The sequence below is a fragment of the Gobius niger genome (genome assembly GCF_951799975.1).
Source record: "Gobius niger genome assembly, chromosome: 7".
Classification (NCBI taxonomy): Eukaryota; Metazoa; Chordata; class Actinopteri; order Gobiiformes; family Gobiidae; genus Gobius; species Gobius niger.
The window spans coordinates 9,057,133-9,201,311 of NC_136858.1; the positions used below are offsets into that span (position 1 = coordinate 9,057,133).

The 144,179-nt window shown below is 42.7% G+C and overlaps 1 protein-coding gene across 1 annotated transcript; it reads left to right on the forward strand.

Moving 5' to 3' along the window:
• The first annotated feature begins 15,556 nt into the window (after positions 1-15,556).
• hectd2 (HECT domain containing 2) lies at positions 15,557-113,675 on the forward strand. The gene is made up of 23 exons (XM_079559911.1): positions 15,557-15,899; positions 15,962-16,207; positions 25,298-25,436; positions 45,002-45,140; positions 46,922-47,024; positions 50,739-50,828; positions 52,971-53,035; positions 53,184-53,229; positions 60,402-60,511; positions 62,717-62,865; positions 63,384-63,507; positions 64,982-65,078; positions 65,541-65,648; positions 67,785-67,917; positions 73,387-73,475; positions 78,710-78,774; positions 79,890-79,983; positions 85,150-85,224; positions 93,840-93,927; positions 94,279-94,385; positions 105,955-106,070; positions 111,012-111,155; positions 112,952-113,675. The coding sequence occupies exons 2-23, from the start codon at positions 16,124-16,126 to the stop codon at positions 113,070-113,072; spliced, it is 2,286 nt and encodes a 761-aa protein (XP_079416037.1). The 5' UTR covers positions 15,557-15,899; positions 15,962-16,123; the 3' UTR covers positions 113,073-113,675.
• The last annotated feature ends 30,504 nt before the right edge of the window (positions 113,676-144,179 follow it).

The following is a 144,179-nucleotide window of genomic DNA, read 5'->3' on the forward strand; positions in this document are numbered from 1 at the left end:
GCCAAAAATGCGAACCCAGTGTTGGTCAGGGGCCGCAACAGACGAAGCCTTTTGTATTAAGTCAATTATGATTTAGCAACTTTTGATTGTTTGCTATATTATAACGTAAAATAGACTGCACATTACCTATCTGCACATGTTTAAGCTTCTAGAGGTTTCAGGGGTTCAGCCAAACATTTGCAGACTTAGACAATTAGTTGTTTGTAATTAATCCCATTTTGGTTCAGGGCATCAGTGATCTGTGAGCCTATTAAAGAAATGCAAAATGTACAACAAATGTAATTTTAATGTAGTGTAGAAAAGCCCAACCAGGGACTGGAGCTGATAATGAGCACGAGCAAAAAGCATCAGCTTCAAACTTGTTTTGTTCTGTGTTCATTTTCAATGACCCTGTCATATAATAGATACATCAATTAATGTGTCGACTTGGACACTTTTCCAGACTCTGGTGTGTCTGAGATCAGCTCAGTGAGATTCACCTCATGTAAATAATGTGGAGTCACTGACCTCAGGCCTGTTTGTGACCGACAGTTAGAGAACTGATGGGACTTATATTTTTTACTGTCAATGTTGCTGTAATTATTTGCAGTATTTTTATACATTTCCATATTCTCTCTTTTTAATTTAACTATGGATCATGTGTTCACACATGTGTCCTTAATAAAGATTAAATTCATTGACATGATAATGGAGCTCTGAGAGAGAGATGGAGAGAAAAGGCTCCGTCCGCAGCAGCATTGGCGCTACCGCGCGGTGCCTCTTGGGAAATGTAGTTCTAATGTGTTTAATGCAATTTACTGTCGGGCCGCATATAATATAAATAAGTAATTATCTTGTGGGCCGCAAAAAATTACCCAGCGGGCCGCATGTCTGAGACGCCTGGGCAAGAGGGATGAAAGCAGCGAGGTTTGCATTAAGTGTTATGTGTCAGAGAAAGACTATACACATGCGAGCAACTGATTGCAACCGTCTGAAGCCACCAAACAGAAGCGGTAACATGATTTTGTGTGAATGGACCCATGCTCGCATTTGAGAAGAAAAGGAAAATGCTTTTGTGATTTAAAGCTCTTTTTCCTTTTGGGGTTTTCTTGGTCCCCACCTGGAGCCACCACCTTGGTGGAGGGGTTTGAGCGCCCGAATCATCCTAAGAGCTCTGTTGTCGGGGGCTTCGTGCCCTGGTAGGGTCTCCCATGGCAAACAGGACCTATAGGTGACGGGTCAGACAAAGAGCGGTTCAGAAGCCTCTTATGAGAGACCAACAGGCCCGGTTAGAACCATGATGACGTCCTCCTGTGGACCCACCACCTGCAGGAGGAGCCATAAGGGGCTGGTGCAATGTGATTTGCTCCAACAGCTGCCCCCACGACCCGGCAACGGACAAGTGGAAGAAAATGGATGGATGGATGGGTTATCTAGGTCATTCATTTTGGATTTGTGTTTTGCCATTCGTGTCTTCAGGCTGTGAGACACGCCACTTTTGTGATTTTTCAGGTGAAAGATAGGCGGAGACATATGCAAATGAGCCTCACAGGCACGCGCTTCAAATTTGGCATTCACCAACCTCAGAACACAGCTATGAAGGCAAGAATGTTATGAATCTGGCACAGCTTTCTGACAGAGCCTTCTTATGCACAGATTTTAAGACTTTTTTAAGAAGACGTTCATGAATGAGGCCCATTGTAAATTTTTTAAATGTTGAAATGCTCTTAAGTCAATGAAAGGAAAGAAAATGATAGACTGATGATGGCTTTTGCTGGTTACTTTTCTACCTATCCCCTGAAGAGAATTCCAGTATGAGAGGTAAAGGGATATTTCAGGATTTTGGACATAGTGCCTCATTTCCTAGTTATCCAGAGTGTTGCTGATTTCTGGAGATATTTTTTTGGTAATTCATGCAGTTGTTATATTTGAAGAGTTACGTGGTGCTAGGCTAGTGCTAGGCTAGCACATTTCTACGACATCAGCTAGCCTGCATTAAAAACAGTCTGACCCGCTCCACAGTGCACCTGAGGCAAATCACTTATAACACCAGACTAACCATATAAATGTCTGTGTTGATAGAGTAATATTAATGATTTTGCATTTAAAATAACTTATATTTGAGCATGTAACGCAGGTGTCGAATTCACCGTGAATATTGGTCCTTGCCCTTCTCCTACCCTATGGTTCCCCCCATGCTATCGCGAGAATAGGGTCATGTGACCAGGTCCCGCCAATCATGTCTCTTTAATATCGGGTATCCGTAAGTTACCGGTAGGCGCGAGGGAAGCCCAAACAGGTATGTTGTTCGCTCGGTTTTCTTTTAATAACATCCGTTTACTGTCTCCAAAACTAAAATGCATAAATGTAAACCATAGGAGCCGACTACCAGTGCCGGGCCACGATATATGAGCCGTGCATTCCGTGAAACGCGGACTTGGTAAGAACGCACACAACAATGTAGCTTTGCATTAGCCGCACCCCCTTTGGTTCTGTGGGGGTCCGGGTAGCATTTGCTATTTGTGCCATATTTCTATCCGTTCTCTGTGGATGTTGACCAAACCCAAATAGTACTGGTATAAGCTGGTTGGTTGTATTGAATGTTACAGCTAAAGTCGTTTAGTAAGGATTGTAGTGGCGTTTTTTAGCCCAAACTTGTGATTAACATAATGTTTTGAATTTGCCTTACGCACTACACACTTCAGTGCACTTTAAGCATTAAGTTGCTTGCTTTTTTATACATGAAGTATCTTGAATTTAATGGTCTTTTATGTGTATATTGATATGCACTTTTGTTTAGGTTGCCCATTGATACACTAACGATGGTCATACCGCCTTTGCGGTGCCCAATCCCGTCAGACCTTGGAAGCTAAGCAGGGAAGGGCCTGGTCGGTACTTGGATGGGAGACCGTTTAGTAACACCAGGAAGCCTAGCGAATGTAGTGTGTGAGTGAGTGGTTGGTGGTGGTCGGAGGGGCCGATGGTGCAGACTGGTTGCCTCACTTCCGTCAGTCTACCCCAGGGCAGCTGTGGCTACAATAGTAGCTTACCACCACCGGGTATGGAGTGAATGAATAATGCAATGTAAAGCGTCGTTGAGTGTCCAGAAAAGCGCTATATAAAACCAATGCAATATTATTATTATTATTATTATAACCTAGTTAGTGGGGTTGCTACTATCTATTAATAGTTGCACATCTTTGATTGTTGATTGGACATGCCTAAATTATGATTATATTGTACAATGTGGATATTGAGAGATTATAAGAGAGTTTGTAATACGATTAGTGTTTACTATAGGATTGATCAATGTGTACACAAACTTAGGCTTATTGTTCCTTGGTGCTGTTTTATACAGGCCAGGCTTTTTACGTTTGATGGCGAGCTACTGAAACAGGATTCTGGCCCAAAGAAGTATCCATGCCTGGAGATTCCTACTAGGAACCCTGACCCCCTGCTCTGTCCGGGCTGGTAGGAGGCTCGTGCAGCCACCCTCGCAAAACTCGCGCACCCCAGTCTACGGCCCCTCTCACACTCATTCACTCACTCCTCCCCACGGGTCACTACCTTCCCCCTGGATACTCAGTCGTGGACCCCGGGTCGTATGAACTGTTGAACTGTTGAACTGCGAACACTGAACTTTATCTGGAAACTTTACAAGACTACGGCGATCAAATTGCGTTTATGAACATCATGCCTATTTGAAGCACTACAGGACTGTCTATGTTCTTTGGTTGTTCTGGTTGTTTTGTACATACTATGGTTGCTATTGTTGGGTATGAATGGCCATTCTCAATGTTTTGTCTGTTCACATATTTTATATAATATACGGTACCATCAAAAAAAGCAAATTATGGTCTCTGCCTCGACACCTATACTTCTAGTCCTAGCCCATTAATTTGAAAGTGAATTCTGGTGCATCATAATCATAAACTGTTTAATAGCAGCATATTGGTTACAAGCAGCATCAGCTTCGTGGTTGTATAAGCTACGCAGCGGCGGAGTGATCTGCTAGAAAATAGTCCTTCAAAATGCGATCATTCATGTGATACAAGGCCAGTTATATTCCAAAAATGATTCTATCGACACAGACATTTATATGGTTAGTCTGGTGTTATAAGTGATTTGCCTCAGGTAATGAGGCCCTATGTCAAAAATCCTGAAATATCCCTTTAATCTTTGTTTATTATGTTTATAGCTGCAGCTAGCTACATAAGATTTGATGGGAAAACAGCACATTCATTTACAGAAACGACAGAAAAGTCGATTTAGCAATACTTGCAGAACAATTAAACCCACGCCGCCAGAACATGTTATCCATACTCCTTCTGCAACAGTGCCCAGAACTTGTATGTCTCAGCATTTATGTGGCTTCCAAACTACTGCCCAGTTTTTCCCCGCCCCATGCCAGCCGCCCTGGCCCTCTGCAGCTTCTGAAATGCGCGCATTCAGCAGCAGGCTTTGTGGGGAGGAAAAGCTGTCAATCAGTGGGCCTAATGCGCCGGGACATCCAGACTGGTGTCACGGGTGATACTAACCTTCTCCCCAAACAGAGTGGAAAAGATCTGCTGATGCCGGGGTCCACTCGGGCCAGATGGAAATAAAGGCTGTGTGCGACGTGCGTTTATTTGCTCGGGAGGAAAATGAGGGTGGTTACATGCTCGGAGGAGGAGGAGAGGGTGGCGAGGAGTTCGGAGTTGGATGTTCAGCTTAGGAGGGGAGTGTGGTGTTGGACGAGTGAAGAAAAAGAAACACGCAGAGGGGTTTGTCAGTTGTTAAAGCGGTGAGCCGTGTGTTTATTCTAGAACAAACTGCTACGAACTCTGTCTAAGGCTTGGAAAACGCCCAATTGTTGCCCAATGTTGAGCCTTGTATCCCTAAGCTCGGGGAGGCATGGCAAGATAATAATTTCTCTCAAGTGATAATTGTCATGCTCCTTATAAGGAAGTAAGTGCTTTATTTGTCATTGTATGTAGTTCAGATGTTGGGCTGGTCCTGAGACCTGAGCAGCATGATTTTGGAGGTCGGGAAAACCAGAGTTCTGTCTGCTCCTCTGAAACAGTGCAGCACCTCCTAGGTTTGTCCCTTGTCCCCTCCTGCCTCCTCTCGCTCCTTCTCGCCTCTTCTGTGCTGCAGGTGTGTAGGTCTCTTGGTGCCTGAAGAAGAAATCTGTGGATTTGTAGCTACCTAGTGTTTGCAAGGACTCTCCAAAAAAGAGTCAGATCGTAGCTAATACTCAAGATTCTCTCTTGTCATTTGAGGGACACTGCACTGGCAATTGGCGATCAGGAATCTCACCGGGGTGGAGTGTTCATCGGGAGACCAGGAGTTGTCCCGGTGGTGTGTGATCAGTTATGATGCGCACTTCCACGCTTCATTGGCCGCGTTAAATAAACTTCAGAGACAGTCTACAACAGTGGTCCCCAAGCTCAAAACCAGACCTGGAATTTTCCGTCCTGGTCCTGGGTCTTTAACTAGCCATGGTGGTGGGTCAGACTGGTCCTTCTCATTTTATTAGCCCACAGACGCTCTTCAAACCTGACTCTCTTCTACTGCACCACGACTCTCAGGTCAGTGGTCTGTCACGTGTACCGTGTGTCCCCCCGGGCACATGTTTGACCAAACATATAAATGTCAGATGACGTGCAGCGGTGTGCTGCTTTCTGGTGTGCTTTACCTAAACCCCTCTCCTGGGGCGCCTTCACCTTAGATTGTTTATCCATGTCCCTCTGTCTGATACAGCACAGTGGCACAGCGGTTAGTGCTAGTGCTTCACAGCAAGAAGGTCCTGGGTTAGATTCCCACCTGGACAGGGCCTTTCTGGTTTTCTTGCTCCCCATGGCTACTAATAAAACATGTACAATAGGTTCCCCTTTGGAGAATCTACTGAAAAAGAGATTCTTAATCTCAGTGGGACTTTCCTGGTTATATAAAGGTCAAATCAATGGGCGAGGAATGTGCTTCTGAATGGTATGCTATGCTATTTTCAGTACATTGACTGGCTCCAGAGCCTGTCAATCAAACGCTGGAGCTCTGTGGAGGCTCCGCCCGCCCCGCGAAGACAGGGCTTCCCGCCTTTTTGCCCTATTAAAGCACAGGCTGCTTAGGAGGAGGAAGAGCGGCCATTAAGGTTCACACACGACTTGGGAACCTTTTCAATCAATGAGGCTGAATGGGACCCGCTCATCTTTATTATGTTATACCTATGGGTCAAATAAATAAATGATACAGTTCATGAAAGCCCAGGCCGCTGATCGGCCCCTTCAACCACCACTCACTCACTCACTCACTCACCACATTCATACACAGGCAAGGTGGGTGAAGTGCCCAGGGCATAGGGACGTCATGCACCTGTGGGATCAGGGTTTTGAACCAACAACATTTGAGTCCTACGAGGACCCGCTTCACAATCTGGAATATCGTTGAAAATGTTGAAAATGTTGAAAATGCATATGAGCTGTGACAAGTTACCGGAAGTGAAAAAAAATACCGTTAGAGCAGAAGTGTCCAAACTTTTTCATCATTGGAGTTTATACAACATTGAGGGTCACAAACCGGTGGTCAGTGCAGTGACACCTTCAACTGGGTGCGTTTAAGAGAAGTGTGTCCCACACCTGTATTTAGACCCTTAATGCAGCTCTGACTCACGGGACAAGTTCAGTATGATCCTGAAAGTGAACCTTCCCAGCAAGCTGAATTCTCTCGTATTTGTGAGTTTACAAACAAACCAGAATCCGTCTTGAACCGCTCCCACCTTCACCAAAATAGGTTTGGGTTGAAAAAGACACACATTATGTCAATAACGTATCAGCTGAAAATGATTACGTTTTTGGTTCAGGATTAGAATGGGAAGAATTAATTGTGGAAATAATGTCCTTATGCAAGTGGTTTGTGCACGTTGTATCACACAAATATTCTTTCTTTCTCCTCCCCGTAGGTAGAAACCCATATCTGACCTTTTCATGACCCTCCGATTACACGCAATATAAGATAAATGATTTGACTTAGATGATCCCGTGAACCTCCACAGCGCTCTCAGCCACACTCCTGCAGGTCCTGTCTGCAGTTCTGCGCTCGTTCCCGCTGTGGCCTCCTCATTTCTCCTGTTCACTCTGACGTGTGCGGAGCTTCCATTCTTCTTCTCTCCTTGTTTTCAGAAGAAGCCCACAGCCCCGTAAACCCATGAGTCAGCCCCGGCCCATCTGCAGGTTACGTAAGAGCGCAGGGCAGAGGGGGATTCTAACCACAATGAGGGCTCACATCACGGGCCAGGAGAACAATGTGGGACAGCGCCTTTTTTAGGGACCGCTATGCGATACAAGTTTGTTATCGGAAAAAACTTTTCGGTACTACCGGTATCAGAAAAAATGAAAGTATCGTAAGAGGGACTGAGGCAGATTGTGTTTATCTTTAGATCCAAGCTTTGATGGGCCAATGGCCATGTCTTTTTAAGTTAAGTGGCCAGTATAAGGGGCGGGACTTCAATTATAAAACACCTGTGCACCTTCCATTCTCTCTCTCTCACACTCTGGCTGCGTCTGAAACCATCACATTGTAGCCTCTAAGTACAAACACTAGCAACTACTCCTTAACCTTTCATGGGGTCACCTGTTAGATCTCTATACAGTTAGTGAACTAGAGTTTCAGAGCTATTTTGCACAATTCGACCGTCCTTAAACAGGGGAAGGGACATCACCAACAGCTGTTTTTCTTCTTCTTTAAAGTTGTTGGTGGAGTGCAGGCCAAATAAAAGTGCATGTCGCCCCCTACTGTATAGTGTCCAACAACAACATAGTGTCCAAACAAAGACATTTAAGGAGAAAAAAAAATCCAAATGATCCATACGTTTCCCTTTAGTGTTATTTTATTTCAACGGCTGTTTCATAAAGCTACAGAAGCAAATGATCCATGTGGCTCTAGTTTCTACTAAATGAAAACAAAAGCACAAACTGTCTTCATTTAAACTATTTACTGAGGCAGCTCTTTAACACACTGACATGTGACTGAGCTGTGGTGACGACAACATGGATTTTGTCACTATATAAAGTTGGCTTGTGCAGAATCATTTTTTTTTATTATTATTATTTTTATTATTAAATGTGCAACTGTCAATCAACAGTGGTTGCGCATGAATCACTCGAGGGTGGGGGCGAGGGGGGTGGGGGGATTGGCGCAGTGGCTTATGGGATGGCACATAGCTCCTAATCACCGGTAAGTTAGCACCAGAGGTCCCTATGCTAAAGTGGCTATGATAGTTAGCATTGAGGCTCCTTTTCCTAACTGCTTCCTAACTGACAGACCAATTCGGACGCTTCTTATCATGGTGGACGCTGACGCACATCCGGTTTGGAGTATGAGCTCTTACCAATTTACTGGTTTCGGACGCAGCATCTGTCTGTTTCTCAATTCTCAGAGTGCAGACGCCGTACTTGTGAACTCCGGGTAACAGACTTGAGGAGTTCACGAGTGTGGACTCGGCTTTTTCAGCTTTTCAGTGCAGTGTCCCTCAGCTTTAATAACATTAAATCATCTCATATGAAGTTGAAAGGGTGAGACCCTGCAGGCCAAGTGGAAAGATGTTTTTAAAACATAAATTACACACTTTTGCAGGAAAGAAAAATAAAGTTGTACATTTTAGCCAATTTCACAATTATTGATACAATTATATCCTACATAAATAAGACGTTATGTGTAAAGTAATTAAAAATATCTATCTGATGTGCAAACTGAAACAATAATAAAAAAAAAAATAGGTCAAATATATAACTTGTTTTGGGGGGGTTGCAAAAAATTCTGTAAAAACATGGTGCGTGCGAAGGAGGGGGCTCCCGGCTTGCGGTGATCCACGTGCTCAAAGCCAAACGGAAATATAGCTGTCGGAGAACTCACAAGTCTCCTCTGATGTATGCTCGGCAAAACGGGCAGAGCAAGTTCTCACCTGAACCTGCTGAGAAGCAAACTTTGAATTGGAATGGGACTTGGGCCGCGCGTGATGATGTTTCACGAGTCCGCGAGTCCACGAGTCCACGAGCGCGCACACAGACTGAGAAACGGCCTCTGTCTCCCTTGGTGTTCAGGTTCATCCAGGCTGTCGGAAAACGAGGCTCCTCTGCACGGACAAACCGGGGCACGCTGAGGCCCCAGCCCCAGACCAGCTGTGCCAACCGTTAGACTGCAAAGCTCCCCCTTGCCGACCAATAGCCTGGACCCCCAAACCAACTGGCCCATCATCCCACCAAGCTCCTCCTACTCCCCAAGCCAACAGCTGAACCCCATCCAACAGGCTCCTCCCCAATCAATTTTAAACCTTGAATACGTTTTCCAAATAAAGAATTCTGAAATAAAGTGAGTGCGTAAAAAGGGGCAAAGTCGCCTCATCGTCGTATAGGCCACATGGTTCAGAGCAGTTTATAATCCCGATATGACAGTATATTTCGCTGAACTCTGAGGTCCTGTTATAGGGACGGACTTTGCAAATTGGCTATAAATGTTGTAGTGTAGTAGATGTTGATTGTTCACATTATCAAATAAATAAATATACAAATACATTAACCTTTTGAAGTAATGTCATTATTTTTAAGGAAATGTAGAAGGAAGGCCTCTCATTGAAGACCTGGCTCGTGTAACGACTCGTAAAGCGGAGATAGCTGATGTGTAGTCTTTCAGTAGCAGATTTGTCCTACTTATTTCCCGCAGCTCCTTTTCCAGCCCCACCCGCTCATTTGGCCGAAGGAACCACACGACCTGGCGTCTTTCCTGGCTCCGAGCGCTGCCTTATTACTGGAAGACGCTCGCTCGCTCGGACAGCTGTGTGTGTGTGTTTCTTGTGTGAGCTCCTCGTAAAAACAGCTCCCGGCGGATTTTGTTTTTGCCATCAGGTGCACGGCTCCAGAAGTCATAAAGAGCTACGGCGTGGGCATCTGGCTCAAGCTCCGAGAAGAAGAAAAAAACACAGCCTCCAAGCGTCAGTCTGGAGAGGAGAGCGTGCTCAGAGGTTACGTAACGCTCTTCTTCACAAAGGCCTTTTCAGAGCGCGTTGTGCAACCTGAAGTCTCCTGTATCTCTGGAGGCTTTGAACCGTGGTTTTGAATGTTTTTGTGGCATAGCTGAATGTGTGACCGCGAAGCGATCGGAAGGCCGTGGGTTCGAATCCCATCTTCCGCAAATGCACACTGTCGCTGTGTCCTTGCGCAAGACACTTCACCCTACTTGCCTCCACTGTCTGTGTACATTGGTGTATGACTGCGAGAGTGGATGGGTGACTTGTTCCTTACTGTAAAGCGCTTTGGGCCTGATATAGATAGAAAGGGCTGATCAAAAACTACTGGTGAAAGAAATAGGCAAGCTTTGTACTGGGCTGCCCCCTGTGGAGGAGGTGAGGGACATCATGGACAACACCTCCCACCCACTGCACGGGGCTGTAGAAGAGCTGAGCAGCTCCCTCAGTGAAAGAAAGAGCGCTACCGCATGGCCTTCATCCCCACTGCTGTCAGACTGTACAACAAGACTGTAAAGTTCCAAGTGCAATAAACCCTTTGCAAAACTACGTGTCACTTTATCAACCACTTGCACTATGACGTAAACCTGCACTGTCTACTGTTTATACGTTTTGACCCCACAAAGGCCTTGGTAGTCATTGTATATAAGATACCACCATCCATCCATCCATCCATCCATCCATCCATCCATCCATCCATCCATCCATCCATCCATCCATCCATCCATCCATCTTCTTCCACTTGTTCGTTGTGGGGGGAGCTGTTGGAGCTGCCCAAATCAAATTGCACCAGCCCCTATGGCTCCTCCTGCAGGTGGTGGGTCCACAGAAGGACGGCCTCATGATTAAACGGGCCTGTTGGTCTCTCAAACGGGGCTTCTTAACCGCTCTTTGTCTGACCTGTCACTTCGGACCTGAGCTCCAGGATCATTCGAGTGCTCAAACCCCTCCACCAGGTTCAGGTGGGGGTTCCAGGAGGGGATAAGATACCACTATTTACTATTTAATTGTTTTTGTGTGTGCGTGTGCGTGTGCGTGTGCGTGTGCGTGTGCGTGTGTGTGTGTGCGTGTGCGTGTGTGTGTGTTTTTCACATTTTCTGTCTATTCTGCACACCCTGAATCTTTCTACAAGTCAATTTCTCCATTGTGAGATCGATAAAGGCTATCTTATCTTATCTTATCTTATCTTATCTTATCTTATCTTATCTTATCTTATCTTATCTTATCTTATCTTATCTTATCTTATCTTATCTTATCTTATCTTATCTTATCTTATCTTATCTTATCTTATCTTATCTTATCTTATCTTATCTTATCTTATCTTATCTTATCTTATCTTATCTTATCTTATCTTATCTTATCTTATCTTATCTTATCTTATCTTATCTTATCTTATCTTATCTTATCTTATCTTATCTTATCTTATCTTATCTTATCTTATCTTATCTTATCTTATCTTATCTTATCTTATCTTATCTTATCTTATCTTATCTTATCTTATCTTATCTTATCTTATCTTATCTTATCTTATCTTATCTTATCTTATCTTATCTTATCTTATCTTATCTTATCTTATCTTATCTTATCTTAAACAAATGAACCCTTTAAAGGCAGATGAGATGAGACTCTTCTGCAAACTTTCATCTCCATCACTGCAAGAGGCCTAATCACTGCTTTTATCCTTGACAGTATTTGTAAGGGATAATCCTAAACCAGAGCTCCAGACAGTGACTACCGCAATTTACCGAACTATAAGCAGCTACCTTTTCCCACCCTTTGAACCTTGCGGCTTAAACAACAGTGCACCTAATTTACAGATGTATATGGTCATACTGAATATTGTATGATGTGTCACCCTACCACGGTCCTACTCCACATCTGCTGCGGGGGCAGCAGAATGCCCTCCCACGCTATAGCTAACGTGGCTTCAAGTGCAAAATAAAATGAAATGTTGAAATATGAAAACAATGAAAATATTATGGAGGGTCCAGCGCTGCACGGGTCTCAAAAGCCTCAAGCGGTCACCACAGACCCAGAGCAGCTTCGCACACCGGGACATCGCTGCAATATCACCCCCTGGTGGCTAGGAGCGACTCCAAAAGACACTTGGTAAAACAGATTCCAAAGGAGTCTTCACACCTCCCTACCACAGGTTAAAAAAAAGAGTTTTATCCATGCAGAGGCTTCCTAAGAGGACCAAAGTGCCACATGGGCTCATTACCATGAATGGGGCTGAATGACTGACCGTTCGTACAGAATGTCTATGGTTCACACACAGGAAAGCTCATCTTGTTGGTCAATGTCATGGCCTGGAGAAATCGCTGTGCGGGCAGAGCTTTGGCTTCACTGAACACACGCATGTTTAAAGAATGATGTCATCGAAGTTCGTAACACACTTTGATAAAAGTAAATGTACACATAGGCCGCCATTCTCTTGGCTAAACAGACCGCGCATGAAAAGAATGAAAGTGGCTGATGGAGCTTCTAATGCGTTGGAACAGAGTGGACAGCTGCGGCTTGTGGACCAGTGCAGCAATATATGTAAAAGAAAATCAGTTTGTTGATGCTGCTTATATTCAGCCCCTCTCTTTGTTCCTCATGTCAGGGAGCTGACATCGCTGCAATATCACCCCCTGGTGGCCAGGGGCGACTCCAAAAGACACTTGGTAAAACTGATTCCAAAGGAGTCTTCACACCTCCCGCCCACAGGTTAAAAAATAGTTTTATCCATGCAGAGGCTCGTAGGCGCATGTGTCTATCACACACATGGCTAAGGTCAGTTCACAGGAAAGCTCCTCTCACTGGTCAAAGTCATGGCCGGGGGATTGGGATTAGTGTCTGAGATCAGCAAAGGGGAGGGACTTTGGAAACAATATTTGCTTTTACTTATTGTACATAAGATACCTTGTTTTTTTTTACTATTAACTGTTGCACATTTCCTGTCTATCCTGCACACCCTGAGTGATCTTATTGAATGCTGAATGTAACAAATTAATTTCACCGTTCAGAGATCAATGAGATCAATAAAGATATCTTATTTTATATAATTTCACGTTACTTACATGATGTCATATAGCAGGCCCAGGCGGTAAGTTTACATGTAATCTATTAAGTTTGTAAAACATTGAAACTCACAGACTTTAAAGAGGGGGTATTATGCTTTTTTCAATCACATAGCACCAGTCTATAGCACACTACAATGATGACGAAACCTTCTGTTGGTCTGTAAATGCAGTAAATTAGAATAACTGCCTTGTATAAAATTGCTCTCTCAAAATGGCTGTAGCGAATGTCTTGAAATAGGCCTCTGTCTCTTTAAGAACCTCTGACCCTTTCCGACACGCCCCCTCCACACGCTGTCTGTGGCATCAGTGGGGAGGGGGTTCTGCTGAGGAGCAGTGGTTGGTTACTCGGCTGGTGACAAAAGCTCAGAGGCGTCTCCAGGAGGTGGGGGCGTTCCTAGGAGGACTCAGGCAAACCTATCCCTAAAATGGCTGCCATCAGAGTTTTTACAGATTACTCAAAAATACGTGAATGTGCCAAGGCAACACTTCAGGCATGTTTTTAATGAGGGAATGACATAATAACATGATGTAAAGCTTGAAAAAGTCGATTTTGCATAATACCCCCCCTTTAAGGACTAGGTTTCATGTGTTGAAGTTGTTGACAGGCTGTTGCTGGTTCTTTTGGCTGTTGCTGAGCCTAGTGTAAGTGAACTATAGAACCACAGCCTGTTTTCATGTTGTCACACACAGCTTGTGTCCAGTGGGTCAAGCCCTGACCTGCTCGTGCTGGTGTGCACATGTAGTCATCATGTTCAGCTGTTTCACTCAATGCTCTATCGTGATTGTTGCTCAAATGCCTGATTTCGCAGAAGGGCATTTTTCATTTACATCAGTTTAAACCAAAGGGACTGTGGGGAATAAGAAAACACTTGAAATAGGCAGTATTTAAGGCGAGACACTGCAGGTGAATTGGGGAAAAACAAAAAATCAAATGTAGAAATATCAATTTGAAACTTTTGCTTAACATTACTTATATAAATATGAGAAAAAAATATATTTATTGCATGTTTTCTGTCATGTTCTGTTTTGATAAAAAACAAACAAACAACAACTTTAATTTCGCCTTGTTTGTTTGGGTTCAAAAGTGAATAAATCAGACTGGGAAATACATTTTAAAAATGTTGTTAAGCCCAGGACTGTAAAGTGTGGAGTCTGTAGGAGCTGCTTCAGTGGTGAAGTCGTTGCATAAGTGGAACAAAAACCTCATTTAGAGAAAACCAGCCCTAAAGTGTTGTAACGTGTGCACAGCACATTTCTCCGCTGTCTCACAGAAGGAAAAAGACCATATTTGGATTATAGTGTCATCAGACACCCTTCAGGACACGTGGATGTAAAATATGTCAATATTTGTGAATGAATATCAGAGGGAATGACGGCTTCGCGAGGCAACGTAGCTGATACTTGTGGGATAAAATAAGCAACGTACAAGGTTAGCTATGTCTTTTTTATACTCTTTATACTCTCACCCCACCGGGAGGAAAATAAATCAGCACCCATGTTTGACGGTATAAAGTATGACAGTGGCTCAGATAGCAGGTCGCCCAATGACTGAGAGGTCGACGGCTCAAATCCCAGATCCTGTAGCTCAGCATTTTTGTATGAATGTAGTGAGTGGATGGTGGTGATCACAGGGGCCAAAGGCGCAGATTAACAGCCTCGCTTCTGTCTCTTTCCAATGTAAATGTTTCTGGCGCAGCAGCCACAGTGTCTTTTTACAGATACTTGTTGTTGTCTTCGAGAGACTGATCCATGCATTTGTCTCCAGCAGGTTAGACTCCTGTAACAGCTGCTCACTGTTAGTCAGCTGTAGAACATCCAGAACCAGGGAATACCACCATATTAGTCCAGTGCTCCGGTCTCTCCGGTCTCTGCACACGCTCACAGGATAGAAATGAAGGTCAGACGCTGCGGGTCAAAGCATTGATTTTTTGCAGTGTGGAGAGTATAAAAAAGACCAAACATTTTCAGAGGAGTATTTTTATATCTAATTCCCAGCATGATTTATAATTTCATTACTCAAGTAAAAGTAAAAAAAAGTACCCACCTCTGGGTGTCATCAACAAAACCTCAGTTACATCTCTCTCTCTCCGTCTCCCTCCCTCCCCCTCTATTATCCCCTCTATCCCTTTCTCTCACCCTCTTTTTCTCTTCCTTCCTCTCCCTCTCTCTCCCTCTCACTGCCTCCTTCTTTCTGTGTGTCTCTCTCTCTCCTTTCTTCTCTTTCTCTCGAGACCCCTGTCTCTCTCGCTCCCTCCCCACTCTCTCCCCTTCCTCTTTCTCCATCTTCCTCCCTCCCCTCTCTCTCCCTCCCTCCCCTTCTCTCTCTCTCCATCTTCCTCCCTCCCCTTCTCTCCCCCTCTCTCTCTCTCCAACTTCCTTTCTCTCCCTCTCGCTACAGTCTCAGCGCCTCCTCCTCCCTCCTCCTCCCCCCTCCCTCCTCTCTCTCTCTCTCTCTCTCTCCCTCCCTCCCTCTCTCTCTCTCTCTCTCTCTCTCTCTCTCTCTCTCTCTCTCTCCATCTTCCTCTCTCTCCCTCTCCCTCTCGCTCCAGTCTCAGCGCCTCCTCCTCTCCCTCCCCTCGCTCTTCATCCCAAACATGGCGCCCCTCGGCAGCTGCCTCTCCGCCAGACGACGCTCACAGCCCCAGACCGAGCAGACTTAGGACTAACCAACAACAACAACCTTCTTTTCCCCCCACTTTGTATTTTTTTGTACACTTTCATCAAACTCTAAACCCCCACTCCGCTCCGGCTTCCTTCCAAACCCCTGACTTTGAACTTTTTTTTTCTTCGTAACGGGACACACGTCGAAGCAGCCCGTGCGTAAAAGCAGCAGCCGCCACCTGCGCGCTCGGACGAAGGTAGCACTTTCGGAGGATGTGGCACTACCTGATTTATTTGGACTAATTTTTTTTTTTTTTAGCTCCACGACGAGGGTCAGCGCTGCTAAAAAAGAACCCAAACATGTGCAGCCCTCGGCGGAGGAGTGGGGCCGGGGAGGACTGACCGACCCGGGCTTTCCAGGAAATCTCCCCGAACTTTTTTATTTTATTTTTTCGTCCACGTTTCCACGCCGACGCGCGGGATGGAGGGAGAACATTCGGCGCTGTCAGGAGTGGAGAGGGAGCGAGACAAACTGCCTCCGATCTTCAACAGCTCACCTCCAGCAGTAAGTCAAATGTTTGCCCGAGACTTTGGCTGTTAGTGTGTGCCAAAACAGTCAGGACGTTATGGGGGGTTTAAAGCTCAATAAATCAAGCTAGTACTCAACAAATACGTCTTCCAAATAATGTCTGTAAGCGCAGAGTGACCAGATTTTCTTCATTAAAAACTGGGACCAATATGGGGAATTTAAACCGATTCATGTTGAGGTGATCTTCAATCCACCACCTGTGAGTTGTGTTTTCATACAGGGTTTTTACTTTATATTTCCCTAAACTACAATGTCTTAGCTTTCAAATGAGGCACTGTGCCAGCCTATACGGGCTGTGAACAAAAACGTGACAAAAACTGGAGGAAAAAAATAAATCAATCAAAAACACATTACAAATGGGACAAAAACGTGTTGGAAAAACAACAATAACACAATATTTAAAGCAACAAAATGTGATATAAACACGGCGACAACGTGACATAAAACGTTCAAGTGAGACATTGTACCGGTTAAACAAAAACGTGCCATAAAAGCAACAAAACAACACGATAAAGCAGATGAATATGTGACAAAACCATGAGAAAAGTGTTGAAACCCAAAACAAATGTGACTAAAATGTGCCAGAAAAGCATCAATAACACAATGAAAATGCAACAATAAAGTGATGAAAGTGCAACATAATAGATCAGATAAGTTTTGTCATTCTTAGCTTTCAAATGAGGTGTCACAATGGCCCCCAGGCTCCAGTTGAGAAGCTTTTAGAAAGGAGCCACTGTGATGAAAGTAAAAGCACCATGCTAACAGATACAGCTGCTGGGTCACTAAAAGCTCTAATACGCACTAATAGAGTGTTTGTTCACATTAAAAGTTCCACAATGCACTTTTAAGACCAGATTTGGCCATTTTGAGCTTTTGAAAAGTTTCAGACTGATTTATATTCCATTTATACATTTTGGAAACTCATGTTACAATGTTAAAGGGATATTTCAGGATTTTTGACATAGGGCCTCATTTCCTAGTTATCCAGAGTGTTGCTGATTTCTGGAGATATTTTTTTCGTAATTCATGCAGTTCTTATGTTTGAAGAGTTACGTGGCGCTAGGCTAGTGCAAGGCTAGCGCATTTCTATGGTATCAGCTAGCCTGCATTAAAAACAGTCTGACCCGCTCCACAGTGCACCTGAGGCAAATCACTTATAACACCAGACTAACCATATAAATGTCTGTGTCCATAGAATAATTTTTGGAATATAACTGACCTTGCATCGCATGATGATCGCATTTTGAGGGACTATTTTCTAGCAGATCACTCCGCCACCGCGTAGCTTATACAACCACGAAGCTGATGCTGCTCAAATATAAGTTATTTCAAATGCAAAATGGTTAAAGTTACTCTATCGACACAGACATTTATATGGTTAGTCTGGTGTTATAAGTGATTTTCCTCAGGTGCACTGTGGAGTGTGTCAGACTGTTTTTTAATGCAGGCTAGCTGATATCTTAGAAATGCACTAGCCTTGCACTAGCTTAGCGCCACGTAACTCTCCAAACAGAAGAACTGTATAAATTACAAAAAAATATCTCCAGAAATCAGCAACACTCTGGATAACTAGGAAATGAGGCCCTATGTCAAAAATCAAAGTAAGAAAATACCACAAATAAATATATCCATCCATCCATCCATCCATCCATCCATCCATCTTCTTCCACTTGTCCGTTGCCGGGTTGTGGAAGCTCCAATGACAGCCCCCACGACCCGGCAAATAAATATATGAAAATTAAAGATGTCTTCCTCATCCATGCTCCAGCAATGCCCTGGTGAACAGAATGCGCCCTGGCCTTTTAACCGTGATTGCCTCTTTATGCCTGTAAATTCACTTGAATAGAGAGTGTCTCAGGGCGAACAAGCAAACAGCATAATGACATCATGCACGTTCACGCTCAGGTGTAGTGTTAGCTATATCTCCTCCATATGAGGCTGCTGAGCGAGAGGTAACTTTGGAAGGATGGATTTATTTAGTGGAGAATAAGAAAAGACCGGCTTCAAGCACCGGTGAAAGCCCAGACCCCAACTAACACAAAGAAACTAAGAGTTTATTCCAGTGCGACAAAAAGGGCGAAAGTGTAGTCTGATCGATGCAAAGAACCAGAGTAAACATAGTAAATGTTGAGAGAATCACTGGGTAGGACAAAACACTCGCAGTTTGAGTCATTTTTGCTCGAAAGGTACACAATTATTACAAAATACGTGGGGAAAAGTGTTGTTGATGCTTTCAAACAGCGGTGTACACTGTCCGTGCATGTTTTGTACAATCTTCACTGAAACAAGCCATAAAAGAATCATATTTTGAAGTTACCCAACAGTTGATCAAATAGTTTTGTACCTACAGACAAATAGCGAACCAGTAGTGTCAGTAATAACAGTAATTGTGCTGTACCTACGAAACATTTGAGTAATAACAGTGGTAATGGTGTTAGCTTTACTTGGTCACAAAATAAGAGTGACTGTTAGTGAAACGACTACAAAAAGTAAACACTGGACATATGCCGTTTACAAGTTAGCTACGCTAGCTTTATTGGGGCCAGGGAATTGAAGAGACAATTTTGTTTTTTCCTAGTATCATTTCTACCAGTGGAAGCATTTTAAAAGTATACAAGTATCTTTTTTTTGTCCTTCAAACGTCATTCATTCGTTTATCTGTATTATTTGCCTTCTTCACTCGATTCACTTTGCTTTGCATTTGCTCAAGTGTAATATCTTGGAAAATATACACTCAAATGTATTTGGTCTAAATATCTTACAAAACAGTAACGTTCCTCACCTCAGTTGAAGTCAAACCTGCAAGCCGTGCCCTCCAAGTAATTGAACCGAAATGTAATTTTAGTGAACGGTAACACCCCTACATTTACCTGTCCCTCCAGGATTTGGTGATGTTGAGATCGCAATTATTAACAAAATTAGTGCGTCATTACAGGTATTCCAAAATTATCTACCAAAATATTACCAGTGGTGTGCCGTCATGGCCAGTAGGGCCTTCTCTGCTAGCCCTGGCTAAATGAAGAAAAAAGAAGTGTAAAATGCCTCAATGGTATATTTAATTTGTATTTTGTTTATATAATGTACAGTTGAGTCGCTTATATTGGTATTGTTGAGGCGTAACTGTAACTGTAAAAGACTACGAGCGCTAAAAAGGCATCCCACATAGCACCAAACTGTGGGTCTAGTATCATTTTGTTTCTTTGGATTTTGGTTGATCTCTGGATGTCTTGGTCTGTTTCCACGTTATAATGCGCTGTCATGTGCTTCCGTGTACTAGTACGAGTGTTTTTGTATTTGTTGACGTACAAATGCCACGAAAAAAACCTGTTTAAACAATAAGCCTTTCTATTGTCGATCAGCTTGTATGCGTTTGAGTATTACAAGAATCCGCCGTTTCCTTTGTAACTCTTCTCTAACTGAGCAACTAAAGTGAGTTTCTGATCAGTTCAATCCATTGTACTTGTTACTATATCTGCACATAGGAAGTATCCAGTGTCCGTGTTTAGGCCTTTTAAACCCGGTTTAGCCCTGGAGTGATGGTGGGACTCGGTGGAAAAGGTTTGACGTTCATCGCTCCAAAACATAAAGGGAAAGTTCCACATGCTCGGTAGTTGAAGTGTTTCGAAGACATCTTTAATTGGCGTAGAGCCGGGCCACATGACGATGTAGAACGAATCGTGATCTTCTCCCTGTGACGATCGGCTTTTCTGGCGATATCGCAAAAGTAACTGTTACTAATCACTGGCTAAAATCAACACCTTCCTGCATTCGGCTCGTTTGGCCGGTGTTTACGTCCAGCCCGGGCCTATGTGTAAGAAAGGATCCACAGTGCGAGCATGTGTGTTGCAGCAGAGGAGGAGTGTGCGCGGGGCAGATTTTATTGGTCTGTGCGAATCTATAAAAGTTGCCCCGGTCTTTCAGTCTCTTTTCCTGGAAATCCACATGTGCTGCACGGTTTAGCGGCACGAGCCTTATTTTCATCGTTACGTAACCTCGGAGTGAATCAAAGTGGCTTTCAACAGGACCGGCTGGTCAGAAGAAACGAGAAGCAGAAGGAGAATCAGTCCCACACTTGGGGTTGACAGATCCTACGGTTAAAACCAGAACTTCTCTCTTCAGCTTCCACAATCCCTTTTTGCAGAAATAATCGTTTTTTTCCCTCTCACTGTTCTTTAGCCGCTTTGCCTTTCTGTCCTTGGCCCTAGTTTCACTGAATGATCTGACTCTGAAGTTGCTGCATGCGAGTTATCGGCTCATCCAGCCACCGACATATAAGCAGTCTCCTTTCTGTTCTCTGCATGTTCTTCTGTGCCTGCTGTGAGCAAATGAGGGCTTTATCGGTGCTTGTGTTGCTGTGGGAGAGGGCTGAGGATGAAGGAGAAACAGGGCTTGAAATTGTTTCGCGTTTTGATGGCGCTGTTGACAATCATTGTGTCCATGGGCAGCCGTAACACACTTACCTAGGGTTGCACGATTAACATTTATCAGATCAAAATGGATGTTTCAGCTGCTGCGATGACCTAACCTCAAGGGGCTGAGTTTTCTTTGACAAACATGGTTCGCCAATCAGAATAATCTAGCCTGGCTTCCTTTGGCAGCTGGCCAATCAGAAGTGGCTTCAGGAGAATCAAGTTTGTCACTGAAAACAGTCTCCACCTGCGTCTAAACTATTCTCACTGCTAGTAACAAACAGTGACTGTTTCGCAACACGCGGGTCGGATTGTGTCACAGCATTATAGGCCGTGTGTTTAGTCAAGCTCAGGACTAAACGCAAAAAAATTGTTTTCAATCCAGCGTATCATCAACATGAAAACAGTGTTTTTGGGGTCTGTAGACGAACATTTTTCAAACCAGGTCCCAGTGGAAAGATCTCAAAATGCTGTTTACGTGGCTCCTTTGTTACGGCGTCTCTGCAACTTTAACTAAAACGGTGATATCACCAGCTTCATGGCTGTTATCGATGATCTACTGACCGTAGAATGACTTTTACTGCACAACCCTCTGCTCCACGGCGAGCCACAGGCAGAGGCATGCTTTGCCATAAGGCAGGGCAGGCGGCTGCCTGGGGCCCCCAACAGTCAAGGGCCCCCATGCACCAACCCGTCATTCAGAAGCCTACAGTAAACGCTTAATATACAGAGTCTTCTAATGATTTTGATGCAGTTACAGCATCTCTCCACCAATGCTCTGTGGCGCTGTTCATCCCCCTCCTGCTGCTGCTTTAGTGAGTCATGGTTCCCTAATGTTAACTTATAATGAGCAGTGGACAGACTTTTTTACTCACGGCTCCACCAGATTATATTTCTAACTGTGAAACTAGTTTATTGTGACACTCTTCATGACCTAAAGAACCTCAGCTTCTGTTCTGAGGAAAACTTAGGCAGAGAACTGCATTATGGGAGTTGTCAGGTGACCCGCTCCTGCCCAAATTTGGGGGGCCCCCACTGACATTCTTGCTCGGGCCCCCTTGTTACTCTTGGTACGCCACTGGCCACAGGTGACAGTTATCCTCTATCTATGCAGCCTGTGTTTTTGGACAGACAGAAAAAGTCCGGTCACTGACAGTTTTTTGTGCTTTAGTCCCGTGAGTCTGAAGAATAAACTCACCTCCCTGTCTTCTCTGTACAACGTAAATCCATAGAGAAGTTTCATATTTACCAGTGGAGTTTTGTTTATAATTCATAAAGCTCAGCACATGCTCTATCTACCGTCCTGTTCTATTTTCTATGGCAGCGCCACAGCGCCTCACACAGGCCTGGCAGATGTATCGCAGTCTTTTCACAGACGTGACTCCATCCATGTGGTCAAATAAAGCCGATCGCCTCTTCCTGTAACAGATTGTAAAATCCAATCCAATTGTATTTATATTGCACTGTTGACCACTATCAAAGGCCCTGGAAAAAAGGCATGTCTTCAGAACTGACTTAAATACAGGCCATAAGTCGACCTGCCGAAGCTGCAAGGGTGTTCATTCCAAACAAACAGTGTTTTCCAGCTTGTCTTTCACATAATGCTTTTAGCTGAATACGGACGGAGAAAAAGCGTGCGAGAGCCATGTTTATTAGAAAAGATGAAAACGAAGGATGTTTTTCTGACAGCAGATTTTCATTTTGTTGCTGATGAAGCTGAGATATAATAACCGTGATGTTTAACAGCAGTTTTAGAAGTTTATCTGCATGAAAAATTAAACCTATGCTATATGTAAAACACTAAAAGCGCAAATCGGCACAGATACATGGTCACTGCTCAATAATTATGAAAGTACTGGCTGTGGAAATTCCATCTTCACCGGTTAATTTCCCAAGGGGGTGCTGGTGTTGCGTTAGTGCGAGCGAGTCCCAGCGGTTCCTCAGCAGCGTCAGTGCCTCTGCGCCGCCTGCTCATCCTCTGGGTCTCGTTTGTTTGCAGACTGAGGAAGTGCGAAGTGCCGCTGTAGCGTCCTCCTGTCCTGACGGCCCTGAACTCGGCACCAGCCTGGAGTGTGTGCTGTCAACACCGGCTGTGCTGCATCTGTCCCACACTCTGCCTTCCTCCTGTCGCACCAGGAGTAGTCAGCACTCGATGTCTGGGCAGATTCTCACAGGCTGATCTTCTCTTGTACATGTTTTAAGTTGATCGAGGAGACAATAATATCCAGAGACTAGAGGCCAGGCTATTAATTATTGGGCGATCTAGCTTTTATGCTTTCCGATACCAATACTGGGGGTTTGAGCATCTACCGATATCCGATACCAACCGATACCATGAGACTTTCTAAAGAGCGGCTGCTTGTTAGTGAAGATGGTGAATGGTTCCTCTTTTTTCTTGCAAACGAGCATGTGAATATCTGAATTCATAAACTGTGATGGAAAAACATGAAACAAGGATCACTGTACTTTTTACGCTAAATATCCTTGGTTACAAAACAGGCTATTAGGTGTATTAATATAAATGACTCACAACATTAGGTGAGCTGATCATCACACAGTCCCTCCAGGATTTGGCAATGTTGCAATGCAAAAAAACTCCCCAAAATCAGCAACTTTAACTTAAAAAAAAGTCTGCAACTTTCTCCCAACTATTCCCTAACTTTGCAACTTCTGCACAACTTAAGTGAGTTTCAGGTCAGTTAAATCCATTTTACTTACTTTATTTGCATGTAGGAAGGGTCCAGTGCATCCGCGGGTTTAAGTCATTCAGACTGAAGCAACAGCGAAGACTTTTGTTTCTGCTCTGCCTCCTCTCACTCTCCTGGGTCTGACTCTACAGCGAGCGCCGCTGTGTGCTCCTACACGCTCTGTCCGAGTTTTGTTTCTTTGCTCCTGGAAATTTATGTGATGATAGGCTTTGTCTGAATAAAAGAGCAGATAAATGCACTTTGACGCTCCTTTCCCCCCGTGATGCGGTGGTGTTTGTGTGAGGCACTTTGGGAGTCACTGCTGCTGAACCGGAGCCAAAGCTCAGTCTGGATTTGCGAAATAAACAGACATTTGTCTTTAGGTCTGTTGAGTTATATGGGCTCAGAGCCTGCGGGACACAGGGTCTCTTTGGTTAAAACTGATGCAAAATGCAAAGAAAAGTTAGATTTTGATATAAAAATATTTTGTTTTAAGCAGAACTTTTGGAAAAATGGCCCTCGAAATCAGGCCTTTTAGCAACAATCATGGAAAATCTTGGAGGGACTGTATTCAACATGTCAGATCAGTCATTCTTTAAAGGGACTATACAGAGTTTAAACATGTTAAAAATAAGTGTTTTCCTCCCCCTACATGTTCCAGCCATGTCCTAATGTATAGAATGAGCCCAGACCTGTTCACCACAACTGCCTCTAAAATCCTGCACTGTCACTCAAAAATACGTTAATTTGGGTCCGAAGTGCCGTCATGCACGAGCTTAATATAGAGACTGCTGCTACGTATAAGACCTGAGGTGGCAGTAGTGACTATAAAATGGCCAACTTGCATCTAGTACCTTTAATATCATTCCATGAACTGAAATACAAACACTTGGACACCAATACTATTTATTACTTTACATGATCTAACCATAGTTTCTGTCGTTGGCTTTAGCTGCTGCTGCTGCTAGCGACAGTATTTTGAGGCAAGCAAAACGACGGTAAGAAACGAACTCAGTGTCTGGATTGTCCAGACTAAGAGTTTCAGAATGAATCACAGCATGTTCATATTCACTTGGATTCAGTTGGTGAAAGCTAAGTAAAAAGGCCCAACCAGGGACTGAGTTTAAAATTAGCACTAGCTATAGTAGCTATACAAAGGCGTTTTGTACTGTGTTGAAAAGCAAAGTCCCTGTGAAATAAAAGAATAAATAAAATAAAATGGTGAGAGCCAAAACGGGGTCCATTATTGGTTATTCAGATATTTGGACTCGATGCCCATATTTTATTTTCCCAGTATCTGTTCCGATATCCAATAGCAGTATAGGATCGGTGCATCCCAACTTAAAGGGGCATTATGCAACTTTTTATGCAAGAAAAAAAAAGTTGATATTTGTGTATATCTGTCCTTGTAGTGACCCAGCGGCTGTATGAGTGGTCAGCATGATCACAGTGGTTTGTAGGACCCTTCAGCATCAAGTGTATTGCAGGCTGCTCATGAGGCTCCGTCAGCAGAGAAAACCTTCCAAACAATAGATCCTGGAGCGTCCTAGAGACCACTGTGATGGAAAGTTAAGGCGTCATCCTGACCACTCATACAGCCGCCGTGTCACTGCAAGGTCAAATACACACAAATATCAGATTTTTTTTCCATATAAAAATTTGCATAATGCAACTTTAACGGTAATGTTTGTAGAACGCTCTCTTTATGGTGAAACACAACAGCAGATCTGCCTTTTGAATGGGTAAAGTGTAAAAATCTGGAAAATATCTTTTACACATTTCAACAATTCCTTTCAAATTGGGTGAAAAGTGTAGTTTTAAAGGCAGTATTTGATTTGAGGTCACAGAAAGGCCATGTTTACAAAGTATCTACACAGGAAATGTGTCTCTGAGATGGTTCAGCCCGTCCTGATTCTGAAGTCTCTTACTTGTTTTGGGGGGATACTGATGATGTCATGTCTGTGCACCAGGGCCTGGGGCGAGGAGCCAAGCAGCCGTTTCCCTCTCTGGGCACCATCATCTCCACTCTGAGCCAGCGGCGGGAGCCAGGGGGGCGGGGCTTAACCACGGGCATCACCGGCCTCTCCAACAGCCTGGGACTCCGACATGGTGAGACAGAGCGGGACGACCGCGCAGTGTTATCATGACAAGCATGTGTCACGGTCCCTCACGACTGCCCTGGAACACGTGAGGGGAGGGGTTTGTCTCGCTGCAGTTGGCTGCTACTACAGATGCACGTTTTCTCATTTTCTTTAACCGATAGTCGGAGCTCATAATGGTTAATAATGGTGTGCAATTGCCGGGCGGCTGGTTTAAGGAGTGCCTGGTTGTGATTCACACACAAACTGCTCCACATTTCCCTCGTAGAGTTCTTTGATGCTGAGGTCAGCTGTTTGTCCAAAACAACAGTCCGAGGTGGAGTCCAGCTGATGTCTGAAGGGCTGCACAATTTTGTCAAAAAAACAAAACGTGATTTTTTTTTTGGGGGGGGGACAAATATTGTGATTCGATTGCCGATTTTTATAATTGACACATTTAAAAACATAAACTGCTAAAATGATGAGTGAATATTTTCTTTAGACTTTAGTCAAACAACATATTCTCTTGGTTTTATGTGGACAGCGCCCTCTTCTGGAGGAGTTTCCCACATTCAGAGTAGTGCTGCAACTAGCGATTAATCTACCCATTATTTTTACGATTAATCGATTCAACGCTTGGCTGTGAAAGGCTCTGTGAATTTTTTTTTTTTTTCCATTCTTTTTATCACAAAACGCTAAAGTGACATTGCTTGAGGACATGTTATTGGAGTAAACTTAAAGTGAATGTTTGTTGGAGGCTCTTGACACTAACTTTGCTTTCCAGAGGTGGGAGTAAGTCACTACATGCAAGTCGCAAGCAACTCCAGGTCAATCAGTCCTGGGGTCAAGTCAAGTCTTTCTTTAGCCGGCAAGTCACCTCAAGTCGCAAACGTCAGTGTTAAGCCTAATTCTTCCTTTCAAAATGTGTTTTATCTATATGAAAATACTATGTGCTTTCTCAAGATTTAGCAATTTTGTAAATTTAGGCTAAAATCAAACTTTTTAAAATCTAATGGATTTGGATTTAAAATCTAATATTTAAATCGCAAACAAACGACAAAATTACAAAATTCCGCACTGTATTGATCAGACGCTCTGTCAGGAAGCTGAAAAAGCATGTGGCTAATTATCAAATGTAAATATAGATGCGTTGCTTTTTACACAATGATTCCTGATCTTTCGACAGTTTCACTCAAATAAATTATAACTATTAAGTCACAGGAAGTCCTTGAGAGTCATTGGCAGAGGTGGGAGACTCGAGTCAAATGACTTGACTCGAGTCAGACTCGAGTCGCAATTTTTGGGATTTGAGACTTACTTGACCAAAGCTCCGAAAAGACTTGACTTGACTTGGGACTTGCTGTTTGTGACTCGAGACTTAACTTGGACTTGAGGCCAATGACTCAATGAGTTGCTGTGACTTTATAGTTATTATTTATTTGAGTGAAACTGTCGAAAGATCAGGATTCATTTCGTAAAAGCGGCGCATCTATGTTTACATTATGGTAATTAGCCACATGCGCGTTATGTTTCCAGACGGAGCGTCTTATCAATACAGCGCGAAAAGGCAGGAGGAAATATTTCTTCTGCATTAAAAGTTTTCGAAAGACAGAAGAGGAGGAGATTTACGGACAGGAAAACATTTGAAACAATGGACTGAACCTACAGCGCAGACGGAGCCTCCAGAACGACGATGCGTAAGAGCTGGATTAATCAACAGAAATCTTGAGGCTTTTTGATGTTTTAATTCGTTCACACAAAATTTACAGCATTTAGTGACTATTTTACGCATCCGCAACTCACAAAAATAAAAATATTATTTTATATTTATATTTCATACTACAAGGAAAAGCAGCTCATGTTTAAAAGACTCTGTTTCATTTTTTTTTTTTAAAGTCGGCCCCCCCGGGCCCCCTTCCTTAAAATGCTGTCCCGGTAATTTTGTACATAGACTGTTTATTTAAAATATATATAGTTTGAATTTTTTGGCAATTAAATATTAATTAATTAGACTTTAAATCCAAATCCATGAGATTTTAAAAAGTTTGATTTTAGCCTAAATTTTTAAAATCGCTATATCTTGAGAAAGCACTTGTAATTTTCAAGATTAAACACATTTTGAAAAGTAGACACGCTGGCGTTTGTGACTTTAGGTGACTTGCCGGCTTAAGCAAGACTTGACTTGACTTGACAAAAGCTATGACTTGACTTGACTTGACTTGAGCCCATGCCTGATTGACTTGGACTTACTTGGGACTTGAACCTTCACGACTTGGACTTGACTCGAGACTTGCATTTAGTGACTTACTCCCACCTCTGGTCATTGGCCACAAGTCCAAGTTAAGTCTCGAGTCACAAACACACAAACAGCAAGTCCCAAGTCAAATCTTTTTGGAGCTTTGGTCAAGTAAGTCTCAAGTCCCGAAAATGCGACTCGAGTCAAGTCATGTAACTCGAGTCTCCCACCTCTGCTGCTTTCTGATTGGATGAGACACAGACACTCTCCGTTTCTAAAGGCTTGTTTCTCGAACGTCTCTTGTTTTGTTTCTGTGTGGGACATGTATTACCACTTGCTAGTTACATTATTTATCATGTGGCTGTAATGTGTTGTTTATATCCTGATCTCTTATTATGTCAGTGTCCTCTGCTGGACCCGTGCTGTACAGGGCCTGCCAAACTACATGCTTTTATAAGACATGTAGTCTGGGAGCTTTCGTGAGCTCAGTGACTTAATTTTAATTGATTGATATATTTTGTTAAGGCGAGAGTATTGATTTTTTCACGCAGTGGTCGAAGTGGAGATTTTATCTATTTCCCTCCCTTTACATCCTACTTTTCATTATAAAAATTACAAAACTCATCCCGCATGATGTTTACTTTGTTTTGTCCGTCTGCGAGGCGGAGGTAACCCGGAAGTAGCTTCTGCAGCGCGCCAAAAGGCCGTCTTTCCCGCAGGTATTCATTCACAAATATTGACAGATTTTACATCCACGTGTGCTGTGATGGGTCCCCGTGATGATGCTTTCACCCAAATATGGTATTTTTCCTGCTACGAGACGCCTGGTGCGGAAGAGCCGAAGAACTTTCCAGTCTTAGACTTAACAATATTTTGATGTTTTTTTTCAGAGGGATTTTTTAGATCTAATTCCTAGCCTGATTTATTCAGCTTTGAACCCAAAAAAACAGGCGGAATTTGAGTTTTTACAGATTTTTTCACCGATGATTAGTTTATTGAAAAACTAAACAATATATCCAAAATCACCGCTGAAAAAAATCTTAGTTTCTAATACGTCAATAAAATGGAACCTTTTAATCTGGCTCAATCCATTATTTGAATTTCGTTGCCCAAAATCTTGGCAATTTTAGCCATTTTCATGCACAAAATGCCTTATTTTTATATGAAAACATAAAATGACAGAAAAAAAATGCAATACATTTTTTTCTCATATTTATATCTGTAATGTTCAGCACAAATCTCAAATTGATATCTCTACGTTTATTTTTTCCCCCTATTCACCTGCAGTGTCTCGCCTTAAAGCAGTACTAAGTAACGTGTTTACCTTAATAAATCCTTTTCGTAGTCCCTGTGGGGGTAATACAAGTGTCTATGGGATGATTGGAGGGTCTTTCATCTCCCCCTGGTGTCTCTGGCCAGAAAACCATGTTTGCAACTTGACTGTCACCGGACCGGACCGACCAATACACACTAATGGAATCACGAAGAAGAAGCTAACATGCTAACAGGCAAAGCTAACTGCGGGCTAATGTCACTTTAAACAGTATTTACAGCCAAGTTTGAGTGAAAAAAAAATATTTCCATTGTATAATTGGATGCACAATATCCCTCTCTCCCTTCACCTTTCCTGTCAGCGTAGTATTTACTTTCCAAGACAATTAATAAGTTAAAAAATCGTACCTTGCTACGACACCTGCAGTTGCACTTATGGCCTCTAGGTGCAAGAGTTACTTAGTACTGCTTTAAAGTGATTTCTGATATTCAAATTCACATATGTCCCTGTAAAATGTTAACCTGTAATGTTCTGGAAGAGTGTGGTGACCGCTTCTGTCTCTTGGTGCGATGAGCCTCTCGGTCTGTGATTGGACTGATATGGGAGAATCTGGAACTGATTGTAAGGCAGTAATTATTGTACAAGGCTGGCAAATGACCTGCTTGTATTAATGAAATTGCCGGTTTGTAAAATTGTCTTAATGGGTTAAATAACGTGTCCATGCGCTTTGTTGCTACAGTGTAACGAAGCTGAAATGATGAGCTTGTTTTGACAGCCAGTAAAATGCTCTGGACATAATCCCGTTGGTGTACCACAGGAACTCCCTGCAGACTGTCTTGTCATTGACCGGCTCTGAAGTCTTTACACGGAGCCAAAAAATGTCCGGCCTCAAAACTGTGGCACCAATCAGCGCAGCAGCACCACAGCTCCGTCTACGAGCGAACCGAGCACTGGTGTGGGAGAGAAAGAAGCTTTCAAAGGGACACTTCCAGAGGTGACAGGAAGACGGAGCAATGACGATATCCAGACTTCAGGCTTCATTTGTAGTGTGGCAAAATTGACTTTATAGCTTTTAAGAGGAGCTAAGCAGTTTTAATGTCAGAGCGACACTTATTTTTTGGCCAACTTTCTGCAAATGAGGTTTTCAAGTCTCGCTGACCACGTTGGCACATGTTTCTTTTGCTCCTGTTCCTCTGTGTTCTCATTGAATATGAGTTGTATTTTATCAACGTGCATAATGAGGGTGAAGCAGGCGCTACTGACTGCAACAACCTCTCCACTTTAGCTCCTACAAACTCCAAACCTTACAGGCTTGGACTTAACAATATCTTGAAGGTTTTTTTCAGAGGGATGTTTAATGTCTAATTCCCAGCCTGATTCCCAGGACGCACCACGTTTACTCTGCCCGATCCCGTCAGATCTCGACGCTAAGCAGGGAAGGGCCTGGTCAGTGCTTGGATGGGAGACCGTTTGGAAACACCAGGAAGCCTTAGTGAATGTAGTGAGTGAGTGGTTGGTGGTGGTCGGAGGAGCCGATGGCGCAGACTGGTTGCCTCATTCCATCAGTCTGCCCAAAGGTGGCTGTGGCTACAATAGTATCTTACCATCACCAAGCATGGAGTGAGTGAATAATGCACAAAATTGCGACTCTGAGCGCCTGGAAAGTACTAAATAAGATTAAGGCATTACAGCAGTAGATTCGATTATTTTTTTCAACACGTTAAAGGGATATTTTAGGATTTTTGACATAGGGCCTCATTTCCTAGTTATCTAGAGTGTTGCTGATTTCTGGAGATATTTTTTTGTAATTCATGCAGTTCTTTTGTTTGAAGAGTTACATGGAGCTAGGCTAGTGCAAGGCTAGTGCATTTCTATGGTATCAGCTAGCCTGCATTAAAAACAGTCTGACCCACTCCACAGTGCACCTGAGGCAAATCACTTATAACACCAGACTAACCATATAAATGTCTGTGTCGATAGAATAATTTTAACTTTTTTGCATTTAAAATACTTTATATTTGAGCAGCATCAGCTTCGTTTTTGTATAAGCTACGCAGCAGCGGTGTGATCTGCTAGAAAATAGTCCCTCAAAATGCGATCATTTATGTGATGCAAGGTCAGTTATATTCCAAACATTATTCTATGGACACAGACATTTATATGTTTTAAGTGATTTGCCTCAAGTGCACTGTGGAGCGTGTCAGACTGTTTTAACTTGTAGCTGAAACCATAGAAATGCACTAGCCTTGCACAAGCCTAGCGCCACGAAACTCTTCAAATAGAAGAACTGCATGAATTACAAAAAAAATATCTCCAGAAATCAGCAACACTCTGGATAACTAGGAAATGAGGCCCTATGTCAAAAATCCTGAAATATCCCTTTAAGAACTCAGATTACGTTTTAGAGTAACGAGTAAAGTAATGAGTTAGTCATTTGCAGGTAGTCGAGTACTAGTTTCTTTTTCGTCTCATTCCTTGTTCTGCTGCTCAAACTGACAGCGTCAGTGCTCGTGTGCGACTGTGTCCAGAAAACTGTACATGAAGTGGCAGAGTTTTCAGCGAGCGCTGGTGGCAAAGATAGAGCGGAAAACCACGATGAAGCTAGCCCTCCCAAACACCAACGCTTAGCTTTGGCAGCAACGGTTATTCCAATCTACACTGCGTTCCAAATTATTATGCAAATGACATTTTTCTCTGATTTTCTAAATTGTCAACTCAAATGAGAGTCAGCATAATTTTCAAGTCTTTACCTGGTAGAGGATCATTTAAATGTGGTGGGAAAAAAATCCTAGTGATAACAGTATTTTTTTCAAAAATGAATATAGTAAAAACCTCAAAATCCACTGTTCCAAATTATTATGCAACTCATCGTTTCAATACATTTTAAAGCTTGTAATTAACTGAAAATGATCATTTGTTGTATTTGTAGCATTAGGAGGTCATATTAACTGAAATCAAAAGCTATTTCAATCAAAAAAATATTAACAGGTCAAGTTATATTTTACCAAAGGAGCCCTTCTGTGATAGCAGCTTCAAAATTCTTAAATTCATTAAAATTGTGAGTTTTTGGACAGTTTCTGCTTGGATTTCTTTGCAGGATGTCAGAATAACCTCCCAGAGCTGCCGTTTGGATGAAAACTGCCTCCCACCCTCATAGAAGGGTTTTTTGTTGAGGCTCCAAAGGTTCTCAATAGGGTTGAGGTCAGGGAAGGAGGGGATCCACATCATGAGTTTCTCTCCTTTTTTGCCCATAGCAGCCAGTGATGCAGAGGTATTCTTTACAGTATGACATGGTGCATTGTCATGCATGAAGAGGATTTTGTTAGGGAAAGCACGGCTCTTCATTTTGTAGCATAGAAGACAGTGGTCAGTCAGAAACTCCACATATTTTTCAAAGGTCATTTTCACACCTTCAGGGAGCCTAAAAGGGCCTAATGGGGCCGACCAGCTCTCTCCCTTATGATTTTGGTCCAAAACATGACTCGGCCACCTCCTTACTGACGTCACAGCCTTGTTGGGACATTGTGGCCATTCACCAACTATCCACTACTCCATTGAGTTGACCATCCAGGGCTACACGGCGCTCATCAGTGAACAAGACTGTTTGAAAATGAGTCTTCATGTATTTCTGAGCCACTGCAGCCGTTTCTGTTCATCAGCATTCAATTAACCGTTTAGGGGAGGCCCGGATAGAAGGTTTTTGCACAACTGCAGCCTCTGGAGGGTCCTACACCTTGATGTTCGGGGGACTCCAGAGGCACCAGCAGCTTCAAATACCTGTATGCTGCTTTGTGGCGTCTGTTCTCCTAATCTGATGTGTTTGTCTGGCAGAAACCGTCCATATTGTGCCATTATCTGCACAAAACGGAGTGTGCTCTGAATCATCCACAAATCTCTTATCAGTACGATGATTATGCTTAATCTTTCATGAAATATCGAAGGTTTTCATACCTAGACCAAGGCATTCAACTATTTCACGCTTTTCATCAGCAGAGAGATCCTTTTTCTTTACCATATTGTTTGAAAATGATGATCTGCATAATAAAGTGGAACACCCTTTTCAGCAGTTTTTCCCTTAACTGGGCTTAACCTGAACACTAATTATCCCAGGTCTCTGAGATTAATGTCAGTGATTCATAGAGCCCCAAGACACGACACCATCCATGAGTTTCATTATTATTTTTTATTTTTTTACCTTTTTGACACAAAAATCCAATTTGCATAATAATTTGGAACGCAGTGTAATCAGCAAACTCGTAGCTTAATGTGGTTGAGGAAATCAAGTTTAATCCGTATGAGCTCCTTCACAGACGTTCTTTTTGTTGAAAAACTGGCACAGTTTCTAACAGAGCCAAACTGTTTACCCAAAGCGAATGAAGCTAAGCTTTTATAAGTCGACTGTAGTTCATGCTCATTATTGTTGACTATTGCTGTCATTTGTCCTCATACAAAATAAAGCTCAGTGAAGCTAATTTATTGTGGGATTATTGAATACATTTACTGGTATTGGGCTGTTTGTGAAATGGAGCATCCGCATCGGACAAATGATTGACAAATGAAGACTATATATAGATGTTTATTATTGTAATGGCTGAGTCTCTATTGCTTTACTTTCATAACAAAGTAGCGCAGTCATGTAACGAATTACTTTTCCAGAGGAGAAACGAGCTAACTTACCTGCAGTGTCTCGCTTTAAACCAAGTACTGTGAAAGTCTTGATTTGAAGGTTCCTCGCCCTGAAGCCAGTAGTGAACGTCTGACACACACCTTCTGTATCTGAAGGTCTCCTGGCTGAGTTACCAGCAGGTTTAGGAAACTCCATGAGACACATATGTGTCTCGCGGTGCATTTGCTGTCTGCAGAGACATTCAGGTCTTGGTTTTGTCTCCGATGAAATGATGTGTGACTTCCTCTGTTTACAGTGTGCAGCAAGACTGTGGACTGATGTTTACATGGAGCTGAGCGCAGACGTCAGAGCTGTACACACTTTATACCGAGCGGAACAGACAGAGAAAGTTCCTTTGAGTTAGCTGGATGAAGTAAGAGTATTACAAGAGGCACAAAGTCAGTGCTCACGGCAGGATCATAGCGGTCAGTCAGACAAACCAAAAAACTGAATCGTAGCATGTGAACTTTCTCTCGGAAACAAATAAATTGCACCATCTTTACCATAAGCCATAAGCGGTTTAATTATTGCACTGATTCAACGATTCTCCATAAATTTGTCTTGGACAGTATCACTTCAAGTGCCAGTGTACTCTCTCTGGGGTTACTCTGTAGGTCAGACACCATGAGTCATGAGGGACATGACAATATAGTGTGCTCTTTATTTTCAGTTAAAAGGCTGATTACATGAGATGTAAATTCTTGACTGAATGAGGCCAGAATGAATGAAGGTGTGTTTGAGAGTGTGTGTGGGGGACGAAGGATGGAAATTAGTCCAAGGCTACAATCCGGCGCGGCGTGTTTACATGCATGAGTCCCATGTGTAACATGCACTGTTCCAACCATATAAACCAATAAACAGCCAACTAAAAACCTTTCAAAAATATAATTTCGCTATGAATTTTATTCTTTTTTTTCTTCAATTATTTTTATTAAATTGAGTTTACAACAAAAAAATATATCAATATATTAGATATTAAAAGAAAAATAATCCCCTCTTTTGCACTTACCTTCAAACCTACACATGTTCGCCCACACATACTCCATTCACGCACCCGGTCAGATGTGCACAGCAACCACTGTTAATAACACAAAAAGAAAGAAGAAAAGACAGACAAACATGCGAAAAAATAAACAAACAAACAGACCATGAACAGTAATAATATAAAATTATATAAGATATAATATGGAGATAAATTTGTTAAGCCAATTCTGGAAAGAAGGTGTTTCGTTAAGAATTGAATATAAGTATGAGCTGAGTCAGATAACTCCACGAAAGGCAGACGTGTCATCATTGTGAACTTGACTCTCCTCATCCTCTGATCATCGCTTCAGATTTTGTATTATTAACAGTGGTGTCTGCACATTCATTCATCAACATGCTTACTGTGTTCATACCACTGCTGTATTAACTGAGGAAAAAATTTACTTAAGAAAAGATAAAGTCCCAGTTCGCGGTCAGACCATGGAGCAGATTGGAGCGAGGAGGAGAGAGGGGGAGAGAGGGGCGCAGCCTGCCCATAGACTGTATATATAAATGGACAGCTTCTCCTGTCTTCTCCCCATTTACCATAATGACCACGGTCGAGGGGAATTCATGGTGGATTTACAGACTCCCCTTCCCCAGCTCTGACAAAGCATGTTCCTAAAATGGGCATACGGGCGGGATCTTCACTGTAGACTCGGCCCTTGCGTGACGTGTAGCTTGCGCTGCTCCAATGCTAACAGTCTGACCCTCATTAAGTACGAGATTTCTAAAATTCTTCTTACGAAAACCAGCCTGGTTTCATAAATTATGACTAACCCAGCGTTATCTCAGGAGGAATATCTAGCCTAGTCTAGTGTTGAAAAAATAGAAACCAGGCGTTAAAGTTGTTTTTAATATGTCTAAACTCCAATGCTATTGATATATATTATCTACCGCACACCTTAACTAGGCTGAGAAGCAAAGGAAAGCACACTGTAGAGCTTTCCATTCACGTCTATGGACCACGGCTGACGTGGGCTAAAAATTGTTTACTGCTGCAATTTGCAGTCATGTAATGTAATATTGCGATGAAATCGTCACTATTCAGATTTACAAGCCATGAAAGAAGCTAACTTGAGAGCTAAAGACATTTGAGACCTACACCTTTCTTCACTAAAGAGCCTCCCACACCTGCAATGTAGTGGAGGCGTCACAAGAGGAGCTAAAGGAAACAAAAAAGGGGGCAAACGAGGAGGTATCCGGGCTAGACTCACAGTTAAGCCACACAACTCTTCTATCCCTACTATTGTTCTGGCCAATGTTCGTCCCCGGAGAATAAAATGGATTATTTTCATCTGCCAAGCTCTTCCCAGAAGATGGTGAAAGGCGGTTGTGGAGCCACCACACTCTGAAACAGGGAAGGCAGTACTCCTGTTTCCCGACCTCCAAAAACATGCTGCTCAGGTCGGCCCACGAAGGTTCAGGATTAACCCAACACCTGAACGCAAATTTTGTTGTACGCTAATGTACAATGACAAATAAACCACGTACTTACTTACTTCTGATTTTGTCAACACAAATAGTATTTTGATGTTTTTTCCCCACATGAAAACATTGAATTAAAGAAAACCTGCAATGCTTTATAGCTGTAATCTACAACTAAGGCTTCAAATTTATATCTCTACATTTGAAAGACTGTCCCATTCAACTGGAGTGTCTCACCATAAAATTCAAATTCTGATGACACCCATAATCTTTCAAATATACAAACGGGTTACAGGCTCCCATTCTAATCCCCTCTCCTCCTCATCAAACCTACCGGAGTAGGTTTGATGCTGAAGAATGCTGCCGCCAGTCTGGTCATTATTCTGATTACGGCGGAAGGTTAGAGGGACTCTTGCGGGGTTCCAGACAGTGGCGATGTTTGGTGCTTCCTGTCTGCCGTCTGTGATTGCCGTGAGAACGCTCCCTCCTCCTCAGCCTCTGTCACCACGGCTACCGAAGCCAGAGCCATTATGGACCCCGACCGCCCAAATCCAAACCAGATGAGCCCTCACCCTCCCCACACACACACACATACACTCACAGATACGGCATTCCAGGGGCCCGCGGCAACTGCCATAATTACCACAATTAACGCTTTCATCTGAGAAGCATTAGGCCAGGTTTATATTTGGGTTTGATAATGTCACGTAAAGACTTCTAGAGGAAGAGTTGGTTTGGTTTGAGTGTTTATTCCTCCTCGTCTTTGTCTCCCATAAAGGAAATGACCATTTGCGGTTTACAGCGTCATGTCGGTCACCTTTCCTGCTACACGTAGATGCCTAACATGGCAATATTTGTGAAGGAATAAGCATGGGAAAGCCAAAGTAAGACTGAAGTCCTCTCCTCTCAATATCCAGTACCGGCCTCCACAAAGGTAGTTCGTGAACGTCTCTACCACTGCTCCACAATAAGCTTAGCCCCCACCAAATGTTATTCTTTGATTATGTTGGAAATGAGTTGGCTACATTGGCTTCAAGACGCTGCCTGTCGCCATGTAGCCATGTAGCCATTGTCATGAGTGTCAATGAGGAAATGTGTTAGAAGTAAGGCAAGTTTATTTGTAGAGCACAATTCATACACAAGGCAATTCAAAGTGCTTCACAGCTGAAAAGAAAATGACAAGAAAACAGATAAAATCAATAAAAACATCAACATAAAATAAATCAATTGCAGTAAAAGGCAGGAGTGCAGATAAAATACTTTCAGTTATATGCACGGGCAAATAGAACTGTTTTCAGATTTTAGCTGCATGAAACTGAAACGCAGCCTTACCGTGTATATTATTGACTCTGGGAACCACTAGGAGACCCCTCCCTGAAGTTCTCATGGCCCGAGATGGTTCATACGGCTGTAACATGTCAGAGATGTACTTTGGTGCCTGACCATGAAAAGACTTGTAACAAGCAGAGCTGTTTTAGATTCTATTCTCTGAGTGACAGGACGCCAGTGCAGAGACCGGAGCACTGGACTGACATAGGAAGTACCTAGGAACTACTATTGACTAGGACTTGCGCTTTGTGTCCAATTCTGACACTGTCTGCAGAAAGGTGCAGCAAAGACTCTGCTTTTTAAGAAAAATGAGTTCATTTAGAATTTGTAATGCCCTCATTACATTAACATTCTTTTTTTTTTTTTTTACATTTTCTGTTTCTATATAATGCCCTTCGCGGTGTCCATTATCAGAAATAACTGGACTTTGCGGAAGTCCTCAGCGTCGCGTCGGACAGTTGACGCCTCCGCATTGTCCATTTGTTTCTGATAATGGACACCTCATGAGGCATTATCCCTAACATAGGCTACTAAACCTGTTCTTTTAATTTGATTTCATGAAATCAACGTGCCATGGTTTGTACGGGGAGAGAACATGGAGAGATCGTTGGATGATGTCTATGGTAATGGTACTCGCCTCCCTGTTTTTCTCACATCAGCCGGCTCTGTACAGGGTTAGCGCAGGCTGCAGGCTCATTTGTGAGGAATGTTCGGGTTCCCACGAGCTCGTAAAACACTAATGAAAGGTGAGACCAGCGTCAGTGTGAGCGCAACTGCAACAACTGTACGGGAAAAAGGAAAACCGCGCAAATTGGCAGCGAAACTTTACAATATGAGAAAAGCAAACCTCCCTAAGGATGCACGGTTTGGGAGAAATATTCTAATTGTGACTTTTCTGCGAAGTATGATGTTTGCTATTGCGATTCATGCTTCATTCAGTTCACAGAGCACATTTTAAACATGTCATTGACGCGTTAACTTAAAACTAGTGCTCACTAGATGATGTGATTCCTGATTGGATGCTCAGCATAAAGGGGGAATATTACGCAAAATGTATTTTTAGAACTTTTCACCATGTTACCATGAAAAACATGCTTTAACTTTTGAGCCGCTACCGCATCTTTGAGTCATCTTTGAGTCATCTTTGCTTCATCTTTGAGTCATCTTTGAATTTTCTCCAGGGTCTATTACCGTTGCGGTGGCAGCTACTAAAAAGCTCCTCCTCAGGTCTTACATATCCTGGAGTTTCTTTCCTCACCTCTCCATCTCTTGCTAAGCTTAATCCTCTCATTGCAGAGTTAAAACACTCGCCTTAGCTTCTCTCCTGCCACACTATGCTGAATCAGTATTTTCTAACCGACAATGTGTAAGACGGTGATAAAGATGTCTTTGAGATTATTACCAAATACTCTCCATCACAATGGCCCTTAAGATGCTCCAGGATCTATTGATTTTCAGACTTTCTGGATAGAACATATGCGCTACCGTGGAGACGGCGGTTCAAACAGCATTGAAAACCAATCAAAAACCCTAAAAACAATTGATCATGGAGCGCCATACAGAAGCCACTGTGATGGACAGTAAAGGTGCCATGCTGACCACCCATGAAGTTGCATAATGCATCTTTTAAGAACCAAAACAAAAGAAAGCCCATTAGACATAACCGTCTAATGCACGGCTAACCTAGCATAATAATGCACGACGCGGAGTCAAGAAGCCAGCTCGAGAAGCAGCTCCAACGTGATTTAACTGTTGCCGGACTAACTAAAATAATGCTTCTCTCGGGCCATGACGGTAACTCAGTTCCCAAGATTGCAAATTGGGTGATGTCATTGTGTTAAAGATGGAGCAGTCTCGGCTTACTCTAACTAGTTGTATGTATGTGCTCTATGTATATACAAATCAATGGGCTAAGTTCTGATTACAGACCATTCTCAGTCTCTGACATGTTGGTTGGCAGTCATCTGTTTTGCCCACCACTACAGAGTTGATTTATCCATTAATTTGAGGGTTCATTTTAATTCATATTGAAATAGGCACAGCTACAAACAACTGAATAAAAGTCACATGACTGAGAATGGTCATATGTGGAGTTCTGCAAGGGTCAGTTTTAGGCCTATGGCTTTTTATTTTTTTTATTAACATAAAAGTGTTTGTTGTTGGCGACGAAAGCTTAAGACATTAAAGGGGCTAGATGCAAGTTCGCCATTTTATACTCACTACTGCCACCTCAGGTCATACATGTAGCTGCACCTTCTATATCAGGCTCGTGCGTGACGGCAATTTGGACCCGAAGTAACACGTTTTTGAGTGACAGTGCAGGATTTTAGAGGCAGTTGTGGTGAACAGGTCTGAGCTCATTCTACACATTATGACATTGTTGGAACATGTAGGGGGAGGAAAATACCTCATTTTAACATTTTTAAACTGTATAGTCCCTTTAAGAAAGTATACACACGCCTTCCTCGGATATGTTTTACTCTTTCATTGATTGACTTTCTATTGGAATCAGGTCAGGTGATTGGTTGGGACATTCTAGCAGCATCGTTTTCTTCCTCTGAAGCCAGTTTTTAAATTGTCTTGGCTGTGTGTTTGTGAGCAGCCCCACACCATTACGTTAGTGTGATGTTGTTACCTGATCAGGACACACTGGAGGAGTGTGAGGAGATGACACAGAGGGCACAGGGTCACACCAGCACTGGAGGGTGATGATGAGAGGGCGCCATGGCGACTGGTTTTCTGAGTGACGCACACACGCTGACTGGGGACACGGCGTTATGTTTCTGTCAGGACACGATTAGGCGTCGCACGCGCTGATGGGACACAGGTCATTAGCAGAGAAATGATTCGCTGACAGTTTCGGAATCGCGTCATAGTGACACGTAAGGGGCGGAGCTAAAGGCGGTGATGTCCATATAAGGCAGAGGAGTGAAGATCTTTCCATAACGTAGCATTTTTTTTGAGGCAGTACCATGAGAGTAACTATGGTAACGGTCAAAATGTTGATGTTTTTGGCTAATATCTCTGTTTTTAATGGAACAATCCACATGAAACAAAAACCTGTCACAATGTTCAGTGTCTTCTCTGTCAGCGCCTATAAACTAAGGTCTAATTATTATCTCATAAAGGCGTCCAAAAGTGGAGACAATATTCAAAATGATGTGCAATTCTGAGTAACTCTCAACTGGTGGGCCAGAACCCAAAAGTGGGTCACGGAACAATTATCAGTGGGTCGTGAGCCTATTCCAGGGAACTTCCTTTTCAATATTTTCCATCTGAAACTGCATGGAATAATGTCAGTCTTAAAGGCCAATCTACGGCTTGTTCAATAAAAACATGTGTGGAAAATACAATATTTAATGCGATTACATGCCAAATTACATTTTTATTTGGGCTGAGGCTCGTCATCCTAGGGTATTGGTGGGTCCCGAAGCCTTGACTTGAGAACCACTGCTTTAAACCATAAGATGAATGTGACAGGTTTGGGAATTCCATCACTTCCAAATAATTAAAAAGGAAAACATATGGGCATTTCTTTCAAAAACTGTGTCTTTTTTCCTACAGAGTTGCATTTGTCCCAGCCCACCGTCTGACATTACGACATCAGCACATTCTAGAACGTGAACACAACCTGTTCATTCGGTAACATCTTATACCACGATGTTTAATGGCCACTGAATGTGTTGGCCTATCCGACCCACTAAAAGGAGAAACCTAACTGAATGTTGCTCAGAGGTCACTTTCAGACGCTCATTTGCAATCAGGGGCCCCCGAAGAGTGTGTACATTTTTATTGCAGAAAATATTTAAAATAATGCTGTGAAAACTGCAGTTTATTTAGCCTAGCCTAGCTAAATTTATGTTGCCTGCATTTACAGTGTTTTTGAACTGTTCATGTGTGGGAGATGTGCTTAGTTTTCAACACCGTCTCAAAGGACCCTTCCCTTCAAGATGTAAGAGAAGTTAAATATAACTTGAGCACAGGACCATTCACAAAGAGCACAATCATCAATAATGAGCACAAGTCTATTGAGGGGCCCCAAGTCAAATTATGCTTAGGGCCCCCGTGAAGGCTTGGGCGGCCCTGCATACAGCCATAGGGTCACAAATTATTATTATTTTTTTTATCTAGCGTCAAAAGTTCCATAATGCGCCTTTAAATGGTTAAGTATGTTATTGCAGTAATATAGTTATTGCATCGTTATAGACAAGTGATCAATATCACCATTTTTAGTAGCATATTTTCTTCTTGCAGGTTGTGTGACCATTCAAATTGTGATTTTTTTTTTATTATTCAGTCACACAGGCCAACTGTAAGAAAATCCTCATTTCCACTCATGTATTTCCCGTTGCACATAAAAGCAGCAGTTGAAAGACCATCTCCTGATCCCTTTCATCTCCTCGTCAGCACAATCTGTCCGTCCCACAATGCACCCGAACAGGGCTGTTGTTGACTGTTGCCATGGCAACGGAGACAAAGGGGGGGGGGGGGGGGGGGCTAATTATAAACGCAAGGCTGCCGTGCTGTCATTGGTTGAGGAACCCCTCCAAAGGGAATAATGAGATGCTGAGCCCACTTTGTGACCTGTTCAGCATGTCAGGTTTTTTATACCACGGTCGAGTAACGCAAGCAAATAATAATTACCACATTGTGTATGAAGAATGTAATGCCAGACGCTGCATGTGAATAGGGGGAAGATAAATAAATGTATAGATATCAATTTTCTTTTAGTGTTTTGTTTAAAGAGGGGGTATTATGCTTTTTTCAGCCACATAGCACCAGTCTATAGCACACTACAATGATGACGAAACCTTCTGTTGGTCTGTCAATGCAGTAAATTAGAATAACTGCCTTGTATAAAATTGCTCTTTCAAAATGGCGGTAGCAAATGACTTGAAATAGGCCTCTGTCTCTTTAAGAACCTCTGACCCTTTCCGACACGCCCCCTCCACACGCTGTCTGTGGCATCACAACACTTTCCCCACAGTATTGAAACTACGATCGGTGCATTTTAATTTTTAGTGTTGGAAAGGACCTACTGTTTATCACTTTGTGAACAATGGCCACACAGGATATTATTTGGAGATGAACCTTCCACACCGGACGCTTGGAAGGAGCTCTTGCCTGAAAAATAACTGCTGTTTGGAGGCTATCTCTTTGCATCTGCCATGCCCTATGGATCTCTTACTATACCCCCATGGACGACACCAGGATCTGCAGGAGCCCATACGATTCAAAAGACGGACATTATCTGTGCAGGTGGACAATGGTTTTTCGAGGATACCCGTTAGCTTGTTATAATCGACTACAGCTCATTGTTGATGAAAAGTCTGCAATAAACCACAAATGTGTAAAGCCAGGCTCATTGTGTGATCATCGTAAAGGCTGCTTCGAGTAGTTGCTGCTTTATTGACGTTATTTGTGCATAATATGCTGCCTGTTTTCAATGAATGTTGTGAAGGTGAAGGTTGTTAGCTTGTCGCGGCTAATAGTGCCTTAGCTCCGGGAGAAAACCACTCGGCTACGACTCACTGTAGATGAAATGTGAGCAATAAACTACAAAATCAACAAGCCAGGCTCCGTGTGTGATCATCATAAAGGCTGCTTCAAGCAGTTGCCTGTTTTAGTGACGTTTTCAATGCATAATATGCTGCTTGTATTCAGTGAATTTTCCCGTTAGCTTGTCGCGGCTAGCTTGTTAGCTCCGGGAGAAAACCACTCGGCTATGACCCATTGTAGATGAAATGTGAGCAATAAACTTCCAAATCAACAAGCCTGGCTCCGTGTGTGATCATTGTTAAACGGTTCTTTATGTGTGTGGTGGTTTTATTGACTTTATTTGTGCATATTTCTCGTTTTCACGTGATGACTCGAGGTTTAGCTTAGCATTAGCTTTCTCCGGAGGCTCTGTGCATCATCAAGGCCCAGCGCAGAACCAGACACTGAAATAAGTGTTCTTGTCACCGGTTTTAATCCTGGGTGTTTCGGTAACAGAAACACTGATGTGTGTCTTTGTAAAAGTCTGCTGTGGCTCCGGTTCACAACACATGAAGCTAATCCTCCATGATGACTCTGTTTACATCTTAGGGCTAGACACTGCAGGGAGGGGGTTCTGCTGAGGGACAGTGGTTGGTTACTCGGCTGGTGACGGAAGGTCGGAGGCGTATCCTGGAGGTCGAGGGCGTTTCCTGAAGGAATCAGGCGTTTTATCCCATCAGAGTTTCTACAGATTACTAGAAAATACGTGAATGTGCCAAGGCAACACTTCAGGCATGGTTTTAATGAGGGAATGACTTAATGACATGATGTAAAGCTTGAAAAAGTCGATTTTGCATAATACCCCCCCTTTAAGACGACATTTTATGCAAAAAAATGGCCAAAATTGTGTATATTTTCAGCGGCAAAATCAAAATAATGGCTAGACCCAGATTTAAATTTATGGTTTTATTTTGTTGACATAGAAACAAATATTCTTTTTAAACATTTGTGTAAAAATTCGAATGTCTTCTAGTTTCAGTAAATCAGTCAGAAACACAGTTGCATAAAATTGCAAAAAATACCCCAGATCAAATCAGTCCATAAAACATCAACAAAAACATGAATTAAAGCGAAAGAGTTGATATAAAATACTTTCAGTTGTCATATGCACAAGTAAAAACAACAGTTGAGGCCTGTCTTACATCCTGACTGTTCTGGAACAGTCTTCATTTTAGCTTTAGCCTCAGCGTGTTTAGTCCTGACTCTGGGAACCACCGGGAGACCCCTCCCGACATGGTTCATACGGCTGTAACATGTCAGAGATGTTCTTTGGTGCCTGACCAGGAAAAGACTTATAATGATATAATGATAATATAAAAGACTGTAATAAGCAGAGCTGTTTTAAATTCTATTCTCTGAGCGACAGGAAGCCAGTGGAGAGACCGGAGCACTGGACTAATATGGTCGTATTTCCTGCTTCTTGTCAGGACTCGAGCAGCAGAATATATCTTTTTACAAAGGAAAATGACAAAATAGTAACGCACTGTAACTGTAATCTGATTACTGGTTAGGAAATAGTAATGCATTAGATTACTCGTTGTTAAAAAAAAGTAGTCAGATTAAAGTAGTGTGATACTAAGGTGTGGAATGAATGGGTGTTGGAGTTGTAGCTACTTCCTGGACATCTCCGGCTCGCTAATAACAAAATGATCTAAAATTAGCATCTTAAAGGGTAAGTTTCATCTGTTTTTGCAACATCAAAACTTGTTAAAGGAGAAAGCTAGCAAATCTCAACATTGGACACTGTGTGAAAAGTCAATGTTTTCACCCAACTGAACCATTTACAGCTCAAATGAATGAAAGTTAGTTTGTAGAGGGCAATTCATACAAAGTGCTTCACGGTGCTTTACAGAACAAGAAGGATCTGTTTCCAAGTCAGATCTTTGGCTGGTTTTCCCTAAAAAATGGACCATCCCTTTTCGATGCTTATTTTACGACGTTTGGATCATGTCCTGAAATCGCTCAGTTCTCCGCATTCCGTCATTGCCGTGAAGCTGTGACCTCCTTCACAACGCTCTGTAAATCCAAATATGGGCATTTCCTTTGTGCAAGATACTGTACTAACCGCGAATGATCCTGAACGCCTCTCCGATGTGTCCGCAGGGCGAGAGCTGCCTCCGATCGTCAGCGATGTGCGTCAGAAGCAGCGCCTGTGCATCGACACCCTGCCCCCCGAGGTCAAGGCCCCGTTCCCCTGCGACCCCGTCATCCCGCTGCGGACCAAGACCACCAAGGACTTCCAGTACGTGTCCGAGCTCCTCTCTGTCATTTCATTCTAGTGATTGATTGATGGATTGATGGGATTGATGGGATTGATTGATTGATTGATTGATTGATTGATTGATTGATTCACTGATTCATTGATTCACTGATTCATTGATTCATTGATTCATTGATTCATTGATTCATTGATTCATTGATTCATTGATTGTGTTTCTGATGGCTGTGCTTCAAAGATGGGACAGTTCTGGGTGAAAGTGGGTGATGAGTCAGGTGAGTCATTAGATAAATGGGATCCTGTGATAACGCTGGGTTAGTTACAATTAAGGCCCTTTTGCCCTTTTTAGGAACATGCTTCGTCAGAGCTGGGGAGGAGGAGTCTGTAAATCCGCCATGAATTCCCCCACGAGCGTGGTCATTATGGTAAATGGGGAGGAGCGAGCAGAAGCTGTCCATTTATATACAGTCTATGGCAGTGAAACCCCTAATAGGCCAGTTACAGTTCTCCAACCATTCACATGAAACACCACCAGGCCTTGAACTGGACTAAACCAAGACAAAAGTAGTTCTCTGTGAGAGCTAAGGATGTGCTCACACTTGCCCGTCTGAACCGTGCCGCGAAGGATAAAGGATACAAGAAATAAAACTGTATAACCGCTCATTTCCGCACCGGTCTGGTGTGACTGTGCTGTGGTGACTCTAGCAGTTATTTTGTGACGTTTGGCTTGTGCTGATTTTTTTTTTATTGAATTGAACATGCATCTGTCAATCAACAGTGGTTGCTCAGGACATTGGCAATTTTCGGACTCACTCGGCGGTATTTATTTATTGGTTTATTTGGTCGGGACAGTGCATGTTAATGAACACACATGGATGCATGTAAAGCCTTGGGCTAATTTCCATCCATTGTCCCCCAGTCACACTCTCAAACACACTCTCTGGCCTATTGTACATGTTTTTAGTGGTAGGGGAAACCGGAGTATCCGGAGGAAACCTACGCAGACACGGGGGAACATGCAAACTCTACACAGAAAGGCCCCGTCCAGGTGGGAATCGAACCCGAGACCTTCTTGCTGTGAAGCCAGAGCGCTGGTTAGTGGTGGTGTGGTGGCTTATGGGATGGCACATAGCTCCTAATCGCCCGTGAGGAACCTCCAGAGGTAAAGGAGGTGTGATAGGAAGTACAGGCTCCTTTCCTATCTCCTTCCTCAGTGACAGCACTATTCGGACGCTTCTTATCAGGGCGGATGCTGACACACATCATGTTTGGGCTTAGACCTCTTACCAATCTGCACCTTTCAGTTCAAGTGGTAAAGACTTGGGCAAAAACGCTATATAAATTGACAAATTTACCAAAGTGCTTTACAGCAAGGAACCAGTCACCCATTCACACTCTCCACCATATACACCAGTGTACGCAGACACTGGAGGGGGGTGAGGTGACATTACTCTGTTCGGAGTGGGTGACAGGACGGGATTTAGTTTTTCGTTATTGGGACAGCATGAATTCTTCTGTGAGAGTAGAAAGTGAGTGATAAATCAGAGGGGTAGACAAAAGAAGCTCATCGGGACAAAACAACGCGAGTTAGCTTTGAGCCCTGTTCATGAGATGCTCCTGTGTTGAGTTTTGAACTCTGATGCACACGAGGAATATGGAGGGAAAAGGACATGAGAGGCTTTACTGAAAGTCAATGAAAGCCCGCGTTAGCCGTGAGATCTGGGTCATGACCGAAAGCCCAAGATGGCGGATATGAGCGGTCCGAGTGTGGTTCCTTCTCTTCCTGATGTTCCTGTATGTTCCAGGGAGGACATGGAGCGAGCGGCCCAGACCAGCGACTGGAGGGAGGTGAGAGAGTTCTACCTCACCACCTTCGACTCTTTCATCGAAATCAACGCTGCTTTTAAGGTACAACACAGGACCTTGGCCTGGATGTAAACAGACGGATTAGAATGTCATTCAAAAACACTTGGCTCATTATACTGTACAATCATTTAGTTACTTTTAACACATTCTTTTGGTTGTTTGTTTGTTTGGTCTTTTTTTGATACCAGTAATTTCACGATGATTGGTTTTCGATACTGATACCTGAATGATACTTTTTCCGATACCTAATTATATTTAAATATTTGTCAACTATAAAGGAGATCAATTACGTTAATGTTTTCCTTTTCCTTACATTTAATTTCTTTCACAATACATTTATTTGAGGTGAAATTACCAAGAAACTTTTAACTAAAACTCTTTAACTAAAAAAGGGCTTTTTGGGAACAAAAACATCTCTTGAAAAGAAGCACATTTTCCCCAATTTCCCCCCCATTTTTTGTAATTTCCCCTTTTATCCCCAATTTTTCCACTCTTTCCCCCAATTATTTTTCTTAATCTTGCAACAACACAACGAAAGACTTCGACACTAGACATTCTAACATTCCACATGGCTTTTCACAAACCCAAAATGTTAGGGCTGGGACAAAATATCGGCTCGGATTTGGATCGCAAATTTGTGCTGCAATACCAAGTATCGATACTTTTTCAAGCATCGCAATACTTTCAATACTTGTGTCTTGTCTCATAATCGTCAATAAATGTGAAATGGCATTGGGTTTATAAACTTCGGACACATGACAATTTTCTTTTTTACAAGTTTTATACATAACATATTACAAATACGTATCAGATTGGCCCCTAAGTATCGTGATACGTATTGGATCAGCCCCTAAGGATCGTGATACGTATGGGATCAGGCCCTAAGTATCGCGATACGTATCGGATTGCCCCCTAAGTATCATGATACGTATCGGATTGGCCCCTAAGTATCGTGATACGTATCGGATTGGCCCTTAGTATCATGATACGTAACGGATCGGCGCCCAAGCATCGTGATACATATCGGATTGGCCCCTAAGTATCGTGATACGTATTGGATCATGAAAAAAGTGGATCGTCCCAGCCCCAACCCTTTCTGTAGCTTGCAGAACGCGAGACCTTTCACACGCTGAGACGCTAGACAGAGACGGAAAAAATGTGTCACCGTTTAACTGTTTCTGTTTATAGTATGTATAGAGACACATGCACAAGAGACTTTTTTGTTAATAGTATTTTGAGTTGAGGATCATTTTGATCAAGGCGAGACACGGCAGGTGAAAAACATAGATTTTTGGTTTCTTTACGATGCTTATTTTATGACATTTTGTTGCCAGCGAGCCAGAGATTTTCCCGGTAAATTTCTACATTGCGGTGCTCCTTTGTCTTTCCCACACATATTCATTCACAAATATTGACCTGTTTGGTATCCACGTGTAGCAGGAAAGACACTTTCCTGCTATCCACGTGTAGCAGGAAAGTGTAGCAGGAATATTGGCCATTTTAAGGCATCCAACTCATGTTTATCTACAGCTAAACGTTCAAATCGATATATCATAATGTTACTTTTTCCCCTGTCCTTGCCCTGTCTTGCCTTAAATCAGAAGGGTCGATTTTACAGCCTTTACCAAACTTAAAGGGGGCCTATTATGCAAAATCGACTTTTTCAAGCTTTACATCATGTTATTAAGTCATTCCCTCATTAAAACCATGCCTGAAGTGTTGCCTTGGCACATTCACGTATTTTCGAGTAATCTGTAGAAACTCTGATGGCGGCCATTTTAGGGATAAAACGCCTGATTCCTTCAGGAAACGCCCTCGACCTCCAGGATACGCCTCCGACCTTTCGTCACCAGCCGAGTAACCAACCACTGCTCCTCAGCAGAACCCCCTCCCCGCAGTGTCTAGCCCTAAGATGTAAACAGAGTCATCATGGAGGATTAGCTTCATGTGTTGTGAACCGGAGCCACAGCAGACTTTTACAAAGACACACATCAGTGTTTCTGTTACCGAAACACCCAGGATTAAAACCGGTGACAAGAACACTTATTTCAGTGTCTGGTTCTGCGCTGGGCCTTGATGATGCACAGAGCCTCCGGAGAAAGCTAATGCTAAGCTAAACCTCGAGTCATCACGTGGAAACGAGAAATATGCACAAATAAAGTCAATAAAACCACCACACACATAAAGAACCGTTTAACAATGATCACACACGGAGCCTGGCTTGTTGATTTGGAAGTTTATTGCTCACATTTCATCTACAATGGGTCATAGCCGAGTGGTTTTCTCCCGGAGCTAACAAGCTAGCCGCGACAAGCTAACGGGAAAATTCACTGAATACAACCAAATTATGCATTGAAAACGTCACTAAAACAGGCAACTGCTTGAAGCAGCCTTTATGATGATCACACACTGAGCCGGGCTTGTTGATTTCGTAGTTTATTGCTCACATTTCATCTACAGTGAGTCGTAGCCGAGTGGTTTTCTCCCGGAGCTAACAAGCTAGCCGCGATAAGCTAACGGGAAAATTCACTGAATACAAGCAGCATATTATGCATGGAAAACGTCACTAAAACAGGCAACTGCTTGAAGCAGCCTTTATGATGATCACACACGGAGCCTGGCTTGTTGATTGTGTAGTTTATTGCTCACATTTCATCTACAGTGAGTCGTAGCCGAGTGGTTTTCTCCCGGAGCTAAGGCACTATTAGCCGCGACAAGCTAACAACCTTCACCTTCACAACATTCATTGAAAACAGGCAGCATATTATGCACAAATAACGTCAATAAAGCCGGCAACTACTCGAAGCAGCCTTTACGATGATCACACAATGAGCCTGGCTTTACACATTTGTGGTTTATTACAGACTTTTCATCAACAATGAGCTGTAGTCGATTATAACAAGCTAACGGGTAACCTCGAAAAACCATTGTCCACCTGCACAGATAATGTCCGTCTTTGAATCGTATGGGCTCCTGCAGATCCTGGTGTCGTCCATGGGGGTATAGTTAGAGATCCATAGGGCATGGCAGATGCAAAGAGAGAGCCTCCAAACAGCAGTTATTTTTCAGGCAAGAGCCCCTTCCAAGCGTCCGGTGTGGAAGGTTCGTTTCCAAATAATATCCTGTGTGGCCATTGTTCACAAAGTGATAAACAGTAGCTCCTTTCCAACAATAAAAATTAAAATGCACCGATCGTAGTTTCAATACAGTTGAGACAACGAGCGCAGTGTTGTTGTGATGCCACAGACAGCGTGTGGAGGGGGCGTGTCGGAAAGGGTCAGAGGTTCTTAAAGAGACAGAGGCCTATTTCAAGTCATTTGCTAACGCCATTTTGAAAGAGCAATTTTATATAAGGCAGTTATTCTAATTTACTGCATTGACAGACCAACAGAAGGTTTCGTCATCATTGTAGTGTGCTATAGACTGGTGCTATGTGGCTGAAAAAAGCATAATACCCCCTCTTTAATCAATTTCCATCCTGAGCTCTCTGACTTTATAAACCAGCAGTCCATTCAATCGTAGCTCATATTTGCTTAATGTTCAAGGTTTGATTTTTATTTTGTGTAACATTTTAGTCCCTAGATCTGAGGCCAAACATTGGTTTTAATGACCAAACAATAGCACATTCTACAAAGATTACATTTAAGACGTTACTTTTGCCTGACCTTCAGTTTTCACCATGGGAAAACGTTTGGCTCTGTACCGTTTTCTCATGCCCCGCCCCTCTCTCTCTTTTTTCATATCTTTGTCCCGCAGAGGGAGGCGAACGGATCCTTTAACACCATCGACGACTCTGGGGTCAACGCCAGGTTTGTCAACGCGGTTTACGACGCGCTGCTCAACACGGTAAGCCTACATGTGTGTTATAAGGCGGACAGTAGAGTATATACAGTGTCTTTAGGGCCGCTGTCTGTAAAAACCTGATCCACTGCTGGGTTTGAGAGCGTATAATGAGACCGTTATGACGTCCTGCTTTTGTTTGGAGCCTCATAAAATGCGCACTTTCCATAGGCCTGATTGTGGAGGCTGTAAAATGTGTACAATTCTCTGCCGTTTCGTAAAACCACTTCAGCTTGTTGCGGTTACAGTCTGTAACCATGGTTCTCTGAGTGAAGACACTATTGCTTCGTTCATGCAGTCCTTGGGAACACATCTTCATTATCAGTTAGGCTTTAACTGTTGTAGTTAAGTAGTTATTGTTAGTTGTTAGTCACACTCAGCTAATGAATTGAGTAACTCATGCCCCTAGAGGCCATGAGCGCCACTGCAGGTGTCGTAGCATGTTGCGTTTTTTACTCATTAATTGTCCGTGAGAGTAAATACTACGCTGACAGGAAATACAGATGCAGATAGGGATATTGTACATCCAATTACACAATGGAGATTTTTTTTTTCACTCAAACTTGGCTGTAAACACTGCTAAAGTGGCGCTAGCCCGCAGTTACCTTTGCCCGTTATCCTGTTAGCTTCTTCTTCGTGATTTCATTAGTGTGTATTGCGCCTCCGACCTGGTGCAGGAAAGTGGCAAGCACGGTTTTCTGGCCAGAGACACCAGACACATCTCCCTGAGGAACTACGGAAAGGATTTATTAAAGCAATACTAAGTAACGTGTTTACCTTAATGAATCATTTTTGTAGTCCTTCTGGGGGTAATACAAGTGTTAATGGGATGATTAGAGGGTCTTTCATCTCCCCCTGGTGTCTCTGGACAGAAAACCATGCTTGCAACTTGACTGCCACCGGGTCGGAGGTGCAATACACACTAATGGAATCACGAAGAAGAAGCTAACAGGATAACGGGAAAAGCTAACTAGCACCACTTAAACAGTACTGATCATGACTTGTTCAAATATCATGACTTGTTCACAGTTCTTAACTTCTGTATGAGCGTCTAAAAGTGAAAGTTAACATATGGCACAGTTGATTTTTACTTTCACTTCTGTCTGGATTGAGCCGAGAGGCCGATGAGAACTGGGTTATATTAAAGTCCATTTTATAAATTAGGATAGGAGAAAATTCACGCATGATTTTTCCTATCGCTGTTCAATATAAAGGGCATAATATACAATAATTACGTTGTATTTTTTTGTTGATGAGTACTCTGTCCCATTTAGTGGCCAGATTTTGCATATACAAAGATTTTTTGATGCAGGACTAAAGCACAGTGAATATAAATGTCCTTGGCCACTCCCATAACGAACCAGACCACTTTACCCTAAAAAGACTTGAAACACAAACTTACGGGCGCTGCCCCTCCCTAAATGAACCGGTCTCAAGTGAACTGAACTGGTCTCGTGATTTCGAAATGTGCCTTTTAAGTGTAAATTCATCATTTATTAAGGCTAAATAAGGTGTAGTTATTATAAAGCGTTACCGAAATGTCTTGTATTATGGTAATAGGGCCCCAAATCTGATACAAAAGTGAGAGGAAGCTGCGTGAGAAAAACTGAGCAAAGGCTTGGAAAATGACCCCCCTTGTCGCTAATATAAACAAATGTCAAACTCCAAAGGAAACAGGTCGTGAATGCTCGGAGTGTCAGATGAGGTAACGACCTGCTAAAACCACCGGAGCTACGTGGGACTGCACAAAATATAGTGGCATCTTAAAACTATTATGCCTGTGTGATGCCTTAAATGCTAACGGATGAGTAACTCGCTCGTCTATTTCATGCCCCTTAATTGTGTTGTAGCAACCTAAAACAATATGTTAGAGTCAGAAAACTTCCATGTGTATGGTTTTGCCATGATCGTAGAAGTAATCCAATTTTTCGATAAGTTTAGACGGCAGGGTAGGTCACTTTGCTTGGTGGCAACCTCCCAGTCGTGGCCCAAAGTAAAGCATCGCTACAAATGTCTCTACATTGTTTAGTACTGCTAACGTTTCTTTTTGGTAATCAGGCTGCTTTTACAGAACACTGAAGGGCAACACATTTTGCTCCACTGCTCGTAAACCAGGCGTTGAAGAGAATGCTTTGTTTTGTGCTTTAGCCTCAGGACATCCAGAAGTCCGTGCTGAAGGGGATCATCAACAGCCTGCTGCGGGAGTGGAAAGGGTGAGACAACTTACTCAATTCAGAACATGCTTGTAAAGGTCTGAGCACAGAGAGACTACACAGCTTGCAGTTTGTTTGTCTTTTCTGCAGTTTTGCCCGTGCACTTGTTTATTGAACTTGTTCGTTTTGGGGTGGTTTGGGGTTTCAGGCCTCGGACGAAAGACGACCTCCGAGCTTACTTCATCCTGATTCAGGTAAGGCTATGTCCATTTAGAGCTATCAACTTGAAACTTGTGTTGTGCTTTGCCGTTGGCCATGTTCGGATGACGTTGCCTTGACGACGAGAGGCCGAGCGTTACAATGACATGTCCACGGTCCATTTTACACACGTCAAATCACGCATTCTGGTTTACACAGTGTCCTTATGTCTTTAATCCAGGGGTGTCAATTTCATTTTGGGTCTCGGGCCGAAATACAGCTCCCACGGCGGGTCGCGGGCCACATATAATAGATGTTCCCAATAAATGAATAATAACAAGCTGTGATTTGGTCAAAGCCCCAACTTGACTGTAGCTTCATTAATAACAATGGCTTACACTTGCATTGCACTTTTACAAGCCTGTGTCTTACATAGTAGTCATTTTGTATTCACTCCACTCTTGGTGGTAGTGAGCTGTTATTGAAGCCACAGCTGTCCTGGGGCAGACTGTCCATTTACCACGTGGCTATATAATGTGTTGTTCATATCCTTATTATGTCAGTGCCCTCTGCTGGACATGTGTGGAACTCTTTACTTTTTTTAATGTAATGCCCCCTAGTGGCTAGAATGAGCATTATGGTTATTTAAAAAAATCATAACATAATAGACTTACTTTTTTTTTTACATACTCTGCAATTCATGCTCTACAGGGCAGGGGCCAGATTGAATCATCTCGCGGGCCGTATGTTTGACACCCCTGCTTTAATGTAATAATGTAGCATACATTAATTTCCTAGATTTTAACTTCATTTTTATACAATGCTTGGTGTTAAAGGAACAGGCCACTGTTTTTACATACTGAGATACCTGTCTTCCCTCAGTCACGCAAAACAAGCACAGATGTTGTTAGCATTTGGCCACTCCCAGCATATTCCTATGGCTCCAAACGGGTTGAAGTTAGAAGCGACCAAGCTCTTCCATGGGTACACACAAAGACCAGACAGGTACGCAACAACTCGTCTAAGTTCAGATAAGAACATATCTCAGTATGGAAAAACGGTGGCCTGTTCTTTCAATGTTTTTACCTGGGCCTCAAGAGACATCACATGGAGCCTCCATTGTTCTGTCTGTGTCCTCTCTTCCTCCTCTCATCATCGTGTTTGTACTTATCTTTCCCCCTCGGTCTTCTGCTGTTGTCGTCTTTTCTCACCTCCTTGTCTCTGTACTCGTCCGATCATCGCCATCCTCACCAACGTCTGAAGCAAACGTGCTCTTTGTCCCCAGACTTTCTCCAGAGTTTAAAATTGTAGCGAGTCCGTGTGAGAGAAAAAGAAAGGCCTGCATGCTGTAGGTCTCGGCACAGTCACAGCTTTAGCTCACTCATTTTCAGCTGAATATTTACAGAAACGATGCAAGGGGAACTTCTAGGACAATTTCTTGTTGTGGAGTGGTGCTGCACTGTTTATTGTCCCACCGAAACACATGAAAAGCAGTTCCGCCTTGATGTTCATGACAGAACCCTAACCCTAGGCTATCATCCTGTGTTTTCCCCTTTTGTCGAGTACATGGCTCATTATTTAGTAGGGTTGGGCGATGTCCCACCATCATGATGGACGATGATATCGTCCATTTCTCATTATAAGCATTTTTTTAAAGACATTTACATATCCTATATATATGCTGCATATTACTATGTATGCTAGGAAAATGTGAGATTGCAGGATAAATGGATCTAAACTAAACATGATTTGAACAGTCACGGAACACGACTTTTGCAAAAGAAATGTGTTAAAACTTGTGCGTAAAGTCTGAGAGGACGACTTATTCAGAGCGTGAACTCCAAGGCTCTTATCACACTAATACAAATGTAAATCGGAGTTTATTATTTGCTTTTGCTCCGTTTTAACGTGATGTTTAAGAAACAGTGGGTGAACGGGACAATATTTAGAAGTTTGCGTCGTAGCCTACATCACGCGCCGTCCGGTCAGTGTGCTCGTAACCTCGTAACCCCTGCACCGCGCCTTTCTCTCTCCTCTCTCTTTCCTCTCTCGGTCCTTCGTGAGAATAATCTGCGCGCTCATCTAGCTCTGATGTGAGAGCCATCTCGTCATTTTAAAACGGTTTAAGTTTCCGTACGCAGCAAAGCAAAGCAAAACCACGCGCTGTTAAACTCTGAGCTGCAGAGAGAGAGACAGAGCCCCGCGCGTCAGAAAGAGATCAGCGCTGGGTCTTTACGTTAATAATTACGGCTAACACATCGTGGCTTCTGGCAGGCTACTGACACTAGCGTGCATATTAGTTACATCATTTAACATACATTTACAGTGCAATCCCTGCAAAGTGTGTAGGTTTACAAGGCCTACAGAAGTCCAGTGCGTGTTTCTGACAGGAGGGGGCGTGGCAACATCACGATGGAGAGCAACCATCGTGATGTTGCTCATCCATCACGATGGACGATGATATCCTCCATCGGCACAACCCTATTATTTAGCAATTTTGAGGACATCTTGGCTTTGGCTGTCCAGGGCAAACTCCACCAAAGTTACACAGTTACACAGTCATGAGTGTTTGATGCTTATGCAGCAACGAAAGTGGGAAAGTTAATCCAGTGACATATTAAAATACCTTATTGGGTAGACTGTCCCAAAAAATTCCAACTCCCATTTAAAACTATCGACAGTCACCAGCGTGTGCTTTAGCCGAATGTACCATTGGCCCCTTTTTCGGAACAGCCCCCAGACTTTTTCCACTGCAGCAGCTGGCACCTCTGCTCTTTCCTTTCCCTCACACCACTCCTTGACTTCTTCTATACATCCATTCATTCAGTCCAGTCAAGCTTTGCACCAATTACCACCAAACATTTGGCCTAAGTGCGCTAAATCAGGACTTAACCAGTCTGGAATGAGGACGGAACCAGGTCTGAGTATGGTGCTAGCATACCCTTGACTTAACCTGCAGGATCAGGTTATGTCTCCATTTGAAGTAAGAAGGCGGCTCTTTGACCAGTCACAGGAGAGAATCCGGCTGGTCTTCGAGGCAAACTCTGCTGGTGTGGTTCTCAGTTACATGATATCATGAGTGTTACAGTGTTAAAGATTGGGTTTGGACATTCAGATGAACCGTCCCTGGATTCTTAGCGCTGGGTCCAGAACAAACTGAAGGTGCGTCAGAGTTTCCGAAAGGTGCCAATATAAACCCTCTGCACTGAAATTCATTGATGCAGGTAAAGATTGCAGAGAGGACAATTCACCCGTTTGCATCCCTCAAGATATGCCCAAAGGGCTTTATATCAAGGAACCAGTCACCAATATACACTCTCATTCATACACCTATGAACGCAGACACTGGAGCCATGTCATGACACAGATGGTAGACACTGTGACAGGTCTAAGCAGGACTAAAGGTCTAAACAAAATTAAATGGGTCTTAAAAGGATTAAACTGGTCTAAACAGGAGTAAACTGGTCTAAACATGAGTAAACCAGGTCTAAACAGGCCTAAACCAGGTCTAAACAGGACAAAACCAGGTCTAAACACGAGGAAACCAGGTCTAAACAGGATTAAACTGGTCTTAACAGGAGTAAGCCATGTCTTAACAGGACAAAACCAGGTCTTAACAGGAGTAAACCAGGTCTAAACAGGACTAAATGGGTCTTAAAAGGATCAAACTGGTCTAAACAGGAGTAAACTGGTCTGAACAGGAGTAAATGGGTTTTAAAAGGATTAAACAGGTCTAAACTGGATTACACTGGTCTAAACAGGAGTAAACCAGGTCTAAACAGGTCTATACCAGTTCTTTCATTACATTCATTATGTCTTCTTGATAACAAAATGTAGTTTTTTAGGTTCTGTTTGAAAGACACCACTGAAGACACCACATAAGCAATAAACCTGTCAGTGTGTCAGCACAAGTACAAGCGCTGGATCCAGGAGGCCATAGAGATCAGAAAGCACGGAATAAGATCCATCATTAGAGATGAGGGCGCCTTTACCTTGGCGCACACATGGGACGCACTTCTCCACTAACCAGCACTGGGCGGAAGGCGTGGTGGCCACACTGACAGGTTTATTGCTTCTGTCAGTGTGGCCACGTCTGGGAAGAACAACATCCCCACAGACGCATCATGCACGTCGGGAGACGCCTCAGATGAAGCTCCTTGTCCGTCGAAACGCGTAAGGTATTTGAACAAGCTTTGTTTGTTTTACCTGGTGTCTTTCAAAAATAACATAATAATAATAATAAATTAAAAAAATAAATAAATTAGGTCGAAACCAGGTCTAAACAGGTTAAACAGGTCTAAACCAGGTCTAATAGGACAAAACCAGGTCTAAATAGGTGTAAACCAGGTCTAAACCAGAGTAAACCAAGCCTAAACAGGACAAAACTGGTCTTAACAGGAATAAAACATGTCTAAACAGGATTAAACCGGTCTTAACAGGACTAAATTAGGTCTAAACAAGACTGAACTGGTCTTAACAGGGCTAAACCAGGTCTTAACAGGTCTAAACTGGCCTAAATAGAACTAAACCAAGGCTAAACCAGGTCTTAACAGGTCTAAACTGGCCGAAACAGAACTAAACCAAGGCTAAATCAGGTCTTAACTGGTCTAAACTGGCCTAACCAGAACTAAACCAAGGCTAAACCAGGTCTTAACAGGTCTAAACTGGCCTAACCAGAACTAAACCAAGGCTAAACCAGGTCTTAACAGGTCTAAACTGGCCTAAATAGAACTAAACCAGGACTAAACCAGGTCTTAACAGGTCTAAACTGGCCTAAATAGAACTAAACCAGGGCTAAACCAGGTCCTAACAGGTCTAAACTGGCCTAAATAGAACTAAACCAGGACTAAACCAGGTCTTAACAGGTCTAAACTGGCCTAAATAGAACTAAACCAGGGCTAAACCAGGTCCTAACAGGTCTAAACTGGCCTAAATAGAACTAAACCAGGTCTACCCAGTCCACTGAGTGCCTCTCCCTCTCTTCCCGCTCATTCCCATACAAGGCTGTGGGAATCAGGCGGCGATAAAGTCAAGAATCCGCAGTAGTTTAGCTGCGGTTCCACGCTCCATAGAAACGCACATATGGTCCCCGGAGACACATGCACGCTCACCCACTCGTGCACACACCCTCACACGTGCACGCCCACACTCGTACACTCCGGGACGGGGTGAGGTCATGTTGGATCAGAGCTCGTTGGTTTCCTGTCTGATGGTGACCGGACTGGCTCTTTCAAGTGTCCAGATGAAAGAGAATTTAAAAAAGCGTATTTCTCCCGATGAAAAAATGCCACAAAAAACATCTGCCGTGTTTGTTTCCTTTTGTATTGCCTTATCCTGTTCACTTTCAGTTTCTGCTTTCTTCTTCTTCTTCTTCTGTCCTCCACATTTTGACTGAACCGGGAACATTTTCTCCAGTTCGGCTTTACCCCAATCTAAAAGCCTGTCAAGTAAAGAGCAACAGTGCTGCGATTTTGTCATGTTTTCATTCCCTTTCTGTCTCCTGTTTTGTCGCTTTTTGCGTTTTTATTGTCCGGTTTTTGATGTTTTTTTAAGCTTTTAGATTTGGGTGAAGCAAAAACTGAAGAAAGTGAGAGGTTAATGGACTTTTTGGGGGAATCCTTGTAACACATGCTGGAAAACCAACAAGACGCCTCAAGAAAAGAAATAGCCCATTGAAATACTTGTGTGACATGAAAGTACTGCGAAGGGCCGAGTATTAGGGGTGATGTCTGGTTCTGCTTTGAGAGCTGACGAGTGGAACAGCCCGCAAAGATTTTCCACGATTATATATGTGCTTCTGTCTCGTCATTCGGAGTTACGCAGTGGAACATCTGCTCTGCCCGACGACTAAAGAGGATCAGACTGAAGAGGGAGACGAGGACTTCACAGGAAAATATGTGTATAAAAATACCCTGAATTACCGAGGGTTTGGTGGACAAAATCTGAAGAGTGGACTGGGGAAGGTCCAGATTTATGGTTGTATTTTGTTGATACATTAGCCACAAAGTTTTGTTTAGAGTGAGCTTCAGATATTTTGTTTAGTTTTTGGATGCGCTAGATATTAGCAAGGCCGGATTTATGCAGGGGCTTACCGGGGCTAAGCCCAGGGGCCCAGCATGTTGAGGGGCCCATGGGTATAAGGAGAAAAGTAGAGAGTTCCCTCTCTTTGCAGAATCCTTCACACGCTTAATCAGATGACTTTGTATCTGTTGTACCTTAAAAAAAAGGTCTAAACCAGTTCCAAACATGGTTTGTGCCATTTTCATTGAGTTTCATTGAGTCAGATCCCCCTTTTAAATATGCCCCCCCACCAGTCTGGCAGTAGGAAAGGTTCTTCCACGAGGGCCATGGATAGAACTCAAATTGGGGTCATTATGTTAAACTGTTTTTTCACAAATTTGTAATTTTTTAGACTAGTACTATGTTTAAGAAGTTACTTCTGCATGTTCAAATAAAAATAAATCATAAAATCATTCATGTATCTTTTCAGTGTAGACAGAGAGAGAGAAATCCGACAGACAGACATACAGTATATGGGGGCGCTGAAAAAACTTTGGCCCCGGGTTCCATTTTAAATCCGGCCCTGGATATTAGTGAAAAGAAATCTGTAAAAATTCTAATTTTTTTTGCCTTTTTTTGATAGTTTAAAGTACACTAAATCAGGCTAGGAATTATGTATTGAACACCTAACATCTAAGTTTTAATGTCAGAGTATAAAAAAGACGAGACACACCCTTTACAATGGTTTTATTATGACATTTTGTTGCTAGCAATACGGAGATTTTATAGGAAGTGACAACTACTCACTGCCCTTTTTCCCATGCTTCCCAGGTCACAAATACTGACATGTTTGGTATACATGTGTAGCACAAAGGCATCCAAGATGACACTAATCCAAATAGGGTCATTGGGAGACAGCAGTACCGTACATGTGCAGACAAAGTGACTAAACTTTAGGGCCGTTTTCTCCAAATGAGGTTTTCATTCCACTCTTAAACAACATCTCCACTTTAGTCGCTCCTACAGACTCCACACTTTACAGGCTCCGACTCAACGACACTTTGAATGTTAATCTCAGAGATTATTGCAGTGAAAATGAGGCAGTTATTTCTTTACAGGTGAAAGGTCTTGTGTCAATAAAACAAACTGAAAGTGTTCTAAGCTCAAATGTAGAAGTGGAGGGACTAATGTACTTTGACCATAGTGACCTGCAGTATCTGTTTTACAGAACCCTCAGTACTCCAGCACCAGCACATACGTCATCTACGCTCACCTGCTGCGCCAGATCGCCGCCCTGTCCGAGGCCGACCACCACTACCTGGTCCACTGGCTCAAGAAGTAAGTCCCCTTTCACCTTTGTGCTCGGCATTATGGAGTGACCAAACTCAATCATTCCGTCCAAACTCCGTAAGCTGGGTTTGGTAATAATTAAAACACATTCTCCTCCCCCGGGAACTGCCACCTTAACGTGGTGGGGTTGTTTGAGTGCCCGAATGATCCTGGGAGCTATGTTGTCTGGGGCTTTATGCCCCTGGTAGGGTCTCCCATGGCAAACAGGTCCTAGGTGACGGGTCAGACTAAGAGCAGTTCAGAAGACTCCTATGATTAGAGAAATAACAAGGACTGTGACGGTATGGTGCACCCAGGGCCCCACCCAGGAACCAGACCAGGGGTCCAGGAGCGCCTGGTGGTCAGGCCTTTGCGGATCGGATTGGATCCACTGGTAGGGGAGGAAGCCGTTCAGACCTGGCAGATCCAAACGTGTTGTGAGTGTCTCCCTGATTCCGAGGCAAGTTGGGGACATTGAGTCCCAGTGGACCATGTTCTGCTCCTCCATTGTTGTTGCGGCTGCTCGGCTGCACACACACACAACCTGCTCCTCTTCCATGACACAATAACTATAACTGATAAAACAACAAAAAATTGGTGAAAACGCAACATAAAAGTGATGTAAAAGCAACAAAACAGATTACAAAAAGGCAACCAAAACACAATAAAAACATGACCAAAAAAAGCAACAACAAAAAAACACGACAGAAAAGGGACGACAGTGCAATGCGTGGAAAAATCTTACATAAGTCGTAGCTTTCAAATGAGGCATTCAATCGATCAATCAATCAATCAATGGTTTTGTACAGCACAATATCACAACAGGAGTTTCCTCACAGGACTGCACAAACATTCACTCAAAAAACCCAGTGGTAGAAAAGAGAAACCTCAGGGAGAGTTACAGAAAGAGAGATCCACTCCCATGGATGGAGAGAGACCCAGGGCCGATGGCATTACACTGGCCTATAGGCTGTACACGGTATTCAACTGTATTTTAGATTTGGGTAAAACTGAACTGGAGAAAATGCACCCGGGCGGGGATTAAGAGGTAAAGGGATTAACTTTACAAGATTGGTATTAAACACCTCTCAGTTCCTCAGTGCAGGGACGGGCCGATGTTCACAGTACAGCTGCTGCTTGTGCCGAAGCCGGATTGTTTTCCTTTGACGTCTTTGTTTTGACTGAGCCGGGAGCACACGAGGACGCTGAGGAAGCCCACTCACATAGTAGCTAACATAATGGAAGCTAGCACGGGGCTTAGTCAAACTCTCAGTGCTATAAACACTGGCAAGAGGTCAGAACGCTGTTTGACATGTTTTGGCTCATCCTATACAGTATATACGTTTGCAACGGTTGAGTCATCCAAGCGTTTCCTGGAAAATGAAACCCAGCTGCTGAGATGGAGAGCACAATTTATTGTTTCGAGATTTATGATCTTGAAAACAAAACATCCCAGAGTTTTCCCAAAGAATAGAGCGTAAAGAATAGGAATGGTAAATGTTGTTTTTCGTAGTCCTTTGTCGTCATTAAAGGAGACATATTATGCTTTTTTCAGGCATTTTGTGATTATCTATTACAGTGTTTCCCAACCAGGGGGACAGGGATGCAGAATTTAAAGTTAATTTGGATGATGTTTTCTGTCAAGTCTTGTTCTCTTCTAAATTCTGGATAATCTGAGTTTAGTAAACCACATTGTTGTAATATTTGCTGAATTGTCGAGGTAGGGGCACTCAGAGTAAAAAATATACGACTCAAGGGGTCGAGGCATAACTGTCAGGAGCATTATTAACACATTTGACACAAACTGTGTATTTTTCCGATGTCCAATAAGTTCTTGTTTACGAAGCACTCGTCGCTAAAATGCCGAGCATAAATATGAGCATTTTGGTCCAAAGGATGGTCTCCACAGACAAACTCTTGACATCTGGCTTCTCCTCGACATCCAAAGAAACATTTTCCTCGTGGTGACATAGTAATAATCCAGAAATGAACAGGAGCTGGTAAACGTTTGCATAACTGCAGCGGACAAAGTTAGCGCCGTGTATTCCAGCAGCTCTGAGCGTTTTTATTTTCTTGAGTGAGCAGCGTGAGGTCTGTGCTCTTCCTCGGTATGTACCCTGGAAGAGCACACATAAAACTACTACAAATCTGTTTTTGGAGTGTAGCATTAAAAGCCCACAAAGTACAAGTACAACATGTGTTTGTGTGTTCCAGGCTGTCAGTGCGCAGGTTCAAACAGCTGGTAGAGCGCCTCCTACAGTTCATCTCCACGCGACTCTTCCCTGCCGAGCCCGACGAGCTGCCCCCTCTGGCCAAGTGCTCCTGGTGGATCCCCTCAGCGACCAAAGTCCTGGGCCTCTTCAGTGAGTACTCATGGGAAAGTCCACCTCATATTTACGTCAAAAACTGTCTGTAAACACAGTACAATAATCTGTGCGTACGCTGATGAGATCGGCTTTTATTGACCACGCACAATCCGCTCAACGATTAAATTGAAATTCAGTGACTCAACCACAGCAGTGTTTGTTTCTAGCAGTGATTGACAGCAGCCAAAGGAAGTGAGGCTTGATCATTCTGATTAGTGAACATGTCTTTCATTCAAAAGCTGCAAGCACAAAGCAGAAAAAACAAGCAAACCTCAGCCCCTTGAGGTTAGGTAATCGAAGCAGTTAAAACCTCAATTTCGACTCGATAAAGGTTAATCGTGCAGCCCTACAAATAGGGTTGTTAAAAAGAATGGTTCCTCAATTGTGAATCAATACTAAAAGCAGTGTCTAAGCTAAATATTAATTTGAGTCATTTCCTCCGACTGAATTTGACTAAAACCCTTAGTCCTGGGTGCCCACAGTGTAACACTGCTCCCCTTGCCTTTGCTCCTCAGACGCAGCCAACAGCGTGTCCTCTCCTCCCATCATGCCTTTCACCGACTTTTACAACATCGCACTGGAGCACATCGACTTCATGGAGCAGTACCGGACCTGGCAGAGCTACGGCAACTCCAACAAGTCAGAACGCACCCTTCACCTTCCTCTTATTATGTTCCCATTAATGCCACGCTCCAAAAATGTAAAAAAAATAATAATAATAAAAAAAGATTTAAAGCACTACTGTTCTTTTAAGCTATTCCATGTTGTGCTAAAGTTTTAATTTATTTTTTGTCTGGCTGTATGCTATAACTGAAAATGTCCAACTTGGTCATGAAAATGTCATAATATTTGTAAATGTCCATTCTGTACCCGTTGGTGAAGTGCATACTCACCAGTGTAAACCAGTGCATAACTTTCCTCACCTTCTCAAAAATCCCAACACGAATATTTAGTTTGGCAAATATGAGCCAGGTTTTCATTGTTTACGGACATTTTGCCGCAGCTTTTCGGGGCATCTGTGTTGGTTTAACTCCAGCTGTTTGTGGCATACCCAGACTTTGATGCAGATGCAACAGCTCTTTGCCTGGACAAACTGTTAGTGTGTGAATTTATGGCCAACACCCTGCTTCAAAGTGAGCACTGTTGGAGTAACAGAACAGTTTCACTGGTGGAAAATGAAAAATATCACGGGGGATTAGAACAGTGGGATTTCAAACATTTGGCATTTGGTTTGATCAATAAATGGAACTAGCCAAGCTGGCACAACAGCATGAACAGAGTGGGACCCATGACACATTCCTGGGGGACTCCACTGATAAGTTAATTTATAGGGTTAGCAAGGATATGTTGCATTTTTCTCATTATCTATCATTATATAATTTGTATTGTTACTTTTTTTAGACCAAATAGCATTGGCATTTGAATATTAAAGCCACACTGTGCAACATTTGACCCAGGGAAAAACTCATTAGTTAGTGTGTCTCACATTCTGCCATTGGATCAATGAAAATGTAGCCCCTGGTTTTGCATTGGTTGCTAGGGGTTAGCCTCACCCAGCAGTCACAAGATGGCCGTCACGTTTACCACATCAACGAGTGTCACGTCCGATCTAGAGTTTTATTAATTAACTTGAGTCACAGCTATAACTGAATGAATACACCTCCCAGAAAGAAGTGGAAAAAAATGCTTGTCCAGCTCTATTTATTGTCCAAAACAAACAAGGAAACATGTCCGATTGAAACTGGACAATTACTCCGTGCTCTTGCTTTTGTCGTTGGCGTAGATGTGACGGAAACATAACCGTTTTGTTGACATATATTTTAACCTGGAATGTTGCACAGTTTGGCTTTAAGCACATGGGCAGAATATGCAGGACAACAATTCTATTACAGGGTTTGAAAGGTTTCATTAGTGGAAAAATGTTGCTACAGCTGCAATTAAGGACAATGACAATACAGCTTTCAGTCCGACCCTGTGCAACATACAGTAGCTGATGGAGTTGTACTGACATGAAAACAAGTTATTTTAGGTTTGTTTAGTTTGAAGATTCCTTAAAATGTAAGTGATTTAATCCCAAATCCCTGGGCGTAAAATGTTGTGTTTTGTTCTGCAGGTTCTCCTTCTGTCAGTTCCCGTTCATCTTATCGACGTCGGTGAAGAAGGCCATTATCCAGAAGGACTCAGAGCAGCAGATGATCAGCCAGGCCCGGGTGAGTGACACTACACACTCTCGCCTCGCAGCAAGAAGTACATTTCTCTAAATATAGGAGAGCCTTGATTTAAATACTCCCACAATTTTTAGCGACAGTAGTTGTTTCCCTTAATGTGAAAAAGGACAAAATGTATCCTTTATGATGCTTGTTTTATTTTGTTTTGTTGTTAGCGAGTCAGAGATATCCAAGAAGTAACATTGCGCCTCAACGGACGGTTTCCCACTCTTATTCATTCATGAATATTGACATATTTTGATACTACACTGTAATCCAAATATGGTCATTTCCTTTTTGGGAGATAGCCACCGCTAAAGTCAGGTGAAATATTGACCAGTACACCAATCAGCGCTTTGACTGTGCCAGTCTTTATCTTTTTATCTAATTTTTTTTCTAAGATAAATATATAATTACAGAAAATGCTATTTGCTAATGCTAAGATTAACAACGTGTGTGTTACAGCAAAGCCTGGTGAGTAAAGTGTCCCGGAGACAGAGGGTGGACATGAACCTGCTCTTCCTCAACATCAAAGTGAGACGGGCTCAGCTGCTCAGCGACTCCCTGGAGGAGGTCAGTGCTTCTTAATCTACTTTTCATTAACAGGGAGACTGCTTTATTAAGCAGATCATCATTTTCAAGCAATATGGTAAAGAAAAAGGGTCTTTCTGCTGATGAAAAGCGTGAAATAGTTGAATGCCTTGGTCTAGGTATGAAAACCTTCGATATTTCATGAAAGATTAAGTGTAATCATCGTACTGTTAAGAGATTTGTGGATGATTCAGAGCACACTCCGGTTTGTGCAGATAAAGGCAAAATATGGACGGTTTCTGCCAGACAAACACATCAGATTAAGAGAACAGATGCTACAAAGCAGTATACAGGTATTTGAAGCTGCTGGTGCCTCTGGAGTCTCCCGAACATCAAGGTGTAGGACCCTCCAGACGCTGCAGTTGTGCATAAACCTTCTATCCGGGCCTCCACTAAACGGTTAATTGAATGTTCATGAACAGAAATGGCTGCAACGGGCTCAGAAATACACGAGGACTAATTTTCAAACAGTCTTGTTCACTGATGAGGCCGTGTAGCCCTGGATGGTCAGATCAATGGAGTAGTGGATAGTTGGTGAATGGCCACAATGTCCCAACAATGCTGTGACGTCAGTAAGGAGGTGGCGGAGTCATGTTTTGGGCCAGAATCATGGTGAGAGAGCTGGTCGGCACCTTTAGGCCCTTTTAGGATCCCTGAAGGTGTGAAAATGACCTTTGAAAAATATGTGGAGTTTCTGACTGACCACTGTCTTCTATGCTACAAGAAGAAGAGCTGTGCTTTCCCTAACAAAATCCTCTTCATGCATGACAACGCACCATGTCCTTCTGTAAAGAATACCTCTGTATCACTGGCTGCTATGGGCATAAAAGGAGAGAAACTCATGATGTGGACCCCCTCCTCCCCTGACCTCAACCCTGTTGAGAACCTTTGGAGCCTCAACAAAAAAAAATTCTATGAGGGTGGGAGGCAGTTTTCATCCAAACGGCAGCTCTGGGAGGCTATTCTGACATCCTGCAAAGAAATCCAAGCAGAAACTGTACCAAAACTCACAAGTTTAATGGATTTAAGAATTTTGAAGCTGCTATCACACAAGGGCTCCTTTGGTAAAATATAACTTGACCTGTTAATATTTTTTTGATTGAAATAGCTTTTGATTTCAGTAAATATGACCTCCTAATGCTACAAATTCAACAAAAGGCCATTTTCAGTTAATTACACGCTTTAAAATGTATTGAAACGATGAGTTGCATAATAATTTGGAACAGTGGATTTTGAGGTTTTTACTATATTTATTTTTGAAAAAAATACTGTTATCACTAGGAAATGTTTTCCACCACATTTAAATGATCCTCTACCAGGTAAAGACTTGAAAATTATGCTGACTCTCATTTGAGTTGACTATTTAGAAAATCTTAGAAAAATGTCATTTGCATAATAATTTGGAACGCAGTGTAGTTTTAGACTTAAGCATTGGTATTTGTATATTAAAGCCACACAACTTTTGAGCCAGGAGGAAACATCATTTATTTCAATTTCAGCGTTTTTATTGGCAAAGAACAACAAACAAACAAATGTGTCTCTTTGTTGGGAGCGGGACATCACCAGCTCATCTTATGTTAGGTCTTTGTCCAAATGAATAAATAGAGGAGAGTAGTCTGGCTAGATGGTTTTTAGCCTGGTACAACCAGACGCTCTCTCAACTCATTCCAAGGAACTGTACATACACGCCGACTCAAACTCGAGTTTCTGAAAGTGAAATGGTACATTTGCCCTGACATGCTTCATAGATACTTTCAGTGTTGTCCGTGACCGAGATTCCTTATTCAAGACAATCATAGTGACTGGAAGTAGAAGTAAGAACTTGACTTTACGGTCCAGCTCATTACGCGTTTATGTGTGTCAACTTTTTGGAACAAAGCATGTCCGGCATACTGTGAGCCGTGCCCCTACAGGATTGTTAAGAGCAATACTTTGGAAACATGAGAAGGTGAAATGGAAGTCAAGTGTGTCTGGTATTTTGCAATTGTGAGGGAAAAGTTACTGGATTGACCTTCATCATGTTTTGCTACATATGGAGAGAAGGCAGACATCCAACATTGAAAACCACCACCGAGTGTGGAGTAAATAGATAATGTGTCTCCTTGGATTTTTCCTCAGCTGACCAGGAAGAGGTGCGATCTGAAGAAGAAGTTGCGCGTGACGTTCGTGGGCGAGGCTGGTCTGGACATGGGCGGACTGACCAAGGAATGGTTCCTGTTGCTGGTGCGACAGGTCTTCCACACTGACTACGGTAAGACACTGTTCTGAGCTCTCTTCTTACAACTAGTGGGTCCTAATGACCCACTAGTTGATGATTAATGGGGAAATGATATAGTCTAAATCTACAAATACACAGTGGCAAAGCTGTGAATATATCTTTACCTGCAGTGTCGGTTTAGTGAAGCCATAACATTTCACTGCTCACTTGGAAAAGATTGTATACACTTAACACCAGATGGGTAGATTGGAGTCACATTTCGGGAGTTCATGGATTTTAACCTGGACTAAAGGCAAGCTATATTTCGATGGGGTCTGATATACTATGCCCAAGTCTTTGAAATGAATGTGGAATAGGCAATGCAAAGTGCATTACTTTTTAGCTGAGCAGCATACACACACGAGCAGGCATCTGCGCAAAGGTTTTTGGAGCATTCAGAGTTTTGTGAAGCCACAGAAAGTCTCGTGTTTCTGTCCGAGTTAAAGGGGCGGCTCTGATTGGCCATGTTAACGCTGCGAGCTGTGCTGAATCTGCTATGAGCAGGGGCGAATCCGAGTATACAGGGGCTGGGGCATTGCAGGGGAACCAATGACAAAGACACTGTCAGATACTTAATAATAGCCATTGTATCTATTTTTCAGACTGTGGAAAAGTGCCCAAAATACTTTATTGTTTATTTATTTATCTAAATAAATCTAAATCTAACCCAGGGGTGCCAAACATACGTCCCACGGGCCTGATCCGGCCTGCTCATTCTAGCCACTAGGGGGCATTAGATTAAAAAAAGGAAAGAGTTCCACACGTGTCCAGCAGAGGGCACTGACATAATAAGAGCTCAGCGCATTATATAGCCACGTGGTAAATGGACAGTCTGCCCCAGGGCGGCTGTGGCTACAATAACAGCTTACCACTACCGAGTATGGAGTGATTGAATAATGACTACTATGTAGTACTTTGAGGAACTTGTGACACAGGCTTGTAAAGTGCAATACAAGTGTAAGCCGTTGTTATTAATGAAGCTACAGTCAAGTTGGGGCTTTGACCATTATATGCGGCCCTCTACCCGCCGTGGGACCTGAATTTCGACATATTGAGATATGTTTTTAGCTTATAAGAGTTGATGTATAACTGTCTGGTCTTTGTGCATGCGCTCAGTCGCGCAAATGTTGTTAGCTTTTAGCCTCTTCCAGCAAAGGTATAGCTCCAAACTGGGGTGAGTAAGAAGCTATCTAGCTCTTCCACATTTTCCCTATTTAAATACAGATACGTGAGCCTTTACATGATCCAAGTCTAGCCTGGAGTACTTTGACGATATTGCAGAGTGGATGTTGAAGTACTCCAGGTGTTTTTATGCCTCAGTGCGCCTTTTTAGCCGCTTAGAAAATCGACATGTTTACGTTTGTGAAACTAGACTTGGATCGTGTAAAGGCTCACGTAACTGTGTTTAAATAGGGAAAACGTGGGAAAAGTTGAGGAGTCTGATTGGTGTGTTGCAGTGAAATAGATTTTATTGTAGATTTTTTTTTCTTACGAATACTTTGACTTGAAATTCAAACTGATAAATCCCATTTGATGGAAAGTCAAGCTAGTTCTTATTGAAAACAAGGGCGGCCCAGTTCGAGCGTCTCCGGGGATCACACGTAAAGTAGTTTTTTATTGCTTCGGGAGTAGCGGGTGGGAGCGGGTGCCTTCAGGTCAACAGCAGCGGGATGGAAACGCATACCTGAGGCCAGACTGCGCTGTTGTCTTTGGAAACGCTTCAAAGACGAGACAGACAAACGCTGGCTGCTCCACCTGACCGCTACTCTTCCTCACTTTCTGAGATATGCACTCAAATGTCCCGTGACTGTAAAACATGCTCTTTTATTGCAGTGTGAACGGGAGGTCACTGCCAGAACTGGGTTTTCCACTATGGCAAGGAAAGGAATCACCTGGACCGGGTGGTGGGGCTGGTCAACAAGTTCAGTCAATCAGGTTGTTTTTGTGAAAGCATTGCTTAAAGGGCTGTTTTGACACAAAAACAGGACTAGATAAAGCTATACACAAAAATATAGACAAGAATTAAAGAAAAGAAAAAGAAAAAGAAAAGAAGAAAATAAGCTGTTAGAGTATTACCATACTCATTTCCTCTCTGGGAGACAGCAGTGGATAAAGACGGGAGGAATATACACACGCATGATAGATAGACAGACAGACAGACAGACAGACAGACAGACAGACAGACAGACAGACAGACAGACAGACAGACAGACAGACAGACAGACAGACAGACAGACAGACAGACAGACAGACAGACAGATAGATATTCATATCACTAATCTACAGCAAAAGCTTCAACTTGATATCACTCAATTAAATAATGTTCCCTATTACCTGAGCTTAGACAAGTTGATATGTTTGGAGCCATAGGAATATACTGGAAGAGGCCAAATGTTAACAACATCTTTGGTCCTTTTGCGTGACTAAGGGCACACAGTTCTTATACTGTGATATGTTCTTACCTGAGCTTAGACAAGTTGATGCGTACCTATCTGGTCTTTGTGCCCGTGGAGGACCGTGGTCGCTTCTAACTTCACCCCGTTTGGAGCTATAGGAATACATTGGGAGAGGCCGAATGCTAGCAACTTCTTTGGTTGTTTTGCGTGACTGTGGGCACGCACACAAACGAGAAAGGTACGCGTCAATTCGTCTAAGCTCAGGCAAGAACATATCTCAGTATGGAAAAATGGTGGCCTGTTCCTTTAAATGGCTCGCGTAGAGGAGGCGATGTCGCTCCTCTTTAATTCATTTGCAATGGAGCTAGCGTGACAAGGTGAAAATCGTTGACAGGCCACATTTGTGCATGTCGAGTTTCGCGTCGCAAGCCTTTAGTGGCTGCCACTACAACCATTCAGCTGTGGTTTAATTGACAAAACATAGCGTTAGAAAAACAAAAATACGCACATCCAGTCTGAATTAGTGTGCAAGATCAAAGTAGAACACAAGGATGAGAAAAATAGTGTCCGCACAACTATATAGCTCTCAAAAAGTATTGTCGTTATATACGGTGTAAGTAATAATGCTGTTGGCAGCTATATGGTTGTGCGGACACTTTTGTTCCTCATTAATTGACAAAACAACAATCTGAGAGGGAAAGACTTTTATAAATTCCCCAACATTAGTCAGTCTGTTCGAAAACTTATTATCCAACCAAATTGCCTTAGAATTCAATGTTTTCCCTGTTAAAAACAAGCATTAATGATTATGTGTTCCATCCTCTCCACACCATGTAGCAAAAATACTGTAAAATTACGGTCTACTTTCATAGCTCAACATCTGTATCTGTATAATTCCGTGTGTTGGTTTTCATGTAGGAGGAGATGAGTTTCACCAGTCGCTGTCGTTTGTCGCTTCTCGTGTCTCGAGCCCATAACTAGGGAAGAGGGGAAGTGTTTTTTTGTGGTAGGAGAACCTTAGACCCCTGAGAGCGCTCACACTGTGCCACCATGTCGTCTGCTTGGAAGTTCTTGACAAATACATGACATGATTCTGAAAGATATAAAGATTTCCACAGCTGCCTCGCTCCAGAATGAAAAAGCTCACTGTGAGCCTGCGAATGAGGCCAGAGGAGGGACACGTCTCAGTCAGGCCAAATGTGACTTCAACTGTCCGCTACCATCTGCACTGTCTCCATAGCCCGCTGTCCCACTCATCCAACACATGTGGAGCTGTTTAGGGCTGGGCCACATCATACCGTTGACACTGCTGTTTCTTTGGGAGACAATATGAAGTTTTAATACGGCGATGCACACTGCAGCTGTTTTTACTGTGAGTCAGGGATGATGGAGAGTACTGCTAATAAACACCGACTGTGTAAGCTCTGCAGGCGCTTCAAAACTCCAATAATCACGGAAAAAAAGATTTGTGCGAGATCGGCATTTAGTTTTCAGGAAGCAGAACTTTGGTGAAAATCATGCTGTGTAGTCTGACCAACTGTGCTAGTTCACAAACGCTTTTGTTTATGTAAAATAGCCATGCGCTTTGAAAATCAGTGTCTAACCTCAAAACACACATGTAGTTAGCAGCCGAGACCTACTTTAAGACTTCAAAATTTTTGCAATAGTGGAAAGAAGCAACACCTAACGTGCGAAGGGTCAAAGCTGATATTGATGACCACTGTCATCTCAGCAATCAACAATGCTCTGTGACTTTTTACATATTACTGAGTCTGATGGGACAGATGGTAGAAATTAGTACCTAAGTGTACAACCAGTGGTGTGGCAATTTTATGAAGCGTTTAAAAGAATTGGGGAGGGTCAAAATTGTGTTAAATGTGTTATGTGTTAAATTTCCTAAAATATTAGTAACATAGGAAGACGGAGAGTTAAATATTCCAAGGTTAAAACTGGGACTTTACCATCATCAAAACTTTTTTACAGACACAAGATCCAATTTAAAAACAAACACAAATAAAACATTTTTTTTTTTTTACAAAGTTATGGAAATTCTATTTCTTAAAACTCTGTATCATAACGGCCCCGCGTCTGCCGGTCTACAGGAACTAATAATACGGCCTTTGCTTTGCCCGATCCCGTCAGACCTCAGAAGCTAAGCAGGACCTTTTTGGTACATGGATGGGAGCCCACACCAGGAAGCCTTAGTGAATGTAGTGAGTGAGTGGTTGGTGGTGGTCGGAGGGGCCGATGGTGCAGATTGGCAGCTTTGCTTCAGTCAGTCTGCCTCAGAGCAGCTGTGGCTACATTAGTAGCTTACCACCGCCAACTATCAAGTGAATGAATAATGCAATGTAAAGCTTTTTTTTAGTGTCCAGAAAAGCGCTACATAAAACCAAAGCAATATAATAATTATTATGATGAATAAGCTCCAGCTGTAACAGTGCTAAATAGCTAAATAGGAAGTAACAAAGAAAGGATCTTGGAGGTGATAGTGGTGCAGTATATTCGGTGTTCGCCCATTAATGACAAGGTAGACGAGAAAAACAAAACAATCTTTTATCTCACGGAGTGGTAACCAGTAATGCTAGCACTTTTACCTCATATTTAATCAATTCCTACCATTCTATTCACACATTTCCAACGCTCTCACCACTACAGTGTAAGACGTTTTGTAAAGTAACCCACGTTGGTCTGTGCATCATGTATTGGGTTTTTCTTTCCATTGCTTCTCCATCTTTCTGCTCTGTCTGTGTTTTTGGGGCCAGGGGACGTGTGCCCAGAGCAACACTGTGAATGAGGGCTGTGTTCCCCTCATCATCGGAGCGGGGAAATCCCCTCTGCACCGCTAGCACAGGGCGCTAATGCAGGAAGCTAGCACAGGAGGCTAACACATAAGGTTGATACAGGAGGCTAACACAGGAGGCTAACACATAAGGTTGATACAGGAGGCTAATACAGGATGCTAACACAGGAGGCTAGCACAGGAGGCAAACACAGGCGGTGAGGCGCTTACTCGTCTTCTTTATTCCTTGTCAATAAGACACTTTCTCTCTCCTCTTCTTCCCAGGTATGTTCACCTACATGAAGGACTCGCGCTGCCATTGGTTCAGCAGCTGGAAGTGTGACAACTATTCGGAGTTCCAACTGGTCGGAACTGTATCCTTTGATAAATACAACACGCAAAGAAATGCTGCTGCCTTCCTTTGACCACAGGCAGGCAGACAGGAGTTTTAGACCCATGTGCACTGCATGAAAGACGCACGGCGAGGCTGTCTTGTTGTCGGTTTCAGACGCCTGGATGACAAGGCCAGTATGCTCTATGAGTAGTTCAAAGACAGTGGGACAGTAGGAGACTTCCCGCATTTGTCGCTCTGTATCATCTCTGGCATACATCACACTGCAGGAGGGACGCCGCGCTCAGAGGTGAGTGTCGTAACAATAAATCCCCACACCGTCTTCAGCCTGCTTCGCCAAACAACAGTTAACCGCACCGTAAAGTTTCACGGCTCTTTTCGCTCTGACTGATTGATTTTCATTGGCAGAGTGAGAGCACGTATTTGCAAAGATGCTTTTTTTTTTGACACGGCACACTGTGTGCTTCAAATGTAGTACTCAGTAATGTACAATACTGTCTGATATTTAAATCAAGGAAGAGAGGCTTGATTTAAGTCAGGGGTTTCAAACTCATTTTGGGTCGGGGGCCGAAATTCATCTCCCACGGCAGGTCGCGGGTCGCATATAATAGAGAAAATGTTTCCAATAAATATATATAATATAACAATAAGCTGTGATTTTGTCAAAGCCCCAACTTGACTGTAGCTTCATTAATAACAACGGCTTACACTTGTATTGCACTTTACAAGCCTGTGTCACAAGTTCCTCAAAGTACTACATAGTAGTCATTATTCATTCTCTCCACACTCAGTGGTGGTAAGCTGTTATTGAAGCCACAGCCGCCCTGGGGCAGACTGTCCACTTACCACGTGGCTATATAATGAGTTGTTCATATCTTGAGCTCTTATTATTGTCAGTGCCCTCTGCTAGACACGTGTGGAACTTTCCTTTTTTTAAATGCAATGCTCCCTAGTGGGTAGAATGAGCACTATGGTTATTCGTTTAAAAAAAAACATAACTCCGCACAGGAATGGGCTAGAGACTTACTTTTTTATTACATACTCTGGAATTTATGCTCTAAAAGGGAGGGACTGGATTAAATCATCCCGTATTTTTGACTTCCCTGGTTTAAGTCAAGGATTTAAACATTCATTTGATGTACAGTGTCGGTAAACATTTTGCAAACACTTGTTTTTATGTTTTGGCTTTTATTTATTTTTTAACACTATTTACATTATGATTGTCATTGAAGACATTAAACCAGTGGTGCCCAAAGTGCAGCCCAGGGGCCAAATGCAGCTCTGAACAATTATTGTTGGCCCTTCTTGTTAACACATCACCGGAGATGGTTACACGACTGAAACCTCATAAATGAACCATTCATGGTGAGACAAAGCTGGCATGATGTTTCCGAGCTGAAATCAAGGTGTGGAGAACGCTTTAAGCCATTTTTAAATGCACCTAGTTCAAGCTTTGACGGCACTGAACACTGATCTGTGGTCCTCTATGCCGGGGTTCCCAAACTTTTAAAAAACGTTTTTTACCTCTTGTTTGACGCGATGCCGTCTGTATCTTTATCAATACGTCTTTGCAGGGCTTCCATTACTTTCAAATTGTGCAGCACAACCGTTGTTTGACTAGCCTTATGGATTATTGTACATGGGCACATAAACTAGAACAATGTGCTGGCCCACGTGTGTGCTTCTGAGGTCATTTTAGCACCTTGAGGGATCTTCCACACAGCTGTCCAGGCTCCATTTGAAACCCTCTGCTGTAAACTCTGCCCTGGCTCTGCGGCGGTCCCGTGCCAGGGACCACAATGAGGGCCTGGAATAGCTGAATAAATGTTGATATTCCTCTGCGTTCTTTTACAAGAAATTACCTAACGCTCTGTAGAACATCCTGTCACTCGCAAAGAATGCTCGCATTAGCGCTAGCATGTGGAGTTTCTGCGTGTAAACGATAGTGGACGGTGCGCGGCGGTTACTGGCCAGCTGGGAGCTGTCAGGAGGTTATATAATCCAACAGCGCCGGTGTGAAGGGCCAATTCAGGCTGTTCTTGGGTGTCCCCCCTTCCTCCCCTTTGCTACACATGTGCTAATGCTAGCGGCTCATTTATCCACCTCCGAGTTCCTGGGCATCACCGTGGCAGCAGATGTCACCGCTGGAGATGAAGGGGTCGGAGAATGCGGGGCAGACAAGCTGTGCAAACCGATGAAAGTAGGCCACTGGGCTAAGGCTCGGGAACCACATCAACCAGGAGGATGTGTGGAGATCAGAATCAGAAGAACTTTAGGACAAATGGCGAGCTGACCTGCAATTGATCGCTACAATGAGACTATTATTACTGCATTACTGTGAGGTTTTAATCACATCTGCCCAAATCATGTTGTTATATCGATATTGTTGTTGTTGTTTTTTACCAAGGATAGGGTTATGGTAGCTCCTGCCTCTTGCTAGATCACAGTTTCAAATGCTCGTGTGATGACAAGCCTGAGCCATGCAACGAGCAGATGGAAGTACTGTTGGTTGTTGCGTTACTAGGTGTGGTCGTGTTGTTGAAAGTGTGACCTCTGAGCACAAAAACAGAGCCGTGTTCAGGCTAATGGCACTAAAAGAGTGTGTAATTACAGCTGTGTGAATGTGTCCTAATGGGACCCAGCTGTGCAGGCCTTTGTCTTACTGTTGAATGTGGGCTGTGCGGACTCTAGGAGGAGATTTGGAAAAGATGCTGAATTAAATTTTAGTTTGAGTTGCGTTAAGGCGAGACACAGCAGGTGAAACAATGTTGGTGTTTTTGGCTAGTTTTGTCCCTTTAGTTTTAATGTCAAGATGAGCTTTTCGCTTCACTCTTGTAACAACATCTCCTCTTTAGTCGCTCAGTAGTGTTTATGCACCTGTACTCCTTTGTCCGTCATATTTGATGACACTGTCATTTATTACCGAACCCTCTCAGCAGACAAAGCTCTAGGCCCCCCTGCGCCCTTGGGGAACCACTGCCTTAAGGTGTACTTTATTTGTCCTCTGCATTTGTCCAATCTTTTAATGATAGAGCAGCAGTGGACGACTGCAGTGGCTGGAAAATCGACCCATTGCGCATGTTTTTGATGAATGCGGAAACCCCTCCAGACATAGAGAGAACACGCAAACTCCACACGGAAAGGCCCGCCCGGTCCAGGGATTGACCTTCTCACTCCATCTCATTTTACTTGAAATATTTGTTTTTTCTTATTTAAACCACTTAAACCCTTCGCCTTAACTACGTGCATTTTCTCCAGTTCAGCTTTACCCAGATCTAAAGGTTTACAGCCTATAGGCCATTGTAATGCCTCATTTGAAAGCTAAGACCTGCTAAATCTGATCTGAACAAATCCTTTTCCTTGCGTTGTTGCCGCGATGTTGCAACCTTTTTGACTTTTTTTTGCTTTTCTGTTACTCGTTTGTTGCATCCTCATCGCTTTTTTGTTACTCTTTTTTTTTGTCACTTTTCTCTTGCTCTTTTGTGGCATTTTTGTGCATTTTGTCACTTTTTCGTCGTTTTTTTGTTGCTCTTGTGTTACGTTCTCATCGCTGTTCTCGGCTCACTTTTGTTGCTATTTTGACGCTTTTCTCTCAAGAAGCTTTTAGATTTGGGTCAAGCCAAACTGGAGAAAATGTGCTTGGTTCAGATGGGGGTGAAGAGGTTAAGTGAAAAACTACTCATTCCATTTGCATATTTTTCTATTTCGCAAGTCAAAATTACTCATATCAGGGTAAAATATTCATAATTAATATTCTTAATAGCAAAAGGGCGTGCATTTAGTCGACCAATGAAAATCCTGGTCGATCATGACGTCATCGACCAATAAGTCGACTAAACAACCAGAAGGGGGCAGCCCTAGTTGTTATTATTACCAGAGCATTGGCACATTTCCTATCTGTTGAATTTTGGAGGATCCAGCAAATATCTGAAGTGATGTACCAGTGCATCATGGGAATGTAACCTGTGACTCTTCTTTACACCCTCTTTATGTTTCCAGTACTGGCCCCATACAGTTGCTCCTCACTCCATTCAAGTGTTTATTTATCTGATTGTGTGGCCTACCTGTAATCAGCAGTGTTCCCCTCTGCACTGGAGACCGGCCCCCTCCTCCTCCTCGTCCACATCTGGCTGCCACATGTCCCAGATGGGGCTCGGACAGAGAGTGTGTGTGTGTGTGGGGAAGTGGGGGCAGGTGAGACGGTGAACCGGCCCGGCCACATGCACACACTCCTCATGTTATATAGGTTAGCTTGTATTTGAAGCTCTGTGGGGGAATTCCCTCCGCCTAATGCAGCGCCTTTTCCACTCAGGCCGGGGTTATGCTGAACCTCACAGGAGTGCAGTATACTTTACCATAGATATACGACGGAGCTTTCACAGAGACATATCGTCAGTGCCTATCCATGTCACAACCTCATCAAAGACAGCAGTGTTTACAGTAGTAGCTGTGCGTGCGCCGGGTTCTGGAGATTATTACATTGATTGATCATAGAGTGTGTTTGTGCTAGGGTATGATGCAATCATTTGACACAATGCAGTTTTTTTATGTAACTGTGTAAGGTGAATTTAGTATTCTGCTTTTTGGTAATTGGTATTATTTAAAGGAATAGGCCACTGTTTTTACATACTGAGATATGTTCTTACCTTAGCTTTGACGAATTCTTTAGGACCTGTCTGATCTTCCCCCGTGCCTTCAATCACGTAAACACAGCGCAGACGACGTTAGCATTTAGCCTCTCCCCCTCTCCTCTATAGCTCCAAAACAGGTCAAGATAGAAGCTGCCAAGCTCTTCCACGTTTTCCCTATTTAAATATGGTTACGTGAAGTGTTACACTACAAAGTATAATTACACAAAATTAAACAATGTGGATTTTCTAATCGGATAAAAGGGGGAACTATATTGTAAGGCGTAATAATACCAGGAGTAGTTTGAAATCCGCGCAGTAATCTTCACTTTACTGCGCAGTAATCTTCACTTTACTGCCGTTAGGTGAAACTGAATGCTTGTAATCATCCAGACACACTTAGAGCATATTTTTTGTTTTGTTTACAGGACTTACAGGTGGAGATAAGAAAGCGTCTCTACTCTCTTCTAAAGGCCTGTACTGATTTTAAACGTGGTCCTCTGATGTATACAGTCTTCTGACATATACAGTCTTCTGACATATACAGTCTTCACTAAGTATGGTCTTCACTAAGTGTATGGTTTAGCTGTTGAAAAGCTCTTCGTCCTGTTCCTTAACCCTGCTCCAGCTGATGGGCTTAGCCGTGTACAACAGTATCGCTCTGGACATCCACTTTCCTCTCTATGTTTACAGGTATGTACTGCATGAAGTCACTGACCGTCTGACAGTGTGTGTCATCAGGCATTTAGGAGGTCATTAACAAAGAGTCATCCAGGGTGCCATTTGTCAAAAAAACAGAAGGGGGGAGAGTTACTCAATCACTTTGTTGTTTCATGCTGTTGAACTTGTAATATGTGTTCTATTCTGCAAAAAGATTTCAGTGTTTTCTTGTTTTAAGAAACAAGAAAGCAGCTTTAGCGGGACTCAGTAGGGCCCTGACCATTGTCAGATAGGCCTGGACTCTGCATCTGACTCACTGAGCTCTCGTTCACATATCAGATGTGCATCTTAAATCTGAATTTCAAATGGTAAATTTGGTGCAACATAGCTATATACTATTTTCCAGCTTACAGTCACTTCTTATCACTTGATAAATGATCCCCTTTAAGCCTAAAACTGGCCAAACCTTTTTTTTTTTATGTACCTGTTACTGTTACTACTGTATGCTTCAACAGTTGTTTTCAGAAATGGACATTATTTTTTATAAATAATTTTGTTCCTCCGTAATAAATATAGTCCATTGTGTGAAGCAGACAGGGAGACGTGGTCATATGTAGATATGTGGACATGCTACAGGATCAAAGTGACATTACTCATTGAAATAAGGGCCATGGCACTCAGTGCACTCACAAACACTGTCACACCAGTAAGTCACTAAAACAAACCTAGCATCAGGTCCTGCACTGTGATTTTACTTCTAGTTAAATTATGTCTTTTTTTGTCTGTGATTATTTCAGTCAGCAAATAGTAAGATATTAAACCAAAAAATATGTACTATAGGTTTCTCCTGGAAATGAGACTTTCCTGGTTAGATAAAGGTCATATAAATAAAATGAATAATAAATAAATCAAAATGGATGAGTGATTCTGTGGAGAAGTAAATATTAAAGCATCAAAAAGAAGACCAACTTGATTTCAATCATTGTATTATTTCTCTTTCTACTCTTTTTGAGATTTTTGCTGTGTTTTTGTGTTGGACTTTCTTTAGGACTTCCATGAGCTGCTCATCTTTGGAGGGCTTGGATTTAGATTGTTTGCCCTTTTTATAAACTACCTCAAACTAAAGCCTCCTCTCTTCTCTCTTCCAGAAAGCTCCTAACTCCTCCCACTGCACCGTGTGACCCAAACGCCCTGGTCGGCATGGCGACAGCCACTCTGGAGGACCTGCAGCAGGTCATGCCGGTAGGTGGCAGCATCTGCTTAGCTCTTGTCTCAGCGCTCCACTCTGTTCTTTGCTCTCTGCTCTCCCTCCCCCGCCTTCGCCAGCAGAGGGCGCCACAGCCACTGCTTTAGCTCGGGCGAAAAAGCAGCGCTCCCCCGGGCTGTGGATTAGAGAAAGCCTTCCGGGCGACTCAGCTTTTATATAATGTGGACTTCATGATCTTTTAAAGGATACGGACGGACAAAATATTCACTCAAGAAAGAGTCCCGTCACTTTAAAGTTATTGAAGTAGAAGCTAAAAGTAGTCAGGCAAATTATGACTAAGTAATACTACTTGAGTACTAAGGTAATAATTTAATAAATGCATCAGTATTATGTCGTTTTGTACATAACAAGCAAGTGAAACATTTGCTTCATCAGATCCCGAGTCAGGCCTCGGGAGTTATTTCTGCTGGCTCACTGTGGAAGGCCAGGAATGGGATTTGGGAGGGCGGGGGAGAGAGAAGAGAGAGAGGAGAGAAATGGTCAGAAAGAGAGAGCGGGTTTAGTAAGAGAGAGGGAGAGAAAAGGAGAGAAAGAGAGGGCGAGAGATAGAAAGAGTTCGGGATATGGAAGGGGAGAGAGAGGGGGGCGTGAGAGTGGGAGAAAGAGAGCAAGAGAGAGGGGTGGAGAGAGAAAAGAATAAGGGACAGAGAATTTAGAGACTGAGGGAGAAATAAAGGGAGGGAGAGAGATAGAAAAGGACAGAAGGGGAAATGGGGGAGGGAGAGAGGGGAAAGAGAGAGAAAAGAATAAGGGACAGAGAATGTAGAGACTGAGGGAGAAATAAAGGGAGGGAGAGAGAGAGAAAAGGAGGAGAGATGAAGAGGAAGAGTGAAAGTACAGAGTCACCATGGGGCGTGGGGGGGAGGTGAAGAGAGGGCAGAGGCTAAAATTATGCCCGCCTTACGTAACAGTCTCTATCAGATTAGTGGCTGCGTTTGGCATCACAGGCCTCACCAGGATGACACCAACGACAGGACCATCCCAGACCTGAGGGTGAGGATCAATGGGCCTCATTCACCAACGTTCTCGTCTTACGCACAAATGTGTTCTTCACGCCTTCTTAGGAAGGTTTTTGACATTCATTAAACGACTTAGCTGAAAACGTTCCTCGAGAAGAACAAATTTGAAGAGCAGTCAGGAGGACTCTCACAATTCTGTTCACGATCCCAACACTCTGAGTCATATATATTTGTACATTTATGACATTTTTTATTTATTTATTTATGAGACCAAATTTCGGATCGCAATATTTTGTGCAGTACCAAGTACTTTATCAAGTATTCCAATACTTTCAATATTTGTGTTTGGAGGCATTTTATCCTGCACTCCTTTGTTTTCAGATGCACTTTCTAATCTTAACAGATCAATAAATGTCAAATAAACCTGGACACATGGAAACATATTACTTATGGCACCTTTGGTCCTCATATGGTGAAAGAGAGGCGGTGACATATGCAGAAAACAGCTGAAACAGCGAGTTAACTTTGTACTGCAGAAGCAGACGAGGTCCGCACCTCCCCCGTCTCACAGGACCCCCCCAACAATGGTCACCCCATTGACCACATTTGCCTGAAGTCAAAGCCCGGTTAGAAATCACGACCTGAGGTTCAGAGCTTTTGAAATTTGATTTAGATAAGGTAAAGCGTCTAAAAGTGGCCCCTGAGCTAAATGTTAAATCATAACATTTCTGCTTCGTCTGAACAAAATAACAGGCAGGTACAAGAAGCCATGTTGCAAACCACATTAGGTTTTAGTAGTGTAGAGCTCTCATTATCATTACTGACATAAATATGAGAAGTCATTTCATCTGTACAAACAATAGCCTGTATTTTCTGTAACAAAATCTGCAGAAATGGAAAGAGCCAGGATTCAATGAATGTTTTTATTGTTAGTTACACATGTTCAGAGGGGATTGTAGATGTCCTGTGTATTGTTTGAATAGTTTTAGTGGGGGATTCATAACTTGTGAGAAAGTATGCCTTAAAGTGATACAGATTGAGTCTTTTATTGGTTTCCCAGTGAAAGTGTATATGTTCAGAGAGCGACCAGCTCAATAGGGGTGTGAACGGAGTGAATGTAGCCACATACCTGAGAGGAACAGCACGAGCAGAGGCCTCAGACAGCTGCCGCCTCTCCTCCTTATGGCAGTGAATGTGTGCCCGGATGGTTTACATTTTCCAGCGACACATGAACACAGCGTTCCTCTATTTTAGGGCTGTATGTACATCAGGGTTGCATAACACCTCATATACTTCAGGTAGCAATGTGGATATTGTGGGTAACTCTCTGGCGGGCCAACGTAATTGTTCCGGCGGGCCAAATTTAGCCCGCGGGCCCCACTTTGGGCACCCGTGGTTAATACCTTTCAAAATAGTTTAATCTACTTGAAAATGTGCAAGTGCTTCAGCAAATTTAGCAATTTTGAGAATTTAAGCTAATATAAAATCTTTCCAAAATGTTATGATTTACAATTTTTAGTCTAATCAATATTGAAAAGACACAACATTTTATTTTTCTTAAAAAAAAAAAAAAATGATGCAAGTGTCTTTTAAACATGATAAAGATAAATATAAAATAATATTAGTTATTTTTGGTTAATCTGACAGTTTCTTAGTCAGTGGTTCCCCTGTAATGCCCCAGCCCCTGTGTGCTCGGATTGACCCCTGCTCTCAGTAGATTCTGCCCAGTCCTGCTGTCACTGGGCTCTGTGTGGCTGCGTATAATAGCCACTAAATGCTGCACAAGCTGTACGTGTGTTTGTGCTGTGAGAGCAGCTGAGATAGAAAAGGCTCTTACATCGAACATTCATTCTCAGAGGGTTTATTCCAAAGACACGCCCAATGTATAACAGACTCTTACACATCAAACTACAGAAAACTTTTTTTTTTGTTTCAAATTAAAGTACTGAACGTGCTCTAAGATTTTTCTCAATTAATCCAGCAATGAATCTGTTCATGTCGTACATTTGCCTGGGCAGTACAGTCGTTTTCCGGTCCTTAATAAACTTCTCGGAAGTCTCCATCCATCCACCCTTCCATTTTCTTCAGCGACTATACTCCGAGCTCCTCCCGGGTAGCTGAGCTCCTCACCTGATCTCGAAGGGTGCACCCAGCCACCCTGCGAAGGAAGCTCATTTCGGCTGCTTGTATCTTTGATCTTGTCCTTTCGGTCATTACCCAAATCTCATGACCATAGGTGAGGGTGGGAACGTATATCGATCAGTAAATCGAGAGATTTACCCTCCGACTCAGCTCCCTCTTCTCTGAAGTCTATGAATCTTCATCTCTTCACTCTCCACACACATTTCCTTCGGCCTTTTCGCTCTGTATTGATTAGAAGTGCTGTTTCGGGAGACCTAAAAACATGTGGCTATTTACTATAGGTAAACATGCTGTCAGTTACCCTCAAATCAATAGTGAATATAATGTTACAGCAAGTTTTTGGCCTCAAGTCTCGAGTTCTGTCTCAAGTTACAACAGGCAAGTCTAAGTCAAGTCAGGTCTTTTTGGAGCATTGGTCAAGTAAGTCGAGTCAACTTTTCCCTGTAAACAACTGAAATGCAGGAAATGCATTGGAAAAGAGTGGAAAGACTTTTCATTGTTTGTAAAGAGGACAATGAGGTGTAGGACCTTGAGGCCATAAGGGTCATTTCTAATCTCGATGCTCTCATTGTAAGTTATACTTCACAATACCAAAGGGAAGTGGTCCGAAAAGAGTTTTAAAAGCCTCTCTGCTTCGTGGTGTTTACATTGGCTGTGCGCGGGCTCGTAAGGACACAGACAGTATGAATACACTGATCTGTGGCTTTGGCACATGATCTGCATATGTAGGGAATCTAAGTCACACTTGTTGACAGCTCGTATAGGTTTGGCCTGGGCCCAGAGGATGTTCTGGAACATTTATACACATCCTCTCTTATCCTATAGGCTTTAGGCTGTGTGTTTAAGAGGCTGTATGGGAAATGAAGGCCTCCGACAGACTTCGGGATCGTGACATCATGTTATGGGATTTGCAGCAGACATTTTCTTTAATAAACTAATGAGTTACTGTCCACATTCAAACATTTGAGCAGTAAAGTGTGTCAGATGGATTTACCAGCAGCGCCTCGACAGCTGACGGAGCTTTTCCAATATTATTTTCAGCCTATGGGTAACACTTGCTAACAAACATTTCCATGGTAATGGTGATTTTATAACATTTCATCCTGACCTCTATAGTGCTGTTAACCCCTTCACCCCCGGTCGAATCGATTCCCGTTTTCCCGGGGGTTAAGGGGGGTTAAAGTGCATATATTACACATTAGAGACAATTTTTGCCCTAACAGGATATTATTTAAGATTTTGCTAAAGACTGTACCCAGCTTTCTTTAGTTTGGCCATGTTCTGTGATGTTTATAGTTTTACTTCTTTATCGGACACTGACAGGAAGTGACATAGATGATGACAACCATGTTCAGTCAATGGGAAATGAGTCAATCTGCTCTGGAACTTTATCTCTGTCTGTGTCACTTCCTGTTAGCAGATTAAACATTCAAATAAATCCTTCATTACATTGCTGCTTCACTGAAATAAAATGATAAATATGCAACTGATGTTATCCTTCTAAATAAGTCATATTTTCAAAAGCATTAGAACCTGTCATATGCACTGTATTATTTGTATTTGTTTGAACTAGGACAGTGCACATTAATCAAAACATCAGCCTCACTGTAAATGTAGCAGAGTTTTAGCATTATAGCTAAATTACAATCACAATAATAAGTAACTTCCAAACTGTTAACAGTTCATAGAGAAACACTGTAAAAACAGCATCTTCATCTGAATGTCACCATTTCTCCAGTTAAAATGAAGATATTTTTATATTTATAATAAGCCTTCACTGTGTACGGAAAAATATATATATATATATCATAATGAATGTAATAAAAGCATTGCTAAAGGGACTCCAGTGTAAATGTAATATTTGTGTGACCAGATGAAAGATGAGATGTGTGAACAGAGCCTGTAGAGGGCTCTACAGCCGGTTAGAATCAGCTAAATCTCATTAGACGCCTGAAATACAACTGTGAAAGGGATGATGGGAAATGAAATGAAGTGTGCATAGTAAAACAGTTTGAAGAACACGTGTTTGTGGTTGTGCAGGAGCTGGCTCACGGTCTGGGGGAGCTGCTAACCTACGACGGCAACGTGGAGGAGGACTTCTACCTCACCTTCCAGGTAACTGTCCGACAAGTGTACTCCTGCCAGACAGACAGACTTACACACTGTACAGATGGGAAAGGATAAAAACTTTAATTATAGTGTTTAAAGCTTGGAAAAACATACCACTTAAATACATTCCAACTGTTTTTTTTTTTCATGACAGACAGAGTGGTTATTATTTAAGAGTTTGTTTCTGTCTGTCCAAATCAAAAACATTACAAAGCCCTTGTTTTCTGTGGATATAAGGAAATGTCGGAGGACTGTTCCAGTGTCCAGAGTGGTACATCAGTTGTGACCAAAGCTGAATTAATCAGGAATTAGATACTAAAAAGTCTCAAAAACCTTCAAAGTCTTGTTAAGCGCAGGACTGCAAAGTATGAAGTCTGTAGGAGCGACTTAGTGGTGAAGTTGTTGCATGAGTGGAACAAAAACCTCATTTTGAGAAAACCAGCCCTGACATTTTGTAATGAGTGTGCAGCTCCATACGGAGTGCCTCCCTGACAGAAAAATATCATATTTGGATTAAAACATCACCTCCGCTAACGTCAGTTAGCCTGTTAGCTTCTTCTTCGTGATTCTATTAGTGTGTATTGGTTGCTCTGGTCTGGTGGCAGTCAAGTTGCAATTGTGGTTTTCTGGCCCGAGACACCAGGTGGAGATGAAAGACCCTCCAATCATCCCATTAACACTTGTATTACCCCTGAGGGACTACGGAGAGGATTTATTAAGGTAAACAAGTTACTGTGTACTGCCTTAAACCACTTCCTATATTTAGTTCTTTATGGAGAGATGTGGAGGCATATGGGTTTTTCTATTCATCTGTTCATGTATACCATATAATCAATCAATAAAAGAAAGAAAGAAAGAAAGAAAGAAAGAAAGAAAGAAAGAAAGAAAGAAAGAAAGAAAGAAAGAAAGAAAGAAAGAAAGAAAGAAAGAAAGAAAGAAAGAAAGAAAGAGAAAGAAAGAAAGAAAGAAAGAAGACGCAGCACACTGGAGTAGAATATGAAAGTGAGAAAAACGAGCATAAGTGCACTGCATGGCAAAGTTCCCTTTGCCATGCTGTGTGAGAGTCCTGATTTGGTGAAACCTGTTTGTATAATAGCACGGCTGGTATTATATCCAAACACTCAGACACACCCAGTCAATATTATGTCACTCCAAACGAAGTAGGTCACAGAGTCCACAGGGACTGGTCACACTTGGACGCTTGGATGAAGGTTGAACCAGCAATCCTTTGGCTGGCTGGTGAGCACTGTGCCACTGTTGTCACATGTTTATTAAGTTTTATTTCAAAGACCCACTCTGCTCTGTTGACGTCTTATGCTCTTGTACAGTTCCTCATGACAACTGAAACTGGAGTTGTGTTTTGTTTCATTTTGTTGACCGATGAATGTCCTGAATAAACCAGCCCTATGCCTCTAATAAAGCGCCCCCTGCTGCCACAGCTCAACACTGACACATTCTACAGTTCAGAAGCAGTTTTTTATCCTCTGACATCAGCTGTCGACTGAAATAAAACCTCCAACTATAGTCGACAAATGCACACATGCCATAAGAGCTTGACATTTAATAAGTCACCTCTTCGTATAATACCCAGGCGTCTAATAATAGCGCATCAAATCCTCACAGGGGTGGCAGTAATCTCAGCAGCCTGTCTATGCGTCAGCACGGGCACGTCGAAGTCATGACAGAAGCACCGCCAGTCCAACTCACTTACCTAATAAACCTTCTCCAGGGTTCAGCCTGACACAAAGCACCCAAATCACTCAATGTGCAGTCGGTATTAAAGGTGCATGAGAATGGGCGGAGTCGTTCTTAACCTCTTAACCCTTACCTGAACCGAGCACATATTCTCCAGTTGGTTTTACTCTTCCCATTTGAAATTTCCATTTGAAATTGTAAGTAGTTGTGGGCGGGTCCTCCCCCAGATGTGCAACACTGGAATATACTCGACTCATTGGAAAGCATGAAAGTTTTGTGGGTTGTGAAGTGTTAAGACCAAACCTAGAAAAAGCTTAAAGGCAAACTACCAAAGTAAGCTATGCTAATTCAATGCTAACAGCTGCTATAGTTAAAGGAACAGGCCACCGTTCTTCCATACTGTGATATGTTCTTACCTGAGCTTAGACGAGTTGATGTGTACCTGCCTAGTCTTTGTGTGTGCCTGTGGAAGAGCTTGGTAGCTTCCAACTTCACCCAATGTTTGGAGCTGTAGGAATATACTGGGAGAGGCCAAATGCTAACAACATCTTTGGACTTTTTGCATGACTGAAGGCACACAGTTCTTCTATACTGAGATATGTTCTTACCTGAGCTTAGACGAGTTGATGTGTACCTGTCTGGTCATTGGGTGTGCCCGTGGAAGAGCTTGGTAGCTTCCAACTTCACCCAACGTTTGGAGCTATGGGAATATACTGGGAGAGGCTAAATGCTAGCAACGTCTTTGGTCGTTGTGAGTGCCTGAGGGCACGCACAAAGACCAGACAGGTACACATCAACTCGTCTAAGCTCGGGTAAGAACATATCTCAGTATGGATAAACGGTGGACTGTTTCTTTGCGCTAACAGCAGCAAATATCAGGACATGCCTGTTTTAGTGAGGACGGTCCTGTCTCTACCGAGGCCAGCAGTGTGTTCACACCACGTCAGTATCAAAGCTGTGGCCTGAGGCAAAGGGTGGTGCCAAAAGCCGCCACTTTGGCCCCGTCTGATACGGTTGTGCCTGTTAGAAATGCTTTTAAACAAAGCCACGCTGGTTTTGTCAGGGAAAAGAGGTGATACTTACAAATAGATCAGACCCAGACTTGTGTTCTTGTGCTTAGGCCTATCCTTTTCCTCCACAGATCATTTTGAGAAATATGTTTGCACACAGTTGAAGTATTCCAAAAATACAGAAGTATTGTCAATTGCTCTTAAGGTCATATAGACCTAAAAATGTCTATATGACAAACAATACTGATATTAGATGAAAATAGTCTTTGAGTTTGATCCACGGTGGGAAAGCTCGTCCCTTCATCTCTTGGCTAGGGGTTCAATCGCTCCACATAGAACCAACTTACACTGCCATAATTCATCTCCGAGCTGGTTCGGATTTGTTGGCACGGCGTTAGCTAAAAACAAAAGCTTTGATTTGCTGCTTTATCACATGTCATTACCACTGACAGCTCCAGACTGCGCTCAATGTAGATCAGGAAGTGTCATATCTTTGCATATATGTATTTAAAACATAAAAGATATATAAGCAAAGTAATGCCTGACATGTCCACTTGCGAAATGTAAGAACATTCACATTTTTCCAGCTACAAAAATAAAGAAATTTAAGTGGCACGTCAAGAAAAGACCAAAAGGTTGTAAAATTAATTGTGAATTAATTGTATGCTCTTTAATACCGTATATGGATTTGGTTAAAATAGTAATAGTTATAGTACTAGACTGTGAGACCCAGCTCCTCTGTAAACATGAAGTGAAAATAGCGCACCACATGGGGGTGGTTCTGCGGCCTGAGAAAAAGTCAGTGCCCAGTTGCCAAAAGTAAAGCTTCCATTCATTCTACCTGCAGCCAGCGTAACCAAATAGTGCGGACTTTATCTTCCAAGTGGAGCTTTACTCGGAGGCTCCCTGGAGATGTGAGTCATTGAATGGTTTGACCTGGATGTTATGTCATTTCAACAGACACGGGGTCATGGGTCCTCGACTGTTGAAGCAGGTCTATATCTGGGCCTTCCAACTCCAGTCAGGGGCTCGGCGTTACTCAATGACTCGTAATGCTGAGATACGTACAGTTACATCACAGCCTTTCACCAACTTGAAGTCAACTGGTTCAAACCTCAACTGAACACATGGCGTCGTGTCCTTTTATATGTGTAATAATCGCATTAAAATTCAATTGTAAAAGAATAAGAGTAAAATTAAAGCGTGAATCAAAACAACTGGACTTCGAAAAAGAGCTGACCCAATTTTTCCATCATATTAATTCAGTGTACCCTTTATCAAGTTAACTCAGGAGGGCATGAATGGCAACTGTCCTCCTTTCCTGGACTGTAAAAGGTAAAAGTGGTAAAAGTGGGCTGAGTGTCTCGGTCTAATGTAAAACGACTCACATGAACCAGTACCTGCACTTCTCCTCACATCATCCACTTGTCCATAAGGTGGGGGTAGTCAGCACTGTTGTACAGAGAGGACTCCATCATGTGCGTGAGGCGTTGCAGAAGTGTGGGTATGCAGATTGAACCTTTGCCCATGTGTCTAATAGAAGTCAATGCAAGAAGCCCAAAAGCAGAACACTGAGTAAACACAAGGCTCAGATCGTCGTATGTGTCTAACTTGTCAGAACAATTCAAATGCCTCCTCTTCAAATACGCCTTATGCTCCCGGCTGGTACACCCTAAGGATAAGATCCCCAAGAGCAGGAAAGCAGGGGTGGTTTATGGCATCACGTGCGGTGAAAAAAAAGCAGCTCTTTTTTTAAGTCCAGTTGTTATGATTTAACCTTTTATGAGCCTTAAAGGGACTATATGGAGTTTAAAAATGTTAAAATTAAGTATTTTCCTCCCCTACATGTTTCAACAATGTCCTAATGTGTAGAATGAGCTCAGACCTGTTCACCACAACTGCCTCTAAAATCCTGCACTGTCACTCAAAAAGGTGTTAATTCAGGTCTGAAGTGCCGTCATGCACGAGCTTAATATAGAAGCTGCAGTTACATACATGACCTGAGGTGGCAGTAGTGAGTATAAAATGGCTAACTTGCATCTAGCCCCTTTAATCAACTACCTGGATGCCGGATAAGGTACATCAATAATAAAAGAAAATCTTTGAAGCTGGGGACACACTTGAGGAGTTTGGCCAGTTTTTAAGTCTGAATTTGAGAAGTTTAGTGAGTGATTACTGGCCAGGGCACAGACGGTACGACTTACCTATTGGGTCACAGCCTCCAAAACCAATATTCTATCAAACATGTTTGGTATTAATGATTTAATTCAGTGACACAACACAATAACCATTTGTCATTCAGACTAGTGTTTTCTGACCCTTTTTCCCTGAAGCCCCCCTTGCACGTGCTTGCAGGCCACAGCTACCTGTATATAAACCCTGCAGAGAGAGCATGCAAACTGCACACGGAAAAAACACAAGTTACAGTCTTATGTTGATAATTAAAGTCATACTCCTCAGTTTGGTCTCCTCTTATCTGAACATAGACACATTCATGCCACAGATGCTGTAATCGATGCTAGCATGTGAGTCACCCTCCCAGAGCAGCCCTCCACGTGAGCGCACCTATGTACAGAATGTCTCAAAATGGCCGCTTTATAATTGCCACGTATTTACGAGTTGGCCCGGACTTAAACACCGTACGCACAGATGTCCTCTCCTGGCTCGGCCTTACAGCTTCACATGTTCATGACAGGACGTTTAGGGCTTTAATAGTCAATGCTATGTCATTTCAGCTCTCATCGCCTGTCAGCAGAGTGGCTAACCCGATACGCCCCGGTATAGGAGCCTGGGTAAATCTATGGGGAACGTGGTTTGATGTGTCTATTCATGGGAACGTGTATAGATGGCATGGCAACACGGGGAAAACATAATACTCAAATATAATCAAGTCATAATCAGAACCTTTTGACACAGCAGATTGCCCACTAGAAGTAAAAAAAAAAACAGCACTCTAAACTAGCCATCAGCATGTAGCATGAAGCTAACACCAGCATTATGGCAAGCATTCCCTGTTATATACTTGTGCACATATACTACGATGCATATAATCTCATTCTACATAACAGCCTCATTTTACATTACCTAAATGATGGTTTAGTAATATGGGGAAACAATTACAGAGCCAATATTTTCTTATTCTAAAAAAGAACAGGCGATTGGACTCAACACTAAAGCAGACTTCTGTGCACCAACAAGAGCTAAACCTGTAGAGTTCAGGATCATGACGTCACATCGCTCTAAGCATCATGGGATATGCAGCAATAATAAACTAATGGAGATTTTAAAAGCGAACATACTGGAGCTATTGTTCACGGCAAAACATTTGGACACTACTGTGAGTTAGATGTATTTACCTGCAGTGAGTCCAGGGCTGGACTGGCCATTGGGAGATTCGGGAGTTTTCCCGATGGGCCGACATACTTTTGGGCCGATTGGGCCAGTCAGATCGAGATAAGGCCCGTGATTTCCTTTCACCGGCCCACAATTAGCGTGAAGAGCCATCAGAGTCTCTATCGTTACTCAGATGCAATTACACATTTTCTCCACTAGAGGGATGTGACGCCTTTTATACCCTGCTGGCAGCACGCTTTCTTGAGTTATGGTTCACAGATAATCTCGTAAAATGGGCAATGAGCCTCTGGGACATAACACTCATGCCCCTCACATTGTGAATATAAGAGGAAATAGTTTATTGTAACTCCCTCCAGAACCCACAGAACCTTAGCCCTCTATTTTTTATACATTTTAGACAAATGTTTGCAAAGAAGTGCATGCTGGGAGTTGTCAGGTGACTCCGTCTTGTCCCTCGTCATTAGTGCACGCAGTTTGGAAATCTTGTTTCCATTAAAAGGATTTACAATGTTTGGCCTTTTTGGGACTTCTATTCTCACTCCACACCTCTCTAACTCTGTGGTGAGTTTTACCATTTCATCTTCATAAACAGTGGGATCAACTGGTTGGTTTTGAGAAGTTTATTTGTGTTTATTTTGTGTTGCAGTCGCAACCACCTCCATGGTAACCGAGGATTTTTCCGAACTCTGTTGATCATCTTGTTGACCTTAACACAGTAGTAGTGGCGTACGAGGCACACAATGATCTCCTCCTCCCTTATATCCAGGAGATGTTTGAACATAGGGAAAGTCAAGCCTCAGAAGAACTGCCATTTTCAGAAAACAACCAATAAAAAAGTAGATGGATTTCGGTTATATCTTTGGAACGACCTGTCAGATCATTTAAAACGGTTAAAGATGTACAAAAATGTATACATTCGCTATTATTCAAAAATATAGATGTCAGGCTGAAAAAGGACGCAATTCATAAAAGACTTATAATAGAAACTTAATGGATTGAACGGAAAAAATATGACATCATTCCATTAAATAAAAAGAGTGAGTATTTCTCTACTGTTTAAACTTCTTTTTTATTGCATCTTATTTAGGTTTTAAACAATTTTATCGTTTTAGCTGAATGTATAGTTTGGTTTCACTTGATTTTATTATATTTATTTATTTATTTTATTCCTACAGTATATTGCCGATTTTATGTGCAGCACTTTGGAAACACTTGTTTATAAAATATACTATATAAATAAAGTGGATTGCATTGGATTACTGTTGGACGCTTTGTAAAGGTTTTTATTGTGTGCTTCTTTCCTTGTAGAATTTGAGAGTGTATGTACAAATTTGGGCCACTTTGTCCTGTATCTTTACATCCATACATCCATAATTTAGTGTTTGTCAAAGTAAATGCTGGAAACTGACTGGACAAAGTCACAGAATACGTTCCTAAATATATTTAAAGACAAGTATTCAGTTCTGGAATGGTCTTGTGCTCTCAGCGTGAGGGGGACGAGGGGTAAGGAAGGCCTGACTGTTTCATTTAAAGCCTGAGTCAGTGCATGCTTTAGGCCCAGGCAGTCACACCACATGCACCCACTGACCCTCACTCCGGCCCCCCCTTTCACTAGCCCTGTCAATACCCCCACCCCGCTCCATGCATCTGCTCTGTTTACATCAAACTCCAACTGACCTTTTGGAGGTTTTTAGGCTCTTTTAAGATTGTTTCGCTGACAAACAATGACACATGAAGCGTGCACATGTCAGACTGCTGCTTGGCACTCCGAACTCCTTCGTAACATTCCTAATACATTTGTAACATCTCAATTTGTCAGGGAGGAGTTTATAGTTTCACGGCTCTCAGGAAGTAACACTGTCATTGTGATGTAAGCAGCTATGCTCGTTCACCATCAGTAAAAGGCCTTCGAAGCCTGGCTTTAGAAACACAGGCTTAAGGTCTTTTTCACAAATGTCTGTTTTTGCAAAACACAGAAGGACAAAACGATATTTAGAGAAAAACATTCGATATCAGGCTTTTGTTTTTATAGAGAAATTATGGCAGTATTGGGACAAATGGCCAAAACTGCATTTGGTTTAACTTTGTTTTGTTGACATATTACATCCAAAGATCTGGGGATTTTGGATGTCTTTGGAAAAAATTTAAATGTGGGACACAGCCCTAATTTGTCTGATGCTTTTGTGCTCAATGCAAGATATCTGATCACCTAACTTCTCAACCCACCAAAACATTTGCCAAACCCATTTGACACAAGGCTATTGTTTCAGTCAATGCATGAGACGCTGGTGTACCCTGAAAAGACCCTTCTGCCTGGATGAGCCCACTACCTTTCCCCCTGCTGTCCTGAACCTCCAGCAAGGACTATCTACAGACAACTCCCATCAGCCCTGGACCAACTATTGCCCGTCCATCCATGGGAGTCGGTCCTTCTGTGTGGGTCTATGGAAGAGCCCGGGGCCACAATCAAAGACTCAAACATTAAGAATCTACAGAGTGAAAACCAGTGTGGTTAAAAGTATTCCACTGACTTTAATATGGAATCTGTTTTCTTGTGTGCAGGTGTTCCAGGAGGAGATGGGCGTGGTCAAACCGTATAACCTGAAGCCGGGAGGAGACAAGATCCCAGTGACAAAGCACAACCGCAAAGGTCAGTCTCCACAACAATGCACTTTTATGTGAAAAAGCTTTCGGGCATATTTAGCTGGAAGATTTTTTACTGTTGCTTTATTTTTGCAGCTGTCAATGTATTTTCACAATTTCACATCTTAGTATGAACTAGACCCCCTCTCTGGCCCCCCTTTGGGTCATGAACCCCACGTTGGAGACCCCTAGGCCTGAATAATGCATACTACATACTATAATGCATACTACATTCCCTAAGAGCTGTGAGTGTCCTCTCTGGATGACTCTGTCCAGTCTGAGGGTTGTTTTCCAGGGTTAGTGAAGAAGCTACTGCTGGAATATTGACAGTTCCATTGCTCCCTCTGTCTCTCCTCAGAGTATGTGCAGCTGTATGTGGACTTCCTGCTGAACAAGTGCATCTACAAACAGTTCACCGCCTTCTACCACGGCTTCCACAGTGTGTGCGCGTCTGACGCTCTCATGGTACGTCCACACTCTCAGGAGTCAGTTCTGTAGATGACATAGCAATACTAATGAACACCCATGTTGAAACTCTCAACATGGCTGTGAGTGACATGTTTTACATTTGCTGATGACAACAAGCATGTTTATCTACTACTTATTATTACAATAATGCTGCAGACTGCTACAGAGCTACAGACACACAAATAATGCTTTGAAGAGCCGGTGTTCTGCTTTGTGAAGGTTTTTTTTTGGTCTAACCATCCATCCATCCATCCATCCATCCATCCATTTTCTTCCACTTTTCCGTTGCCGGGTCATTGCACCAGCCCCTTATGGCTCCTCCTGCAGATGGTAGGTCCACAGAAGGATGGCCTCATGGTTCTAATCGGGCCTGGTCTCTCATAAGAGGCTTCTGAACCGCTCTTCATCTGACCCGTCACCCAGGACCTGTTTGCCATGGATCATTCGGGCGCTCGAACCCCTCCACCACGTTAATATGGCGGTTCCAGGAAGAGCTGGTCTAACTAAATACAGTATATAATAAAACTGAATATCTAGTAGTTTCATTTCCTGATTACTAAGTGATCTGAGTGCCTGGACACAGACGTCCAGGTCTGTTTTAGAGGAGAGAACCACATGGTAAAAAGCTCCATAAAGTCAATTTTGGATAATACCCCCTTCAAAAAGTCAATATTTGATTGATTTCTCATCACGTTTTGAGACTTGGCTGTGATTGGCTAAAACAAGCCACGCTTCATTCAGTCACCAGGATATTTCTTTTTGCTGACAGTCCAGCCTTTTACTGAGCCAATGTTATTTGCACTATAGTATCAGTCTGGAAGGTTTCTTCTTTACATCACCCACTGGTAAACCAGGAAATATTGCTTCCAATACATTGCACCTTTTTTGTCAGAAGCTCGTGGCCTCAGCATTATTTAAAGGAGTTCTCGCGGGCAGTGCGTGTGTTAGAGTGTGAGTACAGGTCAACGGATGGAAATTAGCCCATGGCTACAATCCTGTACGGTGTGTTAGTTAACATGCTCTGTCCAGACCAAATAAACAAACAAACCGGGACATTTTCTATGATTAGAACTTCAATCACTTGCTCGATAGAAGTGTAATGTAATACACCATACATCTTATTGTTAGTGTGTCTGTGACGATTCCATCCGTCTAACTACCAAACCCCGCCCTGCAGTGGCACTCTCATCCATACTCCCAAGTACACAGACATTGGAGGTAAAGTAAAACAATATGACAGGGGCTGAGATCAATCTGGGACTTTATCTTTCCTCAGGACAGTTTTTTCCCGAGTTAAATCCTGTAGCGTATGAACACAGAAAGCATGTTCATTGTTCATGAACAAATGTGCAGACGAGCTGTTAAGAAAAAATCTAGAAGCGATGAACAGAGGACGAGGAGAGTGGGTGTTTTTTGGAAAAGCCAGGTTCAAAATGACACTTCTGCCTATTGTGGTGTAATCTGTCTGTCAAAGCTTATTCATCCACAGCCCTTAACCCATCACATTTAGAATTGACAAAAATGTGACGAAAGCTCAAAGCATTTTTGTCCAAAAGACTAAAACTAAGAGGAATGCCAAAAACAACACTGCAGGACACAGCTCCTCTATTGACATTACCCCTCCCCGAAGCGCTATACGTGTTGTGGAATCGGGCCCCGACCCCGGCTGAGTTTTTAGGACAGTTTGGCCACAAAAAGGAGCTGTTAGATAATGTTTACCCCAGATTCTGCCTTATCAGCTGTTTGGATGTTAGCCCAGAGCGATAAGGATCTGCTTTGCCCACTGCTGGTGTTTTTGGACTCGGACACCCCCCAGTGAACGCCCACCAGGAGCACCCGCACAAACACTCGTCAGGTCAAAGGACACATGGGAAGGGTCGCACACAATTTATCAATCAAGCACTTTTCAATAATCCTTTTGGACATCTTAAGGCCGTTGGTAAAACATTGGTTTTGGTCAATGTGTAGATTTTTGCTTTTTGTCCTTTAATATAAAAATGACAACACTTACCCCGTACGATGCTTATTTTATGATGTTTTGTCGTTAGCGAAGCGGAGGAACCAGGAAGTATAGCTACAACATTGTTTCGCACACCGGCTTTCCCGCGGGTATTAATTCATAAATATTAACATATTTTACATCCACCTGTCCTGTGAAAGGTGTCCGAGATGACGCTCTAATCCAAGTATGGCCACTTTTCACAGAATTAGGTTTTTCTTCACTCCTGACCTCACCACTTTAATAGCTCCAACGGACTCCAAGGAAAAAGGGGGAATCTTGCAGGCCTGAGAACACCATCCCAACTGTGAAATACGGGGGGGGCAGCATCATGCTGTGGGGCTGTTTTGATGTGGAAATATTGGAGCAACATCTCAAGACATCAGCCAGGAAGTTAAAGCTTGGGCACAGATGGGTCTTCCAAAAAATGCCAACCTGGTTACAAAGTGGCTTAAGGATAACAAATCAATGTTTTGAAGTAGTCCTGATCCTATCCAGTTGAAAATCCAGTTGAAACTGTATGGGCAGAGCTGAAAAGGCTACAAATGTGTCTCAGTTACACCAGTTGTGTTTGGAAGAATGGACCAGAACTCCTCCCAACTATTATGAGAAGCTTGTGGAAGGAAATCCAAAACGTTTGACCCGAGTTATACACCCCGTTCCAAATTATTATGCTAATTGTATTTCAGTGTCAAAAAGGTATAATATAAGTAATAGTTTTTCAATGAAACTCATGGATGGTATTGTGTCTTTGAATCACTGGCATCAATCTCAGACGCCTGACTGAACTGGAGATGTTTTGTAAAGTAGAATGGTCCAAAATACCTTCGACCAGAAAAGCGTTTAGAGCCTGTTATTTCTGCAAAAGGAGGATGCACCAAACATTGACTGAACATTGAATTTTTCCTTTGTGGTGCCAAAATTAATGCACATGCCTTATTTTGTTTAAATAATTCTTGCACACTTTCCATAAACAACAGTGTGCCTCGTATCTCTTGCTTTCCTGCCGTCCACAGTCATGGTATGGGTTCAGTAAGATATTTTCTGCTTTTGTATACTTTTCAGCCTATTCCTTGAGAGCACCTGTGTTCGTCTAAAGTTTTTTGATTACTCAAGAGCTTTTTACAGCACCCACCTCTCAGTATTTTTCAAATTGTGCTATTATTGCAAAAGCTAAATATACTGTACTTTATAACACGGTGCGAGTTTTTAAAGAGGGAACTACATTATGTCATGATTTAAAGCTAAAAACAAAGTAAAATCAACCACAGTGCTTTGCTGAAAATAGCTTGTACACCGGCAGACCCTGCCCTCTCTAAAGTGAAACTGCTCTGGCCTATATCGGTTCCATGTAATTACAGCATGCCCCGAGTTCTCAGAAACATCTGCAATCAAACATCCCCCTCTCTGGCACAGCGTTCAGGGCGCCGCAGCACCGCCAAATCCTACTACTCTGAGCCATCATGTAGTTATGAAGTCAGCTGCCTTACATCTGTGCTTTAGGATTGGTTTGGAGTCAGACTCACTCAAATAAACGTTGGGAAGAACTACTCTTTCACCTACTGCTCCAGTGTTGCTCTACTATTTTCCACCGAATAAAGACAAATTGAGAGAAAGTAGTTCAGCGGACCAAATGTTCGTTCAGACGCCAGCCTCTGTATCAAATCACGGGAGAAGTATGACTGTAAAAATACTGTAGATAATTTAGGCTAATCTTGAGCTAAACTTTTACAAAATCTAATGAATTTAAATTTTAAGTCTAATCAATGTTGAGTAGTTTCAAAATGTCTTAAGGTATTTTGAAGGCTCTAGTCTGTATACCAAAATTATTAAAATACTTGGACAGTATTTAAATACTTGGACAATATTTTAAGGCAGGGGGGCCCAAGGAGGAGCCTAAAAAATGACACAAGTGTCTTTCAAACATGCGCTGCTTTTCCCAGCAGTCTGAAAGATAAATATAAAATAATCTTTTTACTTTTGTAAGTTTCTGGCAGTTTCTTTGTCGGTGGTTCCCCTACATTGCCCCAGCCCCTCTATGTTCGGATTGGCCCCTGCTCAGAGTAGCTTCTGCACAGTCATCAGTCCACCGTGACTGGGCTCTGTGTGGCTGCGTAAAATAGCCACTAAATGCTGTTCACACTTGTGAGTGTGTGTGTGCGTGTGTGCGTGTGTGCGTGCGTGTGTGCGTGTGTGCGTGCGTGTGTGCGTGTGTGCATGTGTGTGTGTGTGTGTGTGTGTGCTCAGTCAATTGTTTCCAATGTTTTCCTCTCTTAATAAACTAAACTATTAAGTCTATGAATTTTCAATCCTCCCACCTTTTCCAGCTGTGTTGATTGGAAGCGCTGTGTCGACACATATAAACATAAACTGTTCAGAATTTGTGTTGATGGATAATACTAATAATAATGAATGAATAATACAGTGGATTAAACAGGTTAACAAACTCTAAAAAAGTTTCCTGGACTAACCAGTTTGCTAACTCTCTGCATACATTGGGACATTTCTCCTTTTTATTTCTATGTACAAACGTGGGCGTGCAGTTGTATTCAGTTTCTTGTTGCAGTTTTGTATTCATTCTGACAAAGGCTTTGCTATTTTGTCATAGTCGATGTTCTTTCAAATGTTGCACATTATTGGCATTGATCAAAAGAATGCAACGGACACACGACTTCAAAATACATTGTACATTTCACGCAACTGGCCCCGCGGTCCCCTGGCACTTTTCAACGTAGGCTCTTAGAGGGTAACTTTTCAGGCACCCCTGACCTAAACCCTGAATTTGGACTTGTCCCACAACACATTCTGTGGATGCTGATGTTGTACATAATAATGAGTACGAGATTTTGGGGAAACTGTAGCACCTGGAGGAAACTTGGCTGGCTTTCAGAGCGTGGTGTCCTGCACTGGTCAGCTCCAGCTTCCTCTTCCTCCTGCAGCTCCCTCCGCTCCACAACAGTTTGCCACCATCTTCTCCTCGTTCGCCCCTGTTTTTGTTTCCTGTAGCTCCTCTTGTGAGGCCTCCTCTGTGCTGCAGGTGTAACAGCACTAGGGATGCACCAATACAGATACCAGCATCGGGTTTCAGGCCGATGCCACATGCTTGTACTCATACTCGTACTCATTCATGAGGTCCCGATACCAGAATCCGATACCATTTGACGTGCGGCCAGCGCACCTACGAGACGCACCTCTCAGCTGAGGAGAGAAAATAGCAACAAACTGGAGAATTGTTTAGTGGAAATACAATAATCCACATAGAGCTGACTTTATTACAGACTGCACTCTCTAAATCAGAGTCTGTGCTGGATTTAACCAGAGCTTAATGTTGTTAGTGCTGCAGCGTGGAGTCTGCAGTGTTTACAAGATACAGGCTAACGTTGCTAACTGGCGGCTGGCAGTTTTGGCCATTCTGACGCTGTTTTATGAACAGAGGTTTATTCATCTGAAAAAAACTAACCCGGCGACTAAAAAGTCCTCAGAATATCCAAATTAAAGAGCGAATATATTGAGCAAAAATTACAATGAAAGTAAAGATGAAAAGAGACCATTTAAAGCCACACCGCATAGAATTTTACCCCAAAATAAAATTGAAATACAAGCTTTTATTTTGTGACAGATATTATCAGCTTTGAAAAATATCTTTTAAAAAAAACATGTAATTTTGCTGTGAGCGGCCTCAGCTCTATAAGACATGACATAACTTTAACAGGAGTGGGTACGTCTCCAGCTCGTTTCCATGGAGATGTGACTAAAGTCAGCAGAATTTGAGATTTAAACAGGTATGGTCCTCATCCAAATCCATTCTTTGATTACCCACTGCAGAAATAGCATTTTCTGTGTCGAGCTGGGCAGTAGAAAAATGTTTTGTACTGATGGCAAAAGTATAGTCCAAAATGTGACGCAGTGTGCCTTTAAGTAACCATCTCAATACTATTGTTAAATAAAAATACATAAATGAATAAAGCACAGGCATTGGGGAGCTTTTGGACATGGGCTTTTCTGACTATGATGGACAGTGCAAGAAAAATAAAAAATTATATTGAATGAAAATAAAACAAACAAACATCAGCACAATTCTAATATAACTGCTCTTAAATGTGTCGCCTACTTTACTAAAGGAAATGTACATGAGTAAATTAACTAATTACAAACCAATCTGCTGTGAAAAAAGTAAGAATGTTGAAGAAAATGCCTTGTACTTGTATCGGTATCGGCAAGTACTTAAATCAAAGTACTCGTATCGTATCGGTTTTAGAAAAGTGAGTTCTTAAGAGCTGCTATAACCAGTCATAATAATAAATGAACTTGCTGTGTTTGTCCTCTATCATTTGCATCCAGGTGTGCGTCAATGCCGGAAAAATCCAAACATTGATGAATGTTTGTGTGAGCACACGATGCTGCTGTCACGTCCGCCCTGTCTCTGAGCCCCTCCCAGTCTGTGCACACACAGGAGTGTTTGCGAGTGAGAGTGTGTGCCTGTGAGAGAGAGAGTGAGAGAGTGCACGGACGGATTATTTGGATGATTACAGCGGAAGGTCATGCCGTCAGAGTCCTGTTTAATCTGACAGCACTCCAGGCACAGCCTCTTTTGACCCACACGCAGTACGGAGATTTCAGCTGCACAAAATGACATGCTTTAACAAAACAATGTGTCTTTTTATGATTTTGGGAATGATTTTGACTGTTAACACGGCACATCTTGATCACTATCATCAGTATTAGTCAGTAAAAACTATGCTGAATTCCCTAAAACACAGTTGCATTCCAATTCTCTAAGCCAGCTCTGTCACAGTATAAAAATGTAACCTCACGGTTATTGTGACCAAACTTATCTCGGTTTTCAGTATTATCGCAGTATTTTTTTTAAAGTGTGTTAATATGTGACCCATCACGGAAATGGAGGAAACAACTTGGTTTGGGGCATTTGGAGTTGGACATAGATTCAGAATGTTTAGTCTCCAAGCTTTCCATTGACGTATAACATATGGAAATCTGATCATATTTGAAGAACCTGTGGAGAACATTTGAAGCTAGGTACTCAGAATATCTCATAGCAGAGAAAACGGCTTCTAAAGTTTTGGGCCCCGCAGTAAATCTCTGCTGTGGGGAGTGACAATAGTGCCCATTTACATCTCATTTAGATAAGCCGTACGCGCTGTAAAGCTGTAAAGCTGTAAAGCACACAGATTTGGGAAAATGCCATCAGACAGTAATTTTTAAATTCATTATAATGTGATGAGAGGGAATCTATTGCAATCTGCCCCCTGGGAGCCCCGTAATGCTTTGTGCCATTTCAATACGGAGGTATCCGGACGCAGCTAATATGCTGGTGGTGGCGCTGTGGCTGCACTATGGGGCGACTCGTTGCGGTCTCCCTCAACCCAAACTCCCCACATCATGCATTTCTGTTAAAACACTAACGGTAACTTACTTGCATTGGCTCTAGGGTTGTGGGTGACGGTCACGCAGGTGAGTCATGAAGTTTGAAGTATTTCTGCCTTTAGCAGACATTCTTTTCCCGCACGTTCTGCAACTGTCTTCTATCAAAAATACCCCAAATAAGCCCAGACTTCAGAGACAGATAATAGTAATATATAGATTATATGTATTTTTAAAATTGAAACAGTAATTTTTACTGCTACACCGGTAACCGTGACATACCTAAAGCCAACCATGCCCAAAGTCTGGGACATCACGGCCCCCTTATCAGTCTGAAAATTCCTCAGGGCCCCTCTAATATGAATAATTGACTCAATTTAAAGGAATTGGTCAATATCAATCAAAAATTCGTACACATGTAAACCAAGAACAGTCTTAAAGCATTTTTGATATATGCATATACATTTCCTTTCAAAATCCAATGTGATCAATGTCGCCCCTCTGAAGCCTCCCAGGGGGCCCAACAAACCACTTTGGGAACCACTGCTCTAAGCTTTACTTCCCAGGGTTGTATCTTCCCCCTCTCCCCTTGCTCCCCTTTACAACAAACCCCCATAGCAGTGGCAAAGTAGTTTGTAGCAGTGAAGCTGTGGCAGGTGTTTTTGTAAAAAGTCGCACCTATACCCCAATCCAGTTAAGGTAATTCATTACAGCGACCCGGGCGTACACACTGTACACAACAGAATAAACATTTAGCCAACAACCTACCAAATTATTTGGCTCAAATGTTTTGTCCAATTCTCTTTCCTCTGTTTGATAAAATGTTTGTGTTTGTGGCATGAAAAAGCATTACATTGCACAAGCTTCTGCCTGTATATTCCCTGATGTACAGTATCAGCAAAATAAAACCATACACTTAAACCTGCCTTTATCCAAATATTGGCGAAACAACCCGTTTTTATATGAAAGCTAAATAACAGAAAACTGGCAATCTCTAAATGGCAGTGGACAGTGGATTCCAGTTTGCTAATACGTGTGCATTTATACTGTGTATTTTATAATAACTGTATAACTTTATTTCTTTAGTTCCCTTTCACAGCTCTTTACAGAGTTGCCCAATCCAGCTGCTCACCGAGGTCAGGTAGCCAGGTTTTATTTCATCTGAGAGCGCTCCATCCAGCTAACACGTACACACACGACTCAAAACTTTTTTTCCCCTGACAAGTTCCTCTTTTCTTCTGACTGGTTGTATTTTCATCTTACTCTGATGAATAACCCGTTTTTCATTGACAGTAAAATCGTTAGTTCCTCTCCCTCTGCGTTGGAATTGCATCGCCCTGGTTTTCACAATAGTGTTTCCATGCGGCTGCTGACGTGACGGAGCAAAAAAAAATTCAATGTTGCGCGAATCCATCATTGACAGGTCGCGCAGTTCATGAGGGCGGTGCTTCCTTTCCACTGTTTGTAAATAGCATTATGCAAGTGCAGTGCAGTTAGGTAAGAGGCCTATACACAGCACTGGCCCATATTCAGGACGCGGCTCTTACTCAGAATTACAGGGTGGGGATGTGTCTATACCAGGGGTCTCCAAGTACATTTCCCTGGGGGCCAAAAGCTTCAGTAAAATGTTTTGATTGGGAAAATACTATTGAGGAAACTTTTTTAATGAATGAATAATAATGAGCCTGACAGGACTGTAGCCCCGGCTTACACTGAACAAGCCTGTGTCACAAGTCTACACTGCGTCCAGGGGCAGACTGTCCATTTACCACGTGTTTATAATGTGTTGTTTATATCCTGATCGCCCTCTGCTGGACACGTGTGGAATTATTTCCTTTCTTTATTTAAGCTGCCCCCTAGTGGCTAGAATGAGCATTCTGGTTAGTTCTTTAAAGCCACACCGCGTAGAATTTCACCCAATAAATCAAATTTAAATGTAAGCATTTATTTTATGACAGATGTTTTCCTCATTGAAAAATACAACATGAATGCACAAACAAACATGTGCTTTTGCTGTGAGTGGCTCAGCTCTCCTGAGACATGACTGTAACTTTACCGGAGGTGGGTACGTCTCCAGATGGAGATGTGACTAAAGTCAGCAGGATTTGAGATTTGAACAGGTTAGGATCTCATCCAAATCCATTCTTTGATTACCCACTGCAGTAATAGCATTTTCTTTGTCGAGCCAGTCATTAGGAGCATGTTTTGCATTGATGGCAACAGTATAGTCCAAAATCTTGCGCAGTGTCCCTTTAAGAATTCATAACTCCGCACAGGAATGAGCTTTTTTTGGCCTACTTAGGAATTTGTGCACTACAAGTCAGGGGCCGGATTGAATCATCTCACAGGCCGGATTTGGCCATGGGCCGCCTGTTGGAAACCCCTGGTCTATACCCTATACAGCTCAATGACACCATATCTATATTACAAATTTTTACCGTTCACACCAGGACAAGGACAAGAAGAAGCCTTCGAAAAAGATCAGTTTAATTGTGTCATTGAAAAGATTAAATAAATAATATCACTGAGATAAACAGACGGCCCCTCCCACCACCACTCACTCACACACTACATCCACACAGGCGGAGGGTAAAGTGTCTTGCCCATAGACACAACGACAGCCTGCACCTTCAGGAGCCGGGGTTCGATGCGCCAAAATTGACCTCGTCTGAACCACTGATGCAACAAGTGACAATGGTATCAGAAAAATGTAGCAATGTTTATGTTCCAAAACATTTGTTAGAGAGTTAGTTCCATGGAACTATGACTCGTTCGGGGCCCTACTTCCTCTGAATGCCACATCCTGTGATAAAGTCCAATAAGGAAATGACAAAAAACTGATCTGAAAGGCCCTGAAATCAACCAAAATTGTTCCAAATTAAGTCAAACCCAGGAAAATACTGACTTAAATGCATTATTATAGCATCAATGACATGACATTTTAAAATGAATAAAGTGTCAAATTGCAGATGGCCCCGAGTACCACCTGGAAGTCCAAGCACCACCAGCGACACACCTAATTAAGACTACATATATCTGTATATCAGAGCCGGGACATTTTTTCATTCATTCATTACATAATTGGTTGTGAATCCCACTTTCCTTTAACGGCACAGACACTTTTTCGGTTTCCTTTTTCCTGCAGACGGGATGAAAACCACGCAAAGCAAAAACAATGTTGCAGCCAAACTTGTTTATTCACACAGCTGAGTCGACATAAACTTATTTAAAAAGATCATTCTCCAAAATAAATCAAACTGCTGTTGTCTTTGAAGAGTTTGAAATGATCACACAGGCCTCACATCTGCACCAAAATCACTTCAAACATCGGAAAATACAAAGAAGCATCGAAAATAATACCTCTGACAATATGTACAACAAATATAATAATACAATAATAATTAACTCCACCCACCAGTACTATATAAGTGAGTGAAGCATAAAGTATCTCCTGTTCTTTTGGAGGCCACATGTCCTCGTGTACTGTCTGTAATTGTGTGGTGCTGACAGGCCTCAGGGCAGTGTTCCAAGGATTTTTCCAAAACGCAGCATGTTCTGGTAGATTCTGGAACTACGACAAAAAACGAAACCAGTGACTGCATTCATAGCACAAGTTTCATAGTATAGTGTTTAATAAAGTGTCCTATTTGTGTCTTGTTAAAAACACAAGTATAGTATCAGAAAACAAACCAATGCCATCTTTGTGTGCCTTTTGGATCTTCAATGCAGGTCACATTGAACATTTAAAACCAGTTAAGTGCAAGATCATGATCCAAATGTGTTTCAGGTGTTTACAACCAGTAAAAGTTGTTTTCTGATGATGATGACGGGGATTTCCTATGATTTTAATCAGTTTTGTGGTTAAAACACCCGAATGGTTTATCAGTTGTGGATATTGTGTAAAGAGGGCAGAGCTTACCTAACATTTACACAACTACCACAGACTGCAAGTTTTATATTCCTGCAGTTTTGTTGACTTTATTTGGAGTCTATAAAACATTTGCCTCACTAGCAACACACCTCACCACACGTCGTTGTTTACAACCATCTGAACCAAAGCATTTTCGCTGCTTTAACGCGTGCTATAACTAATAACAGCTGAGCCTGATGTCCGCCTGTTGCGTGGCGGCCGGGGCTGTTGTTGCTCGTTGCTAATGCTGACCACATGTCCCTGTGTTGTTTCAGTTGCTGCGGCCGGAGGAGGTGGAGATGCTGGTGTGCGGGAGTCCCGAGCTGGACATGGGCGCTCTGCAGAAGGCGGCTCAGTACGAGGGCTACGGCAAAACCGACTCCACCGTGAGGTAAAGGGCCGTCCTCACCGGAGAGAGTTGTGGAGACGTCAACCGCAACTCGAACTGATTGCGCACATAGAAATGGCCTATCTCACCGGCCTGAAGGCTAGTTGGAGACTAGAGTTGCCGCTGGTCACAGAGACGTCTCCGAGACGTCCCCCGAGATTTCAGTACATGGTCTCCGAGAGGTCTATGCGGTCTCAAAGAGTCGTATGGAGTCTCTGTGAGATCTCCTTGGTATCCGACAGGTCTCCGAGACATTCCAGGGACGTCACAGAAATATCTCACAGATTGAGAATAACAAATAATGCACCACCGGACACAACTGCTTAAGATCGTGGAGACCTCTCGAAGACTTTTTCAAGTCTCCATACAGTCTCCACTGAAATCGAACATGTTAGTTTTCACCAAGACTACCCGGAGACTGGCCTTATATCCAGGGTAATGTCACACTTGATTCAGGCTCTGTCGTTCATGTTTTAGTATGTAAAGTAATGTATATGAAAGGGAAACAGGGTAATGTATGGAGGGCCACAACTGCCAGAGCAATAAATAATAGGGATGTAATAGTACACAGAAAATATCAACCCGTTACGTTTCAGCACGTTTCGGTTCGGTCACTTGTGAACCGTTTTAGTACAATTTTGGTTAATTTATTTTGTAGCGCAACTTTAAGGGCAGTGGACCCACACGGGCGCTAATGACAGTAATTGTCAAAAATACATTAAAAAGGGTATTTAAAAAATAATTCAAGAAAGAATCATATTAAATGATTTTTAAGCATTGAAGTGTAATGGAATGATCATGCATTATTTATTCAGATATTACTACATTTCTTCATTCATTCATTCATTTATTGTTGTAGTACAGTCCTGGTCTTCCATATTGAGGTCATTCCGCCCTGATCTGTGAGCGCACAAAATGCCAGGACTCACCCTTTGCTCACAGAGGGGAGAAGTGGCGGTATTCACAGACCTGCATAAACTTGTACCAATGTTGTACCCTGCATTATTACACACAGCCTTGTATGCAAACAGGATTTATTTAGACTTTTCACTCTTGAAATTAAAATTTTAGAATTCAACAACTGTAATAGGCCAGACCTAATATTTAGATAAACAACACAAAACAAAGAAAACCTGTGACTAAACCAGAACTAAACTAGGTCCAAACTAGGACTAAACAAAGAAACCCGGTCCACATTAGGGCTAACTCTGAGCTGTTGTACTTGTGTATGTGGCTGTATGCGGCTAATAGCAGCTAAAGCTGGAGGAGCTTACACCTGAAAACATATTTGACTCTCTCTTTACCTCTTAAGTCTCTTATCCACTAAAGTACAAACTTTTGAAAGCTTCCATAAAATATGTCGTCCATGACTGAAATCACCGTCATGTTGCCCATCTCGGGTCGCCCGTTGCATTATGGGTAATGGAATTTCTTTTTGCTAACAAACAATATTGATAGTTAGCGTTAGGCAACGAAGAAAGCTCTGATTTGGACCATTTTAACCACTGGTTGATGATTTAAAGCATTTTTGTCGTCACCGTGGAGCTTGTTACAATATTAGCTGTAAGTCTATTTTTACAACCAGGGCTGCGTACGGAGATAGACAGAAACTCAACAACTGTTCATAAGTAGAGATGCTTCAAAAGTGACGAGCAGTCCTTGTTCACATAGTTGGAATAACTCTGTGGGAAAAATACTTCTGACCCCTGAAGGCGACTGTTGGACAAAGTCTGGGGTCTGAAACTGTGGCCTCATGTCGCCGATATTCAGGACGTTTAAACTGGAATGAGAAATAAAAACATAGAATCCTTTTTTTATTTGTCAATAAGGACAGTAAATTTATTTTTTTATTTTTTTATTGTGTCCAGAGAGATCCACATACACATATAGGCCATATAAATTTACTTTATTTGTATTTTTTTATGAGTGATCTGATGGTGTACAGATTTGAAACTTTTCCCTGTGATTTCAAGATGAATTTAAATGATTTTAAAAGTGATTGGGGCCTGTGTCAGGCTGATCCCAGGTCCTGTCATCCCCCTGTCCACTATGGTCCGCTATGGTCCGCTATGGTCTGCTATGGTCCACTATGGTCCGCTATGGTCCACTATGGTTCAACTATGGTCCACTATGGTCCATTATGGTCCGCTATGGTCCGCTCCTGCCTACGGAGCCGTCGTCCTGACTTTTCCCTCGCTTTCAAGATATTGACAACATAAATATTTACACTTGAGACTTATAGTCTTTACACCAATGCCTGTAAGTCTTATGCTCCGTCCACACCAAACTCGATTTGGGCGTCAAAAACGCGCGTCATGCCCGTTGTTGGACGTCTGTGCTTATTGAAGTCAGACGCTCGTCACCAAGCGTCAAGACGCTCTCGACGTGCGTCAAGAGAGAGCGTCGTCGTGGAGCGCGTTGGGAGGAGCATCTCTGTTGCCGTTGTCAGTTATCAGTTATCAACATGGATGACATAGAGAGAGTGGCTTGGCTTTTATGGCTTCATAAAGCCCGACGTCGTCTACGGGCTCGTCGGCGCCGTGTCTGGATTCATGAGATCGTCCGAAGGCGTTCTCAGTTTGGCGAGTTTCACCATTTGCTCCAGGAGCTGCGCTCGGACGAGAGTCGCTTTCAACGGTACTTCCGCCGCTTTTAATCCTGGTGTTTAGATAAAGAAGCACTGATGTGTCTTTCTAAAAAAAAAAAAGTCCCAGAGCTGCTGTAGCTCCGGTTCACAAAGAAGCTACGTCCGACTTGTGACTTGTTTACATCTGTGGGGCTGGCGTAGAATCTGCCCCGGTGGCTCAGCTACAACGTACATCACTATGGGGAGAAGGCTCCTGATTGGTCGACGCAAAAAGTTCAACATTTCCCAACTCGAGCGCCGGCCGCGCTCGACGCCCTGGAGGCGCGTCAAACGCTCACCAAGCGTGAAAAACCTCAAAACGCGCCGCAGAGGAGGCGCGTGACGCGCTGCGGGACATCTTGACGCCCCCCGGAGGCGCGTCCTCCATGTATTTTAAATGTAAACCTGACGCTTTGGAGGCGCCAAATCGAGTTTGGTGTGGACGGAGCATTAGAATTCACGGTTATGGCTCAGTTTGTTAGGCTCCTAATTTCAGCTGCCTGATTGACCCATGCATGCGCAGTCGAGCTGGGCATTCGTCTTATTGCTCTCACTGTCAGTCAAAGCTTTTTTCCCCCATTTTTGGCGAAGCAGTCGATCAGCCTTCAGCTGGTGGGTGTTACAACATGGCCCCCTGCTCTGAAGCATGATTAAAGGATTATTCAAACTCATAACAACAAAACACAACTGTGGGTTGCAGGATTATAACTTGATTAAAAGCTCGAAAAAAAAACTGAGCACTTTGAATGATCCCTTTGGTATGGGACAGGGGGCGACACGCTCTGTGTCTTTAAGAATAGTTTCGCCCATTTACTGTTTGAAAAGTGACGTTCTGTATGAGCGTTCTATATCTTCTAACCACATAACCACACAGAGTCAGCAGGAAGTTCATGCGACAGTCACATGGCCACAGTATACTGCAGTATGCACAGAGGAGCTGTCACAGAGACACTGGTGCATAATGACAGGAAATACCTCCTGCTTATCACGACACAGACTGTAGACAGGGCAGTTGAGTTTACAGGCGTCTCTCGAGTGATCAGGGACGTGTGGTCAGAGGAGTCAAATGGTCAGTGTCAGTCATCACGCAAAAGTGTATATAAATGCTAGCTAAATAAATACAATCTGAAAACAAGTCTGATAGGGATTTCCTATGATCTGAATCAGTTTAATGGTTAAAAACGGTCAGGTGTTGAGAAGAGGGTAGTGTCTCCTAACACACTGAACTGGGCTCGATTGTTCAGTGCTAAAATAAATACATTTGAAAGTGTGTTTTTTTTAGGAGCTTTGGTTTTCCATCATCTGGATGAAGAGTCTGGGATGTGCATGACACGTTTAACGCCATGGTGGCACAGCGGTTTGCGCTATAGAGCTAGAAGGTTCTGGGTTTGGTTCCCCTTTGTGTGGAGTTTCCATGTCTCTGTAGGTTTACACCGTTTACCTCTCCGTGTACACCGGTTTTCCCCACTACAAAAAACATGTACAATAGGACAGGATGAATGATGTGTGTGTGTGAGTGAATGGTGGTGGTCAGACGTGTCTGATACTTCTGTCAGTCTCCCCCAGGCGAAACTGTGGCTTTGAAACCATGCTTTTAAAGAACAGAAAGAACGGAATTGAGGCTGGCCTCTAATGCAGTGGTTCCCAACGTTTTTTGTCTTTCGTACCCCTTTGGCCTTTCAGTGGTCAACTGTGTACCCCCTACCTCAAGGGTGTTACAGTTTATTTAGAAAGTAATTACTTAAAAGTGGTATTTGTAAGAAAAAGGACAATGTTGCAGTCAAAATAAACCTACAATTCTCCCAAAGCAACACATTTTACTGAAAAATATAGCTTTTCCTATAAAAAATCATGTTACATTTTCCCCTTTTTTCAATCTGAAATAGTTCCAAGTACCCCCTGCTAGGTCCTCGAGTACCCCCAGGGGTCCCCGTACCCCTGGTTGGTTAACACTGCTCTAATGTGCTGCCCCTGACAAGGTGAGGGACAAAACAATGTGAACTACAACGTAAACACAGGGATGATTACAAGTGAAAACCCACAGGTGGGCGGGGTTTGCGGCCCTTAATAATTATTTGTGACATCGTGAGAATAAAACTTTAGAATGGAAAATGTACATTCACACAGCTACCAGAAGATGCAACGGCAACTTGCATGTTAGACGGTAGTGATGATGTGGGATGATCGGGCAATACTTATACTTATAATAAAAAGTATCATACCCCAATACCCCAACTCAAATAGCTGTTTGTTCAATAATTTTCCCGAAACAAAACAAAGCTCGTGTCCATATGCTTCATATCATCCCCCTCCCTCAGGTGTTTCTGGGACGTAGTGCTGGCCTTCCCTCCGGAGCTGCAGAAGAAGCTGCTGCACTTCGCCACAGGCAGTGACCGCGTGCCCGTGGGGGGCATGGCCGACCTCAACTTCAAAATATCCAAGATCGATGTCTCCACTGACTGGTATGTCACGCTGTAGTCGGGAAAAACACCTTCACGTAGAGTTCTCTCTCCAGGACGACATGACAAGAACGTTTGTTTATTTGTTTTGAAATAAATGCTAATTGGCCAGATTGAGAGACACGGAATATGAAAACTTCTTTCATGCAGTGAGAGTATAAAAAAGACGAAACTCATTCTACGACATCGCACCACAACTTTCCCACGCTTGTTCATCCACAAATACTGACAAGTTTGGTATCCATGTGTTGTTGGAAAGGCTGTGACCGAGGTGACGCTGTAATCCAAATATGGTAATTTCCTTTGAGGGAGACAGCAGCGGATAAAGAAATATACACACACATGTCCAAAACGTTAGGGCCGTTTCTGCAAATGATGTTTCATTCCACTCGTGCAACAACGTCTCCGTTTTAGTCGCTCCTACAGACTCCACACTTTCTAGTCATTGATTTAAAGTGATCATCTGTAAGTTTGCAAAGTGAGGACTACATCAAAAGGTGTTTTTTGGGGCATTTATTGAAAATTATAAAACATCACTTTGATATTTTGAAGTTTTTTTCTGAAGATTTTATTATATTATATCATAATCCAATCTAATTCTTGCTTCATTTATTGATCCATTGAACAAGATAAAATTTGAATTTTTACATATTTTTCCACCTTCTTATTCAAAAATTAAACTAGATCTAAAATCCCCTCTGAAGAAACTCTTTATAACTAATATATCAACAAAAAACAAACCTGGCTCTATCCATTATTTAGATTTTTATAAACATAATCCCTTATTTTTAAATGAAAACATAAAGTAACACAACAGAAAACTTAAAAAAAAAAAAAACATTATTTCAATATATCAATAATCTACAGCTCAGGCTTCCATTTGAAATCTGTAGATTATGTTTTTCCCCTGTTCATCAGCAGTGACCCGCCTAAAGCTCTTAGACTGAATTCTGATTCAGTATAATTCAGTCTAATTCTGACTATTAGCTGGAAGGGTTAGTGTTGAATAATTTTGGGAATATAACTGACCTTGCATCACATGAATGATCGCATTTTGAGGGACTATTTTCTAGCAGATTCCACCGCCACTGCCTAGCTTATACAACCACGAAGCTGATGCTGCTCATATACAAGGTATTTTAAATGCAAAATGGTTCAAATGATTCTATCGACACAGACATTTATATGGTTAGTCTGCCGTTATAAGTGATTTGCCTCAGGTGAAATGTGGATCAGGTCAGACTGTTTTTAATGCAGGCTAGCTGATATCGTAGACATGCACTAGCCTTGCAATAGCCTAGCGCCACTAAGCTCTTCAAATATAAGAACTGCATGAATTGCAAAAAAAAATATTTCCAGAAATCAGCAACACTCTGGATTACTAGGGAATGAGACCCTATGTCAAAAATCCTGAAATATCCCTTTAAGCTTGTGCATGACGGCACTTTGGACCTGAATTAACACCTTTATGAGTGACAGTGCAGGATTTTAGAGGCAGTTGTGGTGAACAGGTCTGAGCTCATTCTACGCACTAGGACATTGTTGAAACATGTAGGGGGAGGAAAATACTTACTTTTAACATTTTTAAACACTGTGTATAGTCCCTTTAACATCTTAGTTGTAATGCCAGAAACAAAAATAGACCAAAGTCAAGCTTTACAATGCTTATTTTATGTCTTTTTCTCGACTCACCTGCCATAATTTCCAAAACCTAAATCTCCCTGGCCTCACCCCATCCTAGCATGCCCCTGAGTAAGGCCCTGAATCTAAACAAACCGGCCTGTCCTTGTGTCTTCCAGGCTGCCCATCTCCCACACGTGCTTCAACCAGATCTGCCTGCCTCCGTACCGGACCAGGAAGGAGCTCAAACACAAGCTGACCATCGCCATCTCCAACGCCGAGGGCTTCGGGCTGCAGTGACCGCGCGCTAACCTTATTTATATGTCTCCACACGCTCTGACTGCGGCGTGCCGACAACTGCTTGCGATTGGCCGGGGAAACAAAAAGCACTCTGTACGACAAGTGGCTAATGCTAATAGCTACAAACAAGGATTTTTGTTTTGTGTGTGTTTTTTTTTTTTTTGGCACAAATCGACTGATTGTTAATGTATTTGTTTATGAAAAACCTTTCGGATGACGGGGACTCGAGCAGGACGGAGGCCAACTGAATTTCTCGGTGTGGATGTACATGATATTTGCGTATTGGCTTTGTCGATGTAATATGTGGAGATGTACAGTTTTTGTAGTTTTGTGTTTGTTTGTCTGACATTGCAGTCCAACGCGAGGCTGCAGCAGGGTTTGTGTGCGCACTGAACTATGTCTTCATCTGACAAAATGACTTGATATCAGAATACGACAGACAGTGGCTCTGACCTTTTTTTTTTTTCCTTTTTTTTTTCCTTTTGACATGATTCAGGGAAGTTTCTGACTGGTTTTAATGTGGCCTAATTGGTTTATTTATTTAAAGTGATTATGAAGAAGAGCTAAGTAACTTTTTAATCCTTTGTTAATGGGATGATTGGGGGGTCTTTCATCTCCCCCTGGTGTCTCTGGCCAGAAAACCACAATAGCAACTTTCCTGCCTCCGGGTCGGAGTCAATATACACTAATGAAATCATGAAGAAGAAGCTAACAGGCTAACGGGCAAAGCTAACTGCGGGTTAGCGCCACTTAAACAGTTTTTACAGCCAAGTTTGAGTGAAAAAAAATATATTTCCATTGTGTAATTGGGGATGTACAATAGCCCTCTGTCCCTTTGTCTTTTCTGTCAGCGTAGTATTTACTCTCGCGGACAATTAATAAGTAAAAAAATCTAAACATGCTACGACACCTGCAGTGGCGCTTATGGCCCTTTAGGGGCATGAGTTGCTTAGTACTGCTTTAAAATCTGAGAACCATGCGGTAAGTATGTGCACTTTCTGAACTTTCCGTATACAACACCTCACAGGGCAGGAAAACAAAACAATTCTGAAGAACAAGGTGCACGAAACCATCTACTTCATAGATGTATGTAGCTGGATACAATGAATGCTAACCAGCGGAATGCTAACCACTGAACCAATGAATGAATGGGGAAAACAAAGCTAATACGGCTAAACAACACAACTAAAAACGAGTCATTTCAAAGAAATGACCTGATCCTGACTGAGATACTGAGACTTGGAAGTAATGAACCAATCACAAACAATGAGTGTGTCTCACATTCGGCCATTGAATCAATGAAAATTTAGCTCCTGGTTTAGCATTGGTTGCTATAGGGATTAGCCTCGCTGGCCAGTCACGAGATGGCCGCAGTGTTTGGCACGTCAATGAGCGCCATGTCCGATCTAGAGTTTTATGAAATATCTTTGGCTTTTCAGCAGGGCCCTAGGCATAGGCGACCAAGGCAGCCGCCTAGGGCACCATCGCCGATTTTCGGACATAACTTTGGAACAGAGAGTGATAGAGACTTGCCAAAGTGCAATCTTGCAAATATTCTGTGGTCTAGTCATTTTGCCATGCGCGGATATTCCTTTTTGCGGTGCCGATGTTTGAAACAGAGCTGTCTAAACAGTTCAGTATTACGCGTTTTTGAGTTTTGAGTAACAGTTACCATTTCTGTTGGCGTTTCGACCAAAGTCATGTTGTAGCAAAGTTGTTCTGTAGTAGAAATGTGCATTCACAGTGTTTCCATTTGAGAATAAAAGGCACAAAATCACTTCATTCCTTCACTCACGTCTGGTCAGAAGCTCTGGCTCTGAAAGGACAAGACCATGTGTGTCCATAAGGCATTTTCCACTTCTGCTGCTGTAGATAGATCTTTTAAATATACCAAGACAAAACTTATCTTTCTTCATTTGAGACAGTTTAGGGATCAATGAAAAATGTGATACTGATACAGTCCTGATCAAAAGTTCAAGACCACATGAAAAATTGCAAAAATTCACATTCGCTTTATAAATGATATGGGAGTGATATCACTCCCATATCACTCAATATGGGAGTGATACAAAAAATGTTTTTAATTGAAAACAACACACAAAATGAAATAGGCTGTTTCGCAGCGGATCAAAAGTTTAGGACCAAAGGTCAAATCTGTGCAAAAATGTGGATTCAGTGTCATTTTCTCAGGTTTTCACAATGTCATGAGTTTGTCCTGATGGCAAAAACAGAAAAAAACCTTCTCATTTTGAGCGTGTTTGGGAGGGTTATGGAACAAAATAGTCAAGTGGAAGACAGAAAAAGGGAGTTTTTTCCACAAATGTATATATATATATATATATATATATACATATATATATATATATATATATATAAATATAATTATAATATAGTGTATTCCAATACTAGAAGAAAATTATATACACAGCCTTTAAAATGAGCCTTCACCAAAAGTTGTTGATGTGACTGTACAGACAAAGATAGCATAAACAATTGGTCATTTCCACAAAAAATATGACATAGGCCAAAAATCTTAAAGAGTGATTATTATGATTTTGCTGGTATTCGGTAAATCGGTAACGCATCTTTATTACTATCATACACTTTGTTGGTTAGAAAACGCAATATTGATCTTAAAGCTGAAACTAAATATCCAGTAACATAACTTCCGGATACTTCACAGTCTCCAAATAATGGTCCTCATCTGTCCATGAGGTGTGTTACCTCCATCGCGTTGATTGCCACAAGAGGAAACACGACCCCATGTACTTTACATTATTATAGAAGAGATTCATCTCTTTTGCAACAACTGGTAGACTGGCGGTATGAGTGTTTTATTAATGAACATGAATCATTATTGGGCTCAGACTCCGGGGGAAGATTGAACGAACAACATGAAATGCACGGCATTGATGAATGATAGCTAGAATCTTCCCCCGAGCCTGGACCCTGGTGGTGGTAGAAGAGGAGACCTGGGTTGGCCAGTCGACGACGAGCAGAGCCGAGGAGAGGCCAGGCGGGGAAAGGGGTGGAGGAGGGTCGTAGCACGGTTGGCAAACGGCTGAGCGATTGACCAGAGAGGGGATGCTGAGCGATGAGCCACCGGAGCAGGGATGAGCAGCTGCAGTGATTGGCTGTCGTGAAGGTGCGGCTTGAGCAGACTCTGAGATTGGATGATTGGAGAGCTGCTGGTGATGAGGTGAATGAATGCAGCTGGTATGTCTTCCAGGTTGAATTTGCACAGAAGCTTCCATCCATCCATCCATCTTCATCCACTTGTCCGTTCCCGGGTCGTGGGGGCAGCCGTTGGAGCTGCTCATATCACACTGCACCAGCCCCTTATGGCTCCTCCTGCAGGTGGTGGGTACACAGAAGGATGGCCTCACGATTCTAGACTGGCCTGTTGGTCTCTTATAAGGGGCTTCTGAACCGCTCTTCGTCTGACCCGTCACCTAGGACCTGTTTGCCATGGGAGACGGCTCTCCTCGTCCTCTGATCATCAATGAACTGCACATTCGATCATCAACATGCTCAGTTTGCGAACAGTGAAGTTGTATTAGACCCTGCCCTCAATCTCACATTTATGACTTAAACTTCTGGAACATTCGCACAACCTATTTTAAGAAGAGTACTAAAACAAAGGCCTCAAAAACTAAATTCAAGCTTTTCAGACTACTCCAGCTCAGCCTGGAGAGACATCAGCAGACACCCACAAACGAGTGTTTACCGACTAAATAAACCTTGGGGCTTTGACCCCTCGGGAGGTCAACATCAACATTATTTTTCCTACACTTTCCCAGGCCGACGTTGGAATCTCTTCCCCTCTATATCCGAGTGGAATTAGGCCAAAGTGTGTCCTATAGCGTCGCCCTGGGCCTCCGGTTCCTAAGCGACTCCTGGTCCGCTCATTTAAACCCCCTATTCATGGGTTTCAGCAACATTACTTTCTGTCGTTATGGATACCGTTTGAAGCACTTTTAACCACACAAAAGACAGAATATTTCAATTGACATCTATAGCAACAGACACAGAAACCCCCTTTGGGATTGGGAAAAGTAAAGGGAAAAAAATCCACTCTTTACTGTTGGGGTAGTTTGAAAATGAGGAGAAGAGAAAAGGTAAAACTGCTTGAAATGAGCTTTGTGTTGAGTTGAAGGAAGTGTTGCAATTGATGCAGTGATGAAATGCTGACGGTATTTTTCAGAAATTTCCCATGTTCGCCTTTCTCACCAGCAGAGTGCTTGAACTGTCAGTCAGACACTGGCAGATCTCCATTATGGCTAGAAACCATTTTTTGTCAAGCTTTAAAGATCCAGTTTAGTTTATCTTTACTTTACCAAGTACCTTAAATTCCAGACTTAACCTAAAAAGACTCACAGAGACAGATTGTGTTTTGCTGAATACAAATCATTGCATTAACGATATGGACTACATGGCGATGATGGAGCCAGAATGTACCCGAGGCCAGGCGGAGGAGGGTCGCAGCACGACTGGGAAACAGCCGAGTGACTGACTGGGGAGCTTAAGAAGGGGGTGGCTGAAGCAGGATGAGGCCATGATTGGATGATTGGATAATGAAGGCTGCAGTAGGTCTTCCAGGTTGAATAGAACCTTTTAGATATGGGTAAGGCTGTACTGGAGAAAATGTGCTCGGTTCAGGTGGGGATTAAGAGCTTGAAAACTTCAATTTGACCCGAGTGTGTTTAGTCAACCTTCACAGTGACTCCTCCTCAGGAGTGTGGCCGTGTTCAGAGCTTTCCTCCTCAGCCTCAGGCATTCGAAGCTGCTCTGATCTGGGTTCGTGGTGAATCGAGCTGGAGGAAGACAGTGATAGGGTTTGCACCTGTCCGAGTTATTGTGCAGTTGAGAAGGATAGGCAATTTCAGGATCAGGAAATTGCCTGTATTTGATTAAAAAATACAGGAAAACCCAGGATCCAAATGTGCATCCTGGGTAAATGAGCCAAATGGAGGAGTCGAGCCGCGAGGGGTCCACGGAGGCCTACCCTCGGCGCCTCGTATGATGTGTACGTGTGAACACATATCACCTCTGTCCTTCAGAACCTCCACCATGTTGTGATCCAACATTATATCACTTATCAGCAAAACCAAATATTTGATATTATATTATTTCTCGTATCTGCAGACATAAATGTATCATGTTTCTGAAATGTTTTTCAACAATTACGAACTTTAAGGCGAGACATGGCGCAAATACTGACTTTTTGCCCAGCGGACAAAGTGGACATTTTTATCTAGTTTTCTGCCATAACATCTTAGTTTTCATGCCAGAGTATCAATTCGCAAAGCTGGCTTTTCGTCATACATTCATTCACAAATATTGATATATTTTACATCCACGGGTCCGTGATGATGCTATAGTCCAAATATGGTCATTTCCTTTCTGGGAGGCCCCGTACGGAAGAGCAGAGAAATGTGTCGCTCACACGTTACTAAACTTCAGAGCAGCTTTTCTCAAAATGAGGCTTTTGTTTCATGCAGTGACCTCACCACTTTAGTCGCTGCTACAGACTCCAAACTATACAGTCTTGGACTTAACAAGATTTTGATTTTGTTTTTATTTCATTTCTAGCCTGATTTATTGAGCTTTAAAAAAGTACTATAAAGTAAAATATTAATAATAATATAAACAGATGTTTTCACTTATGATGAGCTTATTCAAGATCCAAAATCCTACGCTGGGACGATACACTTCTGTGCACGATCCCATACGTATCACGTGTACTGAAAAGTAATTCTGATAAGTAATGTATTTAGAATAGAATAGAAAAACATTATAGTCAACCATGCACAATGATGGCAGAAATGTGCCTCTGGCTTGCTCACACACAGCAAATATAATAGAATACATGAAAATACATTATAATAAAGTTCATTGCAGACACAGCAGCAGCAGATTCACCTCATCAAAAGAAAAGGACCAGAACAGACTGAGCGATATTACAACTTGTTCAGCTGCTTGATGGCAAAGGGCACAAAATAATTCCTGTACACATTTCTTTTGGCACAAGGAAGTCTGTATCTCTGTGGTGATGGAAGGAGCTCAAAGTGATGGGACAGTGGATGGATATCGTCATCTGTGATCCTATGACATACTTTACTGTGATGCTCAGGCAAATGAAGCCTAGGCGTTAATTCCACCTGGGAGACTAATTTCAGCATCACATACCTCCAGCCAATGATCGCTTCCGAGAGGGCCACGCCTCCACCTCAGCCATCAGCGTAAGAGCCGCACCCCCGTAGCAGCCAATCATTGCCCTCGGTCCCGCTTTTAAACCCCAGCAATCATGGTTCGTTCGCTTCCCACCTGTGCTGCGACCCACCTCCAAACCATCTCCACCTCTTCCGTCCACGGCTTCTCCCTGCTGCATCTTCACGGGCCTCCCATACCACCACCAGTGTCCAGGCTCCGGGGGAAGACGTCCCTAACTACAAGCTGTTCATCCATACTGACTTTCATACATGGATGTCTACCGCCGGGGTCTGATCGCCAAAACTAATATACATGTCAATAAATCTTCTTCATCGCTGCTTGTTGTCATCTGTTTGAGTCTATCCAGGTTGAAATTGGTTTTGTTGTTGGCCTGTGATTTTACAGCCCTGGTTTACAACTCTTCCAAGTGTAGCTTTGTTTTTGACAGTTAAATGACCAAACCAAGAAACAATGTTAAACATCAGTACACTCTCAATTCAGCACTGATAAACCCCTTCGAAACCTCTCAGCTGATGCAGCAGGAAAAGCCTTTGCTGAGCTTTCTTGTAAACACAGTCAACATGATCATTAATGTGAAAGAATGATCCCAAATTGTTCCTAAATATTTGAATGAGTCCTTATTTTTATATGAAAAACATGACATAAAACTTGTAGCACATTTTTTTTTAATCATATGCATGTCAGTAATCTACAGCAGAAGTTTCAAATTGATATCACTAAATATTATTTTTTTTCCCTCTTCACCTGCAGCGTCTCGCCTTCAGACACTCTGCACCCACAGAGTAAAGTCGCCTCGTCTGAAACTCGCCGCTGATTGGCACACGCTGGTCGGGAGTGAAAAGTGTCTTTGTGTTTGCCTCCCCATGCGATATCTTCCTGACCAATTATTGCTCAACCCTGCCCCACTTTAAACACCGGCCCGTCTTATCTTTGGGCAAACAATCGGAGCTATGTAGGCCATGGGCGCAGAGCCGGTCAAAGTATAAGGCTAACAGGCCGGCCCCCCATTATCTTTAATAAGGGCCCAAACAGCTGACCAGGCACTTTTTATTCACAATAGAAACCAGAAAATATTCAGTCAGGAGAGCCAAGAGTGCGGGGAAACTTTCATGTGGCTCTGAAAGGCCTTGTGCTTTGTTTGCGCTAATGCTAACGCGAACAGCTGGTCACTCATGATGGATCTGTTGATATGTACACAAGTATTTACCAGAGGGGTCGTCCAAAAGGTCAATTCACCCCGACCCACATTCACCAAGCAATGGGGTACACTGTCAAAAACAGGCCTGGAGTTATTTTCGCTAGCCTGATAAACCACACCCACTTTTCTGCGCGAAAGAACGTGGGTCTGGACATACATGGTAAACAAGTTGCTGGGTGGGGGCTAAGTAGGGCCGTCAATGACCAAGATTTTCTTGATCGATCAAAAACATGCTCTGGCCAACGATTAGCCGACTAAATTCTAACCCAAACTCTTAGAATTATGTCCCACACTTCACTCATAAAACATAAAACTTTGGGAGCTCGCGTTGTAACCACTATACTATACATAGAAGCAACGTAAACGGTGCATTTATATGTAAAAAGTCACATTAATCTCACCTTTAATCTCAGACTCCAGCTCCCTGCCTCACTCCTGCATCTGCTGCTGTACATGTGCTGTCCTAGCCTGGCCATATCCATCCGTAAACTCCGGTCAATTATAATTTCCCTACATGTACGTCTGGGCTTGATCTCAGTGGCTGCTTTACATCAGTTGACTTTCTACCAACCATTCAGCGAGCGGGGGAGGCGGGTGTTGTAGGTGACGTCAAGCATTTGCACCGATTTGCGGGTTGTAGTTTGGCAATGGTGGCGGATACGAAAGAAATGGAAGCTCTTCAATCTGTCCTGGCTCGGCTCCCAAATATCCAGACATTAAAATTGAAGCCTTGGAATGTGCAATGCTTCCAAGAGTGAAAATGGCTTGCTTCACTCACTCGGGCGCATTACATACGTCACGACCAAACGCTAGCGAAAATCAGATCCAATCGTTTCAAAGGAGTTCACCCCTCCCACCTGACCCTTATACGAAGTAAGTACGAGGGTCTGGTAAAACCAGGCTAGTGCTGTCCATACATCCATATAATCCAAATAAAGCGGTAGATCCATCATCGTCCCTGTTCTCAAATGTCCTCCGGACATCATCTCTGACTTGACGAGCCACGTGCTTTATTGAACCGTGTGGTTCCGTGTCCTCTCAGGCCATTTAATTTCTTCGACTTTTGTCTGTTATCTGTTCATGTTACGCGGAGGTCCTAGTCTCATTTATCTCGGACAAAGCTAGAATGAAGCAGAGAGCTGCGCCTGACAGTACAGTTTCACTTTCGTTTCGTTCTCCCCCTTGTGCTTTAGTACAGGCCGCTGACAGAGGACAGGGACTCACGTATCGGCTATTTCACTAGAACCAAGATATTTGAGGTTAAAACAACTGTAGAAGTCTGGCCTATTAAGGCAACATCTCACCAAGACACAGAGCCGCTGATCTCAACTGCTTATGTGGAGGCCTCTCCATTTATTTTTCTTTTCTTTTAATTTTTCAAAAGCACAAAAACATTCAAACGTGACTCTGTCTGTAAAACTTTGATATATCTGTCTTTATAATGAAATATTAGTCCAAGTTAAAAGATAGACCTGCCACAGACCTCTGGTGTTATGTAAATTGGGAGCATCTTAATCGTTGCAAAAGTGTGTGCATTTAGTCGACCGATGAAAATCTTGGGCGACCACGACAGCATCGACTAAACAACCAAAGTTGGCAGCCCTGCGGCTAGGGCCAAGCTGAACCTATCACGACTGTCACAGAGAAATAACAAGGTTACGTCACTCGCTGCACCACTATGTTATTAGACAATTAACATTAACATTAGCCAAAAATAATCATGGATGAAGTAGTCGAGGATTTTGCCTCCACGTTCTCCGCGTGAGTTTACATTTACTTCATATTTTGTGAATTGGACAAAGCTTTCATCACATTCACTAATTGCTAATTGGTTTATTTCACCGACAATCTGTGCGCGTTAGGCCCCACCCCTTCAAACTGCTCCAATTGCTCGCAAAATTTTCGCTTCACTCGTGCAAAGTTGAGTCCGGTTTTCATTTAGGATTTAGGCTGTAAACCACCGCCGAGACCGTTCTGAAACGATCTGCCCTCAAATTGCCTCATTCACGGGGAAATGTTTACTAGCATGATTGCAGCAGATAATGAAAGCTTGTGTTCTTGACCACAGAAATCACAGAAATGCTTTAGCTATCTGAACCTGTTCCTAGAAATCCACACATTTTGTGAATCAACCGGACCCGATAGGTAAGAACATATCTCAGTGTGGAAGAACTGTGTACCCTCAGTCACGCAAAAAGACCAAAGATGTTGTTAGCATTTGGCCTCTCCCAGTATAATCCTATAGCTCCAAATGGGGTGAAGTTAGAAGTGACCACGCTCTTCCATGGGCACAAAGACCAGACAGGTACATATCAACTTGTCTAAGCTCAGGTAAGAACATATCTCAGTCTGGAAAAACGTTGGCCTGTTCCTTTAAGCTCGGGAGAAGGACCACAGCTCACACTTTTCGGTCTCTGCTCTGTAAATACCACTGGAGTCCATCTCCTCAGCGTCCCTGTTCACATTCCTTCTCTGAAAAGATGAAAGCCAGAGAAGTCATCTTCTCTTCTGATGTCCCAAAACAGCCATCGTCACAACATTCGCTTTCGATCACCCTCTCTTTGCTTGTTTAACATAGTTTATTTCATTACATTTTAAAGTTGTTGTCCTTGCGAGTGAACTGCTGTTAGTCACTTAAATCTATTTGTTGAACCAACCATAATGAAAGGGCCTTTGTCGTTTATTTTTTGGGTCCGACTGTTTGCACCTCTTTGGAAGGTTTGGAAGCTCTGAAGACTTATTTCACTGTGAAATGATTGCTCAGATGTAAACAGCCTCCTCCTCCGGCTGTTTTGGCTGCGCTCCGAGCCTCAGAGACCTGCTGCTGTGGAGGGCACTGGGTCTGGCGGTCTCCCAGCGGTCTCTTTGTTCCTCTGAGCGGACCTGCCAAAGTCTCGTCCTCAAAATGGCCTCTTATGTAACCAACAGTCTTGAGACCAGAACCCATTAACACCACACTGGGGAACCCCTACTGCGATGCCCCCATTTATTTCTCTAAAAGGTCAGAGAATATGCTGAGCTGTCCTCGCTACGGCATCTTCAATGTCAAACTCTTCTGTGGTTGCCCTCGCAGTATTCAGTCAGTCACTGGTAGTAACGGGAGCAGCATGTAACAGCCAAATCAAACCACATTGAACTGGCTCAAGGTTTGTGCGCAGGCTGTCCCTGTCCTGGAAAGTAAACATCAGGCAGCCAAAAGGAACATCCAACACAACGCACTACTAGTCCAAAGAGGACGACTAACTTTAGTTTCTGGATCAGCACCAAGAATCTTATCTGGGGCCATGATACAGACAGAAGATTCCCATCAGAGCGACAACTAACGTTAGCTCTGATCGATCACATGAAAAGAAGAATCAAGCACCAATAAACCACACTTCTCATCAACAAAGAAACATAGTCTGCTGTAGCTAATCGTGGCATAGCATCTAAGCCTTTAGCTGCAAGCCGTGAGTGCTGTGCAAGTGTCTTTCGTGGATTTGAGCTTAAGACCCTGGCGAAGACCAGGGATGTGTTGTTGCAGATCAGTAGGACAGCATCGAAACAGCAGTTTGGTCTGAACGCTCCTCGGGCTAACCATGCCTAACTGTCACAACAAATATGAACATGGCAAAAGTCAACGGGATAAGGTGTGCGTGGTCATCAACCCCCTGCTCCGAAAGACAATGCATTTAGATATAGCTATGTAGAATGAGACAAGACTGGTTTTCTCGAAAAAGCGATTTGGAGTTGAATCTTTAGCGTAGTCGTTGTAAACTGATCATAATGTTTTTTATTCAAAACTTACCATTGATCAAGAGTCCTTTTTCGCAAAAGCCCACAAACTACTGAACATGGTCTTAATAACTTTGCAATATAGTAAGTGCTCAGAGCTATATGGTACTTAGTAAATTTGCCTGGACTTGTGCTTGAATACCAACATTATTCTCCAGGCGGTTATCATACCACTGACATGGCCTTATACACAGACGAGCCCAATGACAACGCCTTTACTGGCAGACCACACCAATACAAACAAAGCGTAACCCGCATTCACATGATCTGATGTGTTCAGGCAGGTTATGGCGGTTTGGAGTCAGTGAGTGAATATGAGGAAACACTGAGCTGCATCACCGTACAGGTAATTGTGAATCAGAGTCAAGATATGAAATGATGATGAGGAATTGCATCATGGCTTTTGATAAAATGACAGTATTTGCAATATCCGTGAGAAGTCACGTTCACCACATCCCAGAAACTGATTGAAGTTCAGATGGAGGACAGGGGCCTGTAAAACTCTATGAGCAGATCCATACCAACATGTTGATTTTTTGTTTGGTGTTTTCCACAGAAGATACTGGATTGAATGGACGGACTGAGTAGATTTTCTTATGTGGCCATTGCCTTGAACCAATAACCTTTTTTTTTTGCTATTGTTTAGCTAAGTTTCCAAATTTGTTCAGCAAATTCTCTGGTAAAAGTTCATCCACTCCCAGAATGATTTAAAGAAGAGCTGTAACAGATTGATTTCATTTTGCAGATTACCTAGGCGTTAATTCAACCTGGGAGACTAATTTCAGCATCACTTCCAGCCAATGATCGCTTCCGAGAGGGCCACACCTCCACCTCAGCCATCAGCGTAAGAGCTGCACCTCCGTAGCAGCCAATCATCCCTCGGTCCCGCTTTTAAGCCCCAGCAATCATGGTTAGTTCGCTTCCCAGCTGCGCTGCGACCCACCTCCACCCCATCTCCACCTCTTCCATCCACGGCTTCAACCTGCTGCATCTCCTCGGGTCTCCTATACCACCAGTGTCCAGGCTCCGGGGGAAGACCTCCCTAACTACAAGCTGTTCATCCATACTGACTTTCATACATGGATGTCTACCGCCGGGGTCTGATCGCCAAAACTAATATACATGTCAATAAATCTTCCTAAACGCTGCTTTTGTCTGTTTGAGTCTATCCAGGTTGAAATATCAATCTGTCTTTTAGCCAGGTTTCAAGCCCATTTGCCTCAGTGTGAATCATTTAAGTAGCCTACATTTAAGAACATATTTAGTGGCAAAGAAGACATTTAATAACTTGGCAGGAGCCAGTCTGATATTGCAGCCAACTTTAAATGGTTTGTGGTCAAACACTCCCTGCTGCATTTGCATTAAAGACAGTCCCGACCTGTTGAAAAATGGCAAAAAATTCACATGGTTGGATCTTAACAAGGTTCCAGGTAGAAATTTGATATGCAAACACGAAGGAAAAGGAGACACAGAAATGCAGTAAAGCTTTTATTGGAAACAACAAATAAACTGAAACCATCTGTTTTTGTAGCTGAGCAAACGTTTAGGACCTAAGCCTTTAAAATGTAGATTCAGTGTCACACTAATGACGTCCTTATCAAAAAATAATATAATAAAAAGGTCAATAAAAATAATCTTGTTTTGAACATGGCCGGGTTGTTGAGCTGCATAAGAGAGGCCCTGCTTAACAGACAGTGGACCTGAATGCATTTTGGCCCAGATTTGGCCTTTTAAACTCACAAATACTGCAACAATTCAGCTTGTAGGCTGGACATTTGAGTTCTGTTTTGATGCGGATAGACCAAAAATTGCAGATATACAGTTAAAAGGAAAAATTGACCTTCACATAAGCCTTGTCTGAGAATGCAAAGTTAAGTCAAACTATTTCCAGCAAGCACCACTTCTGACAGCAAAGTTATAGTGGGAAATCTGCTCGACTCCTCACAACAAACACTACTAGCTCACTATAGCTATTTGCAGATACTGTAAAAGCACTCAGCCAGCACATTCTACACATCAGCTGGTGGTGAGTGAAACTGGGTCAGGCTGAGACTGCTCCAGGTGTTACGTAACCCCCGGGCTGTGTCCTCAGACGGCCTCTCCACACCTCCACTCCCGTTACAAGTCACAACAATGGACCCGCGGGCTGATCAGTGTCCAGATCTTTAATGATATCGTGAAACATGATGATAAGAAGGATATGAGACAATTTGACAAATAGCCTTACAATGTCATTATGAGCAACAAGTAACTATTGGAATGTGTTACATGGTGAAAAAAGTGACAGTCCACCGGGAAACTCCAGTGCACGAGCCATAGAGGATCACTGAGTAAAAAGAACTAGTGAATCACTGGGAATTGATAACACACATTTCAGTCTGACATGTCATTATGAATCAGTGTCTATAATGTGCCTCTTCACAATTGTGTGTCAAAATGTACAGCTCATCGTCTTCAGAAGGTGAAAACTGTCCTAAGATTTAACCACTTTTGATACATTTGATAAAATGAAATAAAACTATGATTATGTACTTTAAAAAAATAATAATAAAAATGATTGTACACAAATTAATATTATACTGAGGACGGTAATGACAACTGGGAAGAAGCAAGATCATGGAGTATAATATGTATATGTAGGGCTGTGCAATTAATCCAAATTCGATTACAATTTTGATTATAGCACTACACGATTACAAAATTAGCATAATATTTTTTTTTTGTTTTTTTTTTGTGTGAAACAGAGACCTCTCCTTAATCGAGGCAAGTTTGAAATCATTTGTACTTTTATGACAGTTCAGAAAACAGCAAATATTCAGCATAGTTTTTTTTTTATTAATAAATATATAAATATATATATTTTTTTTGATAGCAACAAATAATCCTGTGAATAATCGTGATTTCAATAGGTGGCGTTCACGATTTAGAATGTGATGATGTCATAATGTCAGATGGAGGGCAGGGCCAATGCAACTCTATGGGAGAAAAGCAGTTTTTGGAAGAAATCTCCAAAACGAAAATTGACAAATGTTTTTCCTCATCAGTATTTGATCGTGATTGGATTCACAAACCTGTGATATTTTTTTTTGTCTGAAAGTCCTTTCTATTGGACAAATCATGGTCATGTTTTCGCATATTGTCACCACTTTTTGACATTTTTTAGAGATAATAATTGGACATTAGCTCATATGTGCCGACAGAGGAGACGATGAACTTTGTGACAGTTTTTGTTTCATGTGGATTCCTCCAGTAATGACTGAGATATGAGCCAAAAAACAAAGACATAAAAATATGCATTTTGTCAGTTACCACCGTTACCATAGTTACCGTCAGTTGACCTCCACCTCAATGTTAAACTATAGGCTCTTTAGAATGTTGTGATGTCACGTGAACGCTACCTATTATGACTAAAATAATCGTGATGATTATTTTTTCAATAATTGAGCAGCTCTGTGTATATGTGTCTTTTGAACATAAAACTAGTGACTCATAAAGAATACATACAAAAATAAAGAAATGTATCAATGATCGCCTTTTGTAACTTGCTTTGTACTAGACTCCGCACATGAAACGAGACTGCTGTTGTCATTGTGCTTCTTTATGAACATTTCAAACAGTGTTTTGTAAGTTGTAGTACTTTGTAAATAGTTTGTAAGTATGTAGCTTGATCATAGTTGTTTTGTAATCAGTATTGCTCCCTTTTGGGGATTGTATACAGTGCATTAGATTCAGTCATGTAAATCCATAATGTGAATAACATGTTGTAAATGGTCCTTTCTGCCAACGGTCAGATGCTGCGGGTGTGTTTGGTCTATTTTGTTTTGCTGTTGTTCCTTGTTGTTGTTTTGTTCCTTTGTTGTTCCACTATGTTCTTGTGAAATGATCATTTTAATTGTATTGATTTTGGGGGTGGGCGCTTATAAGCTCTTGCTTCGGCCCATTGCTTTTGAGCAGAGCCTTTGCTGCTCAAATAAATAAATAAATGATTACTTACATCAGATCCATTGAACTGAGGGGGTCATTCATCAGGTCAGGTGCTAAAGCGAGTGCAAGCTGAATATAAATAAAATAAAAAAATAAAAATATTATTTTTAAGTGGGCATGTTGCCCCAAATTCACCTTCTGGAATCGCCTGTGTCACAGTATCAGGGCCCAAAATCGAACATGTCAATGCAAGTTAACAAAAAGAGTTAAAAACACACACAAACATGACTGCTGCTGGTCCACTTGGCCACTCGGTTATCCATAACTACAAAAGGATTCAAACCTGCCATATGCACTATGCTATATTGGCATTAAATACAATAAAATCAGATTTTCTGCTTCTCGTATAAACCCTATGAAGACACAGGGACAGTCTGCAGTGGCACCAGGACAAACAAACCATTGAAGATCGTGGACAAAATCTATACATGAATCAGAACTCTACACCATACTCTTTGCTGAATATACTCTCTTTAGATCACGCGGCGCCTGCACTTGTTGTTTACATGCTGCCCTGAGTCAGCTGAGCGTCCGCCGGTTCAGATGGACATTCTCACCACAGAGCAGAAAGCTGAGACGCCATGTCCGGGGTTAAGTTGCCCCACACACAAAAGAATCCCGGCTCAAGAGCAGATCCTGTTCGGCCCACACTCCCTCCAGCTCCTTTGGCGCTGGGCTATGGTCACAAGACATTTGTTTTGATGTGGATGTCGGCGGACACCAGTGCCCCCGTGTTGCTATGCTGCCTTGATGCGCTGTAGCTGTTTTTAGCGAGAGCGGCGCGAGCTTTAGGTCAGCCCGTCTGACTTCAGTGACGTGTTCAGAGAGTTATGCACAACCCCATCACCAAATACGAACTCTATATGCATGTATGGTTATGGATGCTCAAGGTCAGAGTCTGTCGTACCTTTTTTACAGTTAGCAACGTTTATGTCGGAATAAGATAAAACAGGCCTTTATTAATCTCACATCTCTTGTTCCATCAGCTCTAAAGAAACACTCAGGGGGTTTAAATACAGGAAAATGTGCAATCAAGTAATAGTAACTAGAAGTATCTTATATACAAGGGAAAAAAATGTATGTGGAAAAAAATGAGGACAATATGTGAATATCAGAATGTTAAAATGTCAACATTGGCAGACAGTGCAAAGCCTGATGGATAAGTGGCTCTGATACAGAGGTTATTATGAGTTACTTTACAGTAGGGTTGCACAGAAGCCGAGGCCTGTGGGCCAAATCCGGTCCGTGAGATGAATGGATTATTAGCAAACTACTAGCAAACATGAGCTTATCACAAAAACACAAACTGAGTTTGTGACAGTTGATTTCTAACAAATTACAACAAATAGTAGCCATATGAACCATTGTAAGCTTCAGAAATGGGGATAGGTTATTTGCCGTCCATTTAAAAGTGTAGTGTATCAAATAATAAAGAGTAGTCAAATGAATATTTACTCTTATCAAAACAGACTTAGGCTGTATCCACACGAAGACAAAACGCTTATATTTTCAGAAACTTTCTTAGTAAATGGGTCGACTCAGGTCTGTGAAAACGGCGCAATTCATCTTTCAGGCCTGTGTGAGGCGCTGTGACGCTAACACAGATAATAGAACAAGATGTAGAGGCGCATGCGCAGTAAACTTTAGTGGAATGTAAACAGTGAAAATGATCCATGAGGAAAACTCATTATAAGGTCAGTAGATCATGGAACAGACACCACTCTGGTGCTGTGATGTCATCGTTTTAGTAAAAGTTGCAGAGACGTTGTAACCACGGAGCCACGTAAACGGCGTTTTGAGATCTTTCCACTCTGGGACCTAGTTTGGAAAATGTTTGTTTACAGACCCCCAAAACGCCGGGCTTGTATGGACGATGCACTGGAATGATAAAATATTGTTGCGTTTGGTCCTCAGCTTGACTTCGTAAGGACAGGGCCTTAGTCTGTTGCGGCCCCAACTAACACTACAATTTTGGCCCCTGCTCCAAATGAGGTAGACCCCCCTGGTCTACAGTGTCTTTGCGACCTACTTGGAAACAGTTGGAGATCCCAGCTTTAAATATTTTTTCATACAGTATTTACAGTATGTAACAACTTAGAATAGTAATAAACACATTGAATTATTAAATGTGACCATAACAAAACAATGATTTGTTGAATCCTCATAGAGAAAGACGAAGGAAAGACTGAAATACAAGGTGTCGATATTGAAAAGGTAAAAGAAAGTACATTTCTTGGATTCATGATTTATGAGAATCTAAATGGGAAGAGTTATATAAAATGTATACATAAAGTATTGCAATCTTATATTGTACATATTAGATTGAAATGATATACAGTGTACTGCTAACTTACATCACCATATTTAAACTAATGTGCTGAGATCTGGGGGAATACTTACAAAACTGCTCAAAATCTAGTCTAGTCCGGACATGCAAACACAGAATCATGAAAAAGGTGACAAACAAAACCAATGTAGAAGGGTCTGGAAGATCCTCCCACGGGGAATGTGGGGAATTTTAACGCATTGCTACTTTCAACTCAAAAATGTTCTCTTTGAAAGGTTGAACAAACTTTATTCTTATGCATAATAAATCTTAACCACACTGCACAACAAGAGGGTTGTCCTTTTGCATCATTTGTTCCAACAAAACAAAAGTATAGCAGGCAGTTGTGTCGGGCCCCCAGAGAACAAGGCCTCCTCACAGTTAGGACCTGCTAAACCAGCTCTGAAGCAGGTGAATAATGCAATTACATTACAAATTTGGCTCTATTTATACCCTCCTTTAACACTCTCTACTCAGACTTTGAATGCTTGTCTTCAAATTTCATGGTAGCAAGAGTTGTAGGCTTCAGTTTCAGACTTTGATGAAGCAAGCCAGGAAGTGTGTGAAGACTTGCAGCTGCTTCTCATGGAGATTATGGACAGAGTTTGATAGTAGAATGAACAGTGTTTAACGTGCCAAATACCCCTTTCTTATGATTAAACTCTGGTTAGAAAACTTTTCATTTTCAACTTACTTGGAAAACCATCATGTATTCTTTGAGGAAGGGTAAGACTCCAATGAATACACACTAAAAATGATTTTTTTAAAGAAACGTTACTCTTACTGGAGTAAATATACTGGTCAATTCTGTTTGACTATAGGCTCTCAGTCGTACAGGAGTTGTCCATCTTCAATGATGGTACTTGAGTAATCATCTGTCCTCTATTGGTCTCTCATAAGGGCTTCTGAACCGCTCTCTGTCTGGCCCGATATTTAGCAAAAGGTTCATGAGCTCTAGCTTTAGGGCTGGGATTATAAAGTACTTACCTCTTCACACTTGGCATAATTAATGTACAATTATGCGTTTCAAGGTCCAAATAAAATTCAATCATGAAAATGTTATATAATATATAATTCATAACCTGACATTAATGTGGTTAAATATCGAGTCCGTTTAACATTATTTGAATTTACATATTAATAATATGAAATAACCAGTTGTGAAGCGGGCTTGAAAAGGGACTATAATGGATCCAAATGAGACTGTTTTGTCTAAACCAGTCCTAAATCCATAAGGTTTTGAATCATTTGACAGTTACAGCTGAGGATGACGCAGCTGCCACCAATGCCATCTTCTGCTTCTCCCTCATTGTGTTGTGTGACTGAGAAACACTGGCAGCGATCTATCTGGTAAGTCGGAGTGTTAGAATGTGCCTGAATGACGTACATGCAGTGTGAAGTCAGCCCAACACCAGGAGTAGAGGCTGACGAAGCGAGAATGAGCCTGAAAGGGACAGTGCGGGGGACGACAGAAGGAATAACTGAATCTTTAAAAAAAATCTTTTGGGTGCCCCAAACACTGACATTTTATGTTTTATAATTTTTTATAATTTCATATACTGTCTAAGTGAGGATAAGACAGTGACCCTGAAACTCAGGGGATGCTCAGGAGTTTAACTGGTGCTCCCCATGCAGGCCGCATTGGCAATGACGCGGTAAAAACAATTCAGTGTCAGCGAACAGCGTGATTAGCAGCTCCATAGTGCCATGATGAACAATGTGAGCACAGAACGGCTCAGAACCAAAACAGTGCTGGATTATGAGCTTTAAAAGTGTGGAGGACAGTTTGTGTAGAAGAAGAAACAACCCAAGTGAACTTGACTCAAAATAGAGTGACTGAAGTGAATACAACTCAAATCATTCTGCAGTAGGATGTGTAAACATTGCTGGCCGTGCATCTGCTGAAGTAGCTTGTAGCTTTTTTTGCCCAGTTTATTACATGTGCACATGCATGTGCTGATTTGTCTGAGAAAAAACTCTCTCCCTGGTGTTGAAATGAAGAACTAGGCCCTAAATGTAATGCTGCCGAAGAAGTCAACTGCTTCTATTTTAAACTGCCCTGCAGGTACAAAGTCTAGTTTATGCACCTATTTCACAGGTTGGAGTGCGGCCCACGTTGGCAGGCTGTTGGTATAAACGGAGCAGTTCACACTGAGTGACTGCAGAACAAACAGGGCTGGTCATGTCCACATCTGTCACTCCATCACCTCTTGTTCCCGTGTGTGGACTCTGCCCTTTGATGAAGAGATGGTTTTAATATTTGCTTTGGAATAAACACCTTCAGTGTCAGGAGCCTGGTGTGTGTTCACAGAACACAGACAACATGCCAACAGAGAACGACCTTTACCACCATCTATGTTGGGACAGCTGATGTTTTTCCCCATGTCTGCAGAAGTTTCTTGCGGGTGTTTCAGTTTCCCCTGCCGCTAAAAACATGCATAATGGGTTAACCTGTAGCACCAGGATGAATGGAGTGGCGTGTTTTCTTCATACAGTGTCCCGATCAAACAAATAAACCCTTGCCCAAGGGTACAAAGACAATCTGAACCTATAGTGTGGGATTTGAGAGAAAACGTTCTGGTTATAAAGCAAAACGCTCTTCCACATTAGCAATAGTGGCCTCAGAGAATCATATTGTATTGTGGTCATCGACAATTTTGCACTTTTATTGATTAAACAAACTTGATTGACATTCATTATTAGATCCTTTTAGAGTTGGTTTAGTCCCGATTCGACCTTGATCTATGCCTGGTGGTACACAGTAGGTGTTATATTTGATGAGGTGGTTCTTAGAAGGTCAAATATCTGATGAGCCAGTACTTTGAAAGTAATATTTAATGAGGTGCTTGTTTGGTATGGAATGGACCTGTAAAACACTTGTAAATGGCAGTTATTTGTTCCTGTTTAGATTAATGTAATCATAAGGAAACCCAGGAACTTGGTCAGGAATACCAAACTGAAGAAATAACCTACAATATTGGTTTTGTGTTAATGAAACCGGAGCACCTGGACGAAACCACCCAGACACAAAGAGTACAAAGCACAACATCTCTACACAGAAAGACCACAGGAGCGATTAGATACTGCAGGTTAAGGTCAAGAAGAACACGCACATTTTTTTATTTTTGCATCATTTAGTTGGCAACATTGGTTAAATTTGTTCATATTGTGTTGGAAAAAATACATTACAGAATTGGAAACCAAGTCCGTGAGGATCAGAGCAGGCTCACTGCAGTATGTTAGATGCCGACAGGGGTGCCCTTTATCACCAGTGTTGTTTTTCATCTTTATGGACAGTGCCTCTAAGTTTGACCTTTATTTTACACATAATATTCTGTTTGCAACCATGGATGGAGCAGCTGGGATAAAAAAAATAAACTTTTGGTTCTGAACTGGAAAATAGTAACCCATAAACAGGCTTTAGATCAAATCAGAAAGACTGATTGCACGGTCAACAGTACACTTGACTCTATCTTAAATTACAACAGCTTTTTAAAATAAAATAATGTAATGTGTTATAGTGAGAGAAGTTATATAATTTGGTCTGAATTATGCTGGGTTTGAGTGACGTGTCACAAATTAGCATCTGTGTTTGGATCAACATAAAAGTTGTTAGCATTGTCCACACTCCAGCTTTTACCAGAAAGTAGGAGTTGTTCACGGACAACAGCTACGGCAAACCCGGTTCTTCTACTATTTGCACTTAATGTGTCAACTCCAAAGTTTTCCCCCACTCATGACCCAAGCCCACCTCGGCCTGTGCTTCTGTGTTGTGTTACTTATCAGTCTATCCCCACACCTACTTTTCCATGCGTCTCTTCTGTCTTTGACTTCGCAGCATCGCCTCACACCCACCTGTGGCTCCTCATGACCACAAACCCACTCACACTCCCCCGTCACATGAGCGCCACTCACGGGTGTCACCTTGCCTTACCTCTGTGCGGCTCACATATACATTGTGACCTTTGCCCCACTCGCCAGCATTCACAAATATCATATAGCCACCTCTTTGAACCCGGTGAACCCTGTGCACCCAGTGAACCCAGGGACCTGACCATGGCATGTTTTTCCTTATAGCACAGTGCAAGCTCTGTTTCTGAATAACCGCTCAAATATTGTGCCGTATCCGGACTTTTGGACATCTTGATATTAATATTGGTTGTTACCTTACCTTCTAACGCCAGACTAAAATCACAAGTGATATTTAGTCTGGGGACCACCAATTCATTTTCTCGTAGGAGAGGTGTGGTTTACGATTGTCCATAGCCGTTTATTGGGCGCTACGAATGTCTATCATGTGTCTGCACGTAGCCACAACAGTCGTATCATCGTATCCGATGTCGTATGACGTACCTGCTGTAAACTTTCGAGCTAAACTATTTAGAACACGGCCTAAAGCTTGATCGAAAAATAGCGTCGCGTCTGCTGCTGTCATGTTTGATCCGTAAATAAACTTATTTTTTTTTTAATCCATAAATAAACTACAAGGTTCCTTATATCGAATAGCTCGCCATCGTCTTGCCGCCCCTTCTGTGATTGGTTCCCAAATCCATGCGAAAATTTCAGCCATGGTCCCCAGGCTGTTCGAAATGATTCGAGTGCACACAGCAGTCTGGCGTTAGCCAGGTTAACACTGTGGATCATTCCAGGGTAAAAGCTGTTGAAAAACATTAGACTATTTAAAAGGATTGTTATTGCTATTACCACCCGATATATAACAGAGAACTCGACTGTTATATTTGTCACGATTATCCGAGCATTTGTGAAAAAAATACTCGCCTTTCCCACACTTCTGACGGTCCATGAATGCAGCATTGCTCTTGCATGATTCCTTTGAAACCACAACAAAAGCCACGCGGATGCTGTAGCTAGTGTTAATAGCTTATTTACGACTTTAGGGCAGGTGAAGACAGGCCTGTTGTTGACCCACTGGACACGAGCTGAAAGTAGCAGAAAGACTCTGGCTCTAGGTCATTATTTTGCAGCACTTTTCCTTTGGGCTCAGTCCCAGAGTTACAGTCAAATCTAACAAACAGCCTGATTAACAAAACATGTCTGAGACTTGATCCTTTATTTATCAATTTTTAAAATATTTACTTCACATTTTGGTCTATACTTGTATTTTACCTCCCATATATGAAGTGTTTGCACAAACTGGAAATAAATTAGGTCCAAAATAGAGTAAATGTAAAATAAAAAGTGTGATAAAAAAATATTGGCCTAGGCTACATTGCCTTTATACAGTAGCCTCCATCTAACATTTTTATTTTCCTTTTAAAGTATCGAGAAGAGTACCATTAAAGTACTGGATCGATAAGGAGTATCGATAAAAGTCCTGGTTGAGCCACAGAAAGTTCAGGCTCAGGATTTTATTCTTAAAGCTTTTCACTTGTGGTTTCTGCTCATGTGCCCTTCATTGTGTCTGCATTCAAAAACTAATATCAAAAGATACGGCTAATTTCAGAAATGCAACCCGACTTCAAATAGGCCTATTTTTACCCTTTTTTTAAAATATAGATCACCACATAATGACAGGTGGAAACTGTAGAAACATGCCTTTGCTAACCCATAGACAGTGCATCTATTCTTAAGTCATAGCTAACCATTCAAATCAGCTCATGCAAACCATAAGCAAAGTAGCTATGAACCTGCTGCCAATTAGCATGATATACCTCATGGAAATATAAAAACTCCAGCACTGACCAATATGTTACGCTAACAATAAGAAGATCACAAAGTAACTAGTGACAAAGGGTGTAAGTTTTACTAACATGAGTTGTTGGCTGTTGAATACTTTGGATAGATAGCCGTGCCTCCATTGCTGCGACTATGTAACCCTACCAAGGGCACGAGCGCGGCCACTACATTTTATTGCCCTGAGGTGCCATTAGTCACAATGTTGTATGTTCTAATGATCATTGTAAGCAGTAGAATAAATGTTTCGTGAATAAGTTTATCAACATTTTATTCAGTGAACATACAATTTTAACTGAACCCACTTTACCAGAATCATTAATCTAATATTTGACCATGGGCCGTTACCTCTTTGCCCCTCACCATTTCTCTGTATCTTTATTTAGCAGAAAAATCTATGCATTCAGAGCGATGACATCATCACTTAACAAAGGAACATTCCGTGCACAACAATCCGAGTTTACTTCCTGCTTTCTGCGAGTGTTGCCAAGAGCAACGGCAAGGACGTAATTCCGAGCCTCACAGCATCGCAAGACCATCAGTTTGCCAAGTGAATTCACTTATGGGAGAGCATTTGCTTCACCTCCATGGCCCCATGGTGTTATGACGGACTTCACCCTATAACCTACAATCCCCCCCACTGCCCTCTGCCCTGACCAGAGGGGTCTGCGTGATTGGTAAATGGTCTGGACTTATATAGTGCTTTTCTACCTTCATCAGACCTAAAGCGCTTTACAGCAAGGAACCAGTCACCCTTTCACACTCTTATTTATAGTAAAAACAACAATAGAAGGGCAAAATCCATATAATAACTGCAGATACGTCCACAAATGTACTAGTCCAGATTAGCACAAGGACTTGTCTGCAGTACAAAGCAACATGGAGCACGTTTTCTGCAGAAGGACAGAACAGGTCAGCTGGAGAGCTGAATTGAATATTCAGTTGGATCTTACTTTGGATGTCCAGACCGCATGGAAGAGTTCTTCAGTCCAGAGGTACCTTTGACCATCTACCTGTTTTGATTTTGAGGTACTGGAACAATGCGGTTTTCGTCCTGGTCGTGGCACACTGGACCAGCTCTATTCCCATCATCGGGTGCTTGATGGTTCATGGGAGTTCGCCCAACCAGTCCACATGTGTTTTGTGGATCTGGAGAAAGTGTTCGACCGTGTCCCTCGTGGTGCCCTGTGGGGGGTGCTCTGGGAGTATGGGGTCCGGGGCCCTCCGTTCCCTGTATGACTGCAGCAGGAGCTTGGTTCACATTGCCAGCATAAGTCAGACCTGTTCCCAGTGCGTGTTGGTCACGGCAAGGGCTGCCCTTTGTCACCGGTTCTGTTCATTACCTTTACGGACAGAATTTGTAGGTGCAGCCAGGGGCTGTCCTGGGAGCCTCAGGATCTCATCTCTGCTGTTTGCAGATGATGTTGTTCTGTTGGCTTCAACAAATCAGGACCTTCAGCACGCTCTGGGAAGGTTTGCAGCCGAGTGTGAAGCGGCCGGGATGAGGATCAGCACCTCCAAATCCGAGGCCATGGTTCTTCACCGGAAAAAGGTTGGTGGGGGAGTCCTTGCCTCAAGTGGAGGAGTTCAAGTATGGAGCTTGAGATCGACAGACGAATCGGTGCGGTGTCAGCAGTGATGCGGTCACTGTATTGGACTGTTGTGGTGAAGAGGGAGCTGAGTCGGGGGCAAAGCTCTTGATTTACCGATCGATCTACGTTCCCACCCTCACCTATGGTCATGAGATTTGGGTAATGACCGAAAGGACAAGATCGTGGATACAAGCGGCCAAAATGAGTTTCCTTCGCAGGGTGGCTGGGCGCACCCTTCGAGATCGGGTGAGGAGCTCAGTTACCCGGGAGGAGCTCGGAGTAGAGTCGCTGCTCCTTCACGTCGAAAGGAGCCAGCTGAGGTGGCTAGGGCATCTGTTTCGGATGCCTCCTGGTCGCCTCCTGCGGGAGGTGTTCCAGGCATGTCCTATTGGGAGGAGGCCTCGTGGAAGGCCCAGGACACGCTGGTGACTTCGCCTCCATGACCCACGGAAACTCTTGGAGTGTGGCCAGAATAATCCCGAATACACACCAAGAGTTTTTACTGCACAATAGTCTACTCGTGATCCGTATAGATCTAATGCACCTGAACGTGTTTTGAAGGATTTCAACCTATACCCCCTCCTCCCTGTGGAAAGGGCAGACTGGCCAACAGGCCCTCTCCTGTGTGCACCATAGGGAACTCTTGGTGTGTGGGCAGAATAATCTCGAATACACACCAAGAGGTGTTACGGCACGATAGTCTACTAGTGATCCGTATAGAGCTAATGCACCTGGGGATATTTTGACGGACTTCACCCAATAGCCCCCACACTCTGGTAAGGGCAGACTGGCCAACGGGCCTTCTCGTGTCCCGAGCAGAGGGAGAGCATAGGGAACTCTTTGTGTGTGGGCAGAATAATCCCCAAGACACACCAAGAGGTGTTAAGGCACGATCGTCTACTCGTGATCCATATAGGTCTAATGCACCTGGAGGTGTTCTGACAGACGTATGACGTAACCGCTGTAAGCTTTCAGCTAATCTATTTGGAACCCGGTCTGAAGCTTGATCAAGTGATGGAGTCTCTGCTGTGATGTTGGATCTGTAAATAAACTTAAAAAGCTTTTTTTTTTAAATCCGTAAACAAACAAACTAGTATGTCGAACAGTGCGTCATCGTCTTGCCGTCCCTCCTCGTTCTGTGATTGGTCCCCAAATCCATGCGAAAATTCCAACCTTGGTCCACAGGAGTGCAGTTCGAAATGATTCTAGCGCACACAGTAGCATGGGTATTCCTAGGCTAGTGAATAATAGCTCCAACCTGCAGAATCTTTTCTATTTCACAATGGGCCGTACTTTAATGACCACTGTCCACACGCTTTTAACAGAGGGTGTAATTTTGTCACATGTGAGATTCATGTGTCCATCCCATTAGAATAACATGGAGCGCCCCGGTTGTCTCCATGTCAACACGGCACAAAATACTGTATGGGTCCCATTGGCTCTTTTTGTGCAATTTCTGATAAAAAAAAAAATTAAACTCATAACGATTTTTTCTTCTGCTCTCCATTGCTGCGTCTGTATAACCTTACTGAGAGTGCTAGCTCAGAAGAAAGAAAGAATAATAATATTTTTAGCACAAAAAAAATGTTGTCGAAAGCTCTCAACGACCCCCACGCAGTCGTGTGACTGCCCCGTACCAGAGGTATGCCCATACCAGAGCTATGCCCGTATTAGAGGTTTGCTCATACCAGAACTATGCCCGTACCAGTGGTATGCCCGTACCAGAGCTATGCCCGTACCAGAGCTATGCCCATACCAGAGGTTTGCCCGCACCAGAGCTATGCCCGTACCAGAGGTATGCCCGTACCAGAGCTATGCCCGTACCAGAGGTATACCCGTACCAGAGGTTTTCCCGTACCAGAGGTATACCCATACCAGGTATATGCCCGGTATGCCCGTACCGTAACATCGATACGGCAATATACACTGCGTTACAAATTATTATGCAAATTGGATTTTTGTGTCAAAAAGGTAAAAAAAACAATAATAATGAAACTCATGGATGGTATCGTGTCTTGGGGCTCTATGAATCACTGACATTAATCTCAGAGACCTGGGATGATTAGTTTTCAGGTTAAGCCCAGTTAAGGGAAAAACTGCTGAAAAGGGTGTTCCACTTTATTATGCAGATCATCATTTTCAAGCAATATGGCAAAGAAAAAGGGTCTGTCTGCTGATGAAAAGCGTGAAATAGTTGAATGCCTTGGTCTAGGTATGAAAACCTTCGATATTTCATGAAAGATTAAGTGTAATCATCGTACTGATAAGAGATTTGTGGATGATTCAGAGCACACTCCGTTTTGTGCCGATAAAGGCACAATATGGATGGTTTCTGCCAGACAAACACATCAGATAATTAGAACAGATGCCACAAAGCAGCATACAGGTATTTGAAGCTGCTGGTGCCTCTGGAGTCCCCCGAACATCAAGGTGTAGGACCCTCCAGAGGCTGCAGTTGTGCATAAACCTTCTATCCGGGCCTCCCCTAAACGGTTAATTGAATGCTCACGAGCAGAAACGGCTGCAATGGCTCAGAAATACATGAGGACTCATTTTCACAGTCTTGTTCACTGATGAGTGCCGTGTAGCCCTGGATGGTCAAATCAATGGAGTAGTGGATGGTTGGTGAATGGCCACAATGTCCCAACAAGGCTGTGACGTCAGTAAAGAGGTGGCGGAGTCATGTTTTGGGCCAGAGTCATGGGGAGAGAGCTGGTCGGCCCCATTAGGCCCTTTTAGGCTCCCTGAAGGTGTGAAAAAGACCTTTGAAAAATATGTGGAGTTTCTGACTGATCACTGTCTTCTATGCTACAAAAAGAAGAGCCGTGCTTTCCCTAACAAAATCCTCTTCATGCATGACAACGAACCATGTCCTGCTGTAAAGAATACCTCTGCATCACTGGCTGCTATGGGCATAAAAGGAGAGAAGCTCATGATGTGTACCCCCTCCTCCCCTGACCTCAACCCTATTGAGAACCTTTGGAGCCTCAACAAAAAACACTTCTATGAGGGTGGGAGGCAGTTTTCATCCAAACGGCAGCTCTCTGCAAAGAAATCCAAGCAGAAACTGTCCAAAAACTCACAAGTTTAATGGATTTAAGCATTTTGAAGCTGCTATCACAGAAGGGCTCCTATGGTAAAATATAACTTGACCTGTTAATATTTTTTGGATTGAAATAGCTTCTGATTTCAGTAAATATGACCTCCTAATGCTACAAATACAACAAATGACCATTTTCAGTTAATTACAACCTTTAAAATGTATTGAAACGATGAGTTGCATAATAATTTGGAACAGTGGATTTTGAGGTTTTTACTATATTTATTTTTGAAAAAAATACTGTTATCACTAGGAAATGTTTTCCACCACATTTAAATGATCCTCTACCAGGTAAAGACTTGAACATTATGCTGACTCTCATTTGAGTTGACAATTTAGAAAATCAGAGAAAAATGTCATTTGCATAATCATTTGGAACGCAGTGTATTGCGATACTACGTTGCACGATTTTGGTAATGATCCAAAAAGCGTCCGAATCAATATATTTTGGGGGGGAAATATTAATTGCAGTGTCTCATTGGTCCTGCACTATAACTCCCGCCGGCTAGATGGCAGCACACTATGCAGCCCATTAGAGCAACGATAGAATCTAGTGAGAGTAAGAGAAAGTTTACCATGGAGGAGAAGGAGCTATGAGATGCTCCAGGGCTCTTTTAAAACTCTACATTTGGCGAGTGAGGGACTGTTGCAAAGCGTGGTGTCGATTACAGAGAAGGCCCGGCCCCACCATGGTCTGATCTTAGAAATGACGAGCTGAAGCTGGCTCTTGAACCTCAGTGAATTACTTCTGCGTTATTGGGTAGAAACAGCTTGCCTCAATGCCCATATAAAAAGACTTGAATGACTGCAATTGGCAGCATTTCACCCCTGACTTCCCGGTGCGTCGAACGCCTCAGAATGCCACCCCCCCCCCGCCCTCAGAGAGATCCTTTTGTCCGGACTCACATGGACGCACTTATTTCCAAACTTTTCCCCCGTCAGCACAACACAACAGTGGCCCATTATCCTCCTGTGTCACAAACAGGACTATCAGCTGTGATAATGAGGGGCTCTGCATCTCTAATGAGAGGGGGTGGACACTTCCAGGGCTCCTGCAGGATACAGAACCACTAGTAGTAGAGTGAAATTCTTTTTAAGCCCTGTGGAGTGTATTGTAAGAACGGGGCAGTCGTGAGAAAATGGGGCCTCTCTGTGTGCTGCAAACCGAGGAGAAAGTACCAAAGCGATGGGATTTGTTGGTGCTGCTGGAATACAGTGTTTTGCAAAATGGCCTTCTTGACCAGTCTGTCCTTGGCACATATTCTAATCGTAAACGAAAGGTACAAGCGTTACACATCGATGTCATCTTATTCCAGTCTCAGTCCATGACACAAGGCCTAATTCTCTTTAGCTTACAAGAAAACATGAGCAAAACAAATGAAACTTGACTAAAAAACATCTATCTATCTAGTAGCTTGACATCAAGAAAACCAAACGCTGCAATGCTGATGCAATCCCTGTCAGCTCCCGTGCACCGTTTTGAACTTTGACACCAGGTCAGAGCGTCTCTGTCAGCCACACCTGACATGGCTCTCCTCACGTGCCACACTTTCCCCATGCTCTCAGGCTATTCCTGCTCCCCCACACGGGCGGTAAATTAAGCCGGGGCCATGCACTGTCCATGCAGGCGGCGCATGGACACAGGGGAGGGTGTGTGTGTGTGTGTGTGGAGGTCAGTTTGAGGATACAGCGGGGGCAGGGATGGGCCTTTGGAGAGGGTTTAGGCAGCAGCGTTGCCCAGGAAGTTACACAATCCAAGTTGCCCCTTTATAATGGCTTAGAAAATTGACATAATTTTGTGTAACTCGACTTGGATCCTGCAACTTTTCACCTAACTGTATTTAAATAGGGAAAACGTGGAAGAGCTTGGTTGCTTCTAACTTCACCCCAGCTTGGAGCTACAGGAATATTCTGGGAGAGGCGAAATTCTGGGAGAGGCGAAATTCTTACAGAAATCTATATTTGTGTGTGACTGAGCACACGCATCAACTAAGCATCAACTAAGCTAAGGTAAGAACGGTGGCCTATTCCTTTAATGAAATTCAAAATTATTAAAATTTAAGCTCTGTGGCGCGTGTCAGATGTGTGTAACTGCATCTAAACAGAGCAAGGCAAGTTTATTTGTAGAGCACAATTCATACACGAGCAAAGTGCTTCACAGTTGCATAAAATTACAAGAAAACAGATAAAATCAAGAAAAACATCAACATAAAATTAATCAATTAAAGTGAAAGGCAAGAGTGCAGATAAAATACTACTAGTCATATGCATGGGCAAATAGAACTGTTTTCAGCCTGGATTTGAACATTGTCAGAGTTGAGTCTCACATCCTCGTGAAGACTGATCCAGATTTTAGCTGCATGAAACTGAAACGCAGCCTCACCGTGTTTAGTCCTGACTCTGGGAACCACCAGGAGACCCCTCCCTGAAGTTCTCAGGGCCCGAGATGGTTCAGACGGCTGTAACATGTCAGAGAAGTACTTTGGTGCTAAACCATGAAAAGACTTGTAACAAGCAGTGCTGTTTTAAATTCTATTCTCTGAGTGACAGGAAGCCAGTGCAGAGACTGGAGCACTGGACTAATATGGTCGTATTTCCTGGTTCTTGTCAGGACTCGAGCAGCAGTGCTCTGGATGTTCTGCAGCTCTGACAGTGAGCAGCTGTTACAGCAGTATAACCTGCTGGAGACAAATGCATGGATAAGTCTCTCCAAGTCTGGTTTTGACACTATTCCTCTGATCTTAGCAATGTTTTTCAGATGGTAAAAAGTTGCTGATGTTATTGCTTTGATGTGGCTGTGTAAGTTCAGGTCTGAGTCCATGATTACTCCTAGATTTCTAACCTGATTTTTTGGTTTTAGAGAGAGAGACTCAAGGTGACTGATAACACTTTGGGCCAGATCTTATGACAGGCGCAGTCCGTGCGCAACTCTAAACGCAACGTGGTACACGCGCGATCTTGCATGTTCCGCTAAAGGCTGCGCCACTAGGGAGAGGGCGTTATTTAAGAAAAAGAGGCCGACTGAGGCGTGGTTCATTACAAGCAGCACTTGGAGCCGCTCTTCTGTGGCAACCTTCACATTATGTTCTTTACATCGCGCTGCCTTGTCTTCTTTAGAATCGACGTCAAATTGAAAACAAAAGCGAAATTGCCTTGTAAAGTCTATTCGCGCGTAGGTTACGCACAGGCTTACTTTGATACAGTA

Bases quoted from the DNA above. Each gene is read 5' to 3' on its own strand.
- hectd2 (XM_079559911.1), top strand. From the start codon at position 16,124: ATGGAGGGAGAACATTCGGCGCTGTCAGGAGTGGAGAGGGAGCGAGAC. The intron at 47,025-50,738 runs GTACAACACAGG...TTTGTCCCGCAG, and splicing joins AAATCAACGCTGCTTTTAAG to AGGGAGGCGAACGGATCCTT. The intron at 53,230-60,401 runs GTAAGGCTATGT...TCTGTTTTACAG, and splicing joins CTTACTTCATCCTGATTCAG to AACCCTCAGTACTCCAGCAC.